The sequence below is a fragment of the Aquarana catesbeiana genome, linkage group LG01 (assembly GCF_042186555.1).
Source record: "Aquarana catesbeiana isolate 2022-GZ linkage group LG01, ASM4218655v1, whole genome shotgun sequence".
NCBI classification, from domain to species: Eukaryota; Metazoa; Chordata; class Amphibia; order Anura; family Ranidae; genus Aquarana; species Aquarana catesbeiana.
This window is the reverse complement of record NC_133324.1, coordinates 422,205,879-422,350,057: the sequence shown is the minus strand read 5'-3', so window position 1 is coordinate 422,350,057 and position 144,179 is coordinate 422,205,879.

Sequence of the window (144,179 nt, the reverse complement as noted above, 5' to 3'; positions counted from 1 at the left end):
GTTATGGGTGTAGCCAGCTTAACTTGTTGTCTTTTATATACCTCCTTCCTGCCACTTCCTGTCCAGCCTCCCATGTGCTTCTCTATTTAAATTCCACTCAGACCAGTTTCTGGTTGCTTGAGCAACACTTGTTTCTGAGCTCCCTTCGTGTAACCTGTTTTAACCTGACCTCTTGTGAACTGATCTCTTGTGTACCGACTCAGTTCTTTTGATTACATTGTCTGCTGCCCGCCCTGACCTTGGCTCGCTATCTGGCTCTCCTTTGCTTCATCCATCCGTGTCTGACAGTGTCTTCTGGTACTCCAATAGCGAGCAGGGTGAACCCGGGGATCGTGACCTGGGGTCAGCACGCAGCTAAGCCCAAACCCTCGTGAGGGGGTCCCTGGCAGAATACCGGCTGGCCCTTAGACTCCACACCCTGGGGGATCCCGTGTCACCTGCTCGCCCGTGGGCTTACTGTAGTAGTACCATGACACTGTTCACTTTCTTCATAGTGCAATTCACTTTCATGTTCTTTAAACCATCAATAACCTTCTGATAACAAAAAGAAAGATAAGGTGCAGAAGTCAGATTGAACACCACGTCCCAATTTTTAGAACATAAAGTAAGGGAGGGGGGTAACAAACCCCGGGACTTTAACGGTATGTAGGAAAAGTGTGAAAACACAATTACACAGTCAATAAAATTAATTATTTTATTACAAAGATAAAAAACATGAGGAATTTAAACCATCCATATCACGAATTGTATGTTCCATTGAAAGGCACATATACAAACACTACCACTCAACATGTTTCGCTTTTTTATGCTTCTTCAGGAGATTCAGGTGAAATGTATAATATGCTACGGATAACAAAAGACACAGGAATTAGACCTCATGTTGGTTGTTTTGATCAGAAAGAAGAAAACAAACAAATCAATATTATAATATTGGCATAGCATGAATATGCAGATAACCAAAGGGATACAAAAATGGTCAAATGAAACAATTATATAAAAATATATGTTAATGTGGGAAAAGATTAATCTTACCCGGGCTGCATAGAACTAGATATAAAACTTGATTCAAGATGGAAAATTATACGTCCCATATATGTCCAGAGTGCCCCACCCAAAGGTTTGTTTTCATATGGTCGCAGGAGGAAATTAATTTAGATACACATGTTCCTGGAGAAGGGAACAAGAAGGTATGTGGATAAGAAATTGAGTATCCATTATTGATAGTCTAAAGATATCAAAAGCAAACTGTCACGGAATGTCCCACACTCCACTTGAGTGCTTCCGTCATATACCACTTCCTCCCAGTCTGTATACAGGTATCAGATATTCCAACCTCTCTGAGCACAAAACAAGGCGACACTTGCTTGTTGCTAACATGAACTCACTTTATTTAGAATCAAAATTACAAGACTTTATATGCCATTGGAACCTCCTCTAACAATACAACTGTAACCTAATTAACCTAATTAACATGAGCTAATTAACTAATCCTTTATAAAGCCTAGGTGACTGAAACATGACCTTTTGCCCAGACTGAGTTTGCCAGGTGGTTCCTCCTCTACAGAAACGTCTATTAAATCCCCAGTCTCTGGAATTGGTAAAAGTGTGGGACAGAGGTCTTGGACCCTCTGTTCAGTTACCAGATCTTCTGATGGAGAAGTTTGTTTTAACTCCATAGATGCTGCTGGCAGAAAATCACATGTCCCTATCAGTGTTGTGGGAGAAAGGCCGACTACCTCTTCTCTCAAGAAGGCCGAAGCCACTGTTGGTGCTGGGCAGAGCACACTGAACTTTGGCCCTGATAGCAGCTCTTCTGCTGGAGGCTCATCAGGTTGTTCTTCCTCAGCAGAAAAGTCTATCAAATCCCATGTCTCTGCAACTGATGTCTGGGGATAGAGGTTCACCATCTCCTGTCCATTGAACCCAGAAGATGCCATTATTTCTGGGCAGAGGTTAGCAGAGCTCTGCCCTGTTGTCAGCACTTCAGGTTTGGGGACGGCAATCTCCAGATTTTCCACTGTAGATTCTCTGGCATGCTGTTGGACAGGCACATTCCTCCATCCAAGATCATCCCATGCAGAAACAGGATCATCAAGGTCAGTCAGCACTTGCTGCATCCGCCATAAGACCTCCGCCTCCATAGCTGCGGGGGCAGGTTGGCAAAGCACACTATTGCTCTGCCACATTGCCGACTCTTCAGCCAGGATTTCAGGGTTGTCAGCTGGTATTTCCTGATAGTCCCAGGCAAAGGGAGCCCAGCCCTGGCACTGAGCAATGTCTAGCAGCCGTCTGTAGGTGATCTCTAGCTCCCATTCCTGAACGGCCAGAAACTCCAAATCTTCCTGTGCCCAGTGCACTACCGAAATGTTCAGTAGCCCTTCTCTGAAATCCATGATTTCGTCCACCCGCCACTCCAAATCACTCCCAAAGTTAGGGTCCCCTGTCAGCTTCACATACAACAGTCCCAAGCCGCCGTAGCTTAAGCCTTCCGTTGGGCTGTCATCCGCTATCCAGGGACATGCTTGGGATACATGCCACTGGAGGGCTCTGTAGCTCTCATCCAGCTTTATCTCTGCCCAGACCAGCCTGCTTAATTCAGCTGTCTGCTTCTTGTGCGTTTTTTCTCCCAAAAACCGCACCCGCAGTCCGTACTGCGACCAGTACCTTTCCTCGATGGAGGGGAGAACTTTTCCCTGGTGTCGCTGCTCACGTGCTAGCGCTTCTTTCCAGAGTTTGCAGCGAATAGAATCACACCATCCCAGCAGGACCTGCTCTGATACTGGTCCTCTGTGCTGTATCTGCATCTCTCGCAACCTCCTTCTGAATTCCTCTTCCATGGTGGCTGGTATCTGTACCTCTCCTCTCCTCTCTTGCTATCTGGATCTTGGATCCAGATGGAAGTTTGGATGTCCCAGACTGCAGGAAGCTTTCCCGCTGCTTGCCACCAATGTCACGTACCGTACCACACTCCGCTTGAGTGCTTCCATCATATACCACTTCCTCCCAGTCTGTATACAGATATCAGATATTCCAACCTCTCTGAGCACAAAACAAGGCGACACTTGCTTGTTGCTAACATGAACTAACTTTATTTAGAATCAAAATTACAAGACTTTATATGCCATTGGAACCTCCTCTAACAATACAACTGTAACCTAATTAACATGAGCTAATTAACTAATCCTTTATACAGCCTAAGTGACTGAGACATGACCTTTTGCCCAGACTGAGTTATACAGCCTAAGTGACTGAGACATGACCTTTTGCCCAGACTGAGTTAATTATCACAGGACATTTTCTCACAATAGCAGCAGCTCCAATAGGAGTCGTCCCATCTCCTACATTGTATAGAGGACAATGTGATCAGCTCATTCAATTAACATAAACACAGGTAGTTGGAGTTGATGACACCAGCATCTCCTCACAGGATGTGTCCCAACAGTATGAATCAGTCTTATCAGCAGGGGGCTGCTGGAGGAATCCCCCCTCCCTCTTCAGGGACACAAATCCTAGATGACCACAGCAAGGAGTCCCCAACAGAATCAAACAACATACAATATATACATATATACATGACTGAGTTCGATTAGTACAGTTCAGACTGGATTTCTAATTCACCTCACAAAGAGTATTGTTCCCTTGAAAATCCAGGGCCCATAATCAAAAGGCAAGAGACTTGCATTCAGTCCTCTCCAACAGCCTCTGTCCCGGCTAGGTCTGTCACATTAAACAACAAAAGAGAACTAAAAATAACACAGGATTTACCTCAAGTACATACTGAAAAGGTTGAATCAATATTGATGTCCTAGATAGTGTCCAGCTGGAGTATGGCCCCCTTAGTATAGATATCACTATTCAAGTAGTATACCCATACATAGGAGATCTAGGAAGTCATAAAAACAAAAAAAGAAAAAAGCCAACACTAAGTATTAAGATAAATAAATACTGTAACTGAATCTGTTGTTTGCAGGGCAAATGCAGAGCATTATCTTATCTGAGTTGAAAACAAATGTATACAGGGAGGTGGGAGAGATGTTCACTCTCCCACTCGCAATGCACCTCTGACAGATCGTTGTGGCGGATAGCCACATTCATATGTTCCTCCCGTCCTGGCGGCATCTGATGTCACTGCCAGGATGCAGACGTAAGGTGAAGATGCCCACGCGCATGCGCCAGGTGTCAAAAACAGCACGCTAGATGTGACGCTATCAGTGTCACAAAACAAGCACACCATTTTGGTTAAGGGAATGCCCTGGTAAGATGGATTAGCCAATAGGGGTAAAACCATGCAAGTAATAGGAATAGCAGCAAAATGGCTGCAATCGCATATTCCCATGCAGGAAAGAAATGGTCAAAAATAGGACCGGAAATGCAGGCCAGGGACTAAACCTTCTAGGGCTCCAGTCAGCTGGATGATTGATTGTACACACAGCTAGATTGGTGCCCAGGGCGTCCGTACGGCCATTAGAAAAACCAAACCAAAAGAAAGGGTGCGAACAAAGAGACAAATTCATGAGGGACCTTTTTCACATATTGAAACACTGTGAATATAGATCATACATAATGTACAATTATATATGAAAAATAAATAATTTGATTTGCAGCCCAGAGAGGGTTCATGGACACCCACATGTTAAAAAGGAAATACAAAAGTACCTGGCACAAATTTATCCAAAACCCTATAACAGTCATTTTACATTGCCAGACATTGAATACATTGTATATAAGGAATATGCCAAATAAAGAGAAACAAAAAAAAAAGAAAAAGAAGAAGAGAGAAAAGGAATGAGATAATTCACTAGAGAAAGGGTTTAAAACTAAAAGCATCATTTAAACCAGGATACTTGAGGGCAGATAGATCATGTATCCAGCCTGCCTCATGCTGTAATAGCGTTTTGTCATAGTCACCACTAGGGATGAGCCGAACACCCCCCGGTTCGGTTCGCACCAGAACCCGCGAACGGACCGAAAGTTCGCACGAACGTTAGAACCCCATTGACGTCTATGGGACTCGAACGTTCGAAATCAAAAGTGCTCATTTTAAAGGCTAATTTGCATGGTATTGTCCTAAAAAGGGTTTGGGGACCCGGGTCCTACCCCAGGGGACATGTATCAATGCAAAAAATTTTTTTAAAAATGGCCGTTTTTTCGGGAGCAGTGATTTTAATGATGCTTAAAGTAAAAAAAAAAAAGTGAAATATTCCTTTAAATATCGTACCTGGGGGGTGTCTATAGTATGCCTGTAAAGTGACGCGTGTTTCCCATGTTTAGAACAGTCCCTGCACCAAATGTCATTTTTAAAGGAAAAAATCTCATTTAAAACTGCTTGCGGGTTTAATGTCATGTCGGGTCATGGCAATATGGATGAAAATCAGTGAGACAAACGGCATGGGTACCCCCCAGTCCATTACCAGGCCCTTTGGGTCTTGTATGGATATTAAGGGGAACCCCGCACCCAAATTAAAATAAGGAAAGGTGTGGGGCCACCAGGCCCTATATACTCTGAACAGCAGTATACAGGCGGTGCAAACAAGACAGGGACTGTAGGTTTGTTGTTAAGTAGAATCTGTTTGTAATTTTGAACATTTTTAACGTGTTTAGCTCCAGCCAAAAAATCTTTTCTAAGCTTTTTGGAAAACATAGGGAAGGGTTATCACCCCTGTGACATTTGTTTTGCTGTCTTTCCTCCTCTTCAGAAGATTTCACCTCACTTTTTTGTCCCAATGAAAAATGTTTTTTGAAAATTTGGGTTTTTTTGTGGAACAAGGATTGGAAAGCATCAGTGGAAAGGAGAAATTGTTTTCCCATATTAACTCTTACAGGAAAGAATTTCCCTTCCTAGGGGTAGATTTCATCTCACTTCCTGTTGTCTCCTTCCGTTTGCAAGTAGGAGTCGTTTGTAAGTTAGATGTTTGAAAGTAGGGTCCTGCCCTATATACTCAGCAGAAATTTGGGCCTTAGGTGTTGCTGTGGCCACAACACTGTAAGCCCTCACAGGGCCCTGCTGTGAAATATTAGATCAAGAATTGTAATTACATGCCCCTGTTGAACAGGAGCTGAAAAATTAGGCCTTAGGCACTGGTGCTGGTGCCACAACACTGCAACCCCTCACAGACACTCTAGTTGGAACGCAGGAACGAGCCCTGCTGCAAAGTATTGCTTCAAAAATTGTAATTACACGCCCCTGTTAGACAGGGGCAGAAAAATTGGGCCTTAGGCACTGGTGCTGGTGCCACAACACTGCAACCCCTCACAGACACTCTAGTTGGAACGCAGGAACGAGCCCTGCTGCAAAGTATTGCATCAAAAATTGTAATTACACGCCCCTGTTAGACAGGGGCAGAAAAATTGGGCCTTAGGCACTGGTGCTGGTGCCACAACACTGCAACCCCTCACAGACACTCTAGTTGGAACGCAGGAACGAGCCCTGCTGCAAAGTATTGCATCAAAAATTGTAATTACACGCCCCTGTTAGACAGGGGCAGAAAAATTGGGCCTTAGGCACTGGTGCTGGTGCCACAACACTGCAACCCCTCACAGACACTCTAGTTGGAACGCAGGAACGAGCCCTGCTGCAAAGTATTGCATCAAAAATTGTAATTACACGCCCCTGTTAGACAGGGGCAGAAAAATTGGGCCTTAGGCACTGGTGCTGGTGCCACAACACTGCAACCCCTCACAGACACTCTAGTTGGAATGCAGGAACGAGCCCTGCTGCAAAGTATTACATCAAAAATTGTAATTACACGCCCCTGTTAAACAGGGGCTGAAAAATTGTGCCTTAGGCACTGGTGGTGGCGCCCAGAACCAAAAATGTTCTTACAAGCTATCAGCGTGATGATTGAGGAGGAAGAGGATAATTACTCAGGGATAGTCACTCAGCATCAGCATAGGCAGTCTTTGAAGGGATCTGAGATTTCAAAAAAAATTATTCGGTTACATCAGCATCAGGTGCTTGGTAGCTGGTGGTGATCCAAGACTCATTCATTTTTATGAAGGTCAGCCGATCGACCGAGTCGGTGGACAGACGCACCCTGTGATCGGTTACCACGCCTCCAGCAGCACTGAATGTGCGTTCCGAAAGAACGCTGGATGCAGGACAGGCCAGTAGCTCAATTGCATACTGTGCAAGCTCTGGCCAGTGATCCATCCTCAAGATCCAGTAACCCAGAGGATTTTCGGTGGGAAAGGTGTCCAAGTCTGATCTTGCCCCTAGGTATTCCTGCACCATGTAAAACAGACGCTGGCGATGGTTGCTGGAACCGATCATACCTTGGGGCTGCGGACCAAAAAATTGTCTGAACGCATCGGTCAGACGGCCACCTTCTCCACCGCTCCTTCTTTGACTGACCGAAGCCTCAGCAACACGTTGTCCAGAAACAGGAGTTTGTAACCTCCCAGTCTCTGGGAACGCGTTGCACAGACCTTTCTGCAAGGCCTCCCGAAGATGTTTCATCCTCTGCTCCCTCTGCGATGGCAAGATAAGGTCCGCAACCTTACCCTTGTAACGTGGATCAAGGAGGGTTGCCAGCCAGTATTGGTCCTTCTCCTTGATACCACGAATACGAGGATCCTTACGCAGGCTTTGCAGGATCAGGGAGGCCATGCAGCGTAGGTTTGCTGAGGCATTCGGTCCGGAGTCCTCTGGGTCACTAAGAACGACATGGTCCGCAGCCACCTCCTCCCAGCCACGTACAAGTCCATGTGTTTCTTGGGACTGATCCCTTAAAGACTGCTGCTGATGCTGAGTGCCAGGCTCCACCTCCATACTGACACAATCTTCCTCCTCCTCCTCTTCCTCCTCGTCCTCTTCCTGTGTGATCGGCGGGCACGCAGGAACACTGTCTGGATAAAGGGGGCCTTGAGAGCTAAGGAAGTCCTCCTCTTCCTGCCTCTGTTCTGCCTCAAGTGCCCTGTCCATTATTCCACGCAGTGTGTGCTCCAACAGGTGGACAAGGGGGACAGTGTCACTGATGCATGCACTGTCACTGCTCACCATCCTCGTGGCCTCCTCGAATGGTGACAGGACAGTGCATGCATCCCTGATCATGGCCCACTGGCGTGGGGAAAAAAAAACAAGCTCCCCTGACCCTGTCCTGGTGCCATAGTCGCACAGGTACTCATTGATGGCCCTCTGCTGCGTGTGCAGCCGCTGCAGCATGGCCAACGTTGAGTTCCACCTGGTGGGCATGTCACAGATTAGGCGGTTCTTGGGCAGGTTAAACTCCTTTTGGAGGTCCGTCAGCCGAGCACTGGCATTATATGACCGGCGGAAATGCACACAGACTTTCCTGGCCTGCCTCAGGACATCCTGTAAGCCCGGGTACCTGCCCAAGAACCGCTGCACCACCAAGTTAAGGACGTGAGCCAAACAGGGCACATGGGTCATTTGTCCCTGTCGGAGGGCAGAGAGGAGGTTGGTGCCATTGTCGCAAACCACCATTCCTGCCTTAAGTTGGCGTGGCGTCAACCACCTCTGAACCTGCCCCTGCAGAGCTGACAAAACCTCTGCCCCAGTGTGGCTCCTGTCCCCCAAGCACACCAGCTCAAGCACCGCATGGCATCTTTTGGCCTGCGTACTTGCGTAGCCCCTTGAACGCCTACGGAGCACCGCTGGTTCCGAGGAAGAGGCCATGGAGGAAGAAGAAGAGGAGGGGGTGGAGGAGAGAGGTGTGTCACAATCAGCATTTTGGAGGCGTGGTGGCGGAACAACCTCCAACACTACTGCACCTTGTCCTGCATCCTTCCCAGCTGCCAGCAGAGTCACCCAATGCGCCGTGAAACTTAGGTAACGTCCCTGTCCATGCCTGCTGGACCATGAGTCAGCGGTAATATGCACCTTACCGCTGACCGCCCTGTCCAGCGAGGCATGGACATTGCCTTCCACATGCCGGTAGAGAGCCGGAATCGCCTTCCGTGAGAAAAAGTGGCGTTTGGGTACCTGCCACTGAGGAACCGCACATTCCACAAACTCACGGAAGGGGGCAGAGTCTACCAACTGAAAAGGCAGCAGTTGAAGTGCTAGCAATTTTGCCAAGCTAGCATTCAACCGCTGGGCATGTGGATGGCTGGGAGCAAACTTCTTTCGGCGGTGCAGCAGCTGGGGCAGGGAAATTTGCCTGGTACAATCTGACGTCGGTGTACCAAAAGCAGATTGCCCACAAGTACTTGGCTGTGACACACCTAATTCTACACCTTCATTCCTCTCACTGCAGGTCTCAGAGAGGACTGAAGGTCTAGTGGGGTTGGAAATCTCAGCTGATGAGGAGCAAGGAGAGATCCTCTTTGTTCTTTGGTGTGGGTCTTTTAGATACGCTTGCCAACGAACTGCATGGCAGGTCAACATATGTCTGGTCAAGCATGTGGTACCCAAGCGGGAGATGTTTTGGCCACGCGAGATACGCTTGAGACATATGTTGCAAATAGCAGCGGTGCGATCTGATGCACTCGTCTCAAAAAAGGCCCACACCAAAGAACTTTTTGAATAACGCGCAGAGACTGCAGCGCCCTGCACATGTGGAGCTTTGGGGTGTGATGCAGTCAATGTGCTGCCCTTAGGCTGGCCCCTGGAGGGCATCCTGCCTCGTTGGTGATGTGCCGCCGCCTCCTCCTCCTCCTCCTCCTCCTCCTCCTCCTCCTCCTCCTCCTCTCTCCTATCAGGCACCCACGTTGAGTCAGTGACCTCATCATCCCCTCCCTCCTCATCACTGGAGCAAACCTGGCAGTATGCTGCAGCAGGGGGAGCATGACTGCCAGATTGCTGTCCTTCTTGGGCACCCCCTCTGTCCGTGCTCATGTTACTGCCTTCATCGAGCTCAGTATCGTCATCAGAGCCTTCCAAACGCTGGGCATCCTCCTGGAGCATGTACCCAACACTGTGGTCAAACAGTTCGAGGGAATCCTCATGAGGACATGGTGGAGCTAGGGAAGGAGTCACTGATGACATTGAGCTGAGGGAAGAGGCCGCTGCTTTGCCAGACAAAGCACCCTGGGCATGGGTGAGAGAGGATGAGGAGGATGAGGACGGCTTGGTCATCCACTCGACCAAGTCTTCCGCATGTTGCGGCTCAACACGGCCAGCTGCCGAAAAAAAGGCCAAGCGTGTCCCATGGCCACGTGCTGATGAGGATGCACCGTCTCCACGACCAGCACTAGACACAGAGCCTGCTTGCCCTCTCTTATTGGCTTGTGACTGTCTGCCTCTCCTTCTTGGCCTTCCAGACATACTAATGGCCTGTAGCTGCACTAAGCTGGGATAGAACACCTGTAATTTTCTTCAAGTAGCTTTATATACTGTAACCAGACAAGCCTGCCTGTCAGTAGGAAGATAACAGGAACGGATCTAGCTGAACACTGTGAGCAGGACGCACTGTACTAAATGTAAATAGTCTAGCTGCCTGACCGTGGTACTAATAGGATCAAATAGAACACCTGTAATTTTCTTCAGGTAGCTTTATATACTGTAACCAGACAAGCCTGCCTGTCAGTAGGAAGATAACAGGAACGGATCTAGCTGTACACTGTGAGCAGGACGCACTGTACTAAATGTAAATAGTCTAGCTGCCTGACCGTGGTACTAATAGGATCAAATAGAACACCTGTAATTTTCTTCAGGTAGCTTTATATACTGTAACCAGACAAGCCTGCCTGTCAGTAGGAAGATAACAGGAACGGATCTAGCTGAACACTGTGAGCAGGACGCACTGTACTAAATGTAAATAGTCTAGCTGCCTGACCGTGGTACTAATAGGATCAAATAGAACACCTGTAATTTTCTTCAGGTAGCTTTATATACTGTAACCAGACAAGCCTGCCTGTCAGTAGGAAGATAACAGGAACGGATCTAGCTGAACACTGTGAGCAGGACGCACTGCACTAAATGTAAATAGCAGGAACGGATCTAGCTGAACACTGTGAGCAGGACGCACTGCACTAAATGTAAATAGCAGGAACGGATCTAGCTGAACACTGTGAGCAGGACGCACTGCACTAAATGTAAATAGCAGGAACGGATCTAGCTGAACACTGTGAGCAGGACGCACTGCACTAAATGTAAATAACAGGAACGGATCTAGCTGAACACTGTGAGCAGGACGCACTGCACTAAATGTAAATAGCAGGAACGGATCTAGCTGAACACTGTGAGCAGGACGCACTGCACTAAATGTAAATAGCAGGAACGGATCTAGCTGAACACTGTGAGCAGGACGCACTGCACTAAATGTAAATTGCAGGAACGGATCTAGCTGAACACTGTGAGCAGGACGCACTGCACTAAATGTAAATAGTCTAGAAGATAACAGGAACGGATCTAGCTGAACACTGTGAGCAGGACGCACTGCACTAAATGTAAATAGCAGGAACGGATCTAGCTGAACACTGTGAGCAGGACGCACTGCACTAAATGTAAATAGCAGGAACGGATCTAGCTGAACACTGTGAGCAGGACGCACTGCACTAAATGTAAATAGCAGGAACGGATCTAGCTGAACACTGTGAGCAGGACGCACTGCACTAAATGTAAATAACAGGAACGGATCTAGCTGAACACTGTGAGCAGGACGCACTGCACTAAATGTAAATAGCAGGAACGGATCTAGCTGAACACTGTGAGCAGGACGCACTGCACTAAATGTAAATTGCAGGAACGGATCTAGCTGAACACTGTGAGCAGGACGCACTGCACTAAATGTAAATAGTCTAGAAGATAACAGGAACGGATCTAGCTGAACACTGTGAGCAGGACGCACTGCACTAAATGTAAATAGCAGGAACGGATCTAGCTGAACACTGTGAGCAGGACGCACTGCATTAAATGTAAATAGTCTAGATAGAAGATAACAGGAACGAATCTAGCTAAACTGAATACAGTGTATATATATATATGCAACACCTGGGATGCATATATATACACAATACACTGTAAGTGCAGCTAACTGACTGACTGTTCTGCCTAATCTATCTAACTCAAATCAAATGACACTGTCTCTCTCTCTCTCTATCTCTCAGCACACCGGAACACACACTACACAGGGCCGCCGTGCAGGCGGCCTTATATAGTGTGGGGTGTGTACTAAATCCCCTGAGCCATAATTGGCCAAAGCCACCCTGGCTTTGGCCAATTACAGCTCTCTCTACTGACGGCGCTGTGATTGGCCAAGCATGCGGGTCATAGTGCATGCTTGGCCAATCATCAGCCAGCAATGCACTGCGATGCCGCAGTGAATTATGGGCCGTGACGCGCCACACGAATTTAGCGCGAACGGCCCATATCGTTCGCAATTCGGCGAACGGGCGAACAACCGATGTTCGAGTCGAACATGGGTTCGACTCGAACACGAAGCTCATCCCTAGTCACCACCTCTTTCTCCTGGGGGAATATGCTCCAAAGCAAAAAAGTGCATTTTGGAGCAGTCAAAGTTATGATACAGGCCCATATGGTGGCTTATTGGTGTCTCCATCTTCTTTTTTGATACAAGGGAAACATGGTCCCTAACACGATGAAAGAATGGTCGCTTAGTTTTTCCCACGTAAAAAGCCTCACATTCACACAGCGTTGCATACACAACTCCAATTGATTGGCAGGTTGCCATAAATTTGGGTTTGTATAAATGCCTATTTGGGAGGGTAATCTGTCGTGCGGCGTGAATGTAGCGACAAAAGTTGCATTTATGACAGGGTCTTGTACCTTTAACCCCCTTAGGAATTCCTGTCTGGAAGGTTTAGTGACTATGTACAAAGTTATCCCTAAGGGATCGGGATCTTCTGAAAGTGATCTCTGGGTATTTCTTAAGATGTTTTGAAACATTGTCATCTCCCATCAGGAGATACCAATGTTATTGCATAATGTCACGCACCTGACGGTGCTGACCCGAGAAACGGGTAATCAACCTGACTCCTGGGTTAGGTTTGACAGGTTTAGGATCATGTATTAGAGACATTGTATTTTTTTGGGGCCCTAATGTAAGCCTTTTCGAGGCACTTACTACTGTATCCACGTTGTTTTAGGCGTAACTGCAATGTTTTTCAAAATGACTGTCTTCACTGCAGTTGCATTTAAGTCTCAAGTATTGCCCATAGGGCAGACTGGCTATAAGGGAAGCAGGATGGGAACTGGCAGCATGGAGCAAAGAATTTCCCACAGAAGGTTTGAGGAAAAGGGTTGATCTGATGCTGCCATCATTGTGGACCAGTATTTGGATGTCCAAAAAGGTAAATTTCTGCTGATTTAATTTAAAAGTGAATTTTAGATTGTAGTGGTTATTATTAAGGCTGTCCAAAAATACACGAAGGTTGTCCCTGGTTTCTGTTCAGACAAAAAAGATGTCATCAGTGAAGCGCCTCCAAATTGGTATTTGCTCAAAAGATGACTGCATGTCATCTCTAAACAATAGATAACACTCCCACCCCCCCAGATGCAGGTTGGCATATGAGGGGGCACACTTGGTCCCCATAGCTACCCCCTGTACCTGGAGGTAGTGGGAGCCTCCAAACAGAAAAATATTGTTGGTCAAAATAAATCCGGCAAGATCCAAAATGAATTGGTTATACAGTTTGGGCGCATCATTGTTTTCGGAAATTAAGCCCTCTACAACCACCACCCCCAATTCATGGGGGATGGAGTTGTAGAGGGCTTCTACATCCAGAGCAACCAACCAAGATCCCTTTGGAATAGTGATTCCATCTAGAGTCCTGAGGAGATCACTGGTGTCCTGAAGATAGGACACGAGGCCCTCCACATGGGGTCTGAGGAAATCGTCAATAAGTTGGCTGGCTGACTCGGTGAGGCAGCCATTGCCAGATACTATTTGTGGAATTTGTGGAATTCTTATGGATCTTAGGAAGTGCATATAGGGTCGATGTTCGTGGTGATGACACATTAAGGAATTCCCAGATTTTCTTATTGATCAAGCCTCGGTGGTAGGCTGAACCAATAAGTTGCCAATGGCGAATTGCAGTTAGCTTTACATGGCTTTCTGGTATTTTTTTATACCATTCTTGATTCTGATAACATCTGGCATGTGCTTCCTTGTCCAACTACTGCTTCTTAACTTGCATAGTTCCTTTAATATTTTGGCATGTAAAAATATTAAATCAACCCGGTCTTATCAGTGAGTGGAACCTTTTCCCTTTTCACGCTCAGTAGGCTAGAATGGAGAACTAAACATTTCAATAATTATAATAATCATGGCTAACTTTTAGGAATGCAAATCTGCCTTTTCTTTCTTTGTTTAAAATGAATCCTAGAGTTACATTGATACATCGAAGTGTCCATCGAAAGAAGGTGAATTAAAGGGGGGGGGTCAAAGGGGGAAGCTGGAAGCCCGTCTCACTTCTCTCCTCTTCTACAAACGATTTCTCAGTTAAACTTACAAAGACTTTCTTACAAAGGCATCTATCTTTCTCATATACCATTTTTTTATAGTACTTAGATGTTCAAAAATCTCTGGCTTCAGACGGGCACCATCTTTTTAAGAAAATATCAGCAAACCGCCTGTTTCTCTTTTCTACAAATACACAATTTTACACAGGAATGTGAAGGGGAGGGGGGCACTTCACTCCTTTCTTACACAGAAACACAAAGGGTGGGAGGTGAGGAAACTGCAAAAGACAAGCTGGCTTCTCTCATCAGTATCTTACAATCATCCATACGTAGCATTATTTTTATGCTTCTCAAACCTTTAGATAACATTTGCATTGCCTGGTCTAATTCTCTTTTGCTAGACCCATCAGTGATATGCATTAGAAAAACTTTGACAGGCTCATAACTAGTTAAAGTTTCATCACATTGCATACTTTCAAAAATCCAATATTGTACACATTTAATAACCTTATCCAACTTTGTCAATCTGCCATAAAAATTAACATACACAGAAACCCAAATTGATCATAACTCCTTCTAGTATTGATCTGGTCTGTTTTGGTCCAGCTTATAATAGTCTCGATGTCATTTCTTAACCACTGTCCATATCTTTCTGTCTGTCTTGTCAGTCATAGGACTTACATGTGCCACATCTACCTTTCCTGGCTTGAAAGGTCAACGGGAGCGCCGTACTCCCAATCTAGAGTACTCACCCTCGAGTCTCTAACAATTTGTGGGTCACACAAAAATTTTATTCATTTTTTTTCTTTCTCTGGGCCACACACAGTAGCCATCAAATGGCAATTTATTACACTTGGCCACACAGGCCTTTCACTTGCCATATATGCATTACTCGCCATACAGATTCACTACTACAGTCCTCTGGTCAGACCTTCTCACAAGTCACATAAATCTATTGACACCCCAAGCATAGAAACAAAACATCAACATTGATAATTATTATAGGCTATTATTTCTGCAACAGGTAAAGTAAAGGAGTTATTTGGGTCAAACTGTGTAATATCAACATCACTCTAGTTTACACTTAATTTTACCTTAATCTCACCATTTCATCAACAGCATAAGACTCCTTCACCCAATGGACCCCAGACACCGACTAATTACTGGCCACGGAGAGCAGAATAAGAATAGTAACAGTTTCTTACCGTGGCCACTTGACTACTCAATGTGAGTTTCGTGTCTCTCTGGCTGGGAGCCCACTGGACTGTATCCAAGTCAAAAAGCACCATTCTGTTAATTCACGTTAGGGAGTCTCCAAACAAGACATTCAGATGAGATAGTAGACCCAGATCTTTGTAAAATATAAGTAGGTAGGTGCTTTATTCATATACTGCAATGTAGAGACACAACACACACCGATATTCAGCACTACTAAGGAAGTGTCTCTGACTTAAAATCATCAAGTTTAACAATATATACTTTATGCACACCTGATAGTTCACAAGCTAACGCCCTACACCCTGTGATACCTCCACTGCGCATCTGAATAAGTGAAAAAAATATAATTTAAATAAACTATAGCTGCCACTTAATATGTAACAAATATGTGACTGAATTTAAACCTCTAGAGATAAGTGGAATAAATAGTAGCACTCAAATAAATCAATCAAAAATGAAAAAATAAAAATAAAAATAAAAAATAAAAATAAAAATGTGCTAATGAAAGCAATGATCAATCTAAAGTAAAGCAATGATCAGTCATAAAGTTCATATCATGTGAATATATTCTAACAAAAAAAGTTATTGATGAACACTGAGCAAACACATCCTATCACACAATGTTCAAAGCAACACACCCTGTGACAGAGGTGAAAATGATAAATGAAATCTTACCATAAAGTTCATATCATGTGAATATATTCGAACAAAAAAAGTTATTGGTGAACACTGTGAGCAAACACATCATATCACATAATAATCAAAACACACCCTGTGACAGCGAGGATTTGTTGCATTTACGCTCGCTATTTGGAGATCACGTTTTGGAATCTGGAGATCACATTTTAACTCCCAATAAGTGTGGGGTGAGGCGAGTTATGCCAAACATGAGAGTGGGAGGCAATTGTAGCTGGTGAGTGCAAATCTTTAAGTGGGAGTGGAAGCACAAACACTGAGGTGTGGTGGAAGATCACACAGAACAACCAAGAGTTTTCATTTATGGATTTTTTCAGACCATTCATCGGAATATTCATAATTTATGAATTTTATGTCAACACTTTATTCATTATTTTCACATCTGTCACAGGGTGTGTTGCTTTGATTATTATGTCATATGATGTGTTTGCTCACAGTGTTCAACAATAACTTTTTTGTTAGAATATATTCACATGATATGAACTTTATGTTAAGACTTCATTTATCATTTTCGCATCTGCCACAGGGTGTGTTGCTTTGAACATTATCTGATAGGATGTGTTTGCTCACAGTGTTCACCAATAACTTTTTTTGTTAGAATATATTCACATGATATGAACTTTATGTTAAGATTTCATTTATTATTTTCACATCTGCCACAGGGTGTGTTGTTTTGAACATTATGTGATAGGATATGTTTGCTCACAGTGTTCACCAATAACTTTTTTTGTCAGATCACATTCATATTGTGACTGATTTTCAATGAATATATACTTTATGAATGTGCATAAGCACTAGGCGTATTATAGGTTTGATTGTATAGTTTAGTCCAATCAGTATTCATATCTTCTTAGTAGCAAGGGAACAGTTAAATGGGTGGTTACATCATGTGACTGACAGAAAGCGAAAGAAAACATGGCCGCCGCCATGACGGTACAGTATCAGACCAGCTAGATAAAACTGTCCATTTCTCTGAGCAAAAAGGGTGTAAACTGTTGCTTCTTATCTGGCGGTGAAGGTCATCATAGACTGAAAACTCTGTGTCTAAGAAGAAGCAAAAAAGTGTATTACAAATTCTTAAAGTGATAGTAAGGTTTTAAAATAACCATTTTTTCAGGAGCAGGGATTTTAAAAATGCTTAAAGTAAAACAATGAAAATGAAATATTCCTTTAAATATTGTGCCTGGGGGGTCACCTTAGTCTGCCTGTAAAGTGGCGCATCTGTCTGATGTGTTTTACTGTCCCGCAGCAAAATAACATTTCTAAAGGAAGCAATGTAATTTAAAATTGCTCGCGGCTGTAATGTATTGCCGGATCCCAGCAATATAGATAAAAATCAATGAAAGAATTGGAGTGGGTTCCCCCCTCCCCCCCCCCCCAGTCCATATCATGTCATACAAGGGTCTGGTATGGATATTAAGGGAAACTCCACGCCAAAATAAAAAATAAATAAAAAACAGCGTGGGGTCTCCTCCCAAATCCATACCATACCAGGCCCTGTCCCCATGTTGAAGATCTTGGCCTTCAGATTTTGCAGGATTGTGCTAGTGAAAATAGTTTTAGCATATACAGGCAGGGCATACCTTGGTTGATCATGGTAGATTTTGATTTATTTAAATACAGACTTTTGTTCAGGTTTGTTCTGAATTAGCTTTGCTTGCTACATTTCATGGCCATGATGTGTTCACTTCTCGCTTTAGTATGCCTCAGGTTGAGTCTCTGACATGGTTGCTGGAAAATGGCACAGATTTCTTCTTTGAGTAGTACTCAGCTTGTTAACAACAGGTATTGTTAGTTTGTATTACTGATGTGATTTTTCTAGTCAGACAAGGTAGTTGTAAACTAAACTTTGTTCAGCCTCTGCTCCAAGCCTGTTTAGAGGTAATATCCTCAGTTTCAATTGATTCACATCATTTCAGATCTGCTTTCAAACATTAAGGATTCCTTCCGCTGTTACTCTTAGCAACCACAGCTGCTACTGTGTGTTCCTGTATAGCAGTAGCTTGCTTCCATTAATGGAACTTCCCCTGCATCTATCCAATTGAAGGATCCCCCTTGCAGTTCCATTTCCCATGGCAACTTCTCAGATATCTTCTTCTGCTTCTGCTACCTTTTCTTCTATGATTCACAGCACTGTGACTACCTTTCCACCAGCTGTACAATCTGGTCAACACCACGCACTTGCAGGACTCTCACATCTGAACAAAAAAACAAACAAATGATATTTCCCTGCTCATACAGCTCTGCCACTATCAACTGCTGCCTCAACCATTATTTAACCAGTTCAAGATTCCATGCTGCCTGCTGATGGGGTCCAGTCCACCTCCATGCTACCTGCTGATGGGATTCAGTCTGCCTCAATGTCTGCTGATGGGATTCAGTCTGCCTCAATGCCTGCTGATGGGGCTCAATCTGCCTTCATGTCTATTGATGGGCATCAGTCTGCCTCAATGCCTACAGATGGGGGTTCAGTCTGCTTCAATGCCTACTGATGGGGTTCGGTCTGCCTCGATGTCTGCTGATGGGGTTCAGTCTGCCTCAATGCCTGCTGATGGGGTTCAGTCTGCCTCAATGCCTGCTGATGGGGTTCATTCTGCCTCAATGCCAGCTGATGGGGTTCAGTCTGCCTCAATGGCTGCCCTTGATGATCCGTTGTCTGCTGACAAGCCTGCTTCTTGTGGTCTACTCTCTGCTACCAAGTCTGCCTCTGATGGTCCACTGTCTGCTTCCAAGACTGCCTCTTGTGGTCCGCTGTCGGTTGCCAAGCCTGCCTCTGGTGGTCCGCTGTCTGCCGCCAAGCATGCCTCTAGTGGTCCGCTGCCAAGCCTGCCGCTGGTGGTCGCGCACGCATATGTAAATAGTGTTCGCATCACACATGTGAGGTATAAATAAATAGTTGTTTATATTGCAGCACCTATATAATGTGAAATTTTGTTTAATACCACCAAAAAAAGCTCTGTCTGTCTCAGAAATTTTACATAAAATTCATTTGGGTACTGTTGCATGACAGAATAATTGTCCAGAAACTATGTCAGCACTGAAAACTGAAAAATGCTCTGAATAGAAATGCAACATTCCAGTACTGAAGTGGTTAAATAGAAGAATGCAAGCATCCCAGTTTCCTTGATGCAGATTTTCTTTACTTCCTGTCTGGTAAAACATTATCCCCGGAACAGGAAGTGAGGTAAAATCTGTCTAATGCAGCCCCAGATAGATGGGGAAAATTGCAGGGAATTTTAACCCTTCCCCTCTCTATTTAAAATGTTTAAAAATTGCCATAGACGATTGAGTTTAGAAATTATCCAAGTGATTTTTGTATGATCAAAGCATATTTTTCATTTTTTTGTCCAGAGTCCCTTCTGTCATATTAAGCGTTGATGCCCCTGTTAAACATAAGCTTTAAACAAACAATATACTGTACCTGGAACACTGTCAAAAATGCTCTGTAACACATGATCGGAAATTCCCCCAGCAAAAGTCTGATGTGAGCTTTTGGTCAGAAATTCCGACCGTGTGTATGCTCCATTGGACTTTTGCTGGCGGAATTACCGCCAGCAAAAGATTGAGATTTTCGGTTGGAAAAAGTTCAGATCGGAATTTCCGATCCTCTGTACAAATTCCAACGTGCAAAAATCCTACGCATGCTCGGAAACAATTCGACGCATGCTCAGAAGCATTGAACTTCATTTTCTCGGCTCATCGTAGTGTTGTACGTCACCGCGTTCTTGACGGTTGAAAGTAAAGAGAACTTGTGTGTCCGTGTGTATGCAAGTCAAGCTTGAGCGGAATTCCGTTGGAAAAAACATCCAAGTTTTTTCAACGGAAAATCCGCTCGTGTGTACGGGGCATTAGTCTTTCAGTGTTCTCTCCAGGTCTTCTCAGATGGTTGAAAAGATTGGTCTTAATAGTGCCCATTGTGTTTTCCTACTTTAGCAGTCCAATGGAAATAAGCTGCTAGACCTTCTGAACCACACAGTGTTTTTAGATCACTTTTTTAGGTTGTCACTCTACCAATATTTAAAGATGAATTTCAGGCATGGTATATTTTTACATAGTTACAGTGGTCCAGTTTGGACCACTGTAGCTATGTACTTATCATCCCGGGCTGATGCCCCTGGAAACTGGAAAACACTGAAGTAGACGCTCTTTCAGTGATCTTCCCATGCTGAGTGTGTGCGGCGCCACTCAGTTATTGTGTTCTCTGATTTGATAAGATGAAAAGGCGGGGCTATGATGTCGGGCTCTCCACCTTTTCCATTTGGAGATCAGTCTACTGCTTCCTGGTTCAGCTTTTCTACTTTCTGGCTATAAAACTCTCTGGATCATAGAGGTGATGATAATTAAAGCGGAGTGCCACACACATTTTTCACTCCTCACCATGCAGCACTAATGTGTATCCTTAAAATTAATTGGCAATTTATTTTATTTTTTTCTGTTAATTTACCTGATTTATGTCTATATCTAATTTCACTTCCACCCTTAGGGGTCGCGGCCGCCTATGTCATTTCGGGTTTTGCATTGGCTCCTGGGAGATCTTGGTCAGCTTGGCATGACACTGCTCCCGTAACATTTAACACTGGCGTCTATGAATATTCTTGGTCAGCTTGGCATGGCACGGCTCCAGTAATATTTAACATTGGCATATATGGAAAATCTTGGTCAGCTTGGCATGGCAAGCTGACCAAGATTGTACCACACTGCACATGCATGAGATCGGCAGGAAGAAGGACACTGTGACTTCAGATGCCCACACTGGAGATGGCCGCGCTGTGCAGGAACTTCACAAAGTAAGAAAATGATGCTGCACAAATAGAAAACTGGGCATAGTTTACAGTATACTTTTGTTACATTGCAAGAGGCATGAGTATTTTAGGGGTATTTTTATCTTAAAAGTCATATTTAGGCTGGAACTCTGCATTAATCATTGTCTAATGAACAAGCAAGAAGTGGAAGGATTACATTTGAAGTTGCATTGGTGAACCAGAACATAGGACACCACAGCCACCTGCCTGCCTAGAGTGGCAGATATGGGTAAATATTAGGAATGGCTGCAATAAGTAACAAATCTTTTGGTAGATAAAGTTGTAGATATGTGCATGTTTCAACTGTGTATTTGGCTTTTTGCTTGGAATTATGCTTCAATTATCTCCCAAAATAACACAATTGTCTCTTCTTCTGGGACAAAGATGTCAAAAACATGCAGCATTTCATTGTATTTAGGTCCAAATTTCTTGGACTTTGAAACATTTGACTTGTTTTTTATCAGAATAAGTTAAGCTCCAATAGCGTAAACTAGTAAATAATATTTGTATGTGTCTGTATTTCTGTTTCTTGACAGAACAAACTGATGCTGTATTATCTGTCATGTAGCTTATTATAGGCACTGTGTCATGCAGAATACATAAATATACTTTCGATATTATCAAACAGAATGAAAATGGAGGATATGGTATGTGTGTACATATATATATATATATATATATATATATATATATATATATATATATATATATATATATATATATATATATATATATATATATATGTATATGTATATATACACAATTGTTTAATAGTAAATCTTAGTTTAAATTTCCTCTTTGAAGGATTATTTTATAGTAGGGATAATACTGGCAGATAAGAAAAAGCATACATTATTCATGTCACTGGCTAATTAAAGAAAAAAGGTAATTTAATCAGATATACCCACAAAACCAATTCTGTGTGTTTGAAAGATTTATTAGCCTGTCAGATATTTGTGAATTACATCAGACTTGCATTGGAATCACATGACATACTGCAGAAAAAGCTATGTTCCAATGTCATATCTACATTAGCATTCAGTCGAACAGTTTATATTAATGAAGTAAAAGTGCCCCTAAAATCCCTTTTGTTTATAACTTGATATATATATAGATTATTAGATTATATCTATATATCTATATATACACACACACACACACACACACACACAGGTATACAGTATAAATAAATATATATATATATATATATATATATATATATATATATATATATATATATATATATGTATGTGTGTGTGTATATATACAGTATATATATATATATATATATATATATATATATATATATATATATATATATATATATATTGTCAGGAGGAAATAGGCGTCCACACAGTTTGATAGCTAAAATTCCACTTTATTGGTCAGAAATAAACAGTCTTTCAACAGAGGCAGATCTGTGCTTAACTTCAGCACAAATTCAAGTTATAACAGAACAGGATTACCAACCAGGCAGATAGGGGAATCTTTTAGTGAGACCCAGGCTGCGTCTCCTTTTTCCGCACACCATCACCAAGTTTCTCTTGGAGCTCACCTGTGTAATAGGGAGGGTTGTAGGTTAAATTATCTGCCCTCCAGAGCCAAAAAGCCTGCTTCAGCTGGCAAAATGCTGCCTCTGCTGAAGGTCTGTGAGGTCTGCAAAGGTGTGGCCTACAGCTGGCAAAGTTGGAGATAAATGTCTTATAATACCCTATAATGCTGAGAAAGTCATGTAACTGCTTTTGTGTGTGGAGATGGGGACACTTTCGGACACCTTTTGCCTTCCAACTTGCTCAGCTGGGGTGTGAACACGCCTTTGCCTACAATGTATTCCAAACAGTGGGCCTTTTCTAATCCAAATTTGCTTTTCTTGGGATTCACCCTGGATTAACTAGACCTTTTTTAGATGAATTTCCCATTTGGGGATAGAGTTGACAATATCATGTAAGTAAGTTCCTGAGAAATATGCATGGGGTCTCTGAAAAGTGGCTGGGGCCCTTTGCAAACAAAATAGCATTCTGGCATACTGCCATGACCGCTCTGGTTTCGAAATTTCATTTTCTCTAATCTCTTTTTTCCGACGGATGTTGGCTCAAACTTGTTTTGCGTACACACATTTGCACAAAGTTGTCGGAATTTCCGATCGCCAAGAACGCGGTGACGTACACCACGTACGACGTGACTAGAAAAGGCCAGTTCAGAACCACTTTGGGCTCCTTTTGCTAATCTCGTGTTAGTAAAAGTTTGGTGAGAGACGATTCACGCTTTTTCAGACTCGTGGTTTTCAGATCGTTTTCTGCTGTTCAGTTTGTGCTTGTGGGTTTGTAACTGCTCTTCAGTGCGTGCAGCGAGTTACGCGTGACTCTTGTCATTGTGTTCTTGCTTGTTTGTTACTGTTTTTCAGGTCGCTCTTCACAGGCCTTGCTGTTCTTCAGTGCGTTCTGTTCTTCGTTCTGAGCAGCCGACCGTTTTCTAGCCATGTTGCGTATACGTACTCCTCGTAGAGTTCGTGCTGTGCGGGGTCTTGGTGTTGGGGTCCTTACCTTGACACAAGTCCAGTCCGAACAGGGTGGGGAGGAGTTCATGGACCAAGAATTGGTTGCTCCAGCGTGACCAGTTCTGTCATATGCCTTTGCTCCGTGAGATCCGTGAGAATAATCCAGATGATTTCAGGAACTTTCTCCGGATGACGGACCCCGTATTTCACCGTTTGTTGGCTTTGCTGACCCCTTATATTAGCAGGCAGGATACCTGCATGAGGCAAGCCATCACTTCGGAGCAGAGGCTCGTCGCCACCCTGCGGTACTTGGCGACGAGGAGAAGCCTGCAGGACCTCAAGTTCTTGACAGGCATCTCCCCCCAGGCTCTGGGGATCATTATCCCAGAGACCTGTTCTGCCATCATCCAGGTCCTGCAGAAGGAGTATATTAAGGTAAGATTTTTATCCTTTAACATCACATTTTAATGTATCTAATGTTTGATAATATATAGTATTTCTTTCCTCATTCCCTAATTACCATGATTGTAATATGCTGTGAATGTCCCCTTTGTTCTCATGCATGCTGGATTTTTATGTAATTTTTTTTTTCTCCTTCATACATATTTGCCTTCACTTACCTCCCCCAGCATGGTCTCCTGGCCCTATATTCACCTTGTGTAGTCACTTAATGTATTTTGTCAGCTCCATTGTAGTGCTTTACCCCAAACACCCCCTAAAATGTTTTGAAATGTGATTTGTGCTTTAAATTCAGTCAGAGTGCCAGAGGCTTTTTTTGGGGGGGGTCCCCAAATCATTTGGAACCCTCCCTCCCTACAACTGCTAAGTCAGCTGATACCAATTCTCTATCTATCCTCAATCATCTATCTGCTGACTTTGCCAAACCCATACACACTATACCCACCTCTTTAGTGGTCAGATGTATGGATGAATTCCCCAAAGCATGTATACTTTCAAATGGTACTGTTTAAAGTTTTTGTATCCTATTATTATCTTGATAGGTAATAGCAGAATTTCCAAATGTGCTCAAATGTGTACAGTGTGTATTTATATGTTTGTATTATGACACTTCTTACCTGTCCAGTGGGCTGTCAATGGTGTAAGTAAGGAGGGGCTGGCCAAAGTAATACACATTATTTAGGCATTCATCTCTCAATGAAGTGGAGAGGGTTACCTGTCCAAAACATCTCCCCCCAAAATGTTAGAAATGGCCCATGAGAGGGGGGGGGGAATCTGATAGGTGGACCTTATACTTTGGTCTTTAAAAACTCCCTCAAATAAATGTTATCTTGATGTTGGCCAAGAATGTATGTGTCTAATCTGCTTTCCCTGTTTATGTGCAAAATGACTATTTTTTTTGTTGTTGTTTGACTCCACAGTTTCCTTCCAACCCACAGGAATGGCAGACTGTGGCCTCCCACTTTGCCCAGCGGTGGGACTTTCCTAACTGCGGAGGGGCAATTGATGGGAAACACGTCCACATCATCCCCACCACCCAACTCGGGGTCATACTATTTCAACTATAAGGGGTTCAATAGTATTGTGATGTTGGCGGTGATGTCGGCTACTTACAAGTTCCTGTATGTGGACGTGGGGAAGAAAGGCCGGATGTCCGATGGTGGAGTCATCGCCCAGACGGAGTTCTACAGGTGTCTCCAGAATGGCAGCTTGGACTTGCCACCTCCAGAAGACAATGTGGAAGGACTCCCATTCGTCTTCGTAGCGGATGAAGCGTTTGCTCTGGGGGACCATCTTATGCGGCCATTCCCAATGAGGACCCTCACCCCGGACCAGAGGGTTTTTAATTACCGGCTGGCCAGAGCCAGAAGAGTGGTGGAGAACATGTTTGGAATCATGGCCAGCCGGTTCCACCTATTTCTTACACCCATACGCATGGCGGAGTACAAACTGAATCATATCATCCTGGCGTGGTGTGTTCTACACAACTTTTTACGGCAACATTCTGCCAACTATGCTGGCTCAGTTGGGCCTGAGGCTGGAATTCAAAATGAACAAACCCTGACAGCGCTTGAAAGTGGCCGTCCTGGCTTGCCCCCCCTGAGTGCCCGTGATGTCCAGGTAAGATACCTTGAATACTTTGCGGGTGGGGGGCTATCAATATGCCAGACAATGTCTGAAACCTTTTTCAAATAAAAAAAAAAATTAACTACTAAAATATTTGGTGACATTTACTGCTTGTGTTTCTTTTAGCTGACCCTGACAGAAATGTGGTGAGTCCTGAAAATGGCGTGATTGTGTAACATTACAAAGCATTGTTGGGTGTTATTTACTAAAGGCAAAGACACTTTGCACTACAAGTGCACTTGAAACTGCACTTGTAGTGCAAAGTGGATTTTCCCTTAGGAAATAACCTCCATTGTCACAGAAAACACCAATTAGAGCACAACAAAAGTTTTGGAGCGTTGAAACAATAATCCACACATTCTTGATTTACAATCTTTTTAATACCAGCACAATCACATGTGCATTTGTAAAAGGTTTTTAAAACAAACCAACATGTTTGTTGTATTATGCCCCGTACACACGGTCGGACTTTGTTCGGACATTCCGACAACAAAATCCTAGGATTTTTTCCGACGGATGTTGGCTCAAACTTGTCTTGCATACACACGGTCACACAAAGTTGTCAGAAAATCCGATCGTTCTGAACGCGGTGACATAAAACACGTACGTCAGGACTATAAACGGGGCAGTGGCCAATAGGTTTCATCTCTTTATTTATTCTGAGCATGTGTGGCACTTTGTCCGTCGGATTTGTGTACACACGATCGGAAGTTCCGACAACAGATTTTGTTGTCGGAAAATTTTATATCCTGCTCTCAAACTTTGCGTGTTGGAAAATCCGATGCAAAATGTGTGATGGAGCCTACACACGGTCGGAATTTCCGACAACAAGGTCCTATCACACATTTTCCGTCGGAAAATCCGACCGTGTGTACGGGGCATAACAATTTTTGGGGTCACATTAGAAAAAGTAGAAATGTCCATTTAAGATAAAACAGGCATGTTTAAAACCAACAAGAAAGACACAAATCTTGAACTTACAAAGTTCACATTTGGTAGAACTTGAAGGCAATATCAGACATGAGTATTTACAAACTGTGTTTGATATTGCGTTCAGATGGGGTGAAGTCACCCCTAGAAAAGCCAAATTTTGAAGATGCACACCAATTGCCGAATGTCAACATGTGCTAGCTGCCATCACGGGGGATCAAGGGACGTGTTTTGTGGGTGCAACCCCTTCCTCACAGCTACTTTATTATTGAGGAAGGGGTTGCACCCCCAAAATGCATCCATTGATCTCCCGTGATGGCAGATAGCACCTGTTGACACACTGTGTGCATCTTCAAAATTTGGAAAAAATTTTTAGCTCACAAAAAGCATCACAAAAAAAGGGATTTTGAGGGGTTTTAAACTCTCCCTAAAACATCAATGATGTTCTTCATTTTTTTTTGAACATCATTGATGCTTTTCTGGATGTTTTCCAAGTCCCTATTATACCCCATTATCTCCCCGATCAGGATCTGTGCACTTTCTGAGGTGAAATGCCCTGGATCCACAACATTACGATCACCTAAAAAGATAGAAACAAAAACACACCATGTATTATAAATCTGCCAGCATCCATCTCTTACCTGAGCCTTTGTCGCAGACACTCACCTGTTGTGGTGACTAGTTCCACCACATCTCCTTCCTCCTCCTGCTCTGCTTGGCTTGGGTGGGTCTCCACTTCTTCATGAGGTGGGGGGTCTCTGGTCTCCTCGGATGAGGGGTGTCCTCCAAGTCTTTTATCGCCTATGTAAAAAAAAAAGGTATACTTAGCACAGATATTTGATGGCAGAAATAGGAATATGAAACATTGCTTGGAAGTGGGGTACAATTGTCTATTTTGGCTGAGTTCCAAGATGTAGAATTTTTAGTGTCCTTTGTCAAGCTTCAATACTTTACCTGTTTAGTACAAGCTTCACAAATGGAGACCCCCCTATAGTATACACTGGAGCACCTGTGTGGAACCCCCTAATAAAAAGGGTGTTCTTGTGTCCCACACTAGTGCTCCAGCGTCCAGATGTGAAAAATGCTGAGTGTCCTCTCCTTACACAGAATCTAGTTTGCCTTTCATTCTAGTTACAAACCCATCTACACAATCAAATTATTTTCTGACAAGTAGGCCCTAAAAAATGTTGGCAAATGCATATGGCCAAAACAATGGTGTTTTCTAGGCCGAACGAACAATGTTTTATACGAACGAATAATGTGCCCATGAACATGAAAGTTGCCATTTTAAACTGGACAACAGTTAAGAAAAGCACATGGAGCAGCACGAACGTAATAAACATAAAGAATCGGAACACAGCACAACTACTTACTTTTTTGCAGCACTCTCTGGATCCTTCTGTACTGCTCATGCTCCCTTAATTTCAGGTCCGACCACCGCTTCCTGAGCTGATCTTTCGATGGTCGTACCCCGAAATTCCGGTGCAGACTCTTGACCACTTTCGCCATGATCTTGGCCTTTCGGACATTGGGGTTGGGGTAAGGTCCATACTTCCTGTCATAGTCGGCCTTCTTCAGTATGTCGGCCATCTCCACCATCTCCCCAAAGGACATATTTGATGCCTTAAATTGTCTCCTTCTGGATCGGGACGTTTCTGGCTCCGGGCTTTCCTCCTCCTCCTCATTGCTGTAATTAGCACACACCTTCTGTGTCTCCGCCATGTGCTCTTCTCCCACTGCGCCGTACGAGAAGGGGCGGGGAATAGACTAGAAAGAACATCAGGGGCGGGCGGAGTTTCACGCATGCGCAGTGTATATAAAGCATAACACGTGTGCGTAGTACATACGATCTGTGAGCGGAGGAAGGAGTATTGGAGGCGCCGATCGTGATAATGAAGGTAAGATCTAAACTTGGGCCTATACTGCTTCTAGATTGAGGCCTATATTGTAACAAGATTAGGAGAGTTTCGCCTGACATTAGGGTTTGTCTTGTCTTGTGTCTTGCAGATAAAATGGATGGCTTCAATGACCACAACTTCCTCCCCCTGTTCATAGATAAATACAGGGAGCTGCCCTGTCTGTGGCAGGTGAAACACCCACATTATAATCATAAACAAAAGAGGCAGGCAGCGTTGGAGAAACTGCTGGAGTTGGTGAAGCCGGTGGTCCCCACAGCAACCATCCCCTATTTAAAAGCAAAAATCGGTGGCCTGAGGAACACTTATCTTAGGGAGCGCAAGAAGGTCACGGATTCCCAGAGATCAGGAGCTGCAGCAGATGACATTTATGTCCCCAGGCTGTGGTACTATGAGAGACTTCATTTTCTGTCAGACCAGACTGGAGTCAGGGAATCCCTCTCAACCCTTCCTTCCACTCTTCCTTCCACCCCAGCTGAGGCTTCCGATGTCCAACCTGGGACTTCCAGCCAGGAAGAAGTGGAGGAGCCCAGCTGGAGCCAGGTATAGAATTCTTCTACATATTTCTGGTCAATAAAGAAATTATGTTTAAATAGATGTTATTATTGATCACTAATTGGTGATTTAATAAAGTGTTTGACATATCAATAGACAGTAGTGGGCAAAAATAATTGGGACAAGAATGAAAAATGCTGGGCTGAGAATGATAGTCTGATATTTTTGTTAACATTCAATTTGCAACCATCATGAGGTGAAAATTGTGTGTGATTGATGACTAAAAAACTAAAACTATGTCCCTTTTTCATACACAGGAAGACCTCAGCCAGGAGGAGGCTCTGGAATGTGCCACACAGGAGGAGGCTGTGGAATGTGGCAGCCAGGAGGAGGCGGGGGTTAGTGGTAGCCAGGAGGAGGCGGGGCTAAGTGGCAGCCAGGAGAAGTCTGGGCCCAGTAGGAGCCCGACAGAATCCCAGGTCCCTCCCCTCCGCCTTCCAACCAAAAGACCGAGGAAGGGGAGTCGCGTGCAGGATTCAGCACTCAGGCTGATTCAGGAGGCTTCTGTGTCCCTCAGAGCCACCCCCACTCCTGAAGAGGCCTTTGCCTGCATGGCTACCACCAAACTGCAGGGCATGCAGGAGGGCCAACGCCTCCTGTGTGAGGACCCTCTTTATAAAGTCTTAACTAAGGGGATGAGGGGCGAAATCACACCCAATACCCACCTGAGTGAGTTGGAACATCCTCCTCCTCCCCCTCCTCCTCTTCCCCCTCCTGCCACAACTACACCACCACAGCCACAGTGTGGAAGGAAGCGTGGAAGGAAGACCAGAGAGTGATGATCTGGGTTCAGTCTGGTCTGGCAAAAGATGCAGGCTCTTGTAGGACCATAGCCTGGGGACACAGATGTCATCTGCTGCTTTCAGGATCTCTGGGACTTCTGGACCAGACTGTACTCCCTTACATATGGACTCCTCAGGCCACCGATTTTGCTGTAAAATAATTGATGTGTGCCCTGGGGGCCAAAGGCTTCACCAATTTCTGCTGTTTCTCCAGCGTTGCCTCCCTCTTTGGTTGTGAGCCCTTAATAAAGGTTTTTTGTTTCAATTATACTCACCTATGTGTGTTTTCTTTCAAAAAGGACAGTTTGTGAGGATTCAGGTACATTTCTAAAGTACAATGTGAAATTAACAAGAGACACCAACACCAAGCAATCTCCTTGAGATTAAATAATACAAGATAATAATGGTGTTGTGGTAACTTGACACACAAAACACACACAAAAATATTCTGGATGTTAAATAACTAAAAAAAAAAAAAAAAATTACAACAAGATCAGTCTTGAAAAAAATACAAACCAAAAAAATATATAAAAAAATCACATCAGGCTTGAAAAAAAACAAAAAAAAAATTATATAGATTTTGGGTCAGATGTGACAAATCATAATATATTGAGGGAATCACGATAAATAATAAAGAAAGAAGTTTGTAAGAAGTCTGTGAATATCAGCAGCAAAACTACTTAATTCTTCTAGCATAAGCATATGCATATAAAGAAGAAGGGAGTGCGCTGTATTAAACAATTTTAAACATTGCAGCCTGACGAAAGTGCTCTATCCATTCCGAACGCTAATTTTACCAGACCGAGCTGTTCCGTCTCGGAATTTCTTCTGAGCATGCGTGGCACTTTGTGCGTCGGAATTGTTCACACACGGTCGGAATTGACGTGATCGGATTTTGTTGCCGAAAAATTTTATAGCCTGCTCTCAAACTTTGTGTGTTGGAAAATCCGATGGAAAAAGTCCAATGGAGCCCACACACGGTCGGATTTTCCGACAACATGCTCCGATCGCACATTTTCCGTCGGAAAATCTGACCGTGTGTACAGGGCATAACACTTTGTTGTAATATACCAGGGCATTTGATAGGCATACAGTTTGGATTTTCAAAAATCATTACATATCCGTATCATTTGGCTTGGGCACTAGGACTATAGGGCGTGACCAACTAGTGGCCTATACCTCAGTGATCTCATGGTCCAACATAATTTTAAGCTCCACCAAAATAACCTTTTAAAAGTATGTGGTATGGTTTAACATTCACACAGACATTGGTGTCTGTGAGAATATCATTCTCAATTACATAAGTTAGACTTGCCAAATTTGATAAGATTTCCTGACTTCTCTGCAAGAATTCCTATGCCTTCTCTTTTTGGGAGGGGGAAAGGGTGGCAGCTATTCCCACCTGTCTTACAGGTGTTGGGATCTTCCTGAACTCTCTGACTCACTACTGTCAAAGCCTCTCTTTCCTTCCAGGGTTTGATCAGGTACACGTGATAGTGCAGCCCTTTTTTTTTTGAGGAGGGGGTATTATTTTGATGAGCAGCAATAACTGGAAAATATTTTAGCTATTAGCTATGTGAGAGACAACTGAGTAGCCTTTTATTTCTGCCCATTAAGCTCTTAGGCATGCTTGTCATTTCTAAGTAACCTCTTACATATATACTCTAGAGCAGTGTTTCTCAACTCCAGTCCTCAAGGCGCCCCAACAGGTCATGTTTTCAGGTTTTCCATTATCTTGCACAGGTGATTTGATCAGTTTCACTTCCTTAGTAATTACCACAGCCGATTCATCTGAGGGAAATCCTGAAAACATGACCTGTTGGGGCGCCTTGAGGACTGGAGTTGAGAAACACTGCTCTAGAGCATGCTCATTTTTATCATCTTAGTTTAGGTTACTAATCAGATAAAATGAATGTATTGCTGATATTCACTCTTATGTATATAGCCTTTTTTTGGGGGGGTTATGACAAATGGCCTTCCCCAAACAGGATATTGGCTAAACCTGCAGGTAAATGAGATTAACAGAACCTTTGCTTCATGAAAGATATTCTCGCTCTCTCGCTCTCTCTCTCTCTCTCCTGAATCTGGGTCTGTTGCGCAGCCTCTAGATGTTCTTTCACTATGGGCATCACATCTGCTACTCAGTCCTGCATTTGTGCAATGTGCTCCAATACTCTTCTCTCCAATAAGGAGGTAGTCTCTTTGTACACATGTCTTGTTAAACAACATGTATAAGTCAAGGGGGGAGTTATATTACTATGGCGGTTCCCCCTCTTTTTCCCCCATTGTTTATTTAAGCGATTCAAGGTTCCAGAAGGCCAAAACTCATCAATATTGCTAGAAGCATTAGAGGATGAGAGCAGGAGTGCAGAAAGGCTGACAACCACTGGCAATACCCGGGAGGGTGATATCCAAAAGCATGATTGATTCATATGCGGAAAAGCACAGGGTCAATATTCTCTGGTGAGTGCAAGTTTTTTTGTATTTAGCACATAGAAGAATGGGATGTGGAGTGCACTTAACACACGATAAATGAGACTTTTTTTCTTTGTGGACTTTCTTTTTTGGAGATAATTAGTGGTGTTTTCATGTAAAAGGGGATGACAGCACTGTGGATAAACAGTTATTATATTGAAGGAGAACAACCCTGTGGATGCCTGGGTTATTCAGGTATGGCAAACAGTAAATAAGTCTTGACCATCTATTTCAACCATTTTCTTGAGCATCTCCTTTGGGGGTTTCTATTAACCTTCCACTAATCCATCAGTTTGTAGGTGATACAGGGAAATCAGCAAGTGCTTAACTTTAACCAAAACCTTGGACATTAATGGGGTGCTTTGATGAGTCAGGACCTGCTTTGAAAATGGGGTGTCAAGGTGGTTGTTTTACAGGTTGGCCTTGACTTACATACAGTGATATGAAAAAGTATTTGCCACCTTCCTGATTTTTTATTTTTTTTGCATATTTCTCACACTTAAATGATTCAGATCATCAAGCAAAATTTAATATTACACAAAGATAACCTGAGTAAATCCAAGATGCAGTTTTTAAATTATTATTTCATTTATTAAGGGAAAAAAGCTGTTCCAACCTGCCTGGCCCTATGTGGAAAAGTAATTGCCCCCTAAACCTAATAACTGGTTGTGCCACCCTTGGCGGCAACAACTGCAATCAAGCATTTACGATAACTGGAATTGAGTCTTTCACATTGCTGTGGAGCAATTTTGGCCCACTCTTCTTTGCAGAATTGTTTTGATTCAGCCACATTGGAGGGTTTTCCAGCATGAACGACCTGTGTAAGGTCATGATACAGTATCTCAATTGGATTTAAGTCTGGGCTTTGACAAGGCAAATTGACTAAATTTTGCTTTGTTTGAACCATTTAGAGGTGGACTTGCTGTTGTGTTTCGGATCATTGTCCTGCTGCATAACCCAAGTGCACTTGAGCTTTAGGTCACAAACTGATCGCCAGACATTCTTCTTTAGGATTTTCTGGTAGAGCTCAGAATTCATGTTTCCATCAATTATGGCAAGTCATCCAGGTCCTGAAGCTGCAAAGCAGGCCCAGACCATCACTCTACCACCACCATGTCTGACTGTTGGTATGATGTTCTTGTTATGAAATGCTGTATTAGTTTTATGCCAGATGTAACGGGATGCACACCTCCCGAAAAGTAAAATTTTTGTCTCATCAGTCCACAGAATATTTACCTAAAAGTCTCGGGGATAATCAAGATGTTTTTTGGTAAATGTGAGATGAGCCTTCGTGTTCTTTTTGGTCAGCAGTGGCTTTGGCCTTGGAACTCTCCCATGGACGCCATTTTTGCCCAGTCTCATTCTTATTGTTGAATCATGTACACTGATCTTACCTGAGGCAGGTGAGGCCTGCAGTTCGTCGTCATCATGCTCTTGGAGTCATTTTTGTAGGCCGGTCACTCCTGGGAAGGTTCACCACCGTTCCAAGTTATCTCCATTTGTGGATAATGGCTCTCCCCGTGGTTCACTGGAGTTCCAAACCCTTAGAAAGGGCTTTGAAACCCTTCCTAGACTGATACATGTGCATTACTTTGTTTCTAATCTGTTATTGGATTTTTTTAGATTGTGGCATGATGTGTGGCTTTTTGTGATCTGTTAGCATGCTTCACTTTGTCAGACAGCTTCTATTAACGTGATTGCTTGATTCAAAAGGTCTGGCAGTAATCAGGCCTGGGTGCGGCAAGTGAAATTTAACTCAGCTTTCCAAAAAATTGTGGTTAATCACAGTTCATTCATGATTCAGCATGGCAGGGGGCAATTACTTTTTCACATAGGGCCAGGCGTTTCAACAGCTTTTTTCCCTTAATAAATGAAATAATAAATTAAAAACTGCATCTTGGATGTACTTGGGTTATTTTTGTGTAATATTAAAATCTGTTTGATGATCTAAATCATCAAGTGTGAGAAATATGCAAAAAAAAAAAAAAAAAATCAGGGAGGAGGCAAATACTTTCTCACATCACTGTATGTCCTTGATTTTCTGGTGAACTCCAGTAAAACAGTTTTAGCCACCCCAAGATGACGCACAAGAGCTGTGACAAATTTAACTCTTTGTGCCTCAAAAAGGTTGGGCTACCGCTGGTTTCTAATCACTTCATCATTCTCTTTGGTTCTGTACAACAGATCATGAATTACAGAAAAATGAGGGAACCACACCTCTGCCTCAGGTTGCTGTGAGTTTCACACTTTGACTTGGTCTCTCGAAGGGATTAGAGTGGGGTCCCTCATCTGAGAGCTAAAAAAAATGTCTTGCACCACAGTCTCATGCAGATTTACACTTTTGCCAGTACAGGCCAGATACATAGAGCAACACCAGCCTAACATTCCATTGGCTCATGCCACTTTGTACACTGAGCTGGCCGATTTGGAGGTAGGAGCTAGTTAAATCTCATACTAAATATTGTTAGGTACAAATGTATGTTACACGCAAACAGGAATAAAGCGGAGCCCATGATTGGAAAAGTAACTAGATGACATTTAGTTCCACTCATTAAGTGAACTTATGCCAAAGCTGAAAGCATAGCATTCAAAGTAGAATATGAAAATTAAAATAATTAAAACAAATAAAACACCCAACCTTAACCCCAAACAAAAATTGGATTTTTCCTACAGCTTATCTGTAAAATCCTTTTCTTGGAGTACATCACGCCACCTATAAGTGAATGGACATTGGCAGATAGTCAAACAGGAAGTCATCTTCTAAATAACCCTTCCTACACAGGAAGTACCTCAGTTTTGTGGCAAAGCAATGGATATCCCAAAAAAGATGGGAGGGACCTCTGTGTCCCGTGATGTACTCCAAGAAAAAGATTTTACAGGTAAGCTGTAGGAAAAATACAATTTTATTTATCGTACATCACGGGACAAAGAGCAGCCATAATAATGATTATGTGGGATGTCCTAAAGCAATGCACTTGAGAGGAGGGAGACACAATCACAGAAACTGCCACCTGAGAAGGACTTTTTTTTGCCGCCTGAAACATACTGTGGCCAAAGCAGTATCCTCCATGGCTTTCATATCCATCTGGTAAAGTTCTGTGAATGTATGAACAAAAGACCATGTAGTGGCCTTAAAATCCTGAGCCACTGACACCTGATGGCGGATAGCCCAAAATTCCCCCATACACCTGGTAGTGAGTGCTTTTACCAAAAAAAGGGTGGAGGACCAGGCCCTTTCAAGCCATAGGCTCGAATAATTAACTGGCGGATCCAATGAAAATAGTTAACTTGGATGCCTCCTGCCCATCCTGGGCTCTACTAGTAGCACAAACCAGGAATCCTAACCTTTACCGACAATTCAAGTAATTCTGACTGCCTAAACTACCTACAGAGTATGCAGTGATCTTACTCCTGCCAACTGAGGATCAGAAAAGAAGGCAAGTCATTGTCTTGATTCAAGTGAAAACTAGACACCACTTTAGGTAATAAAGATGGATGAGGACGTAACATCACCTTATGATGCAAGATCAAGAACGGCTCTGTCAGGAACCAGGAATCAGACTGAGACAGAAGTGCAGTAAAAATCACACTATTTAATAAAATGGTAAAATGGTATAAACAGAGCAAACGTAGTCAAAATATAGCCAGAGTTCGGTAACCAGGACGGGTAGTCAGAACAAGCCAGAGAAACAGGGGTCCAGAGATCAGCATAGTCCGGTGCAGCAAACAGGATCAGGTACCAGAAGGGAAGTCGGCCAAGCAAAAGTCTATCACAGGAAGTCACAGCAGAGAGAGTCCGGATATGTTGACCAAGGCAAAGGCACAGACAATTTGATCCAGATAGTTTATATAACCAGCAGCTCTAGCTGATGAGCAGGAAATGAAGACCAGGTGAATCAATGTGGAATAAAGAGTCTTTGGCAATTAACTGACAGCTGAGCACAGAGCTCTGAGAAGGAAGGGCTGAGCCCAGCCCCGACTGGCTCCTTGCATGAAAGAGCCGCCAGCTCTGACACTCCACTTAGTGAAGTGATAGCGAGGAAGGAAGCCACCTTCTGAGATAAAAAGGACACATATGAGAAAAGGTTCCCCTAGGTGGACTTTTAAGGCACTTAAAAATTACATGTATTGAAAGAGTATAACAAGGTATGTATCAATTAAAAATAAACAAAATTTTATTTAAAGAAATAATTTGTTAAAACATTGTATATATTAACAAGACATTAACATATTTATAAGATTCATTTCTATCACCAAAGGGTAGGTATATGAAGAGACTCTTCTCACACCCAACGTGTTTCGGGATATAAAGTGTTTAGTCCTTCTTCAGGGATGTACAAGAAAGGAGAAGAGAGATTCATCTAGTTTAATTAAAGTGTACAATGATAAGTGAATTACCATAACATGTAGATACATAAAATGATCCACTCAAAGTTATATAATCAACAGATCAATTACATAGTGTTGGATTGTGAGGTAGTTGTTATTATGTTTCGTTAAATTGCATTAAAAACCTGAAGTCAAGATAGCATTGGACATTAATACTGGTGGGGTTGCTGTCCCTTCAACATCATGGGCATCAAAGAAGCATATAGGTGTGTGCCAATTGGTAATGTCCTCATTAAGAGGATGTTTCCCACGTGTTCCGCAGATGCGTATCAGAGTGATATACTGAGGCAAAATGGAATCCCTGAGAGTAAGAAAAAGTATGGAATAAATCCAAATAGAGTATGCTAGATGTTTAAACTGGAGTATTCAAAATAAGATCAGAAAATTGTATAAATACCTAATGGCAGTTGTAAATTGGTGAAATTGGTAGTATGGCAAAAATTAATAAGGAAGGCCAATGAGGTTGATACGTGAAAACAAAGAATATACAAAATGTATGATAGTAAGCTGTCATAGGTGGTTACATTGAAAAATAGTGTATTTAGAAAAGAGGGGTTTTAAATGTAATTAGGTAGGATTCAAAAATCCAAAATAATATGATTAGGATTATATAAACAAGATTGTACAATGAAAACGGTACAATTGTCATTTGGATTTGGGGATGCCAGTATAAAATAACACATTAGTATTTGGGCATTTAGATGTAGGTAGGGAAATGGTATATTGAAGAGTAGTAACTACCAAAGCTTGTGTGTGTATAGTATCTGGTCACTCCATATAAATTAATTATAAATATCAAAACCATTTCAGACAAAGGGCTAACTAGTAATTATACATGTAGAGAAGTGAGGTGAAGTAACAAGTAAAATAAGATGGAAGGTTACCTTATTAGAGACAAGTTTAAACAGACCGGCCACACATCCCAGCGTCCAGCTATCCAGTGCTAGAGCTGGGAGTGGGTAGGTCTGGTATATATGAACGAGGAACTCCAATCAGCTGGCGCAACAAATTGCGCTCAGCTGGGAGTTGGAGCTCGTTGTCAGGGAGACCCTAGACGCTGCCCCCTGGGTCAGATGTGCATGGCGCGGCCCCTACCACGCATGCGAACGTCAGCACGTTGGGGCGGCGTCGCGCACACCCATCCCACCGACACGCGCATGTCCGCCGGAGTGGCAAGATGGAAGCTGTGGGCGGTGATGGAAAACGTCCAGACAGCCTCCCATGATGCCGCCCAGATAGTAGGTCTGGGCGGCTTTCCGTGCCAGGCAACCGCTCTGGTCGGTCGTACCCAGGGGAAGGCTAAAGGGAAACAAAGAGAGTAGTATTAGATAGTGGACACCAATGAAGCCAAAATTAATCTGACCAAATGGACATAAAAATATGGGTGAATATGCTAGAAGATGCAGAACTAGAGGTTAACGAATAAACAGCAACACCAGTTGATAGTAGGGAATGAGAATTATAGAATTGTATATTTTGTGAACTGGGATTTGAGAGCAATAAAGAAAATTGATCAAAGAAAACAAAATACAGTAGATTATACATTTTGTGGGCATTAACATGAAAACAGCAAAAACAGTTGATGGTAGAAAACAAAATATATAAAATTGTACATTTCATGAACAAAGGCTTATAGCAGATACAACAATATGTAACATAATAGGCAAAAGATGTTAGCATTAGAACAAGAGGGGGGATTTTGTTCGTCTCTCTACGTTCAAAGAACATAGCCATAAACGTATATATCTTTCCATGGTTGATTAAACATGTCACTTATTCACGTTGCATAATTTAGCAGCCATGTGCATTCTGTGTATTACACATATACCCAAAGGCGTATAAAAGTTAAATAAACGTATGTGTTCGCACATGTAAATGTACGGTCATATGGATAAAGATGGTGAAGATTAGGGATGAGCCGAACACCCCCCCGGTTCGGTTCGCACCAGAACCTGCGAACGGACCGAAAATTTGCACGAACGTTAGAACCCCCATTGACGTCTATGGGACTAGAACGTTTGAAATCAAAAGTGCTCATTTTAAAGGCTAATTTGCATGTTATTGTCCTAAAAAGGGTTTGGGGACCCGGGTCCTGCCCCAGGGGACATGTATCAATGCAAAAAAAACTTTTAAAAACGGCTGTTTTTTCGGGAGCAGTGATTTTAATCATGCTTAAAGTAAAAAAAAAAAAAAAAAAAGAAATATTCCTTTAAATATCGTACCTGGGGGGTGTCTATAGTATGCCTGTAAAGTGGCGCGTGTTTCCTGTGCTTAGAACAGTCCCTGCACAAAATGTCATTTTTAAAGGAAAAAAAGTCATTTAAAACTGCTTGCGGCTTTAATGTAATGTCGGGTCCTGGCAATATGCATGAAAATCAGTGAGACAAACGGCATGGGTACCCCCCAGTCCATTACCAGGCCCTTTGGGTCTTGTATGGATATTAAAGGGTACCCCGCACCCAAATTAAAATAAGGAAAGGTGTGGGGCCACCAGGCCCTATATACTCTGAACAGCAGTATACAGGAGGTGCAAACAAGACAGGGACTGTAGGTTTGTTGTTAAGTAGAATCTGTTTGTAATTTTGAACGGGTACATTTTTAACGTGTTTAGCTCCAGCCAAAAAATCTTTTTTAAGCTTTTTGGCAAACATAGGGAAGGGTTATCACCCCTGTGACATTTGTTTTGCTGTCTGTCCTCCTCTTCAGAAGATTTCACCTCACTTTTTGTCCCAATGACAAATGTTTTTTGAAAATTTGGGGTTTTTTGTGGAACAAGAATTGGAAAGCATCAGTGGAAAGGAGAAATGTTTTTCCCATATTAACTCTTACAGGAGAGAATTTCCCTTCCTAGGGGTAGATTTCATCTCACTTCCTGTTGTCTCCTTCCGTTTGCAAGTAGGAGTCGTTTGTAAGTTAGATGTTTGAAAGTAGGGGCCTGCCCTATATACTCAGCAGAAATTTGGACCTTAGGTGTTGTTGTGGCCACAACACTGTAAGCCCTCACAGGGCCCTGCTGTGAAATATTAGATCAAGAATTGTAATTACATGCTCCTGTTGAACAGGGGCTGAAAAATTAGGCCTTAGGCACTGGTGCTGGTGACACAACACTGCAACCCCTCACAGATACTCTAGTTGGAACGCAGGAATGATCCCTGCTGCAAAGTATTGCATCAAAAATTGTAATTACATGCCCCTGTTAAACAGGGGCTCAAAAATTAGGCCTTAGGCACTGGTGCTGGTGCCACAACACTGCAACCCCTCACAGATACTCTAGTTGGAACGCAGAAACAAGCCCTGCTGCAAAGTATTGCATCAAAAATTGTAATTACACGCCCCTGTTAAACAGGGGCTGAAAAATTGGGCCTTAGGCACTGGTGGTGGCGCCCAGAATCAAAAATGTTCTTACAAGCTATCAGCGTGATCATTGAGGAGGAAGAGGATAATTACTCAGGATAGTCACTTAGCATCAGCATAGGCAGTCTTTGAAGGGATCTGAGATTTCAAAAAAAATTATTCGGTTACATCAGCATCAGGTGCTTGGTAGCTGGTGGTGATCCAAGACTGATTCATTTTTATGAAGGTCAGTCGATCGACCGAGTCGGTGGACAGACGCACCCTGTGATCGGTTACAAAGCCTCCAGCAGCACTGAATGTGCATTCCAAAAGAACGCTGGATGCAGGACAGGCCAGTAGCTCAATTTCATACTGTGCAAGCTCTGGCCAGTGATCCATCCTCAAGACCCAGTAACCCAGAGGATTTTCGGTGGGAAAGGTGTCCAAGTCAGATCTTGCCCCTAGGTATTCCTGCACCATGTAAAACAGACGCTGGCGATGGTTGCTGGAACCGATCATACCTTGGGGCTGCGGACCAAAAAATTGTCTGAACACATCGTTCAGACGGCCACCTTCTCCACCGCTCCTTCTTTGACTGACCGAAGCCTCAGCAACACGTTGTCCAGAAACAGGAGTTTGTAACCTCCCAGTCTCTGGGAACGCATTGCACAGACCTTTCTGCAAGGCCTCCCGAAGATGTTTCATCCTCTGCTCCCTCTGCAATGGCAAGATAAGGTCCGCAACCTTACCCTTGTAACGTGGATCAAGGAGGGTTGCCAGCCAGTATTGGTCCTTCTCCTTGATACCACGAATACGAGGATCCTTACGCAGGCTTTGCAGGATCAGGGAGGCCATGCAGCGTAGGTTTGCTGAGGCATTCGGTCCGGAGTCCTCTGGGTCACTAAGGATGACATGGTCCGCAGCCACCTCCTCCCAGCCACGTACAAGTCCATGTGTTTCTTGGGACTGATCCCTTAAAGACTGCCAGGCTCCACCTCCATACTGACACAATCTTCCTCCTCCTCCTCCTCCTCCTCTTCCTGTGTGATCGGCGGGCACGCAGGAACACTGTCTGGATAAAGGGGGCCTTGAGAGCTAAGGAAGTCCTCCTCTTCCTGCCTCTGTTCTGCCTCAAGTGCCCTGTCCATTATTCCACGCAGCGTGTGCTCCAACAGGTGGACAAGGGGGACAGTGATGCATGCACTGTCACTGCTCACCATCCTCGTGGCCTCCTCAAATGGTGACAGGACAGTGCATGCATCCCTGATCATGGCCCACTGGCGTGGGGAAAAAAAACAAGCTCCCCTGACCCTGTCCTGGTGCCATAGTCGCACAGGTACTCATTGATGGCCCTCTGCTGCGTGTGCAGCCGCTGCAGCATGGCCAACGTTGAGTTCCACCTGGTGGGCATGTCACAGATTAGGCGGTTCTTGGGCAGGTTAAACTCCTTTTGGAGGTCCGCCAGCCGAGCACTGGCATTATATGACCGGCGGAAATGCACACAGACTTTCCTGGCCTGCCTCAGGACATCCTGTAAGCCCGGGTACCTGCCCAAGAACCGCTGCACCACCAAGTTAAGGACGTGAGCCAAACAGGGCACATGGGTCATTTGTCCCTGTCGGAGGGCAGAGAGGAGGTTGGTGCCATTGTCGCAAACCACCATTCCTCCCTTAAGTTGGTGTGGCGTCAACCACCTCTGAACCTGCCCCTGCAGAGCTGACAGAACCTCTGCCCCAGTGTGGCTCCTGTCCCCCAAGCACACCAGCTCAAGCACCGCATGGCATCTTTTGGCCTGCGTACTTGCGTAGCCCCTTGAATGCCTACGGAGCACCGCTGGTTCCGAGGACAAAGCACAGGAAGAGGCCATGGAGGAAGAAGAAGAGGAGGGGGTGGAGGAGTGAGGTGTGTCACAATCATTAGTAGTGGCATTTTGGAGGCGTGGTGGTGGAACAACCTCCAACACTACTGCACCTTGTCCTGCATCCTTCCCAGCTGCCAGCAGAGTCACCCAATGCGCCATGAAACTTAGGTAACGTCCCTGTCCATGCCTGCTGGACCATGAGTCAGCGGTAATATGCACCTTACTGTTGACCGCCCTGTCCAGCGAGGCATGGACATTGCCTTCCACATGCCGGTAGAGAGCCGGAATCGCCTTCCATGAGAAAAAGTGGCGTTTGGGTACCTGCCACTGAGGAACCGCACATTCCACAAACTCACGGAAGGGGGCAGAGTCTACCAACTGAAAAGGCAGCAGTTGAAGTGCTAGCAATTTTGCCAAGCTAGCATTCAACCGCTGGGCATGTGGATGGCTGGGAGCAAACTTCTTTCGGCGGTGCAGCAGCTGGGGCAGGGAAATTTGCCTGGTACAATCTGATGTCGGTGTACCGAAAGCAGATTGCCCACAAGTACTTGGCTGTGACACACCTAATTCTACACCTTCATTCCTCTCAGTGCAGGTCTCAGAGAGGACTGAAGGTATAGTGGGGTTGGAGATCTCAGCTGATGAGGAGCAAGGAGAGATCCTCTTTGTTCTTTGGTGTGGGCCTTTTAGATATGCTTGCCAATGAACTGCATGGCAGGTCAACATATGTCTGGTCAAGCATGTGGTGCCCAAGCGGGAGATGTTTTGGCCACGCGAGATACGCTTGAGACATATGTTGCAAATAGCAGCGGTGCGATCTGATGCACTCGTCTCAAAAGAAGCCCACACCAAAGAACTTTTTGAATAACGCGCAGAGACTGCACATGTGGAGCTTTGGGGTGTGATGCAGTCAGTGTGCTGCCCTTAGGCTGGCCCCTGGAGGGCATCCTGCCTCGTTGGTGATGTGCCGCCTCCTCCTCCTCCTCCTCCTCCACCTCTTTCCTATCAGGCACCCACGTTGAGTCAGTGACCTCATCATCCCCTCCCTCCTCATCACTGGAGCAAACCTGGCAGTATGCTGCAGCAGGGGGAGCATGACTGCCAGATTGATGTCCTTCTTGGGCACCCCCTCTGTTCGTGCTCACGTTACTGCCTTCATCGAGCTCAGTATCATCATCAGAGCCTTCCAAACGCTGGGCATCCTCCTGGAGCATGTACCCAACACTGTGGTCAAACAGTTCGAGGGACTCCTCAGGAGGACATGGTGGGGCTAGGGAAGGAGTCACTGATGACATTGAGCCGAGGGAAGAGGCCGCTGCTTTGCCAGACAAAGTACCCTGAGCATGGGTGAGAGAGGATGAGGAGGATGAAGTCGGCTAGGTCATCCACTCGACCATGTCTTCCGCATGTTGCGGCTCAACACGGCCAGCTGCCGAAAAAAAGGCCAAGTGTGTCCCACAGCCACGTGCTGATGAGGATGCACTGTCCCCACAACCAGCACTAGACACAGAGCCTGCTTGCCCTCTTTTATTGGCTTGTTACAGTCTGCCTCTCCTTCTTGGCCTTCCAGACATACTAATGGCCTGTAGCTGCACTAAGCTGGGATATATATATATATATATATATATATATATATATATATATATATATAAATATATGTAATGATACTGTAGCTAGCAAAATCAACTGCCTGCCTGTAGTATGAGAACACCACCAACCTTCTACAGGTAGCTTTAGCTGAACACTGTGCAGAGTTTGCAAAAAACTAACTTGCAGCTTATTTAGCTGCCTGCGGTAGTGATAGGATCAGGAAAACACCACCAACCTTCTACAGGTAGCTTTAGCTGAACACTGTGCAGAGCTCGCAAAAAAATAACTTGTAGGTTTAGCTGAACACTGTGAGAAGGACGCACCACACTAACTTGTAGTTTTAGCTGAACACTGTGAGCAGGACGCACTACACTAACTTGTAGCTTTAGATGAACACTGTGCAGAGGTCTCACTACACTAACTTGTAGTTTTAGCTGAACACTGTGAGCAGGACGCACTACACTAACTTGTAGCTTTAGATGAACACTGTGCAGATCTCGCAAAAAAATAACTTGTAGGTTTAGCTGAACACTGTGAGGAGGACGCACCACACTAACTTGTAGTTTTAGCTGAACACTGTGAGCAGGACGCACTACACTAACTTGTAGCTTTAGATGAACACTGTGCAGAGGTCTCACTACACTAACTTGTAGTTTTAGCTGAACACTGTGAGCAGGACGCACTACACTAACTTGTAGCTTTAGCTGAACACTGTGCAGAGGTCTCACTACACTAACTTGTAGTTTTAGCTGAACACTGTGAGCAGGACGCACTACACTAACTTGTAGCTTTAGATGAACACTGTGCAGAGGTCTCACTACACTAACTTGTAGTTTTAGCTGAACACTGTGAGCAGTACGTACTACACTAACTTGTAGCTTTAGCTGATCACTGTGCAGAGGTCTCACTACACTAACTTGTAGTTTTAGCTGAACACTGAGCAGGACGCACTACACTAACTGTAAATAGTCTAGCTGCCTGACTGTGGTACTAATAAGATCAAAAGAACACCAGCAATTTTCTTCAGGTATCTGTAAATACTGTAACAAGACAAGCCTGCCTGTCACTAGGAAGATAACAGGAAGGGATCTAGCTAAACTGAATACAGTGTATATATATATATATATATATGCAACACCTGGGATGCATATATATACACAATACACTGTAAGTGCAGCTAACTCACTGATTGTCCTGCCTAATCTAGCTAACTCAAATGAAATGACACTGTCTCTCTGTCTATCTATGTTCTCAACGCCGGAACACACACTACACAGGGCCGCCGTGTAGGCGACCTTATATAGTGTGGGGCGTGTTCTAAATCCCCTGAGCCATAATTGGCCAAAGCCACCCTGGCTTTGGCCAATTACAGCTCTCTCTACCGACGACGCTGTGATTGGCCAAACAAGCGGGTCATAGTGCATGCTTGGCCAATCATCAGCCAGCAATGCACTGCGATGCCACAGTGAATTATGGGCCGTGACGCGCCACACGAATTTGGCGCGAACGGCCCATAACATTTGGAATTCGACGAACGACCGAACAGCCGATGTTCGAGTCGAACATGGGTTCGACTCGAACACGAAGCTCATCCCTAGTGAAGATGTATAGGTTATGGATCTAAGACAATGTAATGATTAATGGATACAGAATAGGTGACACTGAACCAGAGTATTAGTGTACATGTCTAAAGATGTATCCAATCTAAAATAAAAAATTTGACCCTAGGAAAAATTCTGCCATGTACTAGAGATACATGGCATTCTAGGGGAAGGTCAGGGTCACAAGTTTGCATACTTAGTATGTGCCTGTAGGCTCTTCTCCAAAATTCTAGTTTAGTCTTTCCAATGTTAAAGCAACTGCAACTACATTGGAGCAGATAGACCACTCCTGGGGTTCTGCAGTTGGCAAAATGTTTAGGATGGAATGTTTTTCCGTTAGGAAGGGTAGGGTTTCTCTGTGTGAACATGTACTTACAATAGTGGCAAGAGCCGCATAGAAAGGTGCCTTTATATTTGCAGTGTGTTCTCATTGTTTCGCTTCTAAACTCACTATTTACGATTCTATCACTAATGGAAGCGGCTATTCTAAACGTGAAGAGAGGTTTATCTGGGACAAAATGACCCAAAGATGGATCTAGGGGCAACATGTGCCAATACTTCTCAATTATTTTTTTTTACTTGGTGTTGTTGCTGGTTATCTGGTTCTTATCAAAAGACATGGTGAAATTTAGATTAAAATCATTTTTGTTCATTCTTAAAAGGCACTGCTTGAGCATGTCAATGGGGCCGTCCAAGATGACAAGAATGTCATCGATATAACGATACCACCCCATGATATGGTTGGTATACAGGGTCAAGTTTCCGTCAGTCAGAAACATTTTCTCCCACTCCCCCAGGTACAGGTTGGCATTTGATGGGGCGCAACATGTTCCCATCGCAACCCCCTGCACCTGGAGGTAGTGGGAGCCATCAAAGGTAAAAACATTATGTGTAAGGACATACTCGAACATTGGAAGGATGAATTCATTGTACATAGGGTCAGTAGCAGTATTTTGTTGAAGGACATGTCTACCTACATATACATATACCTACCCTTGGGTGATAGCAATGAATCTTATAAATATGTTAATGTCTCGTTAATATATACAATGTTTTAACAAATTTTGGCTTTAAATAAAATTTTGTTTATTTTTAATTGATACATACCTTGTTATACTCTTACAATACATGTAATTTTTAAGTGCCTTAAAAGTCCACCTAGGGGAACCTTTTCTCATATATATCTAGTCTATTGGATGTGGCACTGTCTTTTCAAAAAACCTAGGTTAGCCTGTCACCCCCCATTTCTTCAGAGATAAAAAGGACTAACAGTCTCTCAATTGGTTCAAAAAGTGGCCTCTGCAAGGACAGTCAAGAGCAAATTCAAGTCCCAAGGACACAAGAGTGGCCTTACAGGCGGGACTGTCTACGTTACACGCTGTATGAAGTATGAATCAAAGAGTGAGAAACAACGGCCTCTGGAAAAAAATGGATAGGGACAAAATCTGAACCTTATCGGTACTTAATGCCAATCTCCTTTCCTCTACCGATTGGAGAAAGAAAAAGAAAAACTCCACTCACATATTTCTGTGGGTGCCACTTCCTGGCTTCACCCCAGGCAAAAAAAAATATTTCCAAGTCCTTTAGTTGAAGTTCCCCGAAGCTGGCTTCCAGGGGCTCCACAGTGCTGATATACATGACTCATTAGGTCTCTCTGGACTGAGAGTGTCCAAAGAGCAACCCCCACAAGACTCGCTATGTTAGTGTACCAAGCCCTCCTGGGCTAAATCAGCTAACACTATTATCAGTGTTACCACCTCCCGGATCCTTCACAAAAGATGTGGCAGAAGTCGAAACAGAGGGAAAGTGTCAAATAAGGGAGAATTGGTCCCTAAGGTATTACCAGTGCATCTACCCCTATTGGCAGTGGGACTCTCATCCTGGACACAACAACTTGTTGTAGAAATTGGAATCTAGTAGCTTCACCTGCAGAGTTCCCCCTGCCACTATTCTATACCTGGAATATGCACTGACGATAGAGACAGCACTTGTGCTGTCCCAGACAGAATGTGGTTCACCTTCCTGAGCCGCATGACTCCTGGTGCCGCCCTGGTGGTTGATATATATGCTCCTGCAGAAGCATTTCCGGATAGAACCTACAACTGGTTTGTCCCATAATCCAGAGCAAGGCATACTGGCCAAAAGTTCCAAGATATTTATGGGCAGTATTCTCTCCTGTGGAGACTAAGTCCACTGAACTGTAGCCACCCTCAAACCAAGTGGATAAAATGGCATCAGTGGTTATTGTCTTCCAATACCTGAATGGAAGAATTCAACCTTTCTAGATTCCGAACCATCAACCACCAATCTTTAGCTGTGCAACACCCCGGGAACAGAGCCCTCCATCAATCCAATGCATGGATCTTCAAGTTCCAGACAGAGAGAATGATCCTCTACTAAGACCTGGAGTAGGACTGTACATAAGGAACATGCTTCAACTTAGATACAGCTTCCTACTGCAAAATATATCGAAGGAAAATCTGGACCAACTGCTTCCTGAGCAAAGGTTATTGAGGTACACCGTGAATGACACCCCTGCGTTTTTAGTAAGTCCAGCACAGGAGCTAGGAGCTTTGTGACCCTCAGAAGCTGTGGCCAGCCTGAAGGATGGTCACAAAAAAGAAAACAGATGACTTTCCACTGCAATTACAGAAATCTTTGAGATTGGAAACAACCCGGCACATGAAGATGTGTTTACTGATGATTATGAGCCCCGCAATTTACCTCTTGCAGAGAGGTCATCACTGAACAGACCGAAGCCTATCTGAAACAGAAGGATGCTCAGCGGATTGAAATCTTAAGATAGACCCCATGTTCCTATTCAGGTTTAAAGCTGCTACCGTGTAATTATTTTACAATAATGAGCCCATAACTTTTACTCCAAGAGCCAATGCAAGGCAAAGACTGACCCGACTAAGGAAGGAGCGAACCATCTAAGAGACTGCTCTAAAATCTTATGGTCCGAGATACTCTCAAACACAGCAACCTCAGATGCCTCCCTCACTTAGGAGGGAAACCTGGGCAGTCTCCCATCCAAGTACTAAGCAGGCTTTATCCGAGATCAGGCGCCAAAGTGGCTCAGATCAGCCTGATTCCATTGGCCCAACAGGAGATGTGAACATTGCCAGACCACTGAACCTGAGGGTGATGTATCTGCCTCACCCTTCTGGAGTCATTTAGCTAGTCTAACAAGTACATAATAAAGTGACTGTATTAGACAAAAACTATTACGCAGTTCGACAAGGATGCAGGCCTAGACAACATTGGTCTACCGCTATACAACCCCGTAGGTACGTAAGTATGCAGGTACCCAGCTATGCAAACATGCAGGTATACAAGTATTCTTGCTGTTTATGCATTTATGTATGCAGTATAATGCAAATAAATACATATCTATACAGTTTAATGTAATAAGCACATATCTATGTAATTTAATGCAAAAAACACACATGTATGCAGTTCAAGTTTATGTAAACATGCATTTTTATGCTAGTAAGCATGTATTCAACATGCAAGTAAGCAAGCGTGCGTCTATGCATCAAGTGACCATGTACAGTATCTCACAAAATACACCCCTCACATTTTTGTAAATATTTTATTATATCTTTTCATTTGACAACACTGAGAAAATTACACTTTGCCACAATGGGAAATAGTGAGTGTACAGCTTGTATAACAGTGTAAATTTGCTGTCCCCTCAAAATAACTCAAAACACAGCCATTAATTTCTAAACCACTGGCAACAAAAGTGAGTACACCCCTAAGTGAAAATGTCCAAATTGGGCCCAATTAGCCATTTTCCCTGCCCGGTGTTATGTGACTCGTTCCTGTTATTAGGTCTCAGGTGTGAATGGGGAGCAGGTGTGTTAAATTTGGTGTTATCGCTCTCACTCTCACCTACTGGTCACTGGAGGTTCAACATGGCACCTCATACAAATAACTCTCTGAGGATCTGAAAAAAATAATTGTTGCTCTACATAAAGCTGGCCTAGGCTATAAGAAGATTGCCAAGACCCTAAAACTGAGCTGCAGCGCTGTGGCCAAGACCATACAGTGGTTTAACAGGACAGGTTCCACTCAGAACAGGCCTCGCCCTGGTTGACCAAAGAAGTGCACGTGCTCAGCATCATATCTAGAGGTTGTCTTTGGGAAATAGATGTATGAGTGCTGTCAGCATTGCTGCAGAGGTTGAAGGAGTGGGGGGTCAGCCTGTCGGTGCTCAGACCATATGCTGCACACTGCATCAAATGGTTCTTTATGGCTGTCGTCCCAGAAGGAAGCCTCTTCTAAAGATGATGCACAAGTAAGCCCACAAACAGTTTGCTGAAGACAAGCAGACTAAGGACATGGATTACTAGAACCATATCCTGTGGTCTGATGAGACCAAGATAAACGTATTTGGTTCAGATGGTGTCAAGTGTGTGTGGCAGCAACCAGGTGAGGAGTACAAAGACAAGTGTGTATTGCCTACAGTCAAGCATGGTGGTGGGAGTGTCATGGTCTGGGGCTGCATGAGTGCTGCCAGAACTGGGGAGCTACAGTTCATTGAGGGAACCATGAATGCCAACATGTACTGTGACATACTGAAGCAGAGCATGATCCCTTCCCTTCGGAGACTGGGCCACAGGGCAGTATTCTAACATGATAACGACCCAAAACACACTTCCAAGATGACCACTGCCTTGCTAAAGAAGCTGAGGGTAGAGGTGATGGACTGGCCAAGCATGTCTCCAGACCTAAACCCTATTGAACATCTGTGGGGCATCCTCAAACGGAAGGTGGAGGAGCGCAAGGTCTCTAACATCCACCAGCTCCGTGATGTCGTCATGGAGGAGTAGAAGAGGACTCCAGTGGCAACCTGTGAAGCTCTGATGAACTCCATGCCCAAGAGGGTTAAGGCAGTGCTGGAAAATAATGGTGGCCACACAAAATATTGACACTTTGGGCCCAATTTAGACATTTTCACTTAGGGGTGTACTCACTTTTGTTGCCAGTGGTTTAGACATTAATGGCTGTGTGTTGAGTTATTTTGAGGGGACAGCAAATTTACACTGTTATACAAGCTGTACGCTCACTACTTTATATTGTAGCAAAGTGTCATTTCTTCTGTGTTGTCACATGAAAAGATACAATAGAATATTTACAAAAATGTGAGGGGTGTACTCATTTTTGTGAGCTACTGTATATAAGAAAACATGCAACATGTATCTATGCCCCGGGCCCCATACTATTTTTGTGCCAAATGCACAGTATTCTGAAGACATACCACTTTAAAGTGCTCTGTTACCCATACAGGGATGTATCAACTTACAGTTGTACAGGCCCCCCGGATTAAGCAGTAAGTATGCAGTATATAATCATGACTTGTCTGGTCACACAATTCTCCCATAGTAAGTATTTGCATGTAATTAGTATCCATGGACTGCTGTTATGCCTCAAGAGGCCCTGTTGAGCCTGCCATCCACATGGCAAACATGGCCACGCCTCCACTTCCTGCCTATATAGAAATAGGCCCCTGCACCCTATAGTGGCTGAAGGAAAAATGGCAGCCCATACTCCTAATAAGTATACAGAGCATGTTTTAAACAGAACACTGTCCCTAGGGGTTACTGAGAGAAGACCAGACAGTCAGATCTCTTTTAAAAAAAAAAAAATATGCAAAAAAAAAAAATTTTTTTTAAGAAAAAAAGTGCAGACTTATCATTCCTGCTGCAGGACTCTGAGCATAACAGGAGTCAAATCTTCACCCATCACGGCAGCCTTGGTCATAAAAGACCTTCAGGGACTGGGTCCCCCTTAATGTGGGGTCCACTCCCCTAAACCTGTATAGCACCCTGCAGGAAAGCACCTTGGTCAGAATAAACACTGCACAGTTTGAGGCTCGGGTACCATCCAATTTGGCTGACAGCTTTTTCGAATGGATACGATTGAAGTCCTTGATTCTCAATAGAATAGTTCCAGACCTCCAAGTATGCACCAAGAGCACATGTATCACAACAGTGACCACCACCTTACAGACACTGGTGAAAAAACTGAGGTACTTCCTGTGAAGGAGGGGTTATATAGGGGAGGACATCCTATTTGACCATCTGCCAGTGTCCATTCATCTATAGGTGGCATATAACCCACATAGTCATTATGGCTGCTCTGCGTCCCGTGATGTACGATAAAGAAAAAACTTTTATGTTAAAGAAGTCTTACCAAAATTTTCCTAGATTCCTCCTATGCCCCGGGGACAAAGTGCATTTAGCACTTTGTGCCCTTTTTCTAGGTGGTTGACAGCGCATTTCCCTTCCCCCAACTACTGTGCAACCATGCTGCTTTTAAAGAGGAACTGCGGTCTGCTCACATAATTTGTAATAAAAACATCTTTGCCATTCTAAAGCTTCCCTCCAACCACTTTGCATTCTATTTTATATATACTGTGATTCTGTACTTGCCAAATGCTGCAGAAATCTCCCTCCACTAAGTCTGGCTGCATCCATTTTAACTGTGGGCAGCTGAAGCTGCTGCCTGTTCTCTTCCTAGATTTACACAGACATACCTCCAGCTCTGCAGCTCTCATCCTCCCTTCCTGGCAAACTCTCACGAGAGTGCATGGTGTCATAAGCCTAGGCTTTTTACCAGACAAGAAACAGGAAGTGGGCTATATAAGGTATTTACTGGCAGAAAAAAATGGTTTACTATCCAAAGTTAAAACAACAAGGGCAAAAGATTTGATAGATGGAGAGATGAAAAAATTACTGAAGGTCCGCTTTAAGGGGGAAAATAACTTGTTAACTACTCTTGGGTGGGGGGGGGACATGTCGGAGCTCCATCAAAGGGAGTGTAAAAGCTGACTGCCTTGTACACAACAATATCATGATGTCAAAAAAGCTCATGCTGTCCTTGGCAGTATGTAGTGATAGTCAGATAATACAAATTCATACATATTTAACATCAAAGTAAAACTACATGTACAAAATGGTCACAAAAACATAACAAATAATGCAGTGCACCAGTCATGAATTAAAGATTTTACAAACCAGTGCTTTTGCGCAAACGCGTAGATATGACAGTGAAGGCTAAAATTCACAGAAAGCCTTGTACTTGAATCCTCATTGTAATTGAAACAGGGGAAGGTCAAGATTAACATAGAAGAAGATGGTTTGGGAGAAACAGGTTAAGATGACTGCAATTTATAGAGGCTATATGTGTCTAAATGTAATAACTGTATGAATGACATCTCCTTAATGGACAATTATTGTGGTTTATCTTATTACTGTTCTGCAGTTCGATTGTTTCTTTAGTTTGTGTGATTTGTTTTACTGTATGGAAGCTTCTAAACCTAAACAACATCTAGTACATTTCTTTATCAAGTGTAAGTTTCTTTTCCTGGATCTCCCCATGTCAGCCTACTATGGGTCAGCTCCGCCTCCTCCAGGACCGCCTCTTTTTTAGCCCATAAAGGGCGGCTGTCTGCCCACACCAGTGCTCTTTTTTCATCCTCGCTAAGGACGTCTTTTTTTTTTTTTCTCCATCCACCATCCATCCTGTTCGGGTTCAGCATCTCCCGGTTCAGAAGACCCCCCTATATAGGCTGTAACTCTCCTGAGGAGGTGGGTTCCCATGGTGCTTGGATTGTATGGTACAGTATAAATGACTTTGTATTACTGGCAAAGGTCACTGGCAGTATAAATGACTGTATATAACTTCGTTAGGCAGGTGCTGGCACTCTCTCCTTCCATGTTTTTGTGTGTTCAGGTAGTGGTTTGGCTCGATGGGACTTGTAGTTCACCATCTCCACATGTATTCCTTTCAGGAAGCTCAAAGATGAGCAGGTGAGGTCGGAGGCAGCTTCCTCTTTGGGTTGCCTAGCAAACACCAGAATTCTCACTGCTGATTTGCAGCAGGCTCTGTCCTCTAGGCTAATCTCAGCCTCCAACTGATCAATCTGCTACTCTGCTCTGCTCTGGTAAGCCTCCTTCTATGTCTCTCATTACTTTCTGCTGTGTTACTTGTCTGTCAGAGTGTTTTTATTATCTTGTGCCTTATAGGTCTGGGGAAATTTGCCTGCCTGCCTAGCTGCCTTAGCACTGAAGATTTTAATGGAGAAGTTTATTTGTATTTATTTATTTAATTTATTTTTTGTTTAAAAAAAAAATGTTTTTTTTATTTATTTTTAAAAATTTTTTAAAAGAGAGCACATCCTCTGTGTTTTACAGAGAGAGGGGCCCAGTGCGGGATAAACACCTGCAAAGAGGTTCCAAATCAGCATTCCAGCCTCAAAAGAGTAAAAAAAAGGGACTAGACATGACAAATGGCAGAGTCGTATGCAGCTGGATAGAAGCCCGTTGTCACAGCATTCCAGATCTCCCTCGCTCTTACCTCGCTTTAGTCACTCGGACCCGAGCTAAGAGAGGTCAAGACATCAGACAGCCTCCAGAAATAGCAAATCCGGGCGCAGACACAGAAGAAGATCCTCTTCTTCGGATAGGTCTTCATTGCCAGCCCAGGCAGAAGAAAGATCCTGTTGAGCCTGCTCAACTGAGGTCCTCGGAGGAAAACGGGTATGTGCAAGGAGGCGGCTCAGGCCAATGCTGCGAAAGCACGCCAGGTTAAATCCTACATTAACCACGCAGTCAAGGAAGGGTTAAAGAGTGTTTCAAGGAATCCTGCTCATCCTGCTGTATCTTCAGCATCTCCAGATTCAGATCATGTATTTTCAGTGCGTTTTAACTCTGAAGTCAATAGCGATTCGGATCCATCTGAGGCTGAGATGGTCTCGGAATCACATACGTTTGGTTTGTGCACTGGTTCCCCCTTGGTGGAGGCTGTTAAGGATGCGATGAACTGGCAGGAAGAATCGTCGCCTCCAAAGAGACAGCAAAGATACTACCCGCATCTAAAGAAATCGTTACCTTCCTTTCCATTCATTTCTGAAATTAAAGAAGTAATTGACGATGAGTGGGCGGGGCCTGAGAAGAAGCTCATGTGTATAATAGAGTACGAAGCTGTACCCCTTGGGACACTACGCCTAAGGTGGATGCTTCATTACGTAGATTTGCCCGCCACATTACGCTTCCGCTGGAGTATTCGGTCTCTTCTAGGGATCCTAAGGATCGCAGAATAAACGCAGACCTAAAAAGCTTGTATAGTTTGGCTGGAGCAGCCTGCAAACCGGTGGTAGCACTCACTTCTGTGGCAGCAGCACTCGGGCTGGGTTTGCACCTGTTCGTTTTTGATGCTTTGCGTTTTGCGGATTTGCACTACCATCCATTTACCATGATCTCCCATGGAGCATGTTCTGTGGTGCGGGTCTGCGGAATGCAGGGAGCGCTGGGGGTGCATGGGTGTGAATCCAGCCTTAGGGTGTGGGTAGCGGAGCTGGTGGATGGATGTTCGGATGAAAGTCTGGGAAGTGGCAGTTCTTTTCCTTTGCAGTTTTCAAGACTGCTGTAGAGTTGTGGCTGAAGACTAGGTCAAGATGACAGCAAAGATAATGGCTCATTCCGTCACAGCCTGCAGAGCCTTATGGTTGAAGCATTGGTCGGCCGATAAGGCTTCTAAGCACAGTCTGTGTTCGGTTCCATTTGACGGGAAGCTACTCTTCGGGAAGACTTAGAATCAGCAATTCAGCGGGTTTCCGGCAGCAGATCTAGACTAATCCTGCAGAAGAGAAAAAGACAACAGCAGCCCTTTCAATTTAACAAGAGATCCAAAGAAGGATTCAGAGAGGCCAGCGCTTACAGACAGTTTTTCAGATGATGGAAGGGAGCATGTTCAACCTTCCAGAAACCTTCCAAGCCCAGGGCCAACAAAGCTCCTAAGGCTTCAAATAAGTCCTTCTGAAGGTGTCTCTGCTTAACCCTCTCAAGTAGGAGCAAGACTAGCCCAATTCGGGGGGGGTTTGGGCAGACAAATTACATGATGCCCTTGATTGTAGCCATCATTCGATCACGTTATCGTCTCCAGTTCAGAACAAGGCCCCCTCAGACCTTGTTCGTAGAAACTGGACTTCCTACGGATTTGGAAAGGAGGCAATATAGGATATATAGGGGCCATCCTTCCGGTTCCAAGGCGTGAATTGGGTCAGAGAGTATGTTCCCCTCTGTTTTTGGTCCCAGAGTCTTCAGGGGGTTTCGGACCAGTTTTTGACCTCAAAGTCCTGAATTCTTACATGAAGGTTCCACCATTCAAAATGGAGTCATTGGAAACGATCATTTTGGTTGTGGAGACTGGATGGTTTCCATCGATCTGGTGGATGCGTATCCTTATGTTTCCATAGACGCATCTCACCATCGCTTTCTTAGGCCTTCCGTAGAAGGCTCTCATTTTCATTTTTAATGTCTCCCATTTAGTCTGCATGACTCTGAGAACGTTTTCGAAGCTACTGTCTGCTATTGTCGCGACTCTCAGGGTCAAGGGAGTGCAAATATTCCATTATCTAGACGGCATGCTACATCTGGGTCCGTCAAATGAGCTCCTTCTAATTCTTGTGAATTTCACCTGCAAAACACTAGCTCGTTTTGGTTGGGTGATCAACTTTCGGAAGAGCCAGATGCATCTGACCCAAATGTTGGAGTATTTAGAACTACAATTCGACACGGATCAGGGTCGTGTTTCTCTTCTCAGAGGAAAGTCCAGGAGATCCAGTCTCAGACAAAAGTAGTGGTGACCAGGCCTTCTATGATGGTGAAGGAATGCATGCAGTATCTGGGGGTTCTATCAGCCACAGTTCCAGTAGTCCCATGGGTCAGGTGGCGCAGAAGGAGGTTTCAATGCAACATTCTTCTTCAGTGGGAGAAGTCACTCCTTGTTCCAGAAAATATCTGCCAATTCCGATAATCTGGTCCCTGGTTTGGTGGTCAGTAGCTGAGGTCCGTTGAAGGCCTCAGAACCAATAGTGGTGACGACCAATGCCAGTCTGGCAGGCTGCGGGGCACTCTGCCTGGGACAGCAGGTTCAAGGCCAATGGAACCTTTGTGGGGCAAAGAGTTCAAATTTCCTGGGATTGGATGCTGTCAGACGTGCTCTCTTAGCGTTCCAACCATTGTTGCGAGATCGAGCTGTCAAGATCCTTTTGGACAACAAAATTTTGGTGGCTTATGTGTCTCATCAAACAAATGGGGCCTTAACCCCAAGTACCTACGCAAGATCCTCAGGGTCTGAGGGACACCTTCGATAGATCTTATGGCATTGGAGGAGAATTGTCAACTGCCTTGCTTCTTCTCCCAGACCTGGCATCCACAGGCGTTGGGTCAGGGTGCTCTGTCCAGGTCTTGGAACTTCCCCTTGGTGTATGTGTTCCCGTCGCTTCCATTGGCTCTCAAAATCCTGCTGAAAATTCAGCGAGAAAGGGTCACAGCAATAGTAGTCCTACCTTACTAGCTCAGGGAGCCGTGGTTCCCTCTGGCTTGGAGGATAAAGTTGGGCTCACCAATCCCACTGCCTCCTTGTCAAAATCTCCTTCTGCAGAGTGGGGCCTGAAACCTGAACCACAGGAGGATGAAGTTAATGACTTGGAAATGAGAGAGGACTTAACTGGCTTGGGTCTCTTGGGCGGTGTAGTGGAGACATTATTACAGGCTCATAAGAGGTCCACGAATGTAACCTATCACCGGATCTGGAATACTACAGAAAGGGGTTGGGACCTTGGATCGCCTTCAGTATCTAACATTTTGGAGTTTCAAAATCCCTGCCTTGTCGGCTATGTCATGTACAAGATATGCTCTACATCCGTTGGTGATCTGATTTTTAGGGGAAGCCATAGCTTTCTACCTAATGCAGCCACATAATTCCGTATGAACTGGGAGGTCATTCTCCCAGCCTTTCCGGCAGATACAGCTGATGATGAGTGGAGTAGGTTAGACCTGGTCTCTGCGGTTTCAAACTACCTGAAATGGACTAAAAGCTTTTGAAAACAAGATCAGCTGTAGGTGTTCCCAATGGGGCCTAAAAAGGGTATGCCAGCAACATCCACAGTTGTGTCTTCCTGGCTTGTCAAGACCATACATATTGCATACAAAACGCTGGGTCTTCCTCCTCCTTCAGAGATCAAAGCACATTCGACGAGGGGTATGGCAGCAAACGCGAAGGTCACCCCTGAGGTAGTTTGCAGAGCAGCAAGCTGGAGCATGCCCAACACCTTTTATTAGGCATTACAGGCTTAATATGTCTTGTCTGCCTGTGGAAACATTTGGCTCCACTGTTATTACGGCAGCTGTTGCCCATTAAAAATTTGAGTAGCATTGCACTGAGGCTTATTTTTTATTTTTTGTCTTCCCTCCCTTCTTAATATTGCTTGGTACATCCCATAGTAGGCTGACATGGGGAGGTCCAGGAATAAGGAAAATTGTTATCCATACTTACCGTAATTTTCCTTTCCTGGATCCTCCCCATGTCAGTCGGGGATTCCCACCCAGTTTATCAATTGCGAGGCGGAGCTTTTTATTTTTTTTTTAACACTGGTGTGGGCAGACAGCCTCCCTTTATGGGCTAAAAAAGAGGTGGTCCTGGAGGGGTCAGAGGGGGCGTAGCTGACCCATAGTAGGCTGACATGGGGAGGATCCAGGAAAGGAAAATTACGGTAAGTATGGATAACAATTTCCCTTAATGTTTAAGTTTACAATCACTACCAAAATGTTTTCACTATATACCACTTACCAACCGGCCCATAGCCGAATGACGGCTGCAGGGCGGTTGGATAACTCTGGGTGGACGTACTATGACGTCCTCCCAGAATTCCCCTCTCGCGCGCCCCCTGGGGCGCGCACCCGAGCACATCCGTGACCGCCGCATCACGGATCCCGGTAAATGGCCGCTGATCGCGGCCGTTTACCATGTGATCGCGCCGTCAAATGACGGCGCGATCACATGTAAACAGACCGGCGTCATCTGATGACGCCGGTTCCTCTCCTCCCCTCCTGTGTACCGATCGGTACACTGTGGAGGAGAGGGAGATGGATGGATGTCTGCAGCGCTGTGGGCTGTATGTGTAGTGCCCACAGCGCTGCACAGAGACATCCATCCATCCATGCTCAGCCATCCCTCACTACTAATGCTGTGCAATACTCTGCAATACCCCCACAATACTCTGCAATGCTGTGCAATACTCTGCAATGCTGTGCAATACTCTGCAATACCCCCACAATACTCTGCAATACCCCCACAATACTCTGCAATACCCCCACAATACTCTGCAATGCTGTGCAATGCCCCCACAATACTCTGCAATGCTGTGCAATACTCTGCAATGCTGTGCAATACTCTGCAATACCCCCACAATACTCTGCAATGCTGTGAAATACTCTGCAATGCCCCCACAATACTCTGCAATGCTGTGCAATACTCTGCAATGCCCCCACAATACTCTGTAATGCCCCCACAATACTCTGCAATGCTGTGCAATACTCTGCAATGCCCCCACAATACTCTGCAATGCTGTGCAATACTCTGCAATGCCCCCACAATACTCTGCAATGCTGTGCAATACTCTGCAATGCCCCCACAATACTCTGCAATGCTGTGCAATACTCTGCAATGCCCCCACAATACTCTGCAATGCCCCCGCCATACCCCGCCATACTCCGCCATACCCCGCCATACTCCGCCATACCCCGCAATACTCCGTCATACCCCGCCATACCCCGCCATACCCCGCCATACCCCGCCATACCCCGCCATGCTGAGCCATGCTCAGCTGTACTCGGCCTCTGTATGTGGCCAGGCTGTGGAAGTCTCACACATGTGGTATCGCCGTACTCAGGAGGAGCAGGAGAATCTATTTTGGGGTGTCATTTTTGGTATGTACATGTTATGTGGTAGAAATATTGTATAAATGGACAACTTTGTGTTAAAAAAAAAAAAAAAAACGTTTTAACCACTTCCCGCCCGCCGGCCGTCATACAATGTCCTTGACTTTGTGCGGAGATATCTGAATGATGGTTGCAGCTACAGGCATCATTCAGATATCAGCTTTTTCAGCCGGCGATTCCCTACACCATGAGAATGATCATAGCAGCTGTTCCACTGCTTGATCGTTCTTACGGGAGGCGAGAGGGGACGTCCCCCCTTCCCGCCGCCTTGCGGTGCTTCTACCGACTCACCGCTACGATCGAAGCCAGGATCTTTTTTTTTTTTTTTTTTTTAATTTCAGGCTTCCCAGCCTAGAGGTGAGATGTGGGGTCTTATTGACCCCATATCTCACTGTAAAGAGGACCTGTCATGCCATATTCCTATTACAAGGATGTTTATATTCCTTGTAATAGGAATAAAAGTGGTCAAAACTTTTTTTTTTTTTTGGAAAAAAGCATCAAACTAAAATAAATAAAGTAAAATGAACAATAAAAAAAAAAAAAAAAATTTTAAAGCGCCCCTGTCCCTGTGTGCTCGCATGCAGAAGCTAACGCATACGTAAGTCCCGCCCACATATGAAAACTGTGTTCAAACCACACATGTGAGGTATCGCTGCGATCGGTAGAGCGAGAGCAATAATTTTGGCCCTAGACCTCCTCTGTAACTCAAAATATGTAACCAGTAAAAAATTTTAAAGCGTCGCCTATGGGGATTTTTGAGTAGCAAAGTTTGGCGCCATTCCACAAGCGCGTGCAATTTTGAAGGGTGACATGTTGGGTATCTATTTACTCGGCGTAACTTCATCTTTCACATTATGCAAAAACATTGGGCTAACTTTACTGTTTTGGTTTTTGTAAAGCACAAAACAGTTTTTTTTCAAAAAAAAAGCGTTAAAAAAATTGCTGCGCAAATACCGTGCGAGATAAAAAGTTGCAACGACCGCCATTGTATTCTCTAGGGTCGTTGCTAAGAAAACATATATAATGTTTTGGGGTTCTATGTAATTTTCTAGCTAATAAATGATGATTTTTACATGTAGGAGAGAAATGTCAGAATTGGCCTGGGTGCTCCAGAACGCCTGAAGGTGCTCCCCTGCATGTTGGGCCTCTGTATGTGGCCACGCTGTGTAAAAGTCTCACACATGTGGTATCACCATACTCGGGAGTAATAGCAGAATGTGTTTTGTGGTGTAATTTGTGGTATGCATATGCGGTCTGTGAGAAATACCCTGCTAATATGACAATTTTGTGGAAAAAAAAAAAAGTAAAAAAAAAACCTTGATTTTGCAAAGAATTGTGGGAAAAAATGACAACTTCAAAAAACTCACCATGCATCTTTCTAAATACCTTGGAATGTCTTCTTTCCAAAAAGGGGTCATTTGGGGGGTATTTGTACTTTTCTGGCATGTTAGGGTCTCAAGAAATGAGATAGGCCGTCAGTACTTCAGGTGTGATCAATTTTCAGATATTCGCACCATAGCTTTTGGACTCTATAACTTTCAAAAAGACCAAATAATATCCACCGATTTGGGTTATTTTTACCAAAGATATGTAGTGGTATAAATTTTGGCCAAAATATATGAAGAAAAATTACTAATTTGCAAAATATTATAACAGAAATGAAGAAAAATTTATTTTTTTACAGATTTTTCGGTCTTTTTTCTTTTACGGCGCAAAAAATAAAGAACCCAGCAGTGATTAAATACCACCAAAAGAAAGCTCTATTTGTGTGAAAAAAAGGACAAAAATTTCATAAAGATACAGTGTTGCATGACTGAGTAATTGTCATTCAAAATGTGAGAGCACCAAAAGCTGAAAATTGGTCTGGTTAGGAAGGGGGTTTAAGTGCCCAGTTGTCAAGTGGTTAAATGAAAAATGGTCAAAAACGCTTCAAATAATCTGTACATCCACTGGTATCCACACTGCAACTCCACTCTCTGTTAACAGATGTTACTGGTAAATCAAAAAAAGGAAGTTTAAACCATAGTGAAGTACTTAAGTACATAAAAAAACAGATTTTAATTAAAAGTATAGATTACACTCACATACAGTAGTTTAACTGGAATTTTGTTTTGTATTTTCCCACAAATAAACTGGATAGACAAATCTTCCATCAGGGGACTCTCATTAGAGTTGTGCTATTTTTGAAGTGTCTTCATTTGATCACAGTCCACTTTTTGCTTATTATAATTTTTCATTTTGAACTTTGATATTTTATTGGCAATTTAATCCACGGGAGCTTGATTGTATTTGTGGATTGACACATATATGAACTTTTTATGGACAATTGTATAGCTTCTTTTTTTTAAAGAAATATTTATTTTCAATGTTATATTATCAATTTATATTGTAAGGGTATAGTGCTTCACTAATTGCATGTTAATTTGTCCAATTTGCTGTCACAAATTTTGAGTGCTGACAGCTTTATCTATTTGAGCTTAACATTTTACCCTAGCACAGATTACCTTTTTTATGACTGGCCACGTTTAGTAGTTAGAGATCCACTTGCATGACAGACTATAAACTACTAGGGACTAAGAGGCAGAGTGGATAAGCTGATTCTGAATTCCAGTGCCACACGACTTCTGCTGGTGAGAGTCTGCGTTCCAGGCTGGTTAGACGACAGTTGGTGGATCTCTCCATCACCACTAATCTTGTCTTCAGGTTTCTGACACAAAGATAGAGGCCACATCGTGATTATCCTCAGGGACCCAAGCAACTGAACTTTGATCCAACAATCATCTGGAGGCATCTCTATTAATAACTATATATTCCCAGATACTGTATATGTGTAACAGGACTCCTATCAGACCCTTTGCTTATAATACCTGGCAGTACATTGGATGTATGTACTAATATTAATCTTTTCTTACATAAAGCTTGTATTATTTCCATACTGGTGTGCATCTACTGTATATATTTATGGTTAATACTGGTTGCAGTAGTTGCTCTGCACCCAATTACTTTGCCTAGATTACTGGTTAATTTCCCAGAAAGAGAATTCCCTCTGCTCACAGATGCCCTGTCCTGGATGGAGGCACTGCCAACTTTAATATCAAATCCATTCTTCCACTTAGCAAAGGTTCTAATTCTCTTATTTACCTACAGGTTTGTCAACCCGCACCCCCAAAATTAAAAAAGGGCTATATACAAAAAAGAGCAAATATCAGCATTAAATTATTTCTATTTTATTAGTAACCTATACAGGACTAAGCTGATTAAAGTGAGCATGTTCAAGAGTATATATGTAAGAGATACCTTAGAAATGACAGCATGCCTAAGAGCTGAATGAGCAGAAATAAAAGGCTTTCATGCTATTCAGTGGTCTCTTATAGCTATAAAATATTTCTAGAGCTATTGCTGCTCATCAAAATGATGAACTTTTACTGGACTTTGTTAAAGCAAGCTTGAGGATGAAAAAAAGCAAAAAGCAAAGTGCAAAATGCTCCTGTGGCACAGTGTAAACTAAAAACTAACAGCCATATTAGAAAAAGGTATATGCAATATAGATCATGTGAATGTCTTATGGGCAAAAAGGCAAGAATGTCTGGAAAGCTAGAAAGAATTTTGAAAACCGACAATGTAAAATGCAAAGGCCAGAGGTGTTGCTCATTTTTGTTTCCTAGCAAAAAAGTCCTGTGCCTGACAGGAGACTGCAGCTAAAAACCACTGCACTCTGTGTAAAGAAACGGTCACTGTACAGTTAGGCACATCCCCTGCCTTGTGACAACTAGAGTTCCGCAGTTAGAAAAGCTTGTGCTGCCGATGTAAACACAACAGGGAAGTTTTGTGTTTGCATTCATTTCTATAGCAGCTCTTACGGAGCAGTTCTGTTTAAGCAACAGATGAACGTATTAGCTCTTGGGCTAAGCACTGGATGCCAGATGTCACAGATATATAGCAATTCCAGGGTTAGTGCTGGCACAGTCCCACAAAAAGCCTCTGAGATTGGCTGCCATTCTAAAAGGGTACTGAAAAAAATAGTCGCTATTCCAGTGCTATATTAAAATGGCAGCTGGGACTCAAGAGGTTAAAAAAACACACTTTTACAAAGGCACTTTGGCTACTAAGTGTACCTTTTTTTCCAAAGACAGCGTCTCATCATTTTTTACCTGCTGCATTGACTCTGGAGTTAAAAGTCATTCGATCAGTGATAAATATGTCTCCACTCAGCTTGATCAAAGCAAGACAGAATTACAACAGCTAATGGTTTCAGAATGAATAGAGGAAGGTTATCTTTACTGCATTCTATTTCAGTAACAAAAAGGATACTAATCTAAGACCAGGGATGAGCCCCTATTCAGTCCAAACACAGTTTCAGACTGACCTTTGCTTGTTTAGTTGTTTATCCATACGCCAGATGTTCAGCTTGCTTGGCATGCACCATACAACATATATAGTAGCAGTTTTTTCTCTGGATGCTATATACGACTTAAAGCATCACTTGAAAATATAAGTGAGATTTTTTTGGGTGCCAAAGATAATACAGGAGAAATGTTAAAAGATTCACATTTTATTAGATTCATATAAGATAAAAGGAAAATGAGAGCAAGGTGTGTACAAAAGGGGAGGAGGGGGGCCAATATCCTGGAAATTGGAACTATAGAGAAAATTATGCACTAAGTGTGCATTTGGGGTCGCCCTTAATGGATATTATTGGCCACAAGTGAGTATTAAATCTCATAGATTGTTATATATAAAAGTGCACTAGAGTGCCATCTTTATTAAACACATTCAATATATAAAAAAATATAACAGTAGAATTTACAATTGTATAAAGTGCAAATACAAACACTATACATTCGCTTGCATATAGAGGATATAGCACCCATGTGCCTACAGCCCGCAGCCTGTATATGGAGAATCAGGCGGATGAGGTGTATGGCGTGTACCCGACATGTTTCGGAAATAGGTATGTATTACTCCTTCATCAAGGGATTTATGATTGGGTGCTCAAATCTATCTGTAAATATCAAAGGACAAAATAATAATAGAGAATATCTATGTCGTCATAAATTATATGCGACTGCATTTTTGCAATATATGCGATTTTAGTAGTTATTGAAGGAAGTAGTATAGAAAAGGTCTGGTATGGACTAATTATACTTACATCAATTTGATTCATAAAGACAAAAAACAGCAGTTAAAACAGTATAACTGAGAGCAGGCTGGCTTCTGGTTCACATGACACAAGGTGGGCAACCAGGAGTGTGATGCAGAGCGTTGCAGCACTTTCACAAGGGATGACCGATGGAGATCTGTGTATTTAAAGAGTGATGTTTGTAAGTATACAAGGCATATAATTAAGCCAATGCTTTGCTGAAGGATAGAGTGGTCATTCAGCTGTGGTTAAAAGGGGAGAGTAGGTGTGTAGAAAAAGTATTCAGATGATCTAGAACAAAGTATCTATTCAAATTACCTTGTGGCTATTTAGTGATCTCTCAAGACCAGACCTCCAGGCAGCAGTTCAAAAGACTGACAGATGCCAAAGGAGTGTCTGTGTCCTAAATAGGACAGCTGATTGGACATCAGCCAATCAGTGTCCACTCCACATAGTCAGCTGCAAAACAAGCAGCCATGTGTGGAGATCGGGCATCCCCCAGACGACGAGGCGCGCGGCGTAGCCACGCCCATAGGGGCGTGATGACGTCACGCGTCTTGACGTCACCGGCGGGTATGCGGTCCCGGCGCGATTAGCGAAATCCACACCGGGAACCGTGCGAGAGCTCGTCCACATGCAGAAGGCCTATGGGGCGCGCAGCCAAGTGCTGCCCCATGGCCATGCATGCGTAGAGCTTACCCGCCGGGTGTCCGTGCGCACGCGCACATCCACACCAAGGAGAAACTGCACCATCTAGTGGATGGATGTAAGAAGGTGAACAAAAATGAATCAACAAAAAGCCAGCCTGCTGTACATGATTACAAGAAAAATAAGAATAAAAAAGGTGAATTAATGAGGAAGCATAAAAGAGCAAAACAAGAAAAAAAAAAAAAAAAAAAAAAAAAAAAAATGCATCACACTCCTGGTTGCCCACCTTGTGTCATGTGAACCAGAAGCCAGCCTGCTCTCAGTTATACTGTTTTAACTGCTGTTTTTTGTCTTTATGAATCAAATTGATGTAAGTATAATTAGTCCATACCAGACCTTTTCTATACTACTTCCTTCAATAACTACTAAAATCGCATATATTGCAAAAATGCAGTCGCATATAATTTATGACGACATAGATATTCTCTATTATTATTTTGTCCTTTGATATTTACAGATAGATTTGAGCACCCAATCATAAATCCCTTGATGAAGGAGTAATACATACCTATTTCCGAAACATGTCGGGTACACGCCATACACCTCATCCGCCTGATTCTCCATATACAGGCTGCGGGCTGTAGGCACATGGGTGCTATATCCTCTATATGCAAGCGAATGTATAGTGTTTGTATTTGCACTTTATACAATTGTAAATTCTACTGTTATATTTTTTTATATATTGAATGTGTTTAATAAAGATGGCACTCTAGTGCACTTTTATATATAACAATCTATGAGATTTAATACTCACTTGTGGCCAATAATATCCATTAAGGGCGACCCCAAATGCACACTTAGTGCATAATTTTCTCTTTAGATTCATATAAAATATCTTAAAAACATTACTCATACAACATTCTAGAACTCTGTTCATCAGCACAACCTTGGCTTCTTCAGGAGACAAATTGCTGGATATAATACTGCATAAGTGAAAAAAATAAATAAACAATTAACCAACCACTTGCTAAAGAACAATAGAATGATAAAACTCATCCTAAGGGAACGCATGTGCTCTTACCCAGGACCCAATTAGTTCCTATCTTAAAGAATGACAGAAGTGCACTTGAGCTTCTACCACATTGTATTTAAACATCCACCCAAGGGCCCAAGGCGATAACTGGTGTGCCGCAATAGGGGCTGAAGAAGAGCCAGCTAAAACGAAAAAAAAAAAATAGCTCCCAGAACTAAACTCCATTAGTGGTAAACAGTGTCTCATACATATTCAAAATTGCCCATACTTACAATATTTCAATATTTAATAAAAACACTGGAGGTGCCAGATTACCCCACCAACATCAGTCATAAGGGCATACTTACTGCAGCTGTAAATAAATCAACATAACCAATAATGGTCTCCGAGTATGCTATACTGAATGATTACCTACTATTTAAACTTTAAAATTGCAGGGCACAGTAAATATCAAATGGGGTATATTTAAACATATTCCACCATCTTTATAGATAAGATACATTATTTAGTTACACTTCTTTTTATAAAGGAAAGTGCCTTAAAGTATTAAAAAATTAAGCCACAACCATTGCTCAATAATAAGGATTCTTGTTGTAGATAATAAATTAGCAGCTTACATGTCTTTAGTGTGGTAACCATCCCTGATGTCCTTGTGGCTCTGGCAAAACGGCCACAGGGGATGCTGTCTTTTATGTCCCTCCCGCCTGTCATATGTGACATCATACACAGGGCGCATTAAGTCCCTAGGGCACATGCGTGGGGTCCCACCACACCACCGCACCTTACTGCAAGCGCACATCTCAAGTGGCCAGGCTGTCAAGGAGATCAAACCCAGGTGAGCCGAGCCACCACAAAAGCACTGTGTAGAGCCATCCTTAGTTGGAGGAAAGTGCCCCATCTCCACATGGGATAGAAGGTGTCTCCAGGGCAGTGTTCCCACATCCATAATTGAGGAATGAGAGACACACCAACCACACCACACTGGGGGGGTAACCCTTAAAAGGTACAAAGACGCAGAGGTAATCCCCACTGCAACAAACTCCCTGGACCCCACAGTGATGTAAGAAGAGCAAGAGGGTAAAAGTGAGGGGAAAAAAAACATTCCACCCTCCCAAAGCAAACCCCAACCTTGGCATCCATACAGCCATCAAAATTCACCCAAAAGAGTGCCCAATGGGGAACCCCATACAACATGGGAAAAAAAAAGGAACAAGTGATCTTGATGGAATCTCCCCCGGCAAAGACAGATACGGTTCCTGTACAAACTCAAGTTAAATATAAAATTTAATTCACAAATGTAAAAAAAAAAATTACAAGATTAAAATGAACACAAAATTAATCCTACAACAAACAACTACATTGTATGGGTCAACCCCAAATGGCTGAATTACTATGAATTATTTCCAGCCCAGGTTTCCTAGGAATCAATACCCATTAAAGATAAGGCTTATAGCCGATGGATTCATTCAGGGCCAGGATGTTTCATAGCATGTAGTGAAAAAATCCATCTGGTTTCTCATTGGAGGAGACTTTTGTCCACATCTATACCACGCTCATGCACAGGGATGTGTTCAAGAGCCAAGAATCTGATTGCCTACATGATGGCTTATGGGGGTTTCTATTTTCGTTTTGTAAATATATGGCACATGGTACCAAATGCTTTTATTAAAGGGTCGCTTGGTTTTTCCAATATAGAAAGACCCACAAATACATTTTGGATAGACCACCATAGGTTTTGACATGTAACCTTTGGTTTGTTTGGGCTTAAAGATTTTTCCATCTGGCAGAATTGCCTCCTGTCCCCATAATATAAAATCAACCAAGACCTACAGAATGTTATTTCAGGATGAGACTTGATATACAGTATTTGCATATAGTTGTATCTGCTGTAACTAAAGGCCTATATTTACAATGAATATGCTGTACCTGCTTATGCTCTTTGGAAAATTTGGTGATCAGGTGCATCAATTGATTTTCAGGTGTTGACCAACCACCAAAGATTAAAGATGTTCATTCTTGCTGTCGCACCCAGGAAAAAGTTTTTTTCAGGAGTGGTACGGTTTTAACCCCTATCCAACAATCACATTTTTTGCTACCCTTTTTTTTGCTACCCTTTCAAAATCCTCATCTTGGCTGCAGTTTCTACAGATATGCAGATACTGACTGTATAGTATACTTGACACTAACGTTTGGAGATGCAAACTAGTTGCTCGGAGGACTGTATTGCCTGCTGAGAGCTTTCTATATAACGCAGACCCCAGTGTACCCTCTGTGTTAACAAAAATCTCTATTCCTAGAAAGTTGATGTGTTGTTGGTGGCAACCCATAGTGAATTTTAAATTAAAGGTATTCTGGCTCAGAAGGTCCATAAATGCATGCAATTATTCTTGTGTATTCATGTTATTATGTGATTCAAACTACTCAATAAGTCTTCATGGGAAAATAAATCGCACTCCCCCCCCCCCAGGTACAGATTTGCATATGTGGGCACTCAGCATGTCCCCATTGCAACCCCCTGCACCCGAAGGTAGTGGGAGCGCTTGTACATAAGCACATTACGTGCCAAGATGAAATTTAATAGACTTAGCACATATTGATTATACCCTAGAAAAACCTGGCCTCGTTCCGCATGAGGACTACGGACTATTGACAATCTTTTCTCATGAAGAATCGAGTTGTCCAAAGATCACGACCAACCATGCATTATTTCAAATAAGAGAATATGGCTTGAATGTGAGGGCTTGGATATATCACGTTGAGGCAACTAGAGGGCGTATTTAAGTTTTTATGTACCTTCGGTAATGCATAGAAGGTTGGAATTTTGGGCTGTTTTATGTTCAGAAATTGCCAGGTATCTTTACTAATGATACCTTGTTCATAAGCTTGGCCTATTAAGCTCCTATATTCCCCTATAAAGCATTTCACACAAGTTTTCGAAATGGGTGTATACCACTCAGTATTATATAAAACTTGAAAGCACATACATATGGTCATAGCCTGAACGGTCCACGAGTACAATATTACTCCCTTTGCCAGAGGGTTTGATAAATAAATCCACTTGCCACCAATCTACATACAGGTACGTCGCTTAACTTCAAGTGGTTGTACTGGGATAATGCCTGGATCCCGGTACCATTTTTTAAAGCCGGCAGTCCGCTCGCTTGTAAGATCAATTAGAGCAGCTCGTATAGGCTCTCCCATCCCGTCCCAACGAGAGACCCAACCAACCAGCCAGCATGTCCGCTGGCTGGCCGGACAAGCGAACAAAGCTAGGATTGGCTATCAATGAACAATGTACTGCAATGAACTTATATCATCAGTGTCATTTTAAAAAAAATAAAAGATCTTGGTGTTTTGAAATGCTTTTAAGTACAGAGGAGAGATTTGAGGTCTTTTTAGCCCCTGATCCCTCCATAAAGAATACCTGTCATGTGCCTATTGCTGTCATAAGGGATGTTTACATTCCTTGTGACAGCAATAAAAGTGATACAAAAAATGTAAGTGTCCCCATCCTCCCCATGTTCGCGCGCAAAGGCAAGCACATGTGTTGGTCTTGCAGGCACACAAGCAGTGATTGTCCCACACATGTGCGGTATCATCGCGACAGATCGTAGGCAGATCGTAGGCAGTAATTCTAGCACTAGCACCTCCTCTGTAAATCTAAAGTACTAACCTGTATAGGATTTTAAAGTGTTGCCCATGGATAGTAAAATGTACATTGTTTTTCACCGTTGCATGGGTGTACGCAATTTTAAAGCATGACATTTTTGGTATCTAATTACTCAGTGTAACATCTTTTATATTTTGCAAAAAAATTGGGTTATGTATTTTTTTTTTTGCATTAAAATTAAAAAAGTTTTTTTTCCCAAAAATCATTAAGGAGACCGCACTTATGGGCACTGATGATTTTGAGACTGCACTTATGGGCACTGATGATGTTGAGACCATGCTTATGAGCACTGATGAGACCACACTTATGGGCACTGATGAGAGCACATTGATATTGAAGTTTATTGAGATTTACATACATTAGAGGTTTCCACCATTATTGTGTTTTTGATTAGTAAGTTAGCGCTGCCCTTTTTAGTTTTTTTCTCACGCTGACATTTACATGTGCCACATGCTGATGTAAAGCAGCATGGCCGGCTCTTTCTGTGGTGCGGCAAGGGATGTGCTCATACACCATACAAGCACAGATTTCTGTTAGAAAGATCTCAAAGCTGTAGGAGGAGGAAGGAGGAGTACAGTGTGTATAATATATTATTATGGGCATGTGTCTACGGTTCAGTAATGGTTACATAAAGCAAGTAAGGGCAATATGCTTATCTGCTGTTGTGGCTGGAGGGGGGAGCACAAACATGCTTTGCATTTATAAGGCTGTAACCTACCTATCCTGCTGTGTGTTACTGAGTAGTGTGGCTGGCTGGCTGCAGAATGAGGGGGTGTGATTTATGTTGAAGTGGGCTTGTTCAGATTTAAAGTGTAAGTAAACCCCCATATCGTTTTCAGCCAAGGAAGCTGCCATCTTTGCCTCTGTTTAATCTTCAATTGTCATGATGCTGCACATGTGATCAGTTATGACACCAACCATTGTATAACTTGACAGTTTGGTTGAGAGCACAACCAATGGGAATGTTACATTTCCGGCACGTGCCGTAAATCAAACTGTTTTATGGATGGGTTTACTTCCGCTTTAACATGTACAGGCCTAGTGTACCCTCCCACATTTTGCAATTCCCAAAGGTTCATGGGAAATGTAGTTAGAGAGAGAGGGGAGGATAAGATGTAATCACTGTCCTAACAGCTACTTCAATGCTAAGGAATTTCACAAATGTATTAACTGTTTAGAGTTTTGTGTAGAGGGTGTACTAACGGGGGATTTTTTGCCGATTCCAGAGTTCTGCATAAACAAAATTTCAGAGGATTGTGTTAAATTCTCCTTTGAATCCTTATCATACATGGCTTTGTACGTCAAACGCCTAGCAAAAAAGTGCACATCTTTGATCAATTTAAATCTGTAAGTATGTTCATCAGGACAGAAGGTAAGACCCATTTGCAATACATGAGCCTCATTCTCTGTCAACTGATGTGATGATAAATTCACCATTTCAAACTGAGTTTGTCCAGTTGGATTTTTGGAACATGTGTATCCAACTGAAAAAATCTTCTTTTGGTCTGGAGCAGGAGTCCCTAAAAAAATAGGTGATAATCATACATCCATGTTAGGAGTGACCCTATTGGAATTAGTGTCACCTACCTTGTTAGGTTGTGTCACAGAAGAATTGGCACGAGAACTGCCAGAAACAGTGTCTGCAGATACAGTAGGATAGAGGGCATGATGATAAAAGAACCCTGAGAACCAGAGATAGAATAGATAGGTTCATTAGAAACTTTACGTTGTGAAGAATATGTTCTGACATATGGGAGAGCTTCAGTTAGGTTAGTATTCCATTTCTTCTAAGGATTAGTGGATACCGAACCCTGCTGTGGACTGGGGCCGTGATGTCACAAAGGGCGTGGCCTCCGAATGATGCAATCTGATTGCCACGCCCCCATCGTTATTTAAGAAATGCAGGACATCGGTGCTGACAGATCAGCAGGACGCAGCATCGGAGGAGGGTCATCAGCTGGAGCAGCGGCAGAGGAAGAAGAACACTGGACAAAGAAGACAGAAGAAGAGCGGAAGAAGAAGCAGGGGGAGAAGGAGAAGACCAGAGGATGAAGATGCAGGAGAAGATGGAGGAAGACCAGAGTAAGAAGCAGAGAAGAAGAAGATTTTTAATAAAAGACTTGTCAAAAACTGTCTACTGTATTTTTTAACACTATACTACTTTTTTTTTAGTGAATGGGTAGGGGTACAATATACCCCATACTCATTCACATAGGGGGGGCCGGGATCTGGGGGCCTCCTTGTTAAAGGGGGCTTCCAGATTCCGATAAGCCCCCTGCCCGCAAACCCTGACAATCACAGGGCAAGGGTTGTCAGGAAGAGGCCTTTGTCCCCATCAACATGGGGGCAAAGTGCTTTGGGGTGGGGGGGTGCAGAGCTCCCCTGCCCCAAAGCACCCATCCCCCATTTTGAGGGCATGCGGCCTGGTATGCTTCAGGAGGGGGGGCGCTTGCTCGTCTGCTCCCTTTCCTGACCTGCCGGGCTGCATGCTCGGATAAGGGTCTGGTATGGATTTTGGGGGGACCTCCACACCATTTTTTTTTTAATTTTGGTGTGTGGGGGTCCCCTCTGAATCCATACTAGACTCAAGGGACTGGTATGGACCTGGGGGGACCCCACGCTTTTTCTTCTCTCGATTTTTTTTTTAGCCGGCAATTCTTTTTTTTTACATTGTCTGCTGGAAGCCTGCTGACAACTGATGACTCATCGGTTCTTAAGGACACGGCAGCCGGCTTCCTTGCCCCCTCCTTAGCAACCAGCTATATACAGTGTAAAAAGAAAAAAAAACAAAATGCAAATAGCGGCAAAAATCGCAGTAAAGTCACTGTAAAAACATGTGTCCAAAAACGCGGCAAGCACCGTAAAAAGCACTGCAGAAACGCTCAAAAGCAACATGCATAGATGTGAATCGAGCCTAAGAGCACATGCGTTCCCTTAAGATGAGTTTTATCATTCTATCGTTCTATAACATGTGGTTGGTTTGCTGTTTTTGCCAAGACTGGCAAAACATGTTGAGAGTTTTCAACTGACCCACAATTATTGAAGATGTGCAGAGGAACAGTTTTCTGGAATGTTGTATGGATAATGTTTTTAAGATATTTTATATGAATCTAATAAAATGTGAATCTTTTAAAATTTCTGCTTATGATGCTTTAGGATATATTAGGGATATGGTGCCTACGATATTTTCCTCCACTCTTCATCTACTACTGTATATATGACTGCTTAATTCTTCCTCAATAAGCAACGTCATTGGGATAGTTTAAAAAAAGATAGGTTAGATAGATAAGAAATAATTTTAAGGGAGATCCATGCAAAAAAAAAAACCTTACGTGTCCCCTCTAACATTTTTACCAGGCCCTTTTGGTCTGGTATGGATTTTAGAGGTACACCCATACAAAAATCAATTTAAAAAAAGTGTAGTTTCTCCCCAAAAATACATACAAGACCCTTAATGAGCTTGCAGGCCAGGAAAGGAGGAGGAAGGGGGATGCGTATGTGGCCCTTCTCCTAACAAAGACACATGGTCTACTGGGTGATGTCATTGACCAAATATGGACATGACATCACTGGAATCCCCATGACTTCATTGACCAAATATGGTTATGTCCACATTTTGTTAATGACATCACCCTGGAGACCCGGCTGTTTATACTTTTTACACCCATGAGTCATCATTAGCAGGTTAGCAGTAGTCTTAAGGTATGTTGTTGCTAGTCTGTGGGCTCTTTTTTTCCGGCAGGTCAGCATGGATTTGCATGGCTGCACAACGTGCTTGACCTTGGATTTACATTATGAGACTTTTTGGGGTTGTGTGTGATTTTATTCACTGGTTTTGCATGTTGCATGGCATTATTTAAACCTCATGAGCATCAGGGCTGGACCATGAAGGAGGATGAGTAGGGTAGTGCTGGAGCATGAAGAGGGTATGTGGTGCTTAACAGGTTTCCTAATTCAGAATAGGGGCAAGCAATCTAAACAAAAAGCCTGGAAACTGAAAACGGGCTTTAGGGGTTTGGAATGATGTTATAGCGAAGCCCCTCCCGCTGTAGCTCTTAGATCGGGGGAGGAGAGCACCCGGAGGTCACGTGGCCGAACAGAAACGATCTGAAATAAGATATTTAGAGGCATAATTTTATACAAACATTTACACTATGTAGTATAGCTTGGTAAAACAGAGGGGCTGGCAGTAATACTTCTTTGACTTTACTGCCAGCTACTAATAGTGGCAGGAGGGGAGGGGCGGGGAGAAGATCACTCACACAGGAGGAGCTGACAGGCAGGGAGGGAGGGGGAGAGGGAAGAGCAGTGGGATAACGGCGGCACATAAACTGACCACGGAATCATCGATCAGTAGCCATGATTACCATGGTCAGTTTACATAGTGGGACACAGGAACAGGCAGGATCAACCAGGTTTTTTACAGCATAGAAAGGGACAGATTAGACAGCACAAGCACTGTGCTGTTTAATCTTCTTTATAGTGATCAAGATCCTTTTTTTATAAGGGTTACAACCTCTTATGCCCTGTACACGCGATCGGACATTCCGACAACAAAACCATAAATTTTTTTCCGACGAATGTTGGCTCAAACTTGTCTTGCATACACACAGTTACACAAATGTTGTCAGAAATTCCGATTGCCAAGAACGCGGTGACTTACAACACGTACAGCGGCACTATAAACAGGAAGTTCAATACCAAGTGCGCCACCCTTTGGGCTCCTTCTGCTAATCTCATGTTTATCTCGTGTTAGTAGAAGTTTGGTGAGAGACGATTTGTGCTTTTCAGCCTCATGCTTTTCAGTTTGTTACTGCTCTTCAGTTTGTGCTTGTGGGTTCGTATCTGTTCCTCAGTGCAAGTTGTCAGTTTGTTACTGTCTTTTAGTACGTTCTATTTAATAGTTCGTATCGGTTGTTCGCTAGTTTCTGATTTTCAGCTCGCTCTTCTCAGGCCTTTCTGATTTTCAAAGCATTGTGTTAGTTCGTTCTGACCAGCCGACCATTTTGAAGCCATGCTGCGGGTATGTACTCGTCGTAGAGTTCGTGCTGTGCAGGGGCTTGGTGTTGGAGTTCTTGTTTTGACCCAATTCCAGTCCATGAACAGGGCGAGGAGGAGTTCATGGACGAAGAATTGGTTGCTCCAGCGTGGCCAATTCTCGCATATGCCTTTGTTGCGGGAGATCCGTGAGAATAATCCTGATGACTTTAGGAATTATCTTCGGATGACGGACCCCGTTTTTCACCGTTTGTTTGCTTTGCTGTCCCCTTATATTATGAAGCAGGACACCTGCATGCTGCAAGCCATCACTCCAGAACAAAGGCTAGTCGCCACCTTAAGGTACTTGGCAATGGGGAGAAGTCTGCAGGACATCAAGTTCTCAACTGGTATCTCCCCCCAGGCTCTGAGAATCATTATTCCAGAGACCTGTTCTGCTATTATACAGGTCCTGCAGAAGGACTATATTAAGGTAAGTTTTCTCCTTTAACATCACATTCTATGTATTTAATGTTTGCTAATGTATTGTATTTATTTTATTATTCCCTAATTACCATGATTGTAATATGCTGTGAATGTCCTCTATGTCCTCATGCTTGCTGGAAGCTTTTAATGCTCCTTTTTTTGTCCTTCATGCATATTTGCCTTCACTAACCTTCCCAGCATGCTATCCTGAGCCCATAAACACCTAGCCTAGTCACTTAACAATGTTTTTTGTCAGCTCCTTTGTAGTGCTTACTCTAAACACTCCCTAAAATGTGTCCAAATGTTATTGTTGTCCTTAAATTCAGGCATAATGCAAGAGGCTTTTTTTGGGGGGGGCAAACTCATTTGGAACCCCCCCCCCAACCGCTAAGTCAACCGATACCAATACTCTATCTGCGGACTTTGCCAAACTCATACATATGGATGAATTCACCAAAGCATGTAGTGCAAGGGGCTGCCTGAATACTTTCAAATGGTACTGTTATCTTGATAGGTAATTGCAGAATCTAAAAATGTGCTTAAATTTGTACAGTGTGTATTCATATTTTTTGTATTATGACACTTCTTACCTGTCCAGTGGGCTGCCAATAGTGTAAGTAAGGAGGGGCTGGCCAAAGTAACATACATTATTTATGCATTCAGCATGAAATGGAGAGGGTTACCTGTCCAAAACATCCCCCCCTCACCCTAAAATTTTTACAATGGGCCATCAGAGGGGGTGAGGAATCTGATAAGTGAACCTTATACTTTTGATTTTAAATACACCTTAAAATAAATGTTATACTTTTGTTGGCCAAGAATGTTTTTGTCTGCTTGCGATGTTATGTGCAAAAGTACAATTTTTTTTTCTTGTTTGACTCCACAGTTTCCTTCAAACACACATGAATGGTAGGCTGTGTCTTCCCAGTTTGCCCAGCATTGAGACTTTCCCAACTGCGGATGGGCAATAGATGGGAAGCATGTCCACATCGTCCCACCCCCCAACTCGGGGTTGTACTATTATAATTATAAGGGGTTTAATAGTATTGTGTTGCTGGCGGTGGTGTCGGCAACATACAAGTTCCTCTATGTGGACGTGGGGAAAAATGGCCGGATGTTGGAGGGTGGAGTCATCACCCAGGGGGAGTTCTTCCGACGTCTCCAGAATGGCGGCTTGGGCTTGCCACCTCCGGAAGACAACGTGGCTGGTCTCCCGTTTGTGTTCGTCGCTGATGAAGCATTTGGGCTGGGTGATCACCTGATACGGCCGTTCCCCATGAGGACCCTCACCCAGGAGCAGAGGGTTTTTAGTTATCAGCTGGCTAGAGCCAGAAGTGTTGTGGAGAATGCGTTTGGAATAATGGCCAGCCGGTTCTGCCTATTTCTGACAGCAATCCATATGGCGGAATATAAACTGAATCATATTGTCCTGTTATATTCTCCACAATTTCCTACGGAAAAATGCTATAAACTATGTGGCCTCAGTTGGGAATGAGGCCTGCGCACAGAATCCAAATCCAACTACCTTGACCACACTTGAACCTGGCCTGGCCGTAATTTATTTGATACATGAGGTGACAATCTCTTCTTGAGCTAACTATTATGTTGTCGGTCTGCTACACACACATTGTTTTTGTTGTTAACCACTTAAGCCCCGGACCATTTGGCTGCCCAAAGACCAGAGCACTTTTTCCGATTCGGCACTGCGTCGCTTTAACTGACAATTGCACGGACGTGCAACGTGGCTCCCAAACAAAATTGACGTTCTTTTTTCTCCACAAATAGAGCTTTCTTTTGGTGGTATTTGATCACCTCGGCGGTTTTTATTTTTTGCGCTATAAACAAAAAAATAGCGTCAATTTTAGGCTGATACATATTCTTCTACATATTTTTGGTAAAAAAAATAGCAATAAGCGTTTATTGATTGGTTTCCGCAAAAGGTATAGTGTCTGCAAAATAGGGGATAGTTTTATGGCATTATTATTCATATTTTTTTTTAATGAGTAATGGCGGCGATCAGCGATTTTTATCATGACTGCGACATTGTGGCGGACAGATCAGACACTTTTGGCACGAGTTTGGGACCATTCACATTTATACAGCGATTGGTGCAATTAAAAATGCATTGATTACTGTGTAAATGTGACTGCCAGTGAAGGGGTTAACCACTAGGTGGCGCTGTAGGAGTTAAGTGTGTCCTAGGGAGTAATTCTAACTGTGGGGGGGGCCATGTGTGACACGACACTGATCACTGCCCTCGATCACAGGGAGCTGTGATCAGTGTCAGTGTCACTAGGCAGAACGGGGAAATGCTTGTTTACATTAGCATTTCCCCATTCTTCCTCTCCGTGAGACGATCGAGGGTATCCCCGCGGACATTGAGTCCGCAGGACCCGTGATCACACTCACGGAGGTCGCGGCGGACGCACGCGCCCACAAACTGATTCGTAAAGGGCAATGTACAGGTACAATAATCTGCCTGTACGTGCCCTCCTGCCAACGTATATTGGTGTGAGCCGGTCAGCAAGCGGTTAATGTATGTAATGCATTAATGATAAAAATAATCATCCTTTTCAGCTCCCTGAATTAATTGCTTTGAGTCCCTAAAATGGCGTGATTGGGGCAAATTTTAGAGCACTGTGGGGGTTATTTCCTAAAGGCAAATCCACTTTGCACTACAAGTGCACTGCAAGCGTACTTGAAAGTGCACTGAAAGTGCACTTGTAGTGCAAAGTGGATTTGCCTTTAGTAAATACCCTCATTGTCACTGTGAACTACACCAACTTACTCCAAAAACTGGTATTGAGCATTGAAAGAAGAAGCCACACATTGTTGAGTATAAAACATTTTACTCCGTGCACATTCACATGCGTTAGAAAAGGGTTTTTTTAACAAAAAAAACATCTTTGGTATATAACATTTTGTCATGTCATGTCATGTTTGACAGTAGAAATATCCTTTTTTAGGTTAAACAGGCATGTTTAAAACCATAACATACACAACTCAGGAACTTACAAAGTTCAACTTTGATAAATTGAAGGCAATATTAGACATTAGTATGTCAAAACTGTGTTGATTTTGCCTTCATCAGATGGGGTGATGTCCCCCCCGTAAAAGCCAAATTTTGAAGATGCACACAAACTGGGAGTCAAAATGTGGATTTCACTCCTGATCTCATGCCTAATGTCAACATGTGCTAACTCCCATTATGGTGGATCAATGGACATGTTTCAGGGGTGCAACCCCTTCCTCTCATTTACTTTAGTTGCGAGGAAGGGGTTGCACCCACAAAACGCGTACATTGATATCCCGTGATGGCAGATAGCACATGTTGACACACTGTGCGCATCTTCAAAATTTGGCTTTCAAATTTCTTTAAAGCTTTTGAAAAAATAAAAAATATAACGACAAACTGTAAAAATTTTTGGGCGTTTTAGATTCTGCCTAAAACATCAATGATGTTGTTGAGTTTTTTCAACATCATTGATGTTTTCCTTGATCTTCTCTTATTCCCGATTGTACACCATTATCTCCCCGATGAGGATCTGTGCACTTGCACTGTTGAAATGAGTTTCTTCTTCCACAACATCCACATCACCTAAAAATAAAAAAAACACCATGTATTATAAATATGCAGGCATACATCTATTACCTGAAGCAGTGGTCTCAGACACTAACCTGTTGTGGTCACTATTTTGCCCAATTCATGAACCTCTCCTCCCTCCACATCTTCTTCATGGTGTGTGGGGATTTCCCCTTCTTTAGGAGGTGTGGGGTTCCTGGTGTCCTCAGATGTCCTGATTCTTTTCTCCCCTATGTGAATAAAAAAAAAGGTATACTTAACACACAGATATTTGAGGCAAGAAATAGTAATATGAAACATTGCTTGGAAGTGTCATACAATTGTCTGTTTTGGCAGAGTTCCAAGCTGAAGACATGATTTTTTTCCCTTTCTTAAAGCTGGAATACTTACCTTTTTTGGTTTCACACATGGAGAGACCCCTAGTATCCACTGGAGCACCTGTGTGGGACACCCTAAAAAGAGTGTTCTGTGTCCCACACTAGTGCTCCTGCGTCCAGATGTGTAAACAGCTGCTGAGTGTCCTCTCCTTACACTGAATCAAGTTTGCATTTCATTCTAGTTACAAACCCATCTAGACAACAATGTAATAAACTTCTTTTAATACAAACAGGCATGAACAAATGTGGTTAACCTGCATCTGCCAAAAACATCGTATTAGTGGAGAACGAACAATGTTTACTACAAACGATTACTGTGCCCACGAACAGGACACTTGCCATTTTAAACTGTACAAAGGTAAAGCAAAGTACATGGAGCAGCATGCAAGTAATAATAATAATAGGAACACAGGACAAATACGTACTTTTTAGAAGCAGTTTCCTGATCCTTCAGTACTGATTGTGCTCCCTCAATTTCAGGTCTGACCAGCGTTTTCTCAATTGCTCCTTGGATCGTTGTACCCCAACTTTAGTCATGATTTGCGCCTTTCTCACATTTGGGTTTGGGTACGGTCCATACTTCCCATCATAGTCGGCCCTCTTCAAGATGTCCACCATCTCTACAAAGGACATATTTGAGGCCTTATATCTCCTCCGTGATTGGGACGTTTCTGGCTCCGGGCTTTCCTCATAGTTGCTGCTATAATCATGCACCTGCTGTCTCTCCGCCATGTGCTCTCCCACTGCCCCGAAAGAGAAGGAGCGGGGAGTATACTAGAAAGAAGGTCAGGGGTGGAGTTTCATGCATGCGCAGTGTATATAAAGCATAACACGCGTGCGTCGAACATAGATCTGTGAGCTGAGGAAGGAGTAGCATAATCACCGTTTGTGCTAACGAACGTACAATTTTAACTTGGGGCATCAGTGGTTAGTGGCCTATACTGCTTATAGATTGAGGCCTATATTGGGACAAGATTAGGAGAGTTTAGCCTGACATTAGGGTTTGTCTTGTGTTGTGTCTTGCAGATAAAATGGATACATTTATTGACCATGACTTCCTCCCCAACTTCATTGATATGTACAGAGAGCTGCCCTGTCTGTGGCAAGTGAAACACCAATTTTATACTGACAAAATAAAGAGGAAGACAGCGATAGATCAACTGTTGGAATTGGTGAAGCCAGTGATTCCCACGGCAAACATCCCCTATTTGAAGTGCACGATTGGTGGCCTGAGGAGCACATATAATAGGGAGCGCAAAAAGGTCCAGGATTCCATGAGATCAGGAGCAGCAGCAAATGACATTTATGTCCCCAGGCTCTGGTACTACAACAGACGGCGGTTTTTGTCAGACCAGGGTGAACCCAGGCAATCACTCTCAACCCTTCCTTCCACTCTTCCTTCCACCTCAGCTGAGGCTTCTGACATACAACCCGGGCCTTCCACCCAGGCAAATGTGGAGGAGCCCAGCTTGAGCCAGGTATGGCATTGTTCAACATATTTCTTGTCAAAAAATGTAATGATGTTAACTAGATGCTATTATTGATCACAAATTTCTGATTTAACAAAGTGGTTTACATATCAATAGACAATAGTAGCCAAAAGTGATTGGGACAAGAATGAAAAATGCTGGGGTCAGAATGATAGTCTTTTCTATTTGGTAACATTCAATTTGCAACAGTCATGAGCACAAAATTGTGTGTGATTGATGACCAAAAAACTAAAACTATGTCCCATTTTCATACACAGGAAAGTCTCAGCCAGGAGGAGGGCGTGGAAAGTAGCAGCCAGGAGGTGTCAGGGGAAAGTGGCAGCCAGGAGGTGGCTGGGCCCAGTAGCCTGACTGAATCGCAGGTTCCTCCCCTCCGGCTTCCAACAAAAAGGCCCAGGAAGGGGAGGAATGTGGAGGAGTCAACGGCTACTTTGATTCGGCAGGCTACTGTGATCCTCAGAAACACCCTCAGTGTTCATGAAGCCTTTGGCTGTATGAAGGGCAGCAAAATGCAAGAAATGGAGGAGGGCCAACGCCTCATCTGTGAGGAGGTCATATTTCAGGCCCTAAATAAGGGGGTGAGGGGCCAACTCACCAATAAAAGTCACGTATGTGAGTTGGACCATTCTCCTCCTCCACCTCGTGCAACAACACCAACACCACAGCCTGGAAGGAAGCAAGGAAGGAAGTCAAGAGTGATGGCCTGAGTTCTATTGCTCCCTATTAAATGGACTCCTCAGGCTACCAATTTTGCCTGTCAAATAATTGAGGTCTGCCCTGGGGTACAAAGGCCTCACCAATTTCAACAGTTTCTCCAGCGTTGCCTTCCTATTTATTTTTATTTTCAAAAATACCATGTCAAATTAACAAGGGACACCAACACCAACCAACCCCTTTTGATGTTAAAAAATACAAGATAATAATGGTGTTGTGGTAACTTGACACACAAAACGACATAAAATATTATGGAGATCACTATTAAAAAAAAAAAAAAAATTCTGGAGATATTGAGAAAAAAAAAGTAGATCACTATAAAAAAAACAAAAAAAACAAATAAACATTATTCTGGAGATCTGGCGTAAAAAAAAAAAAAAAAAAAAAAAAGATTATTAAGGAGATCACAAGAAATAATAAGAAATCAGTTTGTCAGAACTCTGTGTGAATATCAGCAGCAAAGCAACTCATTATTCTAGCATTATAAAGAAGAAGAGAATGCGCTACATTGAAAGATTAAAAAATTTGCAGCGTGACAAATGTGCTATCTCTATTACGAATGCTAGTTTTACAAGACCGAGCGCTTCCATCTCGTACTTGATTCAGAGCATGCGTGGAATTTTGTGCCTCGGACTTGTGTACACACGCTCGGAATTTCCGACAACAAAGTTTTTGAGAACCTGCTCTCAAACATTTGTTGTCGGAAATGCCGACAGCAAATGTCCGATGGAGCATACACACGGTCGGACGGCAACAAGCTCACATCGAACATTTTTTGTCGGAAATTCCGACCGTGTGTATGCGGCATAAGTCTTATGCCCTGTACATATGATAGAATTTTCCGACAACAAAACCGTGGATTTTTTTCTGAAGGATGTTGACTAAACTTGTCTTGCATACACAAGGTCACACAAATGTTGTCTGAAATTCCCAACGTCAAGAACGCGGTCACGTACGACAAGCCATGAAAAATGAAGTTCAATAGCCAGTGCGGCTCTTCTGCTTGATTCCGAGCACGCGTGGACTTTTGTGCGTCGGACTTATGTACACACGTTTGGAATTTCCAACAACAAGTTTTGTTGTCGGAAAATTTGAGAACCTGCTCTCAAACATTTGTTGGTGGGAATTCCAACAACAAATGTTCTATGAAGCATACACACGGTCGGACTTTCCGACAACAAGCTCACATCCAACATTTGTTGATGGAAAATTCTATTGTGTGTACAGGGCATTAGGGTCAGATAAAGGATAAATTAGAGGAAGACTTTTTGGGTGCCTGTGGAGTATTGACATGTTTTACCGCAAACATCCTACTGGGATGCACTCCCAGTGCCACACTATTACTACCTTGTGACTGTTCTAAGTAATACTGAAATTGGTCACAATGTGTATAGTTTTTGACCTAACAAAAAAACACCAGACTAAAACTTATGTAGACTACAATCAACAGATCTATTATAAATATAAGAGCTCATATATACTGTACATAATATCTGGCATCTTGCATTTTGCACTTCTCAGCTTGGGCTGCGTTTAAAGTGCATATTTTATTTTTCTATTTCTTCCTATTTTTCTTATGGTGGACATTTTCACTAAAGTCAGATGAATCAATGTGACTTTATTTCCTGGAGCTATTCCTAGAACTCTTGGTCTGTGACAGAAGCGTCCCAGCTGTGAGGTCAGGGTTACACCTCTAGTGCCTCAAGAAACCAGGGAATAGAAAAAGAGTAATTGTAAGTAACAGCAAAAAAAAAATGATGTATGATGATTCCATATCAGCATACAGAACTGCATACTGAAGTGATTTTTAGTGAAAGAGGGAAATGCCCATTTGCAGTACTTTCTCACACAGGAAGGGTGAGTGGCAGGGCATGAGCAGCCTTTGGAGGATCCTCCATTGAGGAAGACTGTGGAAGTGGGGTTTAAGTATTGTCAAGCTAAAGTGTACTGAACCAGTCAAGTGCTGGAAGGACAAATTTTCTCCTGAGCATGGTTGGCTTCCTCATACCATCGCATAATACTTTTATAGTAGCATCTGGGGCTGTTATTGAGAGCTGAGACTTTAAATCTTTTTCTGGAAAAATGTGTTATTTAGTAGCTCCGCAGTTACGGTTATTACAGACACCAACCACCAAGGCTGTGTTTTGTCATTGTGTTGCCAGCTAGTGTTAATGCTAGTTAATAGTATATATATATGAAACAGACATGGAATGCCATCTAGTGGTAAGCATGAAAAGAAAGCAATTAGCAGACAAGGCAGACAAGCTGATTGTAAAAATGCATATCTTGCTTTAGCTTTAGCAAGATGAGATGCTGGATCAATCAGATCCAGCTGACCTTGTCTGTCTTAAGAGCTAACTAAAAGTCTAAATTCTGGAACACCGGGAACTTTTGAACCTTTACAACATAGAAGTTTTATTTAATTTGATCAAGCATTTCACCAGAGGTTTCAAATTGCCTTTAGCAAAGACATGCTGGCATACGTTCATAGATTTTTGAAGCCTAATGTTTTTTTATGGTTTATTATGAGCTAACTTTATTTTATGTGTTCAAATGAAATAAAACAAAAAAGCTCTTGTGAAAGTACAGAAAACACACATCTTTATCCCTGAAGTAAGCCTTTAAAGTGACACTAAATGATATCCTCTACTTAATGGCCCTGTAACGTATCTTTCATTAAATCATTCCTTACTGTGTTTTTATGCCTCCTTGCCTTGTAATGTCCTTAATGAGCTACCAAACTTTTCCAGTTGTGTGGACACTACAAACCACATAGTCCATAGTCCCTAAAGTGGTTCTAAAGGCGCAAGGTTTTTTACCTTCATGCACTCCCCCACCAATAATTACCTGAGCCCCATCTGAATTCTCTATCCAGCGATGTGCAGGAGTGCCTTGGCTCTCCGGCGACTCTGCCTTCTCATTGGCTGAGACATTGGCTCCTACTGCTCTCAATCACAGCCACTGAGCAGATCAGGAGAGAGAGAGGGGCGGGGCTCTGTGTGTAACAATGGACAATGATATATAACCCATCTAAAAAAAAAAAACAGCAGGGTTAACACAAAGAAAAAGGCTCCAACAAGAGCAACCAAAGTAAGAGAATTCAAAGAAAGGTCTATGATTAAAGTTTTTCTAAAGTCAAAGGTGTTTCACCTTAATGCACTAGCTGTTTTTTCTCTCCTCCCTTCTAAACACTTACCTACATCGATTAAGCACTTTGCCCATGTGCAGCTCTTCTGTCTCCCCTCCCTGCTCTTACAGGCTTTACTGAAAGCTGCGGAAGCCATTGGCTCCTGCAGCTGGCAGTCAAATCTTGAGAGGAGGAAGTAAAGGGTGGAGCCAGCAATGCTTTGTGTGTATGTACACACACAGCCTGTCTTGGGAGCCTGCCCACATGTGTGTCCCCATAGCACATGGCTTCCAATGGGGGCACATGCAGAAGAGGAGGAATGGAGAGCACCCCTGAGGGTGTCAGGGAAGGCTTGCCCATAGTGAAGATGGTGCTCTAAAACACATACAGATGTGAAGGTGCAGGCCAGTGGTTTAAACTCATGGCTCATGGCTGTCTGATTTTCAGTGTGTCCATGTACCTGCTACACATTCCTGTATTTGACTCCTTGTTGCTGACCTGGCTTGCCTCTGACTACACTTGATCGCTACCTACCCTGACTTTGGCTTGTCTTTGAAATCTGCCTCTGCCTCCTGCTTACCTGATCTGCTCCACCATTGCTGACCTTGGCCTGCACCCTGACTACTCTTCTGCCTGCTGCTTGAGCCTGATCTGACCATTTGTTACTGGCCCGGCTTGCCTGAATCTGCATTCTGCCTTACTCTGCCACCCAAGCACCTGCCAGCCTGCTGCCCACCACTACAGAATCTGCTGACATCTGCCTGTTACCTGTCATACAGATAACCGGACAAGGTACAGGCGCTCGTGCCACTCCATGCCTTCTGTTACCCTATCAGGAGCCCCTGAGCCAGAGCTGTAGGAGAGGCCTTCCTCTTCACATCAGGCTCTACTACCAGGTACATGACAAGGGGACTCCAGAAGAGGAGGTAAGGGGCCACTCTGTACAATACAATTGCACAGAGCAGTAAGTATAAACCACTCTTTTATTTTATTAAATAGACTTTACAACCGCTTTACCTTGTCAGCCTATATAGTTTCTATATACTTTCAGTGAGCGAGTTGCACCCAAGGAATTCCCCCAATGCACCTCGAAGAAGAAAATGGTTTTGTGTACAATTATGTGTGTATGTGTTTTCTTAGGAGTGCAACACCCCAGCAATATTAGTATCATGCACCAATTGGGTAGGCTATTGATGATAGCAACTGATGGGGGAAATAAAAATGGAGATTAAAAACCAATGATGTAATTGACTGTTATACTAAAACTTCTTGCTGCAGAGCTAATATTGCCAGAAAAACCATGAACAACATGCAAACAATGGTAACCACTGTCCTCCTGAGATGCAGATATCCATATTGCACAGGTGATCTTGATCCAGGTTGGAACCCAGTACAAATGGATAAGTTTGCTTACATTTCATCACCCTGTCATGATCATACAATACACACTTCTAGGTGCTTTGGCACCATCAGTTTTTTGGGAGCATTTTGGCTTTTCTTACTGTTGTGGGGACCCTGGACTTATTTCCAACCTGTTGTTCACTCTGCAAATATGCTCCATTATTTTGATACGTTTGATCGCATATAGTTCACTTGGTTCTCTGCTCTGACTCTGCCCTCAGTTGTTCTGGGAAAGACTAGATATCCCTAACCTTAGCATCTTTGACAGGAGTTTTTTTTTTTCTGAGGATGGTCTCAGAAAGGCACGTAAGCATCTTCCACCATCCCTGCTCCATATGCATAGGCTTCTTGTCCAGGCAAAGGATCCTAGTGGAATCCAGTGGCATGTGCAAAAGGACCACCATTTAACCTCAGTGCTCAAAGTTGGCTGAGCTGTACATTTTTTTAACTGCTTCCTTAAAAAAAGTAGTGAAAGAAGAAAATATGTCAAGGGAAATTATATTTTAAAAAATGCATAAAAGCAAAAGAGTTTCGAAAAAGGGCTAAAAATTGAATTGAAATTTGAGACCACAAAAATGTAAACATAGCATATGTGGCCGATGCTACTTTTTTGACACCAAGTACGAGTACCAATATTTGACATCATGTACTCGCCGATACCAATTACTGATACCTGATTTTGGTCTAGTGACCATTTTTTTTTTTAAATAATGAAAATTACACATTTTCGCCATAATATGAGGAATTGAAACGCAGTCAAAAGACATTATGAAAGAAAACATGTTTATTTGCTGATCACAAAGCTGTTAAAGCCCAAATTGCACAGAACATGTTATATAAAAAATAATGTCAATGTCATCATTGACATGTACATTGCAAGTTCACAATGTTTAGGCATGAGGAGAAGCAAGAATAGTACAGTACCTAAGTCAACTCACAACACAAGACATTATACATTTTCAAAAACAAAAAACAAAACACAACATGTGTTTGTTTCCAGTTCAACTTCTTACACATGTGTAAGAGAAACAAATTTCACAGACAGAACATTCCAGGATGGCAAGGATGTGTGTTAGGTTGGCATGTAGGCTGCAGTAAGGCCTCATGCACAGCTCAAAGCTTCTTCTCCAGTTGTTTTAGCTCTTTTGAGCTTTTTTTTTCTCTACCCGTTACCTCTGCCCCTCCATGTTAGCCTATGTGTTCATTGATGGCCATTGGCCAAGGAACACTATGCGGTTTCAGAAGTTTAGTGGCAGGGCAGCTTACAAGCAGCAGGCAGAAAAAAAAAACCAAAGAAATTGGAAATGGAAATCTTTGTATTTTTTTTTCTGCCTGTAAACTTTCCTGCCACTAAACTCCTGAAACTAGTGTGCAGTGGGCTGACATGGAGGGGAGGCATTAATAGGCAGGAAAAAAGCTCAAACTCCTTGATGAGCAGATGCTTTTAGCTGCATTGTACAGGCATTATGCCTTGAAAATGAAAAGCTCAAATGTCACACAGAACATGAAATATCATCATTGTTGATGACGCCACGTATAAAACAAGCATCACAAGTTCACGTCATCACATCAACCAACCCAAGGGCAATACAGTTCAATAATGTTAGGCCTGAGGAGGAGCAACTGAACAGTACCTCAAAACTAACATTATTTTGTAAACATTTTTTAAATTAAAAAAAAAAAGTCTAGCTTCTAGTTTAACTTCTTATGAAACTCGTGAAAAAACATTTTTCACAGACCAAAATTAGGTTCATTCCAGGATGGCAAGGCCAAGGAGCCAAGGACTTAACAGCAGTAAGGCCACATGCACAATAAAGCTCAAAGTAGCTGCTCCTACAGGCGTTTGAGCCTTTCGTTTGCTTGTAGTGTTAACTCTTTGCCACTCCATATTAGGCTATGTGTCCCCCATGCATTGCACGTTGAATCACCTATAGTGTGCAATGTGCACACCATAGGTGATTCACTTTTTCACCTAAGGAAAAAGTTTCTGGCATGGAGTTAAAAAGGCACATTTTTTTTTTTTTTAAGGCCAACATGGAGGGGAGTTAACAGGCAGAGGAAACGCTAAAAAAACGCTCAAATGCCAGGTGGAGCAGTTGCTTTGAGCTGCAGCGTGCAACTGTGCATAATGCCTTACAGTTGGACAGTAACAGGCGGTAGATTAATTTTCCAATTCAAACGCAAGTGGCAAGTTTTTTTTAAGAAACAGAGGAATCTCTGCATGTTCAGTTAGAAGTCGGTTTCTGGTGTCAGTCAGAATGTGTGACGCTGCACTGAACAATCTCTCACTTTCCACATTACTGCAAGGAGCTGAAAGATATTTTTGTGCCATTTGGGCTAGAGTGGGAAATCGTAGTTTATTGACTGCCCAATACTCAAGAGGTTTGTCCGAACAAGGCACAGTGACCTCTCCAAGATATGCTTCTAGTTGTATGGTAGCAGCTGTGGGAGCACTGTTCTCAAATGTAGATGAATAAGCAATTTCTTGAAAAACACTGTCCACAGTCACACCGGTACCTGGCTGTTGCTCAGTGTAGCTGCCTGTGCCTGTAGTACCTGTACAGAAGATATTTGTTGCATTTCCAGCACGAACATCTCTTTGGCCTGCCTGCCAGCTTCTGCATTTGAGAAGAACCGATCTTTATACCTAGAAGAAGAAAAATACAAGACATTAAACAAGGTCATGCAAGCAAAGCAACAACTGTGGAAGTTTGCTGTGGGGGCACTGCTAGAAGGAAAGGTGATGGCGGGGGACACGGCAAAAACAGTTGTCTGGCCTGCTCTGTGCAAAACTATTACACAGAGGCAGAGCAGGTAAGTGTGTTTGTCATTATTGATTTTGTTTTGTGTTTTTTATGAAAGTGAGATTTACAGTGTTATCACTTGCATTACAAATTTTTTTTTTAATGCAAGCAAGTAATAACACTGTAAAATATCGCCTTCATCCAAAAAACCAAAAACAAAATCATATCATCAATATTCAAATAAAAACAATGCAAAATAGCAGCCATCAATAAATAATTGATTACCTTGGATCGAGTAAGATAGCAATGCAGTAAAGTGGATTTTGCTCCATGTCAGAGAACCGTTTCTGCAAAGCACCCAGCAATGTGTTCTGGGTCCTCATCCACTTCTTTAGATAATAATCGCTGTAGCACAGTCACTGCAGGAATTACATCCGAGGCAAAGGAATCTGAACAACTCACATGCCGAGTCAACTCTTCAAAGGGAGCCAAGATGTTGATCATCTGCTCTATCAGAGACTGCAGCATGTAAAAAGTGCTGTTCCAGCGAGTCTGAACATTTTGTTAAAGTCTTTTAATGGGTTGACCAAGCTGGATCTAAATATCTTGCAGCCGAGAATATGCCAGGTTTCAAGCTCTCTCATCTCCTCCTCCCATGCTCGTCTCCAGGATTTCTCCAGAGCCTCTCCCAACCTCTGGAACTCGCTACCTCCATCTATCCGGCTATCCCCTACTCCTGCTACCTTCAGGCGATCCCTGAAAACTCATCTCTTCAGGAAAGCCTATCACGTCTCCAACTAATCTCCTACCACTTCCACCAGCTCATTCCCCACAGTTACAACCTTTTGTACCACCTGCCCCACCCTTTTAGATTGTAAGATCTTCTGAGCAGGGCCCTCTTAATCCTCTTGTATTTTATTGTATTATAAAACTGTATTGTCTCCCTTTTATATTGTAAAGCACTGCGTAAACTGTTGGCGCTATATAAATCCTGAATAATAATAATAATAATGTTTAAAGTGCCCAACTATTTTGCACCTAACGCCCACAGCCTCCGTAATGCTGCACTGTGATAAAAGCCCCTCTGAGACAGCCAACTGCAGTACGTGCCACACATGAAAGACTCTGAAGACCAGCATCTTGTACACCTATTATCATATTTCTGCCATTATCACAGACTACCACATGGACAGAACTTTTGGGAATCACCCAAGTGTCAAGAATTTCTTCTAGTATGCTTCTTATAGCTTGGCCTGTGTGAGAGCCTTGAAATTTCTTTGCGTGCAGCATGACTTGGTGCAGAGTGAAATTGGCATCAATCCACTGTGCAGTTAAGCTAATTACAGACACGGGACTAACACTACTGCTCCAAATGTCCATGGTGACACTGATAGCCTTTATGTCCTCCTGTAGCATGTTGGTAATGTGTTTTTTCACTGTGTTGTGTAATTGTGGCAACATGACATGACGGCGGCTGGGAATTTTATACTTTGGCTCCAAAAGATTCATAAGTCACTGAAAACCCACATTGTCCACTATTGATAGTGGCTGATCATCAAGAACAATGAATTGGATAACTACTTCAGAAATTGTTTTAGCCCTTGGGTTATCCATAGAACATTTTTCACGTCTGGCAAGGGTTTGCTGCAGTGTCAGCTGCTGAGTGCAAGAGCTAGTGACAGCTGTAAATTCGCCATGCTCAGTCTTGTGTTTCATTTTGAGGTGTTTTATGAGATTACTGGTATTATAAGAACTAATTTTTGAACCTCCTCTGGATAATTTGGCAGAATAGAGTTTGAGATCTGCAATGCGTTTGTTGGTTTCGACAATTTAAAAAAACTTCCAGACAGCTGATATTTTGCTGGCAGTGGCATCCGTGTGCATTGCACTTAAAGCCAGGAATAAGTAAGTCTCTTCACCTTAAGGGGGGAAAAAATGTGGAAAATGGGGAAAAAATTTTGAGCCCAAATGTTTTGTTTTCTGATTTTTTCACACATGACACCTACTAGTTTTAGAATAATGAACCTGCTCTCACCAGTGCTTGTTTGTTCCTGCTGCATCCAGCATCTTGGTATGGTCAAGTAAACCAGCGGCAGGGATGATGAAATCCATCTGTCGGGTACAACGGTCGGTATCTCTACAATACAAAAAGAAGAGGATGGTCTCAGAAAGGCACATGCAGGAAAATGTTAAGCAAGAGACAATGATGATTTATGTAACAGCAGCAGTCATTTGCCACCATGATGGACATGTTGGGCAACAGAGACAATGTGGGACACTAAGTTATGTAACGCACACAAACACAGGCCGGCCGCCATGTTAGGCAAGAGAGAGACAATGTGGGACAAACTAACTTAAGTATAACACAGGCCAGCCGCCATGTTAGGCAAGAGAGAGAGAGACAATGTGGAACAAAACTAACTTAAGTATAACATAGGCCGTCCGCCATGTTAGGCAAGTGAGAGAGAGACAATGTGGGACAAAGTAAACTAAGTATAACACAGGCCGGCCGCCATGTTAGGCAAGTGATGTAAGCTAGTAGTACTGTACAGCAATCACCAGCCGCGGGACACATAAGAAGAAAGCAAGCAACAGTTAGAAATAGAGAAGAGCACTCAGCGGCCGCCATGAGGGGACATGGTGTAAGGAGGACGCTCGCCATGTGGGACAGCCATGTATCAGGTGCAGCAGCAGCAAAACACGTCTGTCATGAGGGAAACAGCACTCACCGCTGTGTGGAGAGGCCGAAACCTTATCCGGTTCCCGAGCTCCACCCAAGCTGACGTCACTTCCGGTATCGGTTTCTGGTATCGGTGCATTTTCACAAGTACCGATACCTCCGAAAATGCCAATTATCGGCACCGGCACATTTAAAGCCAAACTCAAAAATGTGATATTTTGCTGCTTACCAATGTTTAGATATGGTGGCTGCATTTGTTTTCTTTTTTTAAGCTTTGTTCCTCTGTTTGGTGATCTGGCCAGGAACATGCCTCCGGTATTAGAGTGCCTCCACTGCATGAATAAGCACATGGGCATCTTTAGACAGCAGCATTATCAGTCTGGGGGTAGGGGAAGTGTTAGATGGACTAGCAGATTTAGATACACTAACAAATTAAAGTTGAACCTCTGCTAACACTTTTAAGTAGTTACAGCAGCAGTTTTTTCTGGGATAAAGGTTTTACATAAATACATAAAAGTTGATTATGTAAGCACCCCTGTCAGTGGTAAATAATTTATCTCATTCCTGTAATTGCTACATCTAAAAGAGAGCCTGTTTTTTTGAAAAACAATAGACTTACTGGCCAGATCACTGGGTGATAATAGCCTAAAAAAGAATACTAATGCAGCCACCACATCTAAGAATTGGTAAGCTGTAATATAATCAGTGTTTGTTATTTTTTTTTGTGTTTAATACAGCTTTAATTTCCGATGATAGATTACATTCATAATGTCACAGGTCAGCTGCAGAATCCAAGGAAACAGGCAGGAAGAATACTAGCCATAGGTATGTGCCACCATGCTTGCTGATTAATATACCTTACATATGGGCCACTTCCTTCCCAGCCTTCCAACCTTCCTCAATACTCTATATACACTACTGTGCAAACATTTTAGGCAGGTATGTGCTGTAAAAAAATGCTGTAAATTACAATTAGAAGTGAAGCAATGATGCTGGTAGCTTCTTACTACGAGTTTCATCAGTACGTCTTCAGGAGCGGCCTGATGACGTTGTACTGACGAAATGCGTAGGTCAGAGCTACCAGCGCCATTGTATCCCTGCCTGTATAATGCCTGTGGAACACATTGCGCGCCCAGACTTCCTTTGTTCTTATGCTGTTTTAACACTGTTTTGATGTAAGTGCATTTCGGATTTGTTTACAATAAAAAGATTATACAGTATTGCACTAGGGGGTCTTGCCTTAACTATCTCCATATGTGAAAAAAAACGGGGCAAGAAAGTTAAAGGAAAGAGGGACATCACATCGGCTGTGGATCTGAAGTCTGCTGTTTCAGCCACTGTGTGCTGTGAATACTGGCTACCCTCTAGAGGGGAGAGCTCTCTGGTGAGTGAAGTGAAAAAGGGGGGAGCATAAGTTGAAACGCCAGCATCAAGCAATCATTTTTAAATATATCGGAGCAACTTTAAAGAGCACCTGTCACACTTTATGAGCTATTGATGAACTTACTAATGAGCCAGTCTTGAGGATATATATTTATTTTCCTGACACACTGGTTGGGAGCACCTTTAAATAGCACCAGTCACGTTATCAGCTACAGAAGGACTTATTTATTTGCTAAATTTCAGTTCATGTATATATTTATTTTTCTGGTACACAAATTATTTTCATATGAATTGTTGATTTTTATGCCTAAATTAAAGATTGGAGAACTTTTAAATATTGATGAATTTTACTATATATGAATTGTTCAATTTATGATTTAAAGCACTATAAAGAGCACCTGTCACTTTGATTTAAAAAATAAATAAAAAATAAATTCTTCTCCCTATGGTCGTTCTGGCAATTCATTTGCACAGGGTCATAAACTTATTTCATATTATATGTACGTAAAATTGTTTAGCATAATCTAGTGGTTACACACTAACATCATATGATTTATAACACCGTGCACCTTTTGAGCTGGTTTTAGTGTATAGGAACCCACTGAGCCATCTATTTACACATTTTTTTTTTTTTTATTTGCAAACATTATCCCACAAAGCAGCACCACACCCACTATTCATTCCTTTGCTGAAATCTTTGCCTGAGAGAGACCTTGCTGATGCAGTATAACTACGTTGTGTCTTGTTGCTGTGCTCAGTCTTGTCATGGTGTATGACCTGTGACATGAAACCTCACCTTAGTACCAGAGTTTGGCTTTTCCTCACCCAGGTTTAAGCCTCCTACACAGCTGTTTCTTTTTTCAGTTAATGATTGTGTTTAAACCTACATATGAAATTGATGGTCAATAGCATCTGCTTGGTATAATGGATTAATCTTACACCTGACTCTAATCCTACAAAATCATTGACTTTGTGCAAGTGTACAAAGTGTGCACGTGTAATAATTATTGTTGGTTTGATGCCAGGAGGTAGTCACTTCAAATAATGATTTGGTTTTGATTTTTCTTCTGTTTGCTCACTTAGCATTTTGTAAATTGATAAAATAAACACTATATATATATATATACACACACACAAACACACATTTTTTTTTTTTTCTTGAAAGCATTCTTACTTTCTTCACACTTTCTTCACACTTGCCTAAAACTTTTACACAGTACTGTAAGTCATGCTCATATAAGCTCCCATGTCTTGCTACTACCCATCCTGCTTGCTGTTTCATTGAATTCGTCTTCTGTTTACCAACCCCCAGCTTTATCTCTTGAATTTACTCATCTGCAGCTTGCCCCAATCTTGGCCGGTTTCCTGAATCTTTTTTACTGTTTTTGCCTGCCTCTATCTTGCCAATACTTCTGCATCACTTAGACACCAGCTTGCAGAGGTTAGTCTCCTCACTGTGAGTAGGGTGAACCTGGAGGTTATGAACTGGCATCAGCACACAGAATGTATCTCCACAATCAGAACCTCAGGTAAAAACTCAGCATGCACTTAGCCCATATGCCCCAGAGGATCCCATACCACCTGCTTGTATGTGGGCTCACTTTCTGTAGCATTGTGATGCAAGAGATGCCCTTAATACACAGGGATTTCCTCATTTCCTATTTTGGCTTTGGGACAATTATTCCCAATAGGAAAAAAGAACAGGGGTTATAACCCCACCTTACTCTATCCAAAATGATGATTGACTATAGCTCTGCTTTAAAAAAATGCACTGCTTTCACTTTCAGATTTGCTTTAGCCTCCCTTCTGTTACAAAAATAGTTACATTGTAATTAGTTGCACTTGACAGCTGAAGCTATCTACAATGTAACAATTGTGTATGTAACAAACTGTTGTAACAATTTAGATGCAAACAAGCCACTGACAGTGGTTCTACTACACCAGTGGTCTCAAAATTGAGGCCCTGGGGCCGCAGTGGCCCTTTGCTTGCCTTTATGTGGCCCCTAAGGCATTATTGTTGCCACTGACAACAATGGGGCATAATTCATTCCACTGACACCAACAATGGGGCACTATTCCTTCCACTGATACCAACAAGTAATCTGTCTCTTTATTTAGAAAGTTTAGACATCCCTGTACTTCACAGACCTGGACCTTAGCTGTCAATCTGATAGCAGGTCCAAGTATTTACACCAGCAGGCACTCCCTGCGGAGAGAGTAATAATTTCCTAACTGGTTAAAATATACAATCACTTTGTCTATCTGGAAGATTTTTGAAAGTCTTAAGTCATGCAAAACTACATTGATCTCTGTGCACTGTTCTTATAACAAAGTCAGAGCATATATTTGCCCATTGCTCTCACAGGCATCTGCACACAGATAACTTAACTGAGTGCTTTGACTCTGGCTTCCATGTTTCCCATAGTCATTAGATAATTGCTTTACATTCATGCTGGTTATAATCAGATCAGGAAATTATTGCATCTCCATGGGCACAATATGACCTCTGCAGACACCCTAATTTTGACCTGTCTCAGGAAAAAATATCACTTGTCTATTATGAATTTCCCAGACTGTCTTTACTGTTTATAAAGATAAAGTTGACACCAGGTGGGTCTGTTCAATGCATAAACATGCATTTCAGTCCAAGACAATCATACATCTTTATGTCATGACTATTCTAAAGAATGAATGCTCAGCAACACTTTGGCCTTCATTTCATTATTTCTAAGACGCTCCAGGAAAAGCTCCGCAAGTTCATTATTTTTCATTGCACAAAGTTTGAGAAAATATAAGTGTGTTAGCAATAAAGTTGGGAGCATGAAATTCTCCAATATGTTTTGGTATGCTGACGCTATAAGAGTTCCCTTCACTAGAACTAAGGGGCCAAGCCCAACCCCTGAAAAACAACCCCACACCATAATTTCCTGTCACCCAATGATTTGGAGGGGTGGCCCTGTACTTTTGGTAATATAATGTGTATGAGCGAGTTTGGCGTGGAGGAACTTGACTGGCCTGCATAAAGTCCTGACCTCAACCCCATAGAATGCCTTTGGGATGAATTTTAGCAGAGACTGCAAACCAGGCCTTCTTGTCCAACATCAGTGCTTGACCTCCCAAATGCGCTTCTAGAAGAACGGTCAAACATCCCCATAGACACTCCTAAACCTTGTGGACAGCCTTCCCAGAAGAGCTGAAGCTGTTATAGCTGCAAAGGGTGGGCCAACTCAACATTGAACCCTACGGACTAAGACTGGGATGTTTATGTGCGTGTAAAGGCAGGTGTCCCAATACTTTTGGCAATATAGTGTATATACAGCTGTGCTCATAAGTTTACATACCCTGGCAGAATTTATGATTTCTTTACCATTTTTCTGAGAACATGACAATGATCCAAAACACAAGGCCAAATAGACCTGTCATTGGCTACATCAGAATTTACAGGAACTGGAGGCTTTTTGCCAAGAGGAATGGGCAGCTTTACTATCTTAGAAGATAAGAAGCCTCATCCACAAATACCACAAAAAACTTCAAGCTGTCATTGATGTTAAAGGGGGCAATGCACGGTATTAAGAACTGGGGTATGTAAACTTTTGATCAGGGTCCTTTGGGTAGTTTCTGATTTTATTATGATTTAAAAAGAGTAAACACAGTTGATTGATAATAAATGGCTTCAGCCAAACACTAACCATAAGTGAAAGAAAAGTATTTGTGTTATCATTCATATTCTCTGAAAAATGGCCAAGAAATTATAAATTCTGCCAGGGTATGTAAACTTATGAGTACAACTGTATTTAATGTATATGTATATATAGGGGTTGCTTTACTAAAGGAAAATCCACTTTGCACTGCAAGTGCACTTGGAAGTGCAGTCGCTTTAGATCTGAGGGGAAGATCTGAAATGAGTGGAAGCTCTGCTGACTTTATCATCCAATCATGTGCAAGCCAAAATGCTGTTTTTTATTTTCTTTGCATGTCCCCCTCAGATCTACAGTGACTGCACTTCCAAGTGCACTTGTAGTGCAAAGTGAATTTGCCTTTAGTAAAAAAAACTCCCATAAATACTCTATATACATACAGTACACACACACACACACACACACACACACACACACACACACACACACACACACACACACACACTATATAACTTAAAGATTGCTGGACATAAACATCAACTCAACTTTTCAGTTTACATAAATACATTTTATTCACCATTTGCATTAAAATACATTAGAACTGTGGAAACAATCAAATTCTTGCTAACTAGGTACTGCAAAAATGTGTGTGTGTGTATGTGTGTGTATGTGTGTGTGTGTGTATGTGTATGTGTGTGTGTATGTGTGTGTGTATGTGTGTGTGTGTGTGTGTGTGTGTGTGTGTGTGTGTGTGTGTGTGTGTATGTGTGTGTGTATGTGTGTGTGTAAAAAGCTGGAGCAGCTAAGTACATTTTAGCACTGCCAAGCAGAGAAAAGTATTCATGCTTTTAAAAACCTACAAGGCTAACAAATATTGAACACATTGACATAACAAACAACCAGTAAAATAAAAACATTATGCACTGAAACGAGCACTGAGTTTCCAGATGGCACATTTATCTATGCTGGCTTTGTAGATGTAGGACGCTATCTGGGCTTTTGCAGCTAAACAAAGTGTGTTGTTTTCACACTGAATCACAACAACAGGCCTGAGCAAACCTATTATTAGCCACCTTGTCTTCCAGAGGAGACGTTACTTTACCAAGTGTGGCTTATGGACGCAGATTACATTACATGGAATACAAAAATATATGAATATTTAATACAAACTATTCACAAAAGAAAAGACAAACAGCTATGACAAATTTTTCTTAACAAGGGCTCAGCTGTGTGTTTTCTCTTTTTTAATAACTGTAACATATCAGATTATTGCATTTTTTTTAACTCCACTATTGTAGGATAGAATGGATGCAACACCGTAAAAACAAAAGGCATATTATAATTTTCATATTTTCATTTCCAGTATTTCACATATAACATTGCATGTATCAGAGGTCTGGAATTGCATAAAAATATGGACTCAGCTTATGTTCTCTGCAAACTCTAAACAATCTGTACACATCTGGGCCAGGTCGGATTGGATAAGGCTGGACTGGGTTACTTGTTTCATGTCTGCTGTATTATGTAGATGAGGCATTTATTTTGCTGACTTGTCATCTACCTTGAACAAGGAACAGGCTTTCATAAAAACACAGGAGAAAATGAAGGTTCGCAGTGCAGTGTAATTAAAATGATTTTCTTCATTGCATTATAATGAAGGTTTTTTTTAAGCATATTTCACATTAAAAAGCATATTACGTTATATTATATTATATTTTATTATCAGTTCAGCCACACTTTGTGTTACATCAGTTTGGATAATAAAATCATGCCCTCTTCCTTATGTAATATAATTTAAGGCAGTGGTTGTCAACTTATGAGATAAAGGGGCCTTAAATGCGGTAAGAGTCGCTGCTAAGCTGATACACAGAGCCTAATAATCACACCAACATCATCATTCTTCGCATGAGCAAGGGACTGCGGGCTACATTCACAAAAGCAGAGCCCATGTGGTATTTAGGTGTTTTCCCAAATAACACATGCGATTCTGAAAATGCCAATTCACTATTGCTTTATTTACCACGTACAGCAAAAATGCTTGGTAAATATCAAATAAAAAAAAAGAGTGAAAGTCAATTCACAAAAGGAAAAAAAAATGCATGTGGTAAATAAGTAGTGGTCCCGGCGATATTTAGGGAACTGGGAGTGGCTGACATCTTTAATAACGAGTAAACAACATGGTTGTTAAGGAGTGGGCGGCCTCCACGTTACTAACAACTGATGAGTCATCAGCTGTCAGCGTGGTAATATAATATAAGGCCATCAACTTATGAGATAAAGGGGCCTTAAATATGGCCCCTGACATCACCAAAGGGCCGCACATAATGTTCAATTAATGTAATGGTTGAGACATGCTTTTTCATTACATTTAGCTGCAGCATGCTATTAAAGCTGAACATTCGCTAGAGAATCCGGCATTGTCCCAGACACCAATTTTTCACATGACGCAGTCTTTGCCATCTACTAAGGGCTTCATCTCCAGAAGTTATGCTATGTTCTTTACTGACCATCTGGATCAATACCCCAACTCTGCTATGACGAGGTGGGAAAGAGATATAGGAGATATATCTGGTGATCACTGGGAGGAAGCCTTAGAGGCGCTCTACGAATGCATCAAATAGACTGTCTCAAATATATATCTTATTGAGGGTACACCGCACCCCAGTTAAGCTAAGCTACACAACATGGGTCTTTGTCCAGATCCTGCATGCCAAAATGCTGCAGGGACACTAGGGATCGTTTATATCTACTGTGGCGTTGCCCAAAACTTCACAGAAACTGTGAATCTATTTTAAGAATGGTTAATAGTGCTCTCTCTACTGATATACCTCTGGACCCTAATTCTGCTGCATTGGAGCTCCCAAACGGTACCAACACTGTAAATGTGGATAGAACAAATGGACACAGTACTTAGGTATGAAAAATTGATATATGCGCATAGAGGTAACCAGCACAAGTTTGAAAAAGTATGGGGGAATTGGTTGTCTGTGCCAGACCTAGCTCCAGTAGACTTATTACTGGATAGATTATTACTGTGAAGTGTCAGTAGATCATGTAAGTAACCCAGTATCACTGGGGAACTACCCGGTGGGGTGATGGAAGGGTAGTTGACATGCTTTATAAGATAATGTTCTTTTCTTGTTATGGTGCATGTGAGGTAAATGACTATAGCTATTCTGTATTGCTAAATGTAATCAAATATGACTTTGTACTTCATTTTAGATGATATGGTATAATGTGCATGGGCTCTCTGGAACTTTCTTTTTTATGTTTTCTGTGGTTTGTTGACTTTCTTTAACCACTTTAGCCCTGGAAGAATTGGCCCCTCAATGACCAGAGCACTTTTTACAATTTGGCACTGCGCTGCCTTAATTGGTAATTTCGCTGTCATGCAATGCTGTACCCAAACGAAATCTATGTCCTTTTTTTCCCACAAATAGAGATTTCTTTTGATGGTATTTGATTGCCTCTGCGATTTTTATTTTTTGCAATATAAACTGGAAAGAAACGAAAATTTAAAAAACATTCATATTTTCTACTTTTTGTTATAAAAAAAATCAAATAAACTTAATTTTAGTCATACATTTAGGCCAAAATGTATTCAGCCACATGTCTTTGGTAAAAAAAAATGCCAATAAGCGTAAATTTATTGGTTTGCGCAAAAGTTATAGCGTCTACAAACTAGGGTACATTTTCTGGAATTTACGCAGATTTTAGTTTATGACTGCCTATCTCATTTCTTGAGGTGCTAAAATGGCAGGGCAGTACAATCCCCCCCAAATGACCCCATTTTGGAAAGTAGACACCCCAAGGAAATTGCTGAAAGGCATGTTGAGCCCATTGAATATTTTATTTTTTGTCCCAAATGATTGAAAAACAACAACAAAAAAAAAATTACACAAAGTTGTCACTAAATGATATATTGCTCACACATACCATGGTTATATGTGGAATTAAACCCCAACATACATTCTGCTGCTTTTCCTGAGTATGGGGATACCACATGTATGAGACTTTTTGGGAGCCTAGCCACGTACAGGACCCCGAAAACCAAGCACCGCCTTCAGGATTTCTAAGGGCGTCAATTTTTTATTTCACTCCTCACTACCTATCACAGTTTCGAAGGCCATAAATGCCAAGATAGCGCAAATCCCCCCAAATGAACCCATTTTGGAAAGTAGATACCCCAAGCTATTTGCTGAGAGGCATGTTGAGCCCACGGAATATCTTATAGTTTGCCACAAGTTGCGGGAAAATTACAAACTTTTTTTTTTGCACAAAGTTGTCACTAAATGATATATTGCTCAAACATGGACTAAACATGCCTATCAGCAAATAGCTTGGGGTGTCTACTTTCCAAAAAGGGGGCATTTTATGCACAACATTAGAAGCTTATGTCACACATCACCCACTCTTCTAACCACTTGAAGATAAGGCCCTTTCTGACACTTGTTTACATGAAAAAATATTTTTTTTTTCGCTAGAAAATTACTTTGGACTCGAAAACATTATATATATTTTTTTAAAGCAATGGCCCTACAGATTAAAATGGTGGGTGTTGCAATTTTTTTTTTCCACACAGTATTTGCGCAGCGATTTTTCAAACGCAATTTTTGTTTGAAAAAAACACTTTTTTTTATTTTAATGCACTAAAACACACTATATTGTCCAAATGCTTCATGAAATAAAAAAGATGATCTTATGCCAAGTACATAGATACCAAACACGACATGCTTTAAAATTGTGCACAAATGTGCAGCGGCGACAAACTACATGCATTTTTAAAAGCCTTTAAAATCCTTTACAGGTTACCAGAGGAGGTCTACTGCTAATATTGCTGCCCTCGATCTAACGTTTGTGGTGATACCTCACATGCATGGTGCAATTGCTGTTTACATACAACACCAGACCAATTCTTGCATTCTCCTTTTGCGCGTGAGCATGGGGGGACAGGAATGCTTTTTTTTTTAAACTGTTCCTTTCATTTTTTTTTTCATTTTTTTTATTTTTATTATTATCTCAGGGAATGTAAATATCCCCTATGATAGCAAAAGGTAGTGACAGGTACTTTTTTTTTTTAAAAATGGGGTCAATTAGACCCTAGATCTCTCCTCTACCCTCAAAGCATCTGATCACACCAAGATCGGTGTAATAAAATGCTTTCCCAATTTCCCAATGGAGCTGTTTATATCCGGCAAAACTTAAGTCATGAAATCCTTCCCCTTTCTTAGGCCATAGAGTTGATTGGAGCCAATCTGGTCTCTGATCTGCTCTATGGTCAGCTGGCGGAACCACTGGCTGCATTCTCGGGTTCCCTGTTGGGACAGGAGAGGCAGAGAAAACCATGGAAGACCATGGGAGGGGGGTTTGTTCCCTCCCGCTGCTTGTAAAAGCAGTCTAGAGGCTAATTAGCTGCTAGGATTGCTTTTACATGAAAGCCAACTGCTGGCTGAAAAGAATGATACCAAGATGATACCTGAACCTGCAGGCATCATTCTGGTATAACCACTCAAAGTCCAGCAACATACTGGTCCTTGTTGGGCATATATTGTAATGTTCTTTTTTTCATGCAGCCTGTGGGCTATACAAAAAAAAGAGATTGATCGGTGGGTATGCCCACAATTAGAATACCGCCCTTCATCCACCCACTTCTAATGATGGGCATACATGCACCATTTTTTTTTAACTGTGTTGGTGAAATCACCTCCTACAGCGCTGGAGTCGCTGATTAACGTATCGTGAGAGCAAACGCTGTTGCTGTCAAGATACATGAATCAGTGCTGCAGCTGAATGGCGTACCTGAAAAGCAAATTATGGTAATGAAAAAACATTAACGCAATAAAACAACTTGATTTTTTAACGCAATCTGTGCCTGAAAAATATATGCCGAAGCATGGGGGCAATCCACCCCTAATGTTAGGAGCAAATCACGCCTCCACCCCTGCCCCCATGCTTCAGCATATATGCTCTTTTTTTTAACCGTGGTGATGAAATCACCTCCTACAGCGATGGAGTCAGGCCTTTACGTAACGTGGGAGCAAACGCTGTTGCTGCTAGAATAAATAAACCCGTGCTGCAGCTGAATGGCATACCTGCTAAGCAAATAATGGTTAACACTAAAACAAAATAACATTACAGTATAACAGTCATGCCCTGTACACACGACCGGTTTTCCCGTCGGAATAAACTCTGAAGGTTTTTCCGACGGAGTTCCAATGAAATTCCGCTCAAGCTGTCTTGCATACACACGGTCACATCAAATTCCGACCATCCAGAACGCAGTGACGTACAACGGGACTAGAAAACGGAAGTTCAATAGCCAGTAGCCGATAGCTTCCATCTCGTACTTGCTTTAGAGCATGCGTCGTTTTTGGTACGTCGGAACAGCATACAGACGAGCGGTTTTCCCAATAGGAACTGGAAAAATTTAGAACAGGTTCTCTTTCTAGGTCCGTAAGAATTTTCGACGTAAAAAGTCTGATGGGGACTTTTTCTGGTGGACATTCCGCTTGTGTGTACACGGCATAAGACATACCATACCTGCAAAGCAAATACAATAAAACATAGTAAAAAAAAAAACATTACAGTTCTAAAATACAGTAACAATAGAGAGAGAACCATAGATATAGAACAATAGAGAGCAAACAATAGAGTGGACAATAGAGAGCACTGCTTTCTTTTTTTTTTGCCCTTTTATATAAATACATTTATATAAACTGTAAGCTGTAAACGTTCCAGATTAGGGTCTCTCAAAATGTGATGGCCATCTCATCTTTCGAGACCCTGTGTAAGTGTGCCCTGGGACTGTTTAGTGCTGTACCCTACGCTAATACTCCACTACTGTGTGGTAGCGTTTGAAACAGTCACTGATGCAGAGACCGGGTTGGTCAGAAGAAGAGGGACAATAAAAACAGGTGTCATGCGTTTTCTAAATCCGTGTTTTCTGCAGACACGACATCTTCTTTGGGGTGTTCTTTGGGCAGGGGTACCAGGAAGGACATACGGAAAATGCCTCTCATGCAGCTGGCTCACTGCATTTGCATTGGGAAGTTGGGCCACAGCACTATCTGGAAACAGAAGGGCTGTGATGGAGTCTCTTCCTGGAGTTTTGGGAAGGAACCAGTTCAACCTGAAGCTTTGTATATCACATAAGCATTCAGCAGAGCCAATTGGAATAAACATACAGACACTTTTTTGTACCAGCGTCTGGCCTTACAGCAATTAGGTACAGCGACAACAACTGGTTGTTGAGCTCCACCCCTCCCATATTAAGGTTGTATTCGTGGACACAGAGGGGCTTCTTCACAACACCAGTCGCCGTAGAAATTTAGACAGTCATATCTGCGTGAAGGGAGGACAGAACGAAAACATTCCGTGTATTCCTCCCCTTCACTGCTAACACATTATTACATTTTAAGCAGGCTCTCTCCCCCATCTAAGTCGGGACTCTACAAACCATTGGGGGAAGCTCCAGCGATTAGATTGCACGGTGCTACATGCGCCAATTCCACAATCAAAAAGTGACTAAAAAGTGCCACGCTTGTGTAATAATTGTCCACGTACAAGTGGTACCCCTTTTCCAAATAAGGGTGACACCAAGTCCCACACAATCTTACCAGCGCTTCCTATGTAGTCTGGGTAGTTCTCAGGCTCCATGTGACGATCTCTTTCCTCGTAAACCATAAAACTATATGTATAGCCTGTTGCCCTGTCACAGAGCTTATACATCTTGACCCATATCTGGCACGCTTGCTGGGAAGATACTGTTTGACAGACAAGCGGCCAGAAAACGTAATCGGGGACTCATCAACGCAGACAACTTGATCGGGAGTATACAAGGCTGCAAACTGTTGGTTGAAGTGGTTTATGAGGGGCCGAATATTGTGGAGCCAATCAAATCCTCAGTCACCCCGAGGACGACAGAGTTCATTGTTATTGAAATGCATGAACCACATTATCTGCTCGCATTGTGTCCTGGTAATGGAGGCAGAGAACATGGGCATATAGTAAATTGGGTCAGTGGACCAATATGACTGCAAATCACTTTTTTTAACTATGCCTATGAGGAGGGATAGGCCCAGGAAGGTCTTAAATTCGGAAACCGTAATAGGTTTCCAATCTCTGGCAAGGGCCAACTGGGGATTAGCGGTGACGAATTGACCAGCATACAAATTGCTTTTGTCCCCAACTGTAGACCTAATAGAAGAAATGAGGGTCAGAGAGTGTGGACATTTGCTGGGATATGCTGCAGAAGACAATATGATACTGAGAACATGTTACATGAGGCTAGTAGAGATTAATGCTTTTACCCTAATCAATGTTCTCACTACAGACCGTTGAGGTCTGAGGTTCGCACATCATATACCAAAGGGCCGCATGTGGCCCTGAGGCCACAAATTGGACACCAGGGATATAAGGTCACTTTTATGACCTTTATGTATTTTTTATCCATTCCTATAAAAAAGGAATCACATAGAAAGCATTTGTTTTACTTATGAACTGCTTTGGGTTTTTATATTTATAAAAATTATATTATTAAATTATTATAATAATTTAATAATTATTAAATTATTTTTATTAAAAATACATTTACAGTTCAGCAAAAAAAAAAAAAAAAAAAGAGTACATTTAACATTGAGGGAATACAACTTTTTTTTTTGAGTTCTCACAATTATATTTCATAGAAAAGCTATGATCTATGATGTCAAAAATATTTTTTTAAATACAAAGAACATAAGTATACATTATAATAAATTAACCAATCTATGCCACGCTAAAACAAGACACAATATATCATCATGAAGAAAATAAAAAGGTGGACCAAAATTCAATTGTGTAGTGAATCCCAAAATAAGTGGCCCACCTCTTATCCCTTGCCTACCTGGTGGCCACAGGTGGCACAGATGGTGTCCCTGGTCACCAGCACTTTGGGATTTGACACTGCTCAGGATTATCCTATTTTGTTGTTGTTTTGGAAACTGCAGTAACCATTGCTAAAGAGGACTGGAGATGGGTCGAACACCCCCTGGTTTGGTTCGCACCAGAATTCTCGAACATCGCAAAAATTTGGACCTGAACCCCACTGAAGTCTATTGGACCCGAATTTGAAAATCAAAAGTCCGCATTTTGAAGGCTTATATGCTAGTTGTTGGTCATAAAAAAGGTATGGGGGCCCGGTACTGCCCTGGTGGGACATTTATCAATGCAAAAATTTTTTTTTTTTAAATCGTTTTTACTGGAGCAGTGATTTTAATGATGCTTAAATTGAAACAATAAAAATGAAAAATTCCTTGAAATATAGTGCCTAGGGGGACCACTAAGTCTGCCTGTAAAGCCGACCGGTGCATGCTGGGTCCATGACGTCACAAGGGGATGGGGCCACCAGGTGACATCACCAGGTGGGTCCACTCCTTACCTGTTTAGGAACGGTCACCCAGCGGAATAGGCATTCAGTGGTCAGCCTTCCCTGCGGGCGGAGCATTTTTTTCTTTTCTTTTTCCGGGTCTGGTGGTGGTGGCAGCATCATTATTGATGATGGATCTACATCGGGGAACATTGTATTTTTATTTTTTAGGTGACGTCACCAGCCCCGCCCCTTGCCTATTTAAGAACTGTCAACTGGCGTTTGGAGCTCGCATTTGGTGGTCAGCCTTCCTCGCGGGTGGAGCGTTTTCTTTTTCGAGTCTGTCTGTGTCAACGAGCCCCGTGATTGACGATGCATCTACATTGGGGGATAACTGTTTTTGAGAATATATATATATATATATATATATATATATATATATATATATATATATATATATATATATATATATGTCCAGGTCATGTCCAAACTGGACATACATATATATATATATATATATATATATATATATATATATATATATATATATTCATGTGGGAGGGTGGGATCTAGGGCCCCCCTTGTTTAAGGTGGCTTCCAGACTCTGATAAGCCCCCTGCCTGCAGACCCCCACAACCACCGGCCAAGGTTGTGAGGAAGAGGCCTTGGTCCAACTCAACATGAGGGCAAAGTGCTTTGGGGCAGGGGAGGTTAAATTTAAATACATTACCCAGAATTGTCATAAGAACAACGCAGTGAAGTGGATAGGGGAAAGCAAGCCCCTCAAAAAGAAAAGTAGCAGGTATAAGAAAGATGTTCCCCTACAGCAAGAGCATAGTGCCTGTGGGGAAGGTGGGATGTCAAAGGAAAATCAGGATCAGATGTTTAACAAAGTTTTGGGGGCTGTAAGGTATGGAAAGTTCAAAATAAACCATACAAATACTAAAAGCTACTAATATCATACTAACTCAGGGCTGCCAACCTCCCGCAGCATAGAGATTTTAGTGAACTCAATTTGCCAGTTATAGACCCTTTTCCTGTTTACTTGAAGGTTTGCGCCATTTTTACCTTGTATGAGGCAGATAAAAAAAAACCCATATAACATCAGCACCAGAAAAAATAAACTTAAAATTTCATGGCGCTAAGGGAAAGCAGCACAATAAATCTTGTATTTATTAAAAACAGCATATAAAGAGCAAAAAGTTGCCAGGACTAACTGTCCACAGTTTGGCAGACATAAGAATTACCACCACACAATAACCTTGAATAGAAGAGATCAGGTGACCCAAAGTCACATGAGCATGACATAAAAGCAACGCATTACTAACATATTTTATCACAACAAACTATATTAGATTTAGAACAAATTTATGACAATTGGATTCATATATACATTAAATATAGGATTTCACTCACTCAGCTTTTTCCTCCTGTTAGCATATTTATTGTCAGCTGACTGCACTTTGTAAACTACAGCAGAACCTGCCTGATCCAGAGTGTTGTCTCTCTCTCTCTACCAGAGTCCTGCGGTTAAAATGATTATAGAAAGCTTTTCAAGACTAATTAAGATAGTTTTACTAGCTAGATTTAAAAACTTCTAATGATTTTTTTTAATACATAACTGAATTAATGTCATTTTAACCACTTCAGCCCCGGAAGAATTTATCCCCTTCCTGACCAGAGCACTTTTTGCAATTCGGCACTACGTCGCTTTAACTGACAATTGTGCGGTCGTACAACGTTGCACCCAAACAAAATTGACATCCTTTTTCCCACAAATAGAGCTTTCTTTTGGTGGTATTTGATCGCCTCTGCGGTTTTTATTTTTTGCGCTATAAACAAAAAAAGAATTTTGAAAAAAACACAATATTTTGTACTTTTTGCTATAATAAATATCCCCATTTTATTTTAAAAAAAGCTAATTTTTTCTCAGTTTAGGCCGATATGTATTCTTTTACATATTTTTAGCGTATATTGATTGGTTTGCGCAAAAGTTATAGGGTCTAAAAAATAGGGCATAGATTTATAGTATTTTTATTATTCATTTTTTTTTTATTAGTATTGGCGGCGATCTGTGATTTTAACGTGACTGCCATATTATGGCGGACACATCAGACAATTTTGACACATTTTTGGGACTATTGGCATTAATACAGCGATCAATGCTGTAAAAATGCATTAATTACTGTAAAAATGTCACTGGCAGTGAAGGGGTTAACACTAGGGGGCGATCTAGCGGTTAACTTTGTTCCCTGGGAGGTGATTCTAACTGAAGGAGGAGGGGACTAACTAGAGGAAGTGACGGATAGTGGTTCCTAGCTAATAGGAACACACGATCTGTCACAACAGAACAGGGAAGTGTGTGTTTACACACACTTATCCCTGTTCTGTGTCTCCTGCTCACGATCGCTCGTGACCGGTGGTCATCGCGACCGTCAGCCACGAGCATCGGCACCCCCGCTCAGCGGGCCTGCGCGCCTGCTATCCAGACCCCACGAGCCGACGTATAGCTACGACGGCTCGCGCAGGGGAGCCAGCCTGTCCCAGTATAACTGCGGCCGCTGGTCGGGAATCGGTTAATACCTGCCTGAAGTTCAACATTAAAGTTGGCCTGAACTCAAAAATGGACGATTGTATAGGAAACATTTAAAAATGTTATTTGTGTCTAAGCAATACCCTGAAATATGTACCATCTGCCTGGAATTTTGTCTAAAAAATATCAGTGTACTTCATAATATGTGAGGGTGCTTATGCACTGCTGTACCTACAACCCCATAACTCCTTTGATTTTGGGGCTGCTCGAATTTCATTGGGTTCATCACAAACTGGACTAAATTTGGTTATTGTTTGGCCAGCTTTAGATTTGGTGTTGTTATTACTGCGCTGCCTACTTTTCTCCTTGCTGGGGATGAGAGAAAGCTGTACCTGAGGAGAAGTGCATGCATCTCCCTTCTTCCTCATTCATTCTTTAGAACTGTCTCCACTCTTCCCTGCTGTTGCTTTATTACCCCCCCCCCCCCCCCAGTGATCAGATTACCAGTCATCAGGAGCAGTGCCAGGAGAAAGTCATCCTGTGCCCAGGAGGAAAATGAGAAACTGCATTCCCCCACCCCATGTTTATTATGAAAGAGTCAGTGTCTATTCAAGACAGGAAAATATTTACTGCAGCAGTTTTTTTTTTTCAGTGCAGTGGGTGGCTGTGTGAAGAAAACTTAAAGTGATACTAAACACACACTGTTTAATTTACATTGCTCCTTCTATTTCTGTAGGTGGACGATAGCACTGTAATTATTTTAATTGAAAAATAAAATCGAAGTACCTTTTTCTAAATCAATATACAGGTGTCACATGACCCAGCTCTTTCCCAGCCTGTCTGTAGGGAAACATAAGCAGAAGGAGCTTTGAGTCCTCCGCTGCTGGTTACATGTTCAAAATAAAAATTAAACAGCCTTTGGAATACAGAGTAAAAATAAATAAATAATATCAATAAACGGTTTTAAATTGGCCTACGAATATATATTTGAAATCAAATCATTATTATTTTGTTGAAATAACATGGTGTGGGCATATTTCTGCCAGTCACAGGTTGTGTCACTCCCCTCCAGCCTGTGTCTTAGAACAAGAGGGAGGTGAACCCTTCATTAATCTATATGTAATATCCCACCCCATTGTGTTTAGCTGGTTAGTGGGCATGGAGGAGGAGGGAGGGAGTGGTCTGTCATTAACCACTGCGTATATGCCCGCATGTGTGACTCTATAGCAGGGTCTCTCAACTCCAGTCCTCAAGGCTCCCCAACAGGTCATGTTTTCAGGCTTTCCATTATTTTGCACAGGTGATTTGATCAGTTTCAGCTGTTTCATCTAAGGGAAATCCTGAAAACATGACCTGTTGGGGCACCTTGAGGACTGGATTTGAGAAACATTGCTCTATAGTCACATGGGATGCTCAGATGTGATAGGGAGGAAATGCTCAGGATAGAAACTCACTGAAAACTGAGCATTTGCAGAGTTGTCACCACAGCTGCAAAATCTCTAGCTGAATTGGAGACATGGACAGAAGGTGGAGATAGAGAACAGCAGAATAAACCAGGTTTTTTTTCAGAAAACGAATCTCATAGCGACTGAGTGAGTATTAACAGCATGTAATAAATCATTTATAGATAGTTTTTTATTATGCTGGTTTAGTTTCACTTTAAGGAAATGGCAATTGTGACATTGCAATAAAGTTTTAACAAAAAAAGAAAACAGTGGAAAATGTAAGGATCAGTGCATCAGCACTGTTTACTTCCAGTGCACATCAACAGCATTGCAATCAGTGTGGCTTGCTGATGTGAACAGGTTCTAAAAATTCTACAGTACATTACAGTACAATACATTTACAAAACTTACCTTACTTGTTTTTGTGAAGCTGCACTCAGTGACCTCTTCGGGACTTCTGTTCAGGGGAGGCAGAATAAATTTAGCTAAAAGATAAAAAAAAATCTGTTCTATTTGAAAGATGACACCCTGACAACTTATGCTTGCAGCTTCCTCTTTAGCTACTAGTATAGTATTTCCAGTGCTCCTACAGTTTTCTTTTAAGCATGTTTCATTTGTTTGGGTGCATAATACGCTGTGAAACAGCAATCCTGCTGTACTTTGTACCACAAAGCACACTGAAGAGAAAGTAGGAATAAAAAACGCCCCATTGCTGCCGTAATAATAATAACCCCTCGCATTGATATCATTGGGTGCACTAATAACCCCCAGTATTGGTGCCAGTTTCAGTAATAGTAACCTCCAGCATTGGTGCCAGTTTACGCAATAATAACAATAAGATCCCCCAGCATTTGTACCAATCTACGTAATAATAATCCCCATTATTGGTACCCGTTTCCCCAATAATATCACCTTGAATTTTTGCCAGTTTCTGCAGAAATTGCCCAAGCATTGGTGCAAGTTTCTGCAATAATCACCTCCAGGATTAGTGCCAGTACACACAATAACAACACCGCCCTATATGTAACTTGTGAAAACATGCAAAAATGTGCATGCTTATTACACCTGCATAGTGGCAGTGCTTTTTAAAACATCCTTCTCCATTGGTGATCGGTGACAGTGTTAATTAATACTTTCATAAAGCAGCATAAAGGGGTCATTAATACTGCCACTGACCACTAATACATCATGACAGGGCAAATTAATGCTTCTACTGTCTATTAATGCAACATGAAGGGGTTAATTAACACTGCCACTGGCCACCAATGCATTAGTGGCCAGTGGCACAATTAACCATTTCATGCTGCATTAGTGGCCAATTACCCCCTTTGTAATGCAGCATGAAGGGTTTAATTAAGGAGTTAATAAACACTGCCAATGGCCATTACTGCAACACAAAGGGGTTAATTTACTGCCACTGGTCACTAAAGCGATAGTGGCCAGTGGCAGTGTTAATGTTAGATGACCAAGTGAAACAAAGGGGGAAAATGACTAAAAAAGAAAAAAAATTCAGCTACCACATCTAAGAATTGGTAACCTGCAATATATTACATTTTTGCTTTTATGTTTAATACCAGTATAACATAAAATATCCTTCTATTAACTGAAAGCCATTTAAAATAATTATTATAGCTCTAACACATCAACACTGTATGAAATATATCTTTATGTTATATACTGACATTTTTTCCTCTTCCTTCTATTTCAACACAGTTCTTTGGAAATATTACTAAAATTACTATGGAGGGTGAAAATAATACATTATTATCCAATTTGTGTGAAATGTACCATACAAAGAGTAGCCATAAGAGGGTGGTTTTTAATATGGATCTTTTTTTAAATTGAGATAGTCTACTTGGTATTATTATGTAAGACAGAAAAAAAGACAATATGATAATATAATCATCTCAACTACGCTTTTTTTGAAATTATGCTAATGCAATCAAACCCTACATTGAACTTATCTGCCAGCATCAGGAAATCAGTCTACCAAGATGTTCCTGTGGCTTTAATGTTATGGTAGAATTCGGTACATCTCCATCAAACTATTTTTTTCCTAGTAGAGTATGATTTAAGAAAAAGATAGGTCTTGCTTATTCAGGATGGTTGGTTCTCTCTTTATTGAAATGCTTGTGGCAGAAATATATTGAAGTCCTCAGAGATATAGATAGACAGCAGTAGCCAGCAAAGAACAATACAGTATACAACTTAATTTGAATCAGTATTTTGGGTAGTAATAGAATCAGTGATTTTGGAAACAGTATTTTCTTTTAGTTGTCCAACTATATTGTTAAATAAACTCTTATTTTTATGTATTAATTCTTAAGAGCATTACTCACAGCAACCAAAAGCCATAATTGTACTTATCTTATTTTAACAAGATGAAGCCTAATGCCGCGTACACACGATCGGACATTCCGACAACAAAATCCTGGATTTATTTCAGGATGGATGTTGGCTCAAATTTGTCTTGCATACACACGGTCACACAAATGTTGTCGGAAATTCTGAACGTCAAGAACGCAGTGACGCACAACATGTACGAAGAGCCGAGAAAAATGAAGTTCAATAGCCAGCGCGGCTCTTCCGAGCATGCGTGGAATTTTGTGTGTTGGAATTGTGTACACACGATTGGAATTTTTCCGACAATGGATTTTGTTGTCGGAAAATTTGAGAACCAGCTCTCAAATTTTTGTTGTCGGAAATTCCGACAAGAAATGTCCTATGGAGCCTACACACGGTCAGAATTTCCGACAACAAGCTCACATCGAACATTTGTTATAGGAAATTCTGACCGTGTGTACGCGGCATAAGTGTATGCTGTGGGGGTATCAAAAGAGATGTATTTAGAGTAAGGCTGGCCATAAATGGAGCAAATTTCCTTCCTGCAACCACAGGTCTTTTTTTTAATTTTTGGTCTTTTTTTGTTTATTTAGCAAAAAATAAAAAACCCAGTGGTGATTAAATGCCACCAAAAGAAAGCTCTAGTTTTGTGAACAAAATGATAGAAATTTAGTTCAGGTACAGTGTTGCATGACTGCGCAATTGTCATTCAACATGTGACAGCGTTGAAAGGTGAAAATTGGCCTGAGCAGGGAGGGAGTAAAAGTGTCCTGTACTGAAGTGGTTAAAGGAAAGAAAAAAAAAAGAAAATAAAGAATGTTTACCTTACTTTTGTTTACCTTACTGTTGTTATAAAACTTTGCAAATAAATAATCTTTCTTCATAAATATAGTACAAAATGTATTCTGCTACATTTTTGGTAAAAAATAACCCATATAAGTGTATGTTATTTAGACTGTGTAAGTTATAACTTCTACAAAGTATCATATATACTATACAGAGCAAAAATGACCACACAGTGTTTAAAGAAGAAAAAGGTGAATGTCCTTACATGGTTTAGTCAGAACCCAAACTTAAACCCTATTGAAAATCTGTGGAATGACTTAATAGGGTTGATTTACTAAAGGCAAATCCACTTTGCACTACAAGTGCACTTCAAGTGCACTTAGAAGTGCAGTTGCTTTAGATCCGAGGGGAAGATCTGAAATGAGGGGAAGCTCTGCTTATTTTATCATCCAATCATGTACAAGCAAAAATGCTGTTTTTAATTTTCTTTGCATGTCCCCCTCAAATCTACATGACTGCACTTCCAAGCGCACTTGCAGTTTAACTGAACTTGAGCAGTTCTAGAAAGAAGAAAAAATATTGCAAAGTCTACATGTGCAAAGTTAGCAGAGATGTATCGCAACAGAAAAAAGGCTGTAATTAAAGCAAAAGGTGATTCAACAAATTCCTGACACAAAAGGGTTTGGGTACCTGGGTCCTGCCCCAGGGAACATGTATCAATGCAAAAAAAACTTTAAAAAACGGCCGTTTTTTCGGGAGCAGTGATTTTAATGATGCTTAAAGTAATAAAAAAAAAAGTGAAATATTCCTTCAAATATCGTACCTGGGGGGTGTCTATAGTATGCCTCTAAAGTGACGCGTGTTTCCCGTGCTTAGAACAGTCCCTGCACAAAATGTAATTTTTAAAGAAAAAAAAAGTCATTTAAAACTGCTTGCGGCTTTAATGTCGGGTCCTGGCAATATGGATGAAAATCAGTGAGACAAACGGTATGGGTACCCCCAAGTGCATTACCAGGCCCTTTGGGTCTTGTATGGATATTAAGGGGAACCCCGCACCCAAATTAAAAAAGGAAAGGTGTGGGGCCCCCAGGCCCTATATACTCTGAACAGCAGTATACAGGCGGTGCAAACAAGACAGGCACTGTAGGTTCGTTGTTAAGTAGAATCTGTTTGTAATTTTGAACTGGTACATTTTTAACATGTTTAGCTCCAGCCAAAAAATCTATTTTAAGCTTTTTGGAAAACCTAGGGATGGGTTATCACCCCTGTGACATTTGTTTTGCTGTCTGTGCTCCTCTTCAGAAGATTTCACCTCACTTTTTGTCCCAATGACAAATGTTTTTTGAAAATTTTGGGTTTTTTGTGAAACAAGGATTGGTGATAAAGCATCAGTGGAAAGGAGAAAAGTTTTTCCCATATTAACTCTTACAGTAGAGAATTTCCCTTCCTATGGGTAGATTTCATCTCACTTCCTGTTGTCTCCTTCCTTTGCAAGTAGGAGTCGTTTGTAAGTTGGATGTTTGAAAGTAGGGGCCTGCCCTATATACTCAGCAGAAATTTGGGCCTTAGGTGTTGTTGTGGCCACAACACTGTAAGCTCTCACAGGGCCCTGCTGTGAAATATTAGATCAACAATTGTAATTACATGCCCCTGTTGAACAGGGGCAGAAAAATTGGGCCATTGGTGGTGTTGGTGGTGCTGGTGCCACAACACTGCAAGTCCTCACAGATACTCTTGGTGGGCGCAGAAACGGGCCCTGCTGTGAAATATTAGATCAAGAATTCTAATTACATGTCCCTGTTGAACAGGGGCTGAAAAATTGGGCCTTAGGCACGGGTGCTGGTGCCACAACACTGGAACCCCTCACAGATACTCTAGTTGGAGCGCAGGAACTAGCCCTGCTGCAAAGAATTGCATCAAAAATTGTAATTACATGCCCCTGTTAAACAGGGGCTGAAAAATTGGGCCTTAGGCACTGGTGGCGGGACTGGCGGTGCCCAGAACCAAAAATGTTCTTACAAGCTATCATCATGATCATTGAGGAGAAAGAGGATAATTACTCAGTATAACAGGATAGTCACTCAGCATCAGCATAGGCAGTCTTTGAAGGCATCTGACATTTCAAAAAAATGTATTCGGTTACATCAGAATCAGGCGCTTGGTAACTGGTGGTGATCCAAGACTGATTCATTTTTATGAAGGTCAGTCGATCTACCAAGTCGGTGGACAGACGCACCCTGTGATCGGTTACAAAGCCTGAATGTGCGTTCCGAAAGAACGCTGGATGCAGGACAGGCCAGTAGCTCAATTGCATACTGTGCAAGCTCTGGCCAGTGATCCATCCTCAAGACCCAGTAACCCAGAGGATTTTCGGTGGGAAAGGTGTCCAAGTCAGATCTTGCCCCTAGGTATTCCTGCACCATGTAAAACAGACGCTGGCGATAGTTGCTGGAACCGATCATACCTTGGGGCTGCGGACTAAAAAATTGTCTGAACGCATCGGTCAGACGGCCACCTTCTCCACTGCTCCTTCTTTGACTGACCGAAGCCTCAGCAACACGTTGTCCAGAAACAGGAGTATGTAACCTCCTACTCTCTGGGAACGCATTGCACAGACCTTTCTGCAAGGCCTCCCAAAGATGTTTCATCCTCTGCGACGGCAAGGTAAGGTCCGCAACCTTATCCTTGTAATGTGGATCAAGGAGGGTTGCCAGCTAGTATTGTTCCTTCTCCTTGATACCACGAATACAAGGATCCTTCCGCAGGCTTTGCAGGATCAGGGAGGCCATGCAGCGTAGGTTTGCTGAGGCAATCGGTCCGGAGTCCTCTGGGTCACTAAGGACGACATGATCCGCAGCCACCTCCTCCCAGCCACGTACAAGTCCATGTGTTTCTAGGGACTGTAAATGATCCCTTAAAGACTGCTGCTGATGCTGAGTGCCAGGCTCCACCTCCATACTGACAAAATCCTCCTCCTCCTCGTCCTCTTCATGTGTGATCGGCGGGCACGCAGGAACACTGTCTGGATAAAGGGGGCCTTGAGAGCTAAGGAAGTCCTCCTCTTCCTGCCTCTGTTCTGCCTCAAGTGCCCTGTCCATTATTCCACGCAGCGTGTGCTCCAACAGGTGGACAAGGGGGACAGTGTCACTGATGCATGCACTGTCACTGCTCACCATCCTCGTGGCCTCCTCAAATGGTGACAGAACAGTGCATGCATCCCTGATCATGGCCCACTGGCGTGGGGAAAAAAAACAAGCTCCCCTGACCCTGTCCTGGTGCCATAGTCGTACAGGTACTCATTGATGGCCCTCTGCTGCGTGTGCAGCCGCTGCAGCATGGCCAATGTTGAGTTCCACTTGGTGGGCATGTCACAGATTAGGCGGTTCTTGGGCAGGCTAAATTCCTTTTGGAGGTCTGCCAGCCGAGCACTGGCATAATATGACCGGAGGAAATGCACACAGACTTTCCTGGCCTGCCTCAGGACATCCTGTAAGCCCGGGTACCTGCCCAAGAACCGCTGCAACACCAAGTTAAGGACATGAGCCAAGCAAAGCACATGGGTCATTTGTCCCTGTCGGAGGGCAGAGAGGAGGTTGGTGCCATTGTCGCAAACCACCATTCCTGCCTTAAGTTGGTGTGGCGTCAACCACCTCTGAACCTGCCCTTGCAGAGCTGACATAACCTCTGCCTCAGTGTGGCACTGAGCACACCAGCTCAAGCACCGCATGGCATCTTTTGGTCTGCATACTTGAGTAGCCCCCTGAACGCCTACGGAGCACCGCTGGTTCCGAGGACAAAGCACAGGAAGAGGCCATGGAGGAAGAAGAAGAGGAGGGGGTGGAGGAGAGAGGTGTGTCAGAATTATTAGTAGTGGCATTTTGGAGGCGTGGTGGCGGAACAACCTCCAACACTACTGCACCTTGTCCTGCATACTTCCCAGCTGCCAGCAGAGTCACCCAATGCGCCGTGAAACTTAGGTAACGTCCCTGTCCATGCCTGCTGGACCATGAGTCAGCGGTAATATGCACCTTACCGCTGTCCGCTCTGTCCAGCGAGGCATGGACATTGCCTTCCACATGCCGGTAGAGAGCCGGAATCGTCTTCCGTGAGAAAAAGTGGCATTTGGGTACCTGCCACTGAGGAACCGCACATTCCACAAACTCACGGAAGGGGGCAGAATCTATCAACTGAAAAGGTAGCAGTTGAAGTGCTAGCAATTTTGACAAGTTAGCATTCAACCGCTAGGCATGTGGATGGCTGAGAGTGAACTTCTTTCAGCGGTGCAGCAGCTGGGGCAGGGAAATTTGCCTAGTACAATCTGATGTCGATGTACCGAAAGCAGATTGCCCACAAGTACTTGGCTGTGACACATCTAATTCTACACCTTCATTCCTCTCAGTGCAGGTCTCAGAGAGGACTGAAGGTGTAGTGGGGTTGAAGATCTCAGCTGATGAGGAGCAAGGAGAGGTCCTCTTTGTTCTTTGGTGTGGGTCTTTTAGATACGCTTGCCAACTAACTGCATGGCAGGTCAACATATGTCTGGTCAAGCATGTGGTGCCCAAGCGGGAGATGTTTTGGCCATGCGAGATACGCTTGAGACATATGTTGCAAATAGCAGAGGTGCAATCTGATTCACTCGTCTCAAAAAAGGCCCACACCAAAGAACTTTTGGAATAACGTGCAGAGACAGCAGCGCCCTGCACATGCGGAGCTTTGCGGTGTGATGCAGCCAGTGTGCTGCCCTTAGGCTGGCCCCTGGAGGGCATCCTGCCTCGTTGGTGATATGCCTCCTCCTCCTCCTCTCTCCTATCAGGCACCCACGTTGAGTTAGTGACCTCATCATCCCCTCCCTCCTCATCACTAGAGCAAACCTGGCAGTATGCTGCAGCAGGGGGAGCATGACTGCCAGATTGCTGTCCTTCTTGGGCACCCCTTCTGTCCGTGCTCACGTTACTGCCTTCATCTAGCTCAGTATCATCATCAGAGCCTTCTAAACGCTGGGCATCCTCCTGGAGCATGTACCCAACACTGTGGTCAAACAGTTCGAGGGACTCCTCAGGAGGACATGGTGGGGCTAGGGAAGGAGTCACTGATGCCATTGAGCCGAGGGAAGAGGCCGCGTTGGCAGCTGCTTTGCCAGACAAAGTACCCTGAGCATGGGTGAGAGAGGATGAGGACGGCTTGTCTTCCGCATGTTGTAGCTCAACACGGCCAGCTGCCGAAAAAAAGGCCAAGCGTGTCCTAGGCCACGTGCTGATGAGGATGCACCCTCTCCATGACCAGCACTGTTGCCTCTAGAAACAGAGCCTGCTTGCCTTCTTATTGGCTTGTGACTGTCTGCCTCTCCTTGTTGGCCTTCCAGACATACTAATGGCCTGCAGTGAGATGTAGCTGCACTAAGCTGGGATATAATTATATATATATATATATATATATATATAAATATATTATATATATATATATATACATACATACATACATACATACATACACACACACACACATACACACTGTAGTATGAGAACACCACCAATCTTCTACAGGTAGCTTTAGCTGAACACTGTGCAGAGGTCGCACTACACTAACGTTAAAATAATGTAGCTGCCTGCAGTAGTGATAGGATCAGGAAAACACCACCAACCTTCTACAGGTAGCTTTTGCTGAACACTGTGAAGAGGACGCACTACACTAACGTTAAAATAATGTAGCTGCCTGCGGTAGTGATAGGATCAGGAAAACACCACCAACCTTCTACAGGTAGCTTTAGCTGAACACTGTGAAGAGGTCGCACTACACTAACTTGTAGTTTTAGCTGAACACTGTGAGGAGGACGCACTACACTAACTTGTAGCTTTAGCTGAACACTGTGAGGAGGACGCACTACACTAACTTGTAGCTTTAGCTGAACACTGTGCACTACACTAACTTGTAGCTTTAGCTGAACACTGTGAGGAGGACGCACTACACTAACTTGTAGCTTTAGCTGAACACTGTGCAGAGGTCGCACTACACTAACTTGTAGCTTTAGCTGAACACTGTGAGGAGGACGCACTACATTAACTTGTAGCTTCAGCTGAACACTGAGGAGGATGCACTACACTAACTAGTAGCTTTAGCTGAACACTGTGCAGAGGTCACATTACACTAACTTGTAGCTTTAGCTGAACACTGTGAGGAGGACGCACTACACTAACTTGTAGCTTTAGCTGAACACTGTGAGGAGGACGCACTACACTAACTTGTAGCTTTAGCTGAACACTGTGCACTACACTAACTTGTAGCTTTAGCTGAACACTGTTCAGAGGACGCACTACACTAACTTGTAACTTTAGCTGAACACTGGGCAGAAGTCACACTACACTAACTTGTAGCTTTAGCTGAACACTGTGAGGAGGACACACTACACTAACTTGTAGCTTTAGCTGAACACTGTGAGGAGGACACAATACACTAACTTGTACTTTTAGCTGAACACTGTGCACTACACTAAGTTGTAGCTTTAGCTGAACACTGTTCAGAGGGTGCACTACACTAACTTGTAACTTTAGCTGAACACTGTGAGGAGGACGCACTACACTAACTTGTAGCTTTAGCTGAACACTGTGCAGAGGTCGCACTACACTAACTTGTAGCTTTAGCTGAACACTGAGGAGGAAACACTACACTAACTTGTAGCTTTAGCTGAACACTGAGGAGGACGCACTACACTAACTAGTAGCTTTAGTTGAACACTGAGGAGGACGCACTACACTAACTAGTAGCTTTAGCTGAACACTGTGAGGAGGACGCACTACACTAACTTGTAGCTTTAGCTGAACACTGTGCACTACACTAACTTGTAGCTTTAGCTGAACACTGTGCAGAGGTCGCACTACACTAACGTTAAAATGTAGCTGCCTGCAGTAGTGATAGGATCAGGAAAACACCACCAACATTCTACAGGTAGCTTTAGCTGAACACTGTGAAGAGGACGCACTACACTAACGTTAAAATAATGTAGCTGCCTGTGGTAGTGATAGGATCAGGAAAACACCACCAACCTTCTACAGGTAGCTATAGCTGAACACTGTGCAGAGGTCGCACTACACTAACTTGTAGCTTTAGCTGAACACTGTTCAGAGGACGCACTACACTAACTTGTAGCTTTAGCTGAACACTGTGCAGAGGTCACACTACACTAACTTGTAGCTTTAGCTGAACACTGTGAGGAGGACGCACTACACTAACTTGTAGCTTTAGCTAAACACTGTGCACTACACTAAGTTGTAGCTTTAGCTGAACACTGTTCAGAGGGTGCACTACACTAACTTGTAACTTTAGCTGAACACTGTGAGGAGGACGCACTACACTAACTTGTAGCTTTACCTGAACACTGTGAGGAGGACACACTACACTAACTTGTAGGTTTAGCTGAACACTGTTCAGAGCACGCACTACGCCAACTTGTAGCTTTAGCTGAACACTGTGCACTACACTAACTTGTAGCTTTAGCTGAACACTGTGCGGAGGTCGCACTACACTAACTTGTAGCTTTAGCTGAACACTGTGAAGAGGACACACTACACTAACTTGTAGCTTTAGCTGAACACTGTGAGGAGGACGCACTACACTAACTTGTAGCTTTAGCTGAACACTGTGCAGAGGTCACACTAAACTAACTTGTAGCTTTAGCTGAACACTGTGAGGAGGACGCACTACACTAACTGTAAATAGTCTAGCTGCCTGACTGTGGTACTAATAGGATCAGAAGAACACCAGCAATTTTCTTCAGGTAGCTGTAAATACTGTAACAACACAAGCCTGCCTGTCAGTAGGAAGATAATAACAGGAAAGGATCTAGCTAAACTAAATACAGGTTGTATATATATATATATATATATATATATATATATATATATATATATATATATATATATATATATACATATATATACATATACATACACACATATACAACACCTGGGATGCATATATATACACAATACACTGTAAGTGCAGCTAACTGCCTGACTGTCCTGCCTAATCTATCTAACTTAAATCAAATGACATTGTCTCTCTGTCTCTCAACGCCGGAACACACACTACACAGGGCCGCTGTGTAGGCGGCCTTATATAGTGTGGGGCATGTACTAAACCCCCTGAGCCATAATTGGCCAAAGCCACCCTGGCTTTGGCCAATTACAGCTCTCTCTACAGACGGCGCTGTGATTGGCCAAGCATGCGCGTCATAGTGCATCTGTAGTGGTCTGTAATATGTGATTGACAATTTTATGAATTGCTGCATGTAACATGTCATTTTGCCATGTTCCTTGTTTCACCAATAAAAACATGTTTTTGATATCTACTCATCTTCTGGCCATGTGTACTCAACTCATTTAAAGTCCCGAAACCCCCCCCTTTCTTTACACAGATTTAGGGATGGAGACATTTGACCCATATGTCTCATTTAAACAATTCCCAAACTCCCCCTTTTTAGTTCATATCTCTCACTTGGATGTTATAAGTTGCATTGAGTAAATACTGCTGGATAAAACAAAAACTGTGTCTGTCTTCATTTCAGGCTGCAAAGCAACAAAATTTGATTATTTTAAAGGGGATGATTATTTCCTATATACATCGTATATTTAAAATGCCTCAAACCTGATGTTCTCTCATATTTTGAATTTTGCATTTTCTGAGTACTTAAAATGCAAAGACAGCAAAACACTCCCATAATGACCCCTTTTTGAAAAGTAGTCACCCCAAAGTATTTAGTAAGAGACATGGTGGGTATTTTGCAAATCTTATTTCTTTTTTGGAAAAAAAGAAAGTAAAATTTTTTTTTTTCAGAACGTGTAATTTTAACAAATAATTTCTCCCACACAGCAGGGGCAAACTTAAAATTAAAACCCAAAACACACTCTTATCACATGTGTGAGACTTTGCCTAGATGCACAGAGTTGCCCAAAATCACAAAAATCTGCCAAATAATAAGATATTTCTAACAGACAGCTTGGGCATACATAGAGTTACACCTTAAAACACATTCTGCTACTCCTCCTGAGTATAGAGATACCAAGTGTGTGAGATTTTTTTATGCCTAGCAGCATAGGTAGGCCCAAAATCCAAGGAGCACCTTTAGGCATGAATTTATTCCTAATTTCCTGACTACCTATCACATTTTTGCCAAGGCCTTAAGTGCAAAGACAGTAAAAGCACCCATAAAATGACCACATTTTGGAAGGTCATCAACCCAATGCTTGGTGACACAATATACCTTTTAACAGGATTATCTTCATCCTCTGAATTAGAGGTTGTCGTTAATGGACCCCTGCTTTCTATAGGTTCATACTCCAAATTTGAATCTGACTGAGAAGTCTATCTGCTGCTATCATCAGTCACACTGATAATTTTAAATGCACCTCACTAGTGTACATATTTTGGACATTTAGTAGTGGATGTACTGGCATCTGATGAAACTGGTATTGGCTGGTGATCAGGACACTGGGTCTGTGTGACACTGGTATCAGATGACACTGTACTGATGTGGCTGTTGATCAGGTTACTGGTTCTGGGTAACACTGGTATTAGATGACACTGTACTGGTGTGGTTCTAGATCAGGTCAAACACTGATGCTCGATGATACTGAACTGATATGGCTGGTGATCAAGTCAAACACCAGTATTAGATGACGTTTTACTGGTGTGGTTGGCGATCAGGTCCCTGGTGCTGGCTTAACACTGGTACTAGATAACACTGGTACTAGGTGACATTGGTACTAGTGTGGCTGGCAATCAGGAAACTGGTTCTAGATTACACTGGTACTAGGTGATACTGGTACTGGTGTGGCTGGTAAACAGAATGGTGGTGCAGGCTTACACTGGTATGTGGATAGTGATTAGAACAGTGATGATGGCTTACACTTGTACTAAGTGACATTGGCACTGGTGTTGCTGGGGTTAGGGATAGTGGTACTGGCTTACACTGGTACTAGATGACACTGGTACTGGTGTGGTTGGAGACCAGGAAACTGGTCCTGGCTAACACTGGTACTAGATGACACTTATACTTGTGTGGCTGGTAACTGGGACAGTAGTGCTGACTTACACTGGCATGTGTGACACTGGTACTAGTGTGGCTTGCGATCAGGACACTGGTTCTGGGTACCACTTGTACTAGATAACACTCTACTGGTGTGTCTCTAGATCAGGTCAAACATTGTTACTAGAAGACACTGTACTGGTGTTGCTGGCGATCAGGCCAAGCACTGCTACTACATAACACTGTACAGTTTTTGCTTACAATTAGGTTATTAGTGCTGGTTTACACTGGTACTGGGTGATACTGGTACTGGTGTGGCTGATGATCAAGATGGTGGTCCAGACTTACACTGGTAGCAATGTGTATGGTAATCTGGACATTGATTCTGGTTAACACACATACTAGATGACACTGGTACTGGTGCTGGCTTACACTGGTACAGGTGTGGCTGTCAATTAGGGACACAAGTGTGGCTGGCAACCAGGACTCTGGTTCTGGATGACACTGGTACTGGTGTGGCTGGTGATCAGGACAATGGTGCTGGATTACACCAGTACTAGATGACACTAATAGTGGTGTAGCTAGCAATTGGGACAGTGCTGCTGGCTTACATTCATACACCTCATACTGGATGACACTGGTACTAGTGTGGATGTCAGTCAGGAGATTAGTGCTGGCTTACACTGGTACTAGAAAAATCTAGTAGTGATGCTGATGATGATCATTGCTGGCTTACACTGGTACTAAGTGACACTGGTGTGGCTGGCAACCAGGTGACTAAGGAAGGTGGCTTACACTGGTATTAGATGACACTGGGTCGGTGATCGGGACAGTGGTGCTGGCCTCCACTGATGCTAAGGGACAATGATACTGGTGTGGTTGGTGATCAGGACACCGGTACTGATTCATACAGGTACTGGTGTGACTGGTGATCAGGACATTGGTGCTGGTCTACACTGGTACTAGGTGACATTGGTATTGGTGATAAGATTAGATAAGGTAAGATTTTATTGTCATTGTATGCATACAATATTTATGAAGATACCCTTAACAACAGCAATTTTGAAAAAAACATTTCTCAACTCAACCACACATACATACTTCTAACACATGCCCACATACTGTATTTGTTCTTAAGTATAACAAAATATAAAATATTTTTTAGAAAACTGTAAGAATTTCACATGCAATTCCTAATGTCTGTACCTGGTGGGTTTATAGACAATACAGCCCTAGGGAAAAAAATATACTTCAGACGATAATTGTGCATTTTGAGTGTCCTGTATCTTTACTCTGATGGCAATGGAGCAAACACACTGTAAACCAGATGGGTTGGATCACTACTAATAGCTTTTGCCTGCATTTTAATCAGCTGGCTTACGCGTCCAAATTCGGTAGATCTGTACCTATGATCCGCTGTGCTGTGCACTTCTTATTCTCTGCCCTACCACTTCCATACCACACTACAACACAATGGAGAAGAATACTCTCAATGGTGCAATGACAGAAATTGACCAGAAGCCTTGCTTTAGAAGTGTTACTAAACCCACAACAGTAAAATCAGTCTGTATATGTAGTAAAGCATGCTTGTTATACTCACTGTGGAACCTAAGAGCTTAATCCTCTGCATTGTGTAAAAGGGCTGTTTGATCCTGGCTTCTCTGATCCTCCCCTCCTTCCATTGTCCCCCGATAATTTCCTGATAACACAGATTCTATGGAGTCAGGCTGCACATGCTCAGTTTGGTGTGTATTGCTAGAGAGTTTTTTTTTCTTCTTGGTAGAGTGCATGTGATCAGCATAGGGCCAATCAGCACTGTCCAGACAGAGGGTCAGGGGTCTTGCAGTCTCATAGGACAGCCAGAAAACTCCTCCTACAGGCTGTAACCAGTGCTTGGCTGAACACTGATAGAAGTCACAAGGCTTCTATATACTGCTGATGAGAAAAAGTATTTAGCAGTTTATATTTACTAAAATAATTGCATTTCCATGTTCTGTGTACTGTTGGAGACCAGATATAGTGAATACAGGGTCCTGGGTTTAGTGACACTTTTAGGGCAATCCATCCTGTTTCAATCTCCTAAGGAAAAACAAACAGTCTCTACTGCACTTTTTTCACAAGTATTTTAAGACCACTTCCACATGCACATCCAAAAATATGATAGCCAGCAATAGGCATCTTACGCAGCTGCCTTAGGGCACCAGGGTAGGGGGTGGCAAAATCAAGATTCCCAGCCATTCACTGGGGACTACGAATTTTTTAAATTTATGTCCCTCCAGCAGGCAAACTAAAACTTCCACCCTGCACCCCGTAGAAGAGCTGACGCAGCATGGAAGTTTAAGTTTGCCTGCTGTTTAGTAGGGAGGCAACTGTCAGTGTGTATATCGCTCTCAGAGCGGATCCAATGAGGCAGAGGAAGGCAGAGGAAGGCAGAGCGGTGGGCGGATTCCCATGTGTGCAGGGAGGAGGTGGGGCCGCAGCATGGGTGTGTGGGCTGGCTATATGTGCTGAAGTCATGCCAGGGGGTGCTGATGAAAGAAGAAGTCAGGGTGGAGGAGGCTCCCTGCTTTTTGCAGCTGCCACCACCACCACATAATCGGGTAGGAGTCTTGTCATGCCTGCCCCAGTGACAGCTAAACCACCCTGGTGTGCTGCAGGACTGGGAGGAACTGCAGGACTAGTGAAACCTGAGGGATTGGTAAACCCAAGGTGTGTGATGGTGGATTTGGTATCTGGGGTGTGTGTTAGGGCAGAGGTATAGGGGGGTGTGGTCAGAGTGGAGATATCTTAGGGTTGTGATCAGAATGGGGGTATGGGGAGGTATATCTGGGGGGTGTGATCAGACTGGGAGTATTTGGGGGTGGTGAACAGGCTGGAGGGTATCTACGGGTGTGGTGTGATTAGAGTGGGGGTATCTGGGGTGTAATCATGGTGGGGGAATCTGGGGAAGTGTGTTAAGGAGGAGGTATGTGGGGGGTGGGGTTGGGATCAGAGTGGAGTGATATGGGGGGGTGATCAGACTGGGTGTATCTAGGGGGGAGTGATCAGGCTGGGGGGTATCTAGGGGTATGATCAGTGAGTGAGGGGTATCTGGGGGTGTAATGAGGGTAGGGGTATCTGGGGAGGTGTGATCAGGGTGGGGGGTATATGGGGGTGTAATCAGGGTGGGGGGATCTGAGGAGGTGTGATCAAAATGGGAGTATCTGGGGTGTGTGATCAAAGTGGGAGTATCTGGGGGTGTGATCTGGGAGTTTGCTTATGGGGGGAACCCAACCATTGAAAGTTTTTTTTGGCCTCACCTGCCAGCTGCCTGTGGCCAGTGAGGGGCAGCAAGGAATGCATAACTCCACCCCCTCATTACACACTACCATTTAGTGTAAGTATAGCACAGCTCAATTTATTGTTCTTCACGCTGCACCCCATCACATTATGTACACAATGTGAAGGAGGTACCAGCTCAGATTTAGACAGTCAGGGTATGTGGTGGAGGGGAGGGAGTTGGCAAGAAGACGGTGGGGATGGGTTGGGGGAGGGGGGGGGCAGCAAAATGCATCTTCACCTATGTAGACAAAAATCCTTGCACCAGCCCTGGAAGCAGTCACATAGAAATGGCAAAGGTGTTGATTTCTGAAGAGGCGCTGTTATACAAATTGATGAGAGACTGCAGTAACACAATCACACAAGAAAGGGAAGGAGCTGAGAAGCTGCAGAGGCATTGTCACATAGGGGACAGGAAGGGGGGAAAGATGCAGTGACAGTCACACAAATGAGTTATAAGAGGTTGCTGTTACACCTCCCTACAGGCTGGGGGGGGGGCAATGAAAAACTACAGAGACAAAACTGCACATGCGAGAACAGCAATGGCAGGCAGCAGAGACGGCAAATTTACCAATATGGAACAAGAAAAAAATGGGAGAGTATATGTAATATAGTACATTTGGTGTTGCAGAGAACAAAATTAGTGGAATTTGTCTGAAACCATGAAATCAGACCCAGACAGAAGTTACAGTTAAATCACACTTGTTAAATAATAAAAGTAAATAGAACAAATGTAGTCAAAACATAGCCAGAGTTCAGGAACCAGAACGGATAGTCAGACAAGCCAAACGTCAGGGAGCCGGAGATGAGCGTAGTAAAACAGCAAGCAGGATCTGGAGCCAAAAGGGAAGCCAGCCAAGCAAGTCTTTAACAGGAATGCAGGAGATAGTCTCTGTGATGTTGACCAAGGCGAAGGCAGAGATCCTCTGGACAGGATGGCTTAAGTAGGCAGGACTGACAAGCAGGATATAATCAACAGCTGAGTAACTGTGGAGAGATAGGAGCTGGCAATTAGCCGACAACTAGGCGGCCAGCTCAGAGAAGGAAGGGCTGAGCCCAGCCCTGACAGAATTGTGGAATTTGTTACCTATGAAAAGTTTCACAAAAGATCTTCTTATTTAGGAAAGATGATCGCAATATAGACAAGAAGTTACACACTTTCCCCATGATACTTGTTTTTCTAGGGGTAAAGAAAGTGAAATCACATTGATACCAAGTCCACCTCGGTAAAGTACTACAGGCTTTAATATTGAAATACTTCAATATTAAAGCCTAAGTTTACCTAAAGCAAACAGAAAAAAAGTAGCAAAAGGCATAATAATTATCTTTTACTAAGATATGTCCCTATGCTGCTCTGTCCTCCATTCACCTGTGATGCCCCATCCCTGTAATTTTCTGGTGTGGCAGGGGTTTATAGAACTAAGGGGCTATCCCCACCATTTCAACCCAGCTGTACCATTCATTGAAGCCATTACTACAGCTTCTATGAATGAAACAGGAGCCATGAATGCAGAACAGGCAGTTGATTAATAGGTGTGCCCCCTCAATTCATAGACCGTGTTTCAATCATAGAAACTGTAGTAATGGCTCCTATGAATGGGGCAACTGGCAGAAAAGGGAGGGCATAGTTGGGCACTCTTGATGAGTGCCAATCAAAGCCCCTTAGCCACATCAGAAGATTACAGGAGCAGGGGTGGTGGGGCATCAGAGGAGGAAGATATCAGTGAAAGGAGGACACAGAAGCACAAGGGACTTTTGTTTTTTGTTTTAGGTAAACCTAGGTTTTAAGTGAGCAGGGTGGGATTGGCCTGTGTATCTCTATGCTTCACTTCCATCTCTTTAATTCAATCTTGGAAAATATAGGGGATTCATTTACCTAGCTGTAGGCCATCCGATAAGTCTGGATGTCTCTGATCAAAGCTAAAATTACAGTTGCAACCCTTTATAAAAATGGAAGAGAAGAAGAAAAGAAGTTAAGCTATAATGAATGAATGACTATGTTGGTGTGCATTTGCCAGACCCTTCAGGTCTGGTATGGATTTTAAGGGGAACCCTGCGCAAAAAAAATGGTGTAGGGGTCCCAGACCTTTATCCGAGCACGCAACCTGGCAGGCCGCAGGAAGAGAGGGGGGACAAGAGAGCGCCCCACCTCCTGAAACGTACCAGGCCACATGCCCTCAACATGGGGAGGGTGCTTTGGTGTAGCCCCCCCAAAGCACCTTGTTGATGGGGACAAGGGCCTCATTCCCACAACCCTTGCCCGGTGGTTGTGGGGGTCTGCAGGTGGGGGACTTATTGGAATCTGGAAGCCCCCTTTAACAAGGGGACACCCAGATCCCGGCCTCCACCCCATGTGAATTGGTAACGGGTAACGAGACACTTTGGGACAAGTCCTTTATTGAAAAAAAAAAAATTAAAATGTCCCACAATGTAAATCCATCTCACGCAGCCGACGAGCCGAAAAAACAAAAATAAAGCCGCAACACCTCCACTTGCATGGGAGGCTCCTGCCGGGTGACGCTCCTTTTCAATGACAGCTGTTATATAGATGAGGGTGGGGCCACTCAGTGATGTAAATGGGGGCTTCATTGACGTCACCTGGCGTGTTTTGTGTGTAAGAAACAAGGTCAATTAAAAGCAAATTTAAAAATCTGGAAAGCTACAATGCACAAACAAACTAAACTACAAAAGGTCAAAAGTGTGCAGGACGAAACTAATTTTGCTTCAGATAACGAATATGTTTTTCAATCCAAAAGTTTCACCTCATCTTTGCAGGCCTGGTGTGTTGGTTCAGGAGCTAAGAGTCGCATGACAAATTACAGTAATTTCTTTATTCACCTCGACCAGAGTAAAACAAAAAAAAAATCACCAAAGCTAATGGGCAAATGGAATTAGAAGGGATAGGGGATAGTTTTCTTTACTGTCTTATTTCCCAGAGTGTCACCAGAAAGATACCTGAGAAAAATGTCCTTTATGTCCTTGCTCTTAAAACTAATTTTTTGTCAGTGAAAAAGCTCACCAAAGAAGGCAATGTAGGGACCTTTCAAGATGACAGTTGTACCATCACAAAAGGGGATATCTTACTTGCAAAGGCTACAATTACAGATGAACTGTATCAGCTGAACTGAAATAAGGTGGTTAATACTGCCAAAGAGGAAAGCCATTCAAGCTGCATTCACACATGGCACAGACTTGGGCACAGAAGTCCTGACATAACAAAGAAATTGACTAAGAATGACTATGCAAGTGGAATAAAACTTTGTCCATGTGATCAAACAATGAAATGCACCAGTTGTATAAAAGGAAAAATTACAATAAAAGCCTTTCCAAAGCAGAGTAACAGAAGAGCTAAGAAACCTCTGGACTTAATTCATTTAGATCTTTGCAGTCCAATGGAAAAAATGACTCCAGGAAAGAAGAGGTATTTTCTCCCTTTTATAGATGATTACTTCAGGTATACTACACTATGGGGGTTATTTACGAAAGGCAAATCCACTTTGCACTACAAGTGCAAACTACAAGTGCAAAGTGCACTTGAAATTGCACTGAAAGTGCACTTCACTTGGAAGTGCAGCCACTGTAAATCTGAGGGGTAGATCTTAAATGAGGGAAAGCTCTGCTGATTTTATCATCCAATCATGTGCAAGCTAAAAATGCTGTTTTTTATTTTCCTTGCATGTCCCCCTCGGATCTACAGCCACTGCACTTCCAAGTGCACATTCAGTGCAATTTCAAGTGCACTTTGCACTTGTAGTTTGCACTTGTAGTGCAAAGTGGATTTGCCTTAACACAAACACTTCAAACTGAGGAAAATTCATATCAGTGTCACATGAAGATAAGCAACAAAGTGACACAAAAATAAAAATTAACGTAAACAATCCAAATTCTGTAAAATAAGAAACCAGGCCACAAGAGGCTTCAATTAAGAAATCCACCAGCCATCCCAGCCAAACATCTTTCCTATGTTGCTCGCTTAGCATTAGCACCAGAGCCAGATTCATGGGATGAGATGCAAACACTTCCAATTCATAAGAAACAAAAGTGGTTCAGATGCTTTGATGAAACCACTTACAGGAAACAGATTTATGGAACTGAAATTCAAAATTGGATTAATAAAAGGAGTAGTTGTTGTGTGGGGGTGTTGGAATACATTATTCATGTATTTTTGCACCACAACTACAGATATATCCTTCAACCAGAAATTAGCAGTGTTTACAAGTTTGTAGCTGCATCAATGGTATGCTCTATGTCAGGGGTCTTCAAACTACGGCCCTCCAGTTGTTCAGGAACTACCATTTCCCATCATGCCTAGTCATGTCTTTGAATGTCAGAGTTTTACAATGCCTCATGGGATGTGTAGTTCCGCAACAACTAGAGAGACGTTGTTTGAAGATTCCTGCTCTATGTCTTTTCACAGAATAAAGTTAACTGTTTCCTGTCCACAGTTAAGCAGCAAAGCCCATGTGGACTGTGAAAGTATGTGCGAAAGAGGTGACCGCAATCCAATCTTCAGAAGTATGAATGCTTTAATCATAAACATCCACACATTACATCAATAGACCACAATACAACAGGACTATAGCAGCAAGGTTAACATGTTAACATTCACAAACCAAATTTCTTAAAAGGTAACCACTTTCATGGGGAAAAAAATAACAAATAAAGACAAAATGATATAGCTTATTCAAGTGTTAAACAAATCATATTGTAATTGAATGTTATTAAAAAATTACCTTTGCTTTTCAATCTGCAGCTCTGTTTTCTGAAAAGGCAATGCAATATGGCTACCTGGAGTTGTTCTGTACACAGAATGTGTACTGACCACCCCCCCCATAAACATTATTTCCGGTTTGTGTGATTGGCTCATCAATTTTCCCAGAAGTCTGCCTAAGGTACAAGTCAGATTTCAAGCATCCCCTGTAACAAAAATTTCATTTTTGGTGAGATATTCCCAATAGGAACACTTCTAAAGGGATGCCGGACTAGCAGCTTTCCTTATTAGTGCCCTGAAGATGTACAGCTGATAGATAATTATGAAACCACACCCATTAGACCCACTCAACACAGAGGCACAGAGGAACAAATAGTGATTCTTCATAAGAACGAAAGGTAGGAATCTGCAACAAATGTTGTTATATGCAATGTACATAGATCACCCAGAGAGGAAGGTTTTTTTTTTCTCAATAAAAATGGAGTTATGCTTTAATCATAACCTAAGAAGCACATGTGTAGTTAACTCTTACATACCTGAATAACAGCTGAATCAATTATAGACTGCTGCGTTTGTGTTTTATCTTGCTCTATCTTGTGTTCTCCTTTACATGCTAGATGTGTCTGTTTTGTCCTAAGCAGCGATTAATCGATTTGGTTCGTGGAACATGTTAAACTTGCTGCTATAGTCCTGTTGTATCGTGGTCTATTGATGTAATCCATGGATTTTTATGATTAAAGCATTTATACTTCTGAAGACTGGAGTGCGGTCACCTCTTTTGCACATACTTTGACAGTCTTCAGTTCATGGACTGGACCAGCACCAGATCTTCAGTACAGCTATTGTATCACCTGGAGTAGTGTTGCAGCCTCTCTTTGTCCATGCGGACTGTACACTGTCTTTCTGTTCTGCAGGGCTATATACAGAATTTCTAACATTAAAGCGGATCTCCACCCGATTTCACAACACTAGCTGCAGAGGATTGCCGCAATGTCCTAATGACAAAACGGCACTTTTTTTTTTTTTTATACTGTACCTTTGTTGTTGATTGTATCTGTGTCCTCCAGGATGTACAGGCTGCGGATAGGGGCGTGTTCTCTGCGACTAAATCGTCACTTCCTCTTAGCCGCACTGGCTCCTGGGAGCTTGTGTCATTGTTCCCAGGAGTCAGTGCGGCGGCCTGTTGTGAGAGTTATCTTGGGAATTCAATCCTGGGAGTGACGTCATTGCCATCACAAAGGGGCGGGACTTCCTATGACGCCGCTCGTTGTGATGGCAACCGGAGCTGTTGATGGCGCTGCGATGTCAATTTACTGCGCATGCGCGAGATCGAGAACAGAACGGGCGGTGCATGCTGGTTGATCAGCAGCACCGTATCCCGGAAGAGGATGCCTGTGGGCTTCACATGCCCACAGGCAAGATGACAACCACCTGGATCGTAATTTATAAGTTTCTTTATTAGGAGAAAACGGACAACACTCATCTTTAAAAACCAAACAAGTGAGTTCTATATTCATAGAGCATATTCATTGTCATTTTGCAAAAAAAAAAAAATCTCGGAGATAGTGGAACACCGCTTTAACACTGCTTTTCTCCTGCCAGGTGAAAAGCATTCAGAAGAGCTGTGTGTGCATGAGACCTTAAACAATACATGCAATACTTGTTTGTTTAAGGGGAGTCCTGTTAGTCTGGGATGGACATAAGTTCCCTGACATAAGTACCAGTGCAACTACCATGCCTCTTTGATGTATATTCATTTTGTTTTAATATAGAACCAGTGTGCAGTGTGTGAAGATTGTATAATATTAGATGATTTAAAATACATCTTAAAGCCATCAGAAAATGAGACTGTTTTTGTTTCTTAAAATGTAATTCTAAGTATGAAACATACAATGCTTTTGCTGTCTTCCTAAAAATAACTTTGACAATTTCAATGAAAAACACGTTCAATGAAGAAAACAACTCATGTACATTTTATTCCTCTATATCCTGCTGAGAGTTCAATCACAGTACATTTACAGAGAATATGATGGAATACTACTAAAAATGGGGTCAACAAATAACATCAGAAAAGAGGATAAAAGAAATATTTAATGGGAGTTTCACTGAGTTTTTGCCACAAAATGATCACAAACCGTATGCCTGCACTGGGAGGTTTTAAAGTGGACCTTAAGTTAACTTAAAAGTGATTGTTTTTTTTTTTAATAAAAATAACAAAAATGTTATACTTACCTGCTGTGTGCAGTGGTTTTTCACAGAGCAGCCCAGATCCTCCTCTTCTCGAATCCCTATTCGGCTCTTCTGGCCCCTCCCTCCTGTAGAGTGCCCCCACAGCATGCAGTTTGCTATGGGGGCACCCGCACCGAGTCACAGCTCTGTGTGTCCATGCAGACACAGAGCTGCGGCCTGGCCCTGCCCCCTCCCTCCTGATTGGCTAAATGACTTCTAATTGGCTGAGACACAGCGGGAGCCAATGGTGCCACTGCTGTGTCTCAGCCAATCAGAAGGGTGAGTCTCGGACAGCCAAGGAATTCCTGGACATCGCTGGATAGAGATGGGGCTCAGGTAAGTATTAGGGGGGCTACTGCACACAGAAGGCTTTTTATAGATAAAAAACCTTTTGACTTTACAACTCCTTTAAAAGAAAAATTCCACTGCTATACAGAAAATATTGCATTTGTACTACATTCAGTTGAGTCCAGTTGAGTCCAGTCCTTTACATTTTGTTTACTCCACAGCAGTCAGATTCACCAAGTTTTCACAGTTATTCTGAGTGGACCAGCAAACGTTTCCCACAAGGTAACTGTGTTGTACAACCTCCTTATCTGAGAACTGAGGAGGGTAGTTCACAAAACAAAGGAACACAAATGGTATGTAGGGGAAAAGTGAAGGTCATTCAGGCGACCCATCTATACACCATAAAAGTTGATTTACCTTAGCAGTATATTTTAAAAGTGGAACTGTAGTTACACTTCTACTGCCATAATGCAAAGCATACTTGTACATTTAGGCAGACTTCACTGGCTAAAATGTGCAAAAAACACTGCGCTAACTAGTGAGAGGGGAGCAGCTACATACGGTGTGACAAAAACAATACAAAGATAGTGAAAAAAATGTAGCGCATAGTGAACAAACCAAAATAACAAAATGGTAGTGATGAAATGTATTCAAGTCCAAAAAGAATAAGTCCTTCAACACAGTATAATGGACTAAACATGTGATAAACCAAAAGTCAATGAAGCAAAGAGCAGATGGATGGGGGGTATGATATCCCACTGTGTATAAACACGGATACAATCCCTGAGGAGGGTGGTTGTTCCAAATGTTGGCAAGAAGTTGTGTTGATCCGTAGAAGGAAATCACATCAAACGGAAAATGGCATCAATGAGAAAGATGATAAATATAAACTCTTACCAGATCGAATGGACTCCCCTGTCAGCGACATAGAGTCTTGAAGGCAGTGTGCCGCCCAGGGCATGTGGAAAGATATCCCGACAGTCTGAACCTCTAGAATGGACTCCGTGGAGACTCCAGGGATCACCAGGTAGATCCTCGTGGTAGGTACACACGATAAGAGTCTGGAAGATGGGATGTCCCTCGTATGGCGGAAGCTAGGCATTCACTGCCATCCGGATAGTATGTGAAAAGAAAAAATGTCAGGGTACTCACCAGGGCCGAGATGCTGAGAGCGGCTCCCCTTGCAACTGAGTGCGCTATACCGCTGGAGGTGGCACAGAGGGTATCGGGCACAGAGAGGCACGGGTTGCCAGGCACTAGTAGGAGCTTGCGTGTTGAACTTCCGTCTGGTAGTAAGTCTGTGCGGGGTACACCCGGACGGTGATCAGCAGAGGAAGCAGACTGGGGCTCCAACACCTTGGTCCTGAAGTAGACAACTGGAACAAAGTATGTAGAGAAGCCAGGGGGTCAAACACAGCAAGCCAGTAGGAAGGAAGTCTGTTTAAACAAGCCAAGGTCATACACAGGAATCAATCAAATGGGAGAGTCCAAGACAGGCCGGGGTCAAACACTGGAGCAGGCAGTAGCTAAGTCTTTAAAGAGAAGCCGGGGGTCAAACACTGGAGCAGACAGAAGAGGAATCCGTTAAGCAAGCCGAGGTCAAGGTGCAGGAGAAGTTCAAGGGTGATCAAGGCAATCCAGGTCACAATAGGCAGGAGTCAATAGCAGAACAAAGGCACAGGAACACACAAGCTGAAATGACAAACCAGCAATAAGCCAGAGAGCTGGGCTGCCTTTTATAGGGCCGCCAGGGGAACTCACGTGTGTGGCTAAGATGCGTACGTGCTTACGCCGTTTCCCTGTTTCGCCGTGTCACGGCCCGCTGACTCGCACATCTATGTGTGCCATTGCGCAGTGACGCCGTCCGCTAAATTGCGTACCCGCATGCGCCGATTCGCCATTCTGCCACGCAGGCGTACAGGGAAATGCCGGTATTGGCAAACAAAGTTTCTGTTATTTCTCTGACAAAAAATGTGCTTCCACATAGTGCTGATAAAAAAGGGTGCTTTTATTGCTAAAAAAAACAGTACAATAAAAAAGGGTGATCACAGTAAAATCGAAGGCAACATGGAGAGTAGTGTAGTAGCCCGATGAGTTTCGACCTAAGGGTCTTCTACTGGGGCATAAACCATCAACTCCAGGTTTCCAATATTTATAAATAAAATAACTAATGAGGGCCAATCACAAAGGGAAAAAAATAACTTAATATCATTGGACCGAAATGGTCAGCTGATCATAAAATGAGCAACAAAGTGCAAATGGGCCAATCATATTACACATTAAACAGACAGGCAGGCCTAACCACCAAGCAACAAGCCGACGGAAGAACCCGTCACCGTGATCGGGGGTCCGCATGTCAAACAAAGGGATGTGACGTCTAGCTTGAAAGAGCGCCAAACGCCAATCCGAGATCACGTGATATGTGACAGGCGGACCCAGCGGCCAATCCACAAGTCGGCCGGACAATCCAGTGCCAGTGGCCGCCGGTCCACGTGTCAAACAAAAGGAAATTACGTCACGCCCAAAAGCGCGACAAACATCAATCCTAGGTCACGTGATAAGTGACGGGAGCCCCACGTGGCCATGGGAAAGCAAGATCTCACGATGCCGCAAATGCAATCACCATGGTCACGTAGCGCATACCGACCTAAATCCGCACTTCTCCCACATGACCAAAATCATGTGTCACAAAGAAGAAGACATACTAAAGGGATAATGGGATTACCGGAGCAATCACAGCAATCCCCCTGTTTAGGGTGAATACAACAAAGATGACAATAAAAAAATTAAAAATATACATAATATATAAACTGAAGATGGGAAGGGACCAACGAAGCTCACCAACCTAGAAGGCACCAAAACAAAAAATATCCCTTCCTGGAATTGAACTGACTCTAATAATTTAATAGTATCCCTAGTGTCTTTTAAATATGAGGGAGTGGAACGAACCAACGGTTGTAGGTAAAAGTCTACATACTTTCCAATCCAGGCCGTGACAGAGCCAATCCCGCTGACAATGGGTCTGCCAGGGGGATTGACAGGGTCTTTGTGGACTTTAGGGAGATAGTAAATGTCAGGAATGCATGGAACTTGGGGGGCTAAAAAACTTTTCTCCTTTTTATTGAGAATCCCTAGTGCAAATCCCTCATCAATCAATTCCACTAAGGCCTTTTTAAAGGTCGCAATAGGGTCGGTAGGGATGGGACTGTATGTATCTGAGTCATTTAGAATTTTATTCATTTCTTTTAAATAGTCAGCCTTATCTAAAACCACAATCCCACTGCCCTTATCGGTGGGGCGGATTGTAAGATTCTTCCTTTCACATAGTAGTTTTAAACCAATCTTGATGTCCGGTTTAACATACAAGTTTTCTTGCGATCCGTTAATTTGTCTAAATCCTCTAAAACGAGACTTTTAAAAACCTGAATTGATGGTGCTAGGGTGCCTGGGGGGTTAAATAAAGAGGGATTAGACAATCCCGAGTGAACAAAATTTTGGTCAGATGAAACAACATCTGTGAGGGGGGGAAACCGTGTTGGTCGGGGGGGGCCTAGAGGGAACCCCTATAAGAGAGGAAGCAGTGTTGGTAGGGGGCATAGAAGGTCGTGTTAGAAAGTGTCTCTGTATACTAAGTTTACGCGTAAACTTTAAGACATCAATAAATGTGGAAAATCTGTTGAGAGGTTTTGGGGGGACAAATTTAAGTCCTCTGCCAAAACAGATTTTTCTGCTTCTGTCAATGTGGCAGAACTTAAATTGAATATGCCGGCCCCTCTTAAGTCCTTTTTCTTTTGGCCTTGGACCCTCTGCCCCCCTCTGGTCCCTCTTTTCTTTCTAAATTTCCTGGGTATCCTTCCGTGGGTCTCTGAAAACCCGAAGGTTGAATGGAACCCGGATGATTTTGATTGTAATTGAATGGGGATCTATAGTAAAAATCATCTTCCCTCTCGTATTGAGAATATGAATCCTGGTGTGCATCATAGGAGGCATTATCTCTGAGTGGAGTAAATCGATTATTTAAATGGATCGGGTACGATAATTGTAATCAAGATCCTGGTGCTGTTGCATACGATTGTCTTGAGGATTACCTCGATTATAAGGGGGACCACCTAAGTTGTTCCTATAATATGGGTCAACTGGGTATCCCCTTTGTTGGCTTCCACCTCTACCTCCTGGAGTTCCACCTCCCTGTGGAAAGAGTGGAGGGGGGGTACCCCGATGAGGCCGAGGGGGCACCTGTCTGGGGCCTTGTTTTTTTAGATATGGCACCCTTGGGTCCTAGTTTCTGGGATGGCTGATAAACTAATCTTCTAGCTGGATAAGCCGCTGGGGGTATAGAAGTCTCCATAGGCAGAGATTCGCCATTGGCAGGAGAAGGTATATTAGTCTTCTTCTGCCAATTAAAAACTGAATGGGTAGTATAATCAGTGAAATCCCTATTATACTTCTTTTGTTTCTTTGGTCCTTTTCCTCCTTTTCTAGAATGTTTTTCAAATTGGTGGATAGTGAAATGTATTCGGCAGTGGTCTTATGTGGGATCAACTTGTCTCTCAATTCTTTGATTTCAATGTCTATGAGGGACAATTTGATCTTCTTCTTGTCAACCAAGAATCCAAGAAGTTTTAAACCTACTTCATTAAAATATTTGAACCATGACTCCAGGTCAGGTTCGTCTTGTTGAGGGTGGATGTCCCACCTAAGACCCCTGGGTACCATCTGTTCCTTGACATATTGCTCAGGGAAAGCTGTATCCCACTGGAGGTGAAGTTCGCTAATCATCAGGTTCTTGAGCCTGACGAACAAACCTCCCATTTCAGAGTCCGAATTTGTGTTAACAAAAACACCTTTAGTGTTAAGGGACCTGGAGGTCCTATATTCAAACACATCCATGGGGAAAAAATGTGAAAGGATCGAAACTAAAATAGAAAGCCGCTGTGTAAACAAAAGTCAATAACAATGGAAAAATGTGCAAAAAACACTGTGCTAACTAGTGAGAGGGGAGCAGCTACATACGGTGTGACTAAAACAATACAAAGCTAGTGAAAAAAAATGTAGCACACAGTGAACAAACCAAAATAACAAAATGGTAGTGATGAAATGTATTCAAAGTCCAAAAAGAATAAGTCCTTCAACACAGCATAATGGACTAAACATGTGATAAACCAAAAGTCAATGAAGCAAAGAGCAGATGGATGTGGGGTATGATATCCCACTGTGTATAAACACGGATACAATCCTTGAGGAGGGTGGTTGTTCCAAATGTTGACAAGAAGTTGTGTTGATCCATAGAAGGAAACCACATCAAACAGAAAACGGCATCAATGAGAAAGATGATAAATATAAACTCTTACCAGATCGAATGGACTCCCCTGTCAGTGACATGGAGTCTTGAAGGCAGTGTGCCGCCCAGGGCATGTGGAAAGATATCCCGACAGTCTGAACCTCTAGGTTGGACTCTGCGGAGACTCCAGGGATCACCAGGTAGATCCTCGTGGTAGGTAGACACGATAAGAGTCTGGAAGATGGGATGTCCCTCGTATGGCGGAAGCTAGGCATTCACTGCCATCCGGATAGTATGTGAAAAGAAAAAATGTGCTTCCAGTACAATAAAAAAGGGTGATCACAGTAAAATCGAAGGCAACATGGAGAGTAGTGTAGTAGCCGATGCGTTTCGACCTAACGGTCTTCTACTGGGGCATAAACCACCAACTCCAGGTTGCCAATATTTATAAATAAAATAACTAATGATGACCAATCACAAGGGGACAAAATAACTTAATATCATTGGACTGAAATGGTCAGCTGATCATAAAATGAGCAAAGTGCAAATGGGCCAATCATATTATACATGAAACAGACAGGCAGGCCTAGCCAGCAATCAACAAGCCGACAGAAGAACCCGTCACCGTGATCGGGGGTCCGCATGTCAAACAAAGGGATGTGACGTCTGTCTTGAAAGAGCACCAAACGGCAATCCGAGATCACGTGATATGTGACAGGCGGACCCAGTGGCCAATCCACAAGCCTGCCGGACAATCCAGCGACAGCGGCTGCCAGTCTGCGTGTCAAACAAAAGGAAAGTCAGTTCAATTCCAGGAAGGGATGTTTCTCGTTACAGCGGACGTAGCGGCACTTTATACGTGTATACCTCACAATTTGGGTTTTGATGCAATTGAGAACCATTTATTCAGAGACAATAGACTTCCCTCCTTGCAATGTAACTTTATTATGCAATTGTTGAAAATTGCCACCAGGCACAATTATTTCTGGTTCCAAAACCAGTTTTATTTGCAGAAGAGGGGTGTTGCCCCCAGCCTCGCCAACCTCTTCATGGCCCATTGGGAAGAGGATGTCGTCTATGCAGCCCAGAGACCCGAGTTGGTTCTCTGTGCTAGATATATAGACGACATCCTCTTCCTATGGGATGGTGACCGTGCATCTTTGGATATTTTCATGGCCACACTTAACACCAATGATAGAGGGATCTCTTTGAGCTATTAGGCCAGTACATCTACGGTCCATTTTTAAGACCTGGAAATCTTTGTGGTAGAACAACATTTGGAGTTTTGAACATACTTCCAGCCTACTGACCGGAATGGATACATTCCAGTCGATAGTTGCCACCGAGACCAATGGCTTAAATCAGTGCCCCGTAGCCAGTTTTTAAGGCTGCATCGTAACTGCACCAGAACTTCTGACTTCCTATCACAATCTCAGGTTCTTAAAAACAGATTCCTAAAAAAAGGCTACAACTCCGATCTCCTTGATGTTGAAATCAATAAGGTTTTGCTCACAGAAAGAAGCTCTACTTTAATCGAGCACCCCAAAACCACCTCAGATTGTAGGTTTAGATGGTCCTTCATTACAACCCATTCCACCAAATCTAAACAGATCAGGGAAATCCTGAGAAGACATTGGAAGGTGCTCTTAAATGACAGACTTCTTGGTCCCGTTCTACCAGAACAAGCGGCTGTCATTTTCATAGGTGCACGGTCGATGCAAGGACAAGTAGCCCCAAATGTATTAGACCCTCCCAAGAAAGTTTCTTTCTTTCAGGACTGTAAGGGTTATTACCCTTGCCGCAAATGCAAGGTGTGTCTCCACAACATTGGAGGGAGGTGTAAAAGCACCACATTCAAATCTACTGTCACTTCTTGCATATATTGCATGAAACATTTTACTACATGCTCTTCGCAATATATTGTTTATCTACTGACCTGTCCCTGCCACAAGCAGTACGTTGGTCGTATGATTAGGACCTTTTCCATCTGAGTCAATGAGCATGTGACTGGGATTAAGGGTGGGAAAAGTAAACATACAGTACCACGCCATTATCTACAGTATCATAATAAAGACCCTTCAGGTACATTATTTCAGGTGGTGAGGGGTGAGTCACGTCTTCGTGGAGTCTCTCGCCTTGAGACATATTGGATACACGAGTTGAGGTCCTACTTCCCGTTCGGGTTGAACGTGGAGTGGGACCTCAACTCCTTTATCAATCAATCCTAGACATTCTTCCTTCCAACATCTCCCCCCCCCTCCCCTTCCAAAACCCCTTAGCATTTATTAGGTTACATATGTGATAGGGGGCTCATACATATATACTTTTTTCCTTCCTGGTTACCTTCATTCCCCCTTTTTAGTTGTCTGATTCACTTGTATTATTTATTGTCATTCCATTTTCCCATACTTTTCCATTATATTTTTTGTTTTGGTGCCTTCTAGGTTGGTGAGCTTCATTGGTCCCTTCCCATCTTCAGTTTATATATTATGTATATTTTTAATTTTTTATTGTCATCTTTGTTGTATTCACCCTAAACAGTGGGATTGCTGTGATTGCTCCGGTAATCCCATTATCCCTTTAGTATGTAGTCTTCTTTGTGACACATGATTTTGGTCACGTGGGAGAAGTGCGGATTTAGGCCGGTATGTGCTACGTGACCATGGTGATTGCATTTGTGGCATCGCGAGATCTTGCTTTCCCATGGCCACGTGGGGCTTCCGTCACTCATCACGTGACCTAGGATTGACGTTTGGCACGCTTTTGGGCGTGACGTAATTTCCTTTTTATTTGACACGTGGACCGGTGGCCGCTGGCGCTGGATTGTCCGGCAGGCTTCTGGATTGGCCGCTGGGTCCGCCTGTCACATATCACGTGATCTCGGATTGCCGTTTGGCGCTCTTTCAAGCCAGACGTCACATCCCTTTGTTTGACATGCAGACCCCCGATCACGGTGACGGGTTCTTCCATTGGCTTGTTGATTGCTGGCTAGGCCTGCCTGTCTGTTTCATGTATAATATGATTGGCCCATTTGCACTTTGTTGCTCATTTTATGATCAGCTGACCATTTCGGTCCAATGATATTAAGTTATTTTTTCCCTTGTGATTGGTCCTCATTAGTTATTTTATTTATAAATATTGGCAACCTGGAGTTGGTGGTTTATGCCCCAGTAGAAGACCCTTAGGTCGAAACGCGTCGGGCTACTACACTACTCTCCATGTTGCCTTTGATTTTACCGTGATCACCCTTTTTTATCTGCACTATGTGGAAGCACATTTTTTCTTTTCACATAGTATCCGGATGGCAGTGAATGCCTAGCTTCCACCATACGAGGGACATCCCATCTTCCAGACTCTTATCGTGTGTACCTACCGCGAGGATCTACCTGGTTATCCCTGGAGTCTCCGCGGAGTCCAACCTAGAGGTTCAGACTGTCAGGATATCTTTCCACATGCCCTGGGCGGCACACTGCCTTCAAGACTCTATTCGATCTGGTAAGAGTTTATATTTATCATCTTTCTCATTGATGCCGTTTTCCGTTTGATGTGGTTTCCTTCTACGGATCAACAAAACTTCTTGTCAACATTTGGAACAACCACCCTCCTCAGGGATTGTATCCGTGTTTATACACAGTGGGATATCATACCCCCCATCCATCTGCTCTTTGGTTCATTGACTTTTGGTTTATCACATGTTTCGTCCAGTATACTGTGTTAAAGGACTTATTCTTTTTGGGCTTGAATACATTTCATCACTACCATTTTGTTATTTTGGTTTGTTCACTATGTGCTACATTTTTTTCACTAGACTTAACTGGCTGTTTGCCCTCCTCCAGTTCTAATAGATCAGAGATGTCCTGCATCGCTCCGTTAACCATTGTAGTCATCTTTTCCCAGTATTCATTTGGGTACCTGAAGCTACTCTTTGAAAATTGGGTGGCCACTGATAAAGTAACTTCACCAGTGCACAGGACTTAAATAGTTGCGACACCCAGTTACGTTCTGTGCTTCTTAAAGATGTTTCCAAAGTAACTTTTAACGCAACATCTTTAAATCAATTTAAACTTAAAGCCACAACACAAATGCATGTGTTCAAATAATAAGCTTCTTAAATCATTAAGTAAAATAGAATTGAGTGGTTATTAGGGATACTGTGTTTTTCCATTTAATTGTTTACAGTTTTCTGTTTCTTATGTTCTTTTAGTACTAATAAATTTATGTTTCATGGAGACTTCATAAAATTCTCAAAGCCGCTGGTATTTTTATTGGGTTCCTTCTGTCCTGCACCTATGATGGCTTGCCCCTTACCTGGACCCAAGAAAACTATTAGGCCTCTTTCACACGAACGATCTGTTCAGGTCCGCCTGTCGGTTTTTTAGGCGGACCTGAGCAGACGCTCCATAGACCTCTATGGAGCGTCGGATGTCAGCGGTGACATGTCCGCTGACATCCGATTCGATAAAGTGTGACGGAGGAAAAACCTACTTTTCCATCCGTCTGCGGATCAGATCGGGTGACGACAGACTCTATGGTCCGTCTTCATCCGATCCCCCATCGGGGAGAGCGGCGCTCTGACAGGTCCATCCCTGCACAGTGTGTCTGTCATCTGCCTACTCAGCGGGGATCGACGGAGCGATCCCCCGCTGAGCAGAGCGGGCTCTGTACACGGACACCTCCGTGTGAAAGAGCCCTTAAACCTTGAAGGTTTAAAAGGGGCTTTATTTAATGGCAAAATCCTAGAAAGGAATGGGTTATTTAACAACAATTTACGATATAGCAATGTAGGCATCTTGTTAAGTGCCATAATTCACAGGGTGTCACTGTTTGTTCACTACACCTGCCTGGGAAGCAACTGGTGCACAAAAGTGCACTAGGTGGGTGCTAGTGAGTGATACAGGCTTGTAATTGCAGATCAATGACAATCCAACACACTACAGCATTACAAATGGCATTTGCAAAGGCAATACAGTCTACCTGATACCTAATGCAGAGTTGCCCTACCTAGCCAGGGCCTAACTGTGTAGAGAGAGTCTGCTGGCAATGGGGCCCTTGTATGGGAGTGCTCAGTAAAGTAAACAAGATGGTGGCTGGAAGCCTCCCACCACTGAAGACTGATTCTAGTCCTGAGGGGTTCCTCTGTGGCTGGTGAAAGGGTTCTTCCTCTTGAGCCAGCTCTCTGCAGCTTTAGCAGGTAGCTGGAACATGTGGCCACTGTGAGCAACTGGAATGAAGGCACAGTCTCTCCTCCCTCACTGCAGAAAGTAGTGTTCAGCATAGCAGCAGCCCACAGCCTGGTCCATGCACACAGTTTTGCATGCGATTATGGTGCAGCACACTTTTCCTGGCCGAATAGATCCTCTGGCAACAGAACATGGTCAGCAGCTCACAACAACAGTCCTGTGGCTTCTTGCAGCCCTTAGCTCTGTAACTCAAGCTTCCAGGCTAACACTCTCTGGGCACACAAAGCACAGTTCAGCTCCCAGACTCTGTAATAGCAGTCACAGAAAGCTCTCAATTTTGTTTCTCTACTCACAGAACACTTTCCAAGGATATATTGTATTGGCCAGACACTCCTTTTCTCCAAGTCGTTCCCAGGCTCTCTAAATGGATCCCAGAGCCCTCTAATCAGATCCCACATGGATCTCCTGCATCTCTCAGTGGTTGACATGTCAACCTGTGCAGCCTATCAGTATCCTGTGTATGTCACACTGGGATTTTCAATAAAGGATTTGGGACTACCTGTGGTGTACAGCCATTTCTTCATTCATTGTGCATTATACAGAGGGGAGTCGGGGTGGGAACCCACGAGTAGAGGCTTCAACACTTCACATGGAGCCACTGGTCTTCATTATTTATTCTCTCAGTGGTGGTGGGGCTAAAAACGTCCCACGGCCAGTTGCAAACCAGCCTGGATTAGGCAGCTAATCAGGAGTCCTCCTTC